The 122,577-nt window shown below is 46.1% G+C and overlaps 1 protein-coding gene across 2 annotated transcripts; it reads right to left on the bottom strand.

Moving 5' to 3' along the window:
- Positions 1 to 36,251: 36,251 nt before the first annotated feature.
- Positions 36,252 to 106,288, bottom strand: LOC149429076 (tubby protein homolog). 2 transcript variants are annotated; one of them, XM_089666759.1, is made up of 11 exons: positions 106,142 to 106,270; positions 104,318 to 104,480; positions 81,482 to 81,622; positions 74,302 to 74,466; positions 71,040 to 71,161; positions 68,911 to 69,102; positions 65,231 to 65,343; positions 59,669 to 59,783; positions 55,019 to 55,117; positions 53,676 to 53,847; positions 36,252 to 49,002 (listed from the first exon to the last, which is right to left on the bottom strand). In XM_089666759.1, the coding sequence occupies exons 2-11, from the start codon at positions 104,430 to 104,432 to the stop codon at positions 48,869 to 48,871; spliced, it is 1,368 nt and encodes a 455-aa protein (XP_089522885.1). In that variant the 5' UTR covers positions 104,433 to 104,480; positions 106,142 to 106,270; the 3' UTR covers positions 36,252 to 48,868. The 2 variants fall into 2 exon arrangements, with proteins under 2 accessions (XP_089522885.1, XP_089522886.1); XM_089666760.1 differs by lacking the exon at positions 81,482 to 81,622 and having other exon boundaries at positions 106,142 to 106,288.
- Positions 106,289 to 122,577: the final 16,289 nt, after the last annotated feature.

Below are 122,577 nucleotides of genomic sequence, written 5' to 3'. Positions count from 1 at the left end.
GCTTTGCATTGCACTTGGTGATGGAAGGCTTGGATGCAGCTGCTCGGCCATGGAAACCCATTCCATGGAGCTCTCTACGCACTGTTGTTGGGCTCATCTGAAGGCCACACCAAGTTTGGAGGTCTTTAGCTATTGACTCTGCAGACAGTTGGTGACTTCTACGCACTGTGTGCTTCAGCATGCGCTGACCCCGCCCTGTCATGTGACGTGGCCTACCACTTGGTGGCTGAGTGGCTGTTGTTCCCAGTGGCTTCCACTTTGTTATAATCCCACTACCAGTTGAGCGTGGAATATTTAGTAGCCAGGAAATGTCACGGATGGACTTATTGCCCAGGTGGCCACCTATCACGGGACCACGCTTGGAGTCACTGAGCTCCTGAGAGCGACCCATTCTTTCACCAATGTTTGTAGAAGCCGTCTGCATGTCTAGGGGCTTGATTGTATACACCTGTGTCCATGGAGGGGATTGGAACACCTGAATCACATGATATGGAGGGGATTGGAACACCTGAATCACATGATTGGGAGGGGATTGGAGCACCTGAATCACATGATATGGAGGGGATTGGAACACTGAATCACATGATATGGAGGGGATTGGAACACCTGAATCACATGATTGGGAGGGGATTGGAACACCTGAATCACATGATATGGAGGGGATTGGAAAACCCGAATCACATGATATGGAGGGGATTGGAACACCTGAATCACATGATATGGAGAGGATTGGAGCACCTGAATCACATGATATGGAGGGGATTGGAACATCTGAATCACATGATTGGGAGGGGATTGGAACACCTGAATCACATGACTGGGAGGGGATTGGAACACCTGAATCACATGATATGGAGGGGATTGGAACATCTGAATCACATGATATGGAGGGGATTGGAACACCTGGATCACATGATATGGAGGGGATTGGAACACCTGAATCACATGATATGGAGGGGATTGAAACACCTGAATCATATGATATGGAGGGGATTGGAACACCTGAATCACATGATATGGAGGGGATTGGAACACCTGAATCACATGATTTGGAGGGCAGGGACAATACTTGGGGCAATATCGTGTATGAGACAGTTGTCAGAATATTATTCAGTCAGTTGTGTTTAATTTGGGTTTTTGGCATTTTAGTGATATGGATATCCTGTATGGTCCCTTATGGTTCATTAAGGGTTAATATGTAAAAATGATGTATTTTCTGTGTACTTGTGCTGTATATACTGTATCTGTATATGTATCTTTTTATATGGAATGTAATAAGATCTTCTTACAGTTTGTTAAGGGTTATTATATTTTTATAAATATATATTTTTTTGTTTAAATATATAAAAAAAACTTTTTTTATGCAAATCTTGAATAGTTCTGTTCCCTGTGGCCATCATTAATATTTATTTGTATTTATTTATATTTATAAAAAGATCTTTTTATATAGTGTTTTTATGTGTATTTAGTAATAAATTCCTCTCTGTAATGACTTTTTTGTGGGTGAGATTGCGGATACGAGCTGTTGCTGTGGTGATTTTATCTGATTTTATCTGATTTATTGGATTATTTATTATATTTTTTTTATTATTACACACATGTGTTGCAGATGCAAAAGTATCAATATTTTTATACGAGCTTTATATGATTTATTTATTTATTGTTGTAACTGCACCAGGGTGTGTTCGGTCTTTTTCAGATTTCAATACCACCAGGGCTTTTCTTTCCTCACAGAAAAGGTGCAGAAATTCCACCACGACCCGCCGAACACCCCTTCCTGTGAGGGAAAAGCTCGCTACATCAAATGGTGGGTGTGGTAAAATAGAGAAGTGGGAGGGTCTTAAAGTAATGCACAGAGTAAAGGACAACGCAGAGAATGCAGGGGTCAGATGTGCATAATGCACAGAATGCAGGGGTCAGGGGTAAGTAATGCAGAGACTGCAGGGGTCAGAATCAAGTAATGCAGTGTGTAGGGGTCAGGAGCAAGTAATACAGAGAGTGCAGGGGTCAGGGGTAAGTAATGCAGTGTGTAAGGGTCAAAGGTAAGTAATACACAGAGTGCAGGGGTCAAAAGTAAGTAATGTTAAGAGTTCAGGGGTCAGGAGTAAGTAATGCAGAGAGTTCAGGGGTCAGGAGTAAGTCATGGAGAGAGTTCAGGTGTCAGGAGTGAGTAATACAGTGTGTAAGGATCAGGAATAAGTAATGCAGAGAGTGTAGGGGTCAGGAGTAAGTATGCAGAAAGTTTAGGGGTCAGGAGTAAGTAATGCAGAGAGTTTAGGGGTCAGGAGTAAGTAATGCAGAGAGTTTAGGGGTCAGGAGTAAGTATGCAGAAAGTTTAGGGGTCAGGAGTAAGTAATGCAGAGAGTTTAGGGGTCAGGAGTAAGTATGCAGAGAGTTTAGGGGTCAGGAGTAAGTATGGAGAGAGTTTAGGGGTCAGGAGTAAGTATGCAGAGAGTGTAGGGGTCAGGAGTAAGTAATGCAGAGAGTTTAGGGGTCAGGAGTAAGTATGCAGAGAGTGTAGGGGTCAGGAGTAAGTAATGCAGAGAGTTTAGGGGTCAGGAGTAAGTATGCAGAGAGTTTAGGGGTCAGGAGTAAGTAATGCAGAGAGTGTAGGGGTCAGGAGTAAGTCATGGAGAGAGTTCAGGGGTCAGGAGTAAGTCATGGAGAGAGTTCAGGGGTCAGGAGTAAGTCATGGAGAGAGTTCAGGGGTCAGTAGTAAGTCATGGAGAGAGTTCAGGGGTCAGGAGTAGGTAATACAGTGTGTAAGGGTCAGGAATAAGTAATGCATTGTGTAAAGGTCAGGGGTAAGTAATAAAGAGAGTGCAGGGGTCAAGAGTAAATAATGCAGTGTGTAAGGGTCAGGGGTAATACAGAGAGTGCAGGGGTCAAGAATAAGTAGTGCAGAGAGTGTAGGGGTCAGGAGTGAGTAATGCAGTGTGTAAGAGACAAGAGTAAGTAATGCTTAGAGTTCAGGGGTCCTGAGTATGTAAAACAGCGTGTAAGGGTCAGTAATAAGTAATCCAGAGAGTGTAGGGGTCAGGGGTAAGTAATACAGTGTGTAAGGGTCAGGAATAAGTAATCCAGAGAGTGTAGGGATCAGGGGTAAGTAATAAAGAGAGTACAGGGGTTAAGAGTAAATAATACATTGTGTAAGGGTCAGGAATAATTACTGAAAAAAGTGTAGGGGTCAGGAGTAAGTAATACAGAGACTGTAGGGGACAGGTGTAAGTAATGCAGAGTGTAGGGGTCAGGAATATGTAATGTAGAGAGTGCATGGATCAAGAAAAAGTGATGCAGAGAGTGCAGGAGTCAGGAGTAAGTGATTCAGAAAGTGCAGGGGTCAGGAGTAAGTGATTCAGAGAGTGCAGGGGTCAGGAGTAAGTGGTGCCCAGGCCACTGTACAGAATAGAACCAAGCGTTACAGAAAAAAGCCCTGAATACCACACATGCTGTAATGTGACGTCATCATGCAACCTTCTTCATATATAAAACATAACTATTTCCTTTTATCTCATACAGCACATGTGACGTCACACCAATAGGTTAGGCAGTGTGACGTCACGCGTGTTGCTGTATGAGATAAGAGGAAATAGTTTTGTTTTATATTTTATTCCATGTTAGCGCCCGAGAAGTTCTTTTTTGTGTTAGAATATATCAAGTCTACATATTGGGTTCACATGAAGAAAAACAATACTCAGGTACTCTTTTGTACTCAGATGATCCTCAGTGGCTACTTAAAGAGGCCCTGTCACTAGAAAAGGATCCGTAGTTAGAGGAGGGTGGGGTTTTAATGCTTTCTTTCATTTCTATTCTAACACATGGGAATCGGTAAGATTGTTGATGGGAGGAGCCTGCTCCTTTAAATTAAAAGTAAAAAAACAACAAATAAAATACAAACCACCTTGATATTTAGAAAAAGTGCAGCTGCCCCTTTAAGTGTGTTAACACTGTGTGGAATCAAATAATAAACAAAGATACGACGCTTCACACTACACACAATAAATCCAGAAATGAGAAACAATATATTAGTCCCACACTGGACTGCGTGAGGAAGTGTAATTGGGTTGGTTTGGGACATTTAATAGAAAGCATGTTCACACTTTATATATTGGGACTAGAACAGCGGGGAAAATAAATGATTCAATCCCCCAGAGAATGTGTACGATCGCCCACTTACACAGAAATGATCGGTCTATAATTATCATACGTGTATTATAAATGACAGAGACAGAATATCAACCGTAAATCCTGAAACAACACAATACAAATGTTATAAATGGAGTTGCAATTCAGGGAGTAAAATAATATTTGATCCCCGAGCAACACATGACTTAGTAGTTGGTGGAGGAACCCTTGTTGGCGAGCACAGAGGTGAGACGTTCATTCTAGTTGGTGGAGGGACCCTTGTTGGCGAGCAGAGAGGTGAGACGTTCATTCTAGTTGGTGGAGGGACCCTTGTTGGCGAGCACAGAGGTGAGCCGTTCCTTGTAGTTGGTAGAGGAACCCTTGTTGGCGAGCACAGAGGTGAGACGTTCCCTGTAGTTGGTGGAGGGACCCTTGTTGGCGAGCACACAGGTGAGACGTTCATTGTAGTTGGTGGAGGAACCCTTGTTGGCGAGCACAGAGGTGAGACGTTCCCTGTAGTTGGTGGAGGAACCCTTGTTGATAAGCACAGAGGTGAGACGTTCCTTGTAGTTGGTGGAGGGACCCTTGTTGATAAACACAGAGGTGAGACGTTCCTTGTAGTTGGTGGAGGAACCCTTTTTGGCGAGCACAGAGGTGAGAAGTTTCTTGTACTTGGTGGAGGGACCATTGTTGGTGAGCACAGAGGTGAGAAGTTTCTTGTAGTTGGTGGAGGGACCATTGTTGGTGAGCACAGAGGTGAGACGTTCCTTGTAGTTGGTGGAGGAACCCTTGTTGGTGAGCACAGAGCTGAGATGTTCCTTGTAATTTGTGGAGGAACCCTTGTTGGCGAGCACAGAGGTGAGAAGTTCCTTGTAGTCGGTGGAGGAACCCTTGTTGGCGAGCACAGAGGTGAGACGTTCCTTGTAGTTGGTGGAGGAACCCTTGTTGATGAGCACAGAGGTGAAATGTTCCTTGTAGTTGGTAGAGGAAACCTTGTTGATGAGCACAGAGGTAAGTCGTTCCTTGTAGTTGGTGGAGGGACCCTTGTTGATAAGCACAGAGATGAGACGTTCCTTGTAGTTGGTGGAGGAACCCTTGTTGGGGAGCACAGAGCTGAGATGTTCCTTGTAATTTGTGGAGGAACCCTTGTTGGCGAGCACAGAGGTGAGACGTTCCTTGTAGTTGGTGGAGGAACCCTTGTTGGCGAGCACAGAGGTGAGACGTTCCTTGTAGCTGGTGGAGGAACCCTTGTTGATGAGCACAGAGGTGAAACGTTCCTTGTAGTTGGTGGAGGAAACCTTGTTGATGAGCACAGAGGTAAGTCGTTCCTTGTAGTTGGTGGAGGAACCCTTGTTGGCGAGCACAGAGGTGAGACGTTCCTTGTAGTTTGTGGAGGAACCCTTGTTGGCGAGCACAGAGGTGAGACGTTCATTGTAGTTGGTGGAGGAACCCTTGTTGGTGAGCGCAGATGTGAGACGTTCCTTGTAGTTGGTGGAGGGACCCTTGTTGATAAGCACAGAGGTGAGACGTTCCTTGTAGTTGGTGGAGGGACCCTTGTTGATAAGCACAGAGGTGAGACGTTCCTTGTAGTTGGTGGAGGGACCCTTGTTGATAAGCACAGAGGTGAGACGTTCCTTGTAGTTGGTGGAGGGACCCTTGTTGATAAGCACAGAGATGAGAAGTTTCTTGTAGTTGGTGGAGGGACCTTTGTTGGTGAGCACAGAGGTGAGACGTTCCTTGTAGTTGGTGGAGGGACCATTGTTGGTGAGCACAGAGCTGAGATGTTCCTTGTAGTTGGTGGAGGAACCCTTGTTGATGAGCACAGAGCTGAGACATTCCTTGTAATTTGTGGAGGAAGCCTTGTTGGCGAGCACAGAGGTGAGACGTTCCTTGTAGTTGGTGGAGGAACCCTTGTTGATGAGCACAGAGGTGAAACGTTCCTTGTAGTTGGTGGAGGAAACCTTGTTGATGAGCACAGAGGTGAGACGTTCCTTGTAGTTGGTGGAGGAACCCTTGTTGGCGAGCACAGAGATGAGACGTTTCTTGTAGTTGGTTTCCAGGTTTGCAGACAACTCAGGAGGGATTTTGGTCCACTCTTCTCTAAATCCTGAAGGTTTCTTGGCCATCACTTGGCAACTCGAAGTTTCAGCTCCCTCCATACATTTTCTATAGGATGAAGGTCTGGAGACTGGCTAAGCCCCTCCATGATCTTAATGTGCTTCTTCTTGAGCCACTCCTTTTTTGCCTTGGCGGTATGATTTGGGTCATTGTCATGCTGGAACACCCATCCATGACCCATCTTCAGTGTTCTGGTTGAGGGAAGAAGGTTCTCATCCAAGATTTCACAATACATGGCCCCGTCCATTATCCCCTCAATGCGGCAAAAGTCGGTCTGTACCTTTAGCTGAGAAACAGCCCCAAAGCATGTTTCCACCTCCATGCTTGACTGTAGGGATGGTGTTCTTGGGCTCATAGTCAGCATTTTTCTTCCTTCAAACACAGCGAGTCGAGTTAATGCCAAAGAGCTCAATTTTGGTCTCATCTGACCACAGCACTTTCTCCCAATCCTTCTCTGAATCATTTAGAAGTTTATTGGCCAACTTCAGACGGGCTGTACATGTGCCTTCTTGAGGAGGGGGACCTTGCAGGCGCTGCAGGATTTCAATCCATGGCAGCATATTGTGTTACCAATGGTTTGTTTGGTGACTGTGGTCCCAACTGCCTTGAGATCATTCACAAGCTCCTCCCGTGTAGTTCTGGGCTGATCCCTCACTTTTGTCATGATCATCCTTACCCCATGAGGCAAAAACTTGCATAGAGCTCCAGACCGATTGATGGGTAATTGTTTTCTTCCATTTTAAAATAATCGCTCCAACAGTTGTCTCCTTCTCACCAAGCTTGTTGCTGATGGTCTTGTAGCCCATTCCAGCCTTGTGCAGGTCTACAATCTGGTCCCTGATATCCTTTGACAGCTCTTTGGTCTTGCCCATGGTGGTGAGGTTTGGATGGAAGAAAGAGATTCTGTGGACGGGTGTCTTTTATACACGAGTTGTCATTAGGAGGACCTTCTTACATTGACCAGTCTAATCTGTGTACCACATGGGCACAGAGCCAGTCTGTGGGAGCCAGAATCATTGTTGGTTGGTAGGGGATCAAATACATAATCTACACCCTGAACTGCAACTCCATTTATAACATTTGTATTGTGTTGTTTCTGGATTTTTGGTTGATATTCTGTCTCTAACATTGATAACACACGTATGATACAAATTATAGACCCTTCATTCCTGTGTAAGTGGGCGAACGTACGAAATCTGCAGGGGAACGACCCATTATCCCCCCCCCCCCGTATATTACCATGTATGGATTTGAGCCCGGTTGTGATATTGTGCGCGGTGTAAAGAGCCGCACCTTTGTTTATTATTTGATGATACACTTGGGAATTGGTGGTTTATTTGCAGAGAATAAACAAAATCTCTTATTTCATAACAACCAAAATATTTAATCAGTGATTCATTCTCCAGAGGCGTGGATACAATTGCACACTGTGTTGGGCCCCTTTCACAAGATTGGGTCCACCTGTCCATTTTATCAAGCGGACCCAATCGGACGCTCCATTGCTCTCTATGGAGCAGCCAGTATAAACGGACATGCATCCACATTTACACCCGCCTGCTTCCAATCCGATCCTGTACGCTAAAAACAGTCGGATGGGAATCCATTCCCCATCCATCTGGCGGATCGGATCAGATGACAGTCGGATGGAAATGATCCCCGCTGGGCAGGTGAACCCATTGATGGGTCCGCCACATGTGACAGGGGCCTTGTAGTGTTTCAGCTTTGGATTGTTTGACCTTGTGCACACAGGATGTCCTCTGCCAGACAGCAGTGATTCCTGCCTGCAGTGACCCCTGTCCTCTGCCCTGCCACCAGTGACTCCTGTCCTCTGCCCTGCCAGTGGTGACCCCTGTCCTCTGTCCTGCCAGTGGTGACCCCTGTCCTCTGCCCTGCCAGCGGTGACCCCTGTCCTCTGCCCTGCCAGCGGTGACCCCTGTCCTCTGCCCTGCCAGTGTTGACCCCTGTCCTCTGCCCTGCCAGTGTTGACCCCTGTGGCAAACTTGCTCATCCTTGTTGGAGCGGAGTCCCCCTTTACACTCTGCTTTTCAGTGTTCTATCTGTTTATCTGAGGCATTTTCAAATCACTCCTCACATCCCCCTGCATTCCTGTGAGGCAGACTTTATCTCCTGGCAAATGGTGTGAAACAACCAGGAAGACATGAGAAGTGGAGCCAGCAGAGGTGTCATTTTTATCACCCAAAACTATGTAAGCCCACTCATTATCAAACGGACCAGAATAAGTGCCCAGTCCTTAATGGTCAACTGTATGGTTCATATCACAGGATATGAGCTAGTAATTTAGTGTAGAGTTCCCCAATGACCACTCCCAAAATGGGTAGTCAGAGCCCCCCTTCCCCTGAGAGGGACCCTTGAAGACTTTTAAGTGAGTTAGAGAAACTCTCACACACACACACAGGGATCTCCCAGCAACATCGTAACAAGGGGAGATCAAAGAAGCTTTCTGCTCACAACTTGAATTTGCTAAAACCAGGCAAGGCAAGTAACTTACCCTGTATTTTCTTGCTATTCTATGTTTGCTGTGTCTATATATACATATATATATATTTTTGTGATATCTCTTTGTACATATTTATTTTGCATCCAACGCTTTTAGTAATAAATCTTTCTTTCTGAAAGTGTTAAACTGTTTCTAAGCGCTTACTTGCAATTCACGAATCCCTGCCTTTGAAGAGACGCTACTGTGGTTATATTTCTGTATAGCAGGTCTGCGGGCCGTGCTATATAGATCAATATTTCAATCATTATAGTGTATATTTGATAACGGGAGTTTCCCAGTCTCCAATAAAAGTGGTGGTGGCAGTAGAAGGGTTAGTTGCGTAACTAACCTGACCCAGTAACAAGCGCATCCAGGCTGCAGGCACCGATTGTAGTCCATTAGCTGGGCAATCGCTGTGTAGGGTGCAGCTGGGTGGGGCCTTGTTACGCGCGTCACACCGCGGTTTTGGATCGGCCGGCCCTTCGGTCACGAGTTTGGTGAGAAGGTCTGGGGTCTGACGCCGTGGGCGTGACGTATTACTGTTAGTCGCGGCTGTGCGATTGTCGCCTGTTGGTGGCGGCGACCGCGGGTCGTGACATATTGTTGGCAGCGTACGTGGGATAATTGCAGTAAGAGCTTCAGTGCAGTGTTAAAAATTGGCTCTGCACTGAAGGATTGTAACCTTTGTGGAAACAGTCCTTAGAAAACAAGCGGTGCATATTTTATTATATATGTGTGTATAGAGAGACACATAGCAACAGCTATTTTCTTTTCCTACTTTCTCTTCTATCTTTGCTTGCAATTATGCCTGGTGAAGCAGATTACGAGAAAATGAGCAAAGCTGATTTGAAAGTTGAATGTGCCTCACGAGGATTGGACGTCGGTCGCAAAACTCGTGAAGATTTGGTTAGTGATCTTGTGGAGTATGATATCCGAGCAAATCAGAACTCGGGGGAACCTGAACATGGAGGGGTTCCCGTTACCCACATTGCCAGTGGCTCAGAGACAGCCTCACAGGATGGGCATACAGAGACTGACACTGGAGGATCACCAAAGGTTAACGTCACACCACCGCCTGAGTGCGCTAACACCGTGGTGCCTGGAACCAGCAGAGACTCTCCTCAGATGCAGGAAGCCCTGAAACGCCTCATGGAGACAGATCCTATGGCATACTTGCAGTTCCTTGAACGCCAAGCAGCGGCAGAGAGAGAGGAACGCAGAGCAGCGGCTGACAGAGAAACTGCAGAACGCCGAGCAGCGGCTGAGAGAGAGGAACGCCAAGCTGAGAGGGAGGCAGTGCAGAGGGAAGCTGATCGTCGGCATGAGTTGGAGATGGCAAGGCTCCAGCAGCGACCGGGTCAGAACCTCGGGTCCCTAGATCACAGGGACGCCACTCTTTCTGTGGGCGCAGCCAAGTTTCCAGTGATGGAAAAGGACAGTGACATTGACACGTACTTACTGTCCTTTGAAAAAACGTGCCGTCAGTACCATGTGCCCCAAGCTCAATGGGTTCGGTACCTGACACCAGGGCTACAAGGCAAGGCCCTGGAAGCGTTTGTTGAATTGCCAGAGGGGCAAGATGATGACTATGAACGTTTAAAAGATGCCATTATCCGGAAGTACCAGATGACCCCGGAAGTGTACCGCAAGCGGTTCAGGTCCATGCAGAAGGGACCTGGGGACTCTTACACGGATGTGGCAAGTCGCTTACGTACCACATTCCGACAGTGGACTAAGGGACTGAAAGTTGATTCTTATGAATCTTTGGAGGATCTCATGATCCGAGATCAACTCCTGCACATTTGCCCAGCAGACGTCAGACAGTTCGTCTTGGAGAGGGAGCCAGCATCTACTACAGCTGCAGCAGATCTGGCAGATACCTTCGTCCACACGAGAGTGCCTGAACCTCGCAAGGCTCCTCCAAACAGCTGGAAAGGGGGGAGATCGTACCTAGCAACCTCTCCTACTTCGGTGAGTCAAGCTTCACCTCCGCCCAACCCTGCAGCGCTTGGAGCCAAGCCATTCCTGCCTGACACCCGCAGATGTTTCACCTGTGGGAAAGCCGGACATCTCAGGACGCAGTGTCCTGAGCAGAAGCAGATGACATCACCTGGCCAGCCGGCCAGCAACTCTTCTTCTGTGCTGTTCGTTCGCAGGAAGATGCGGGTAAACCCCGCCAACTTGCAGCCCGTTACCGTGGGCAACCGGTCTGCAACTGGTTTCCGGGACACCGGGGCAGACGTCACTTTGATCCGGCCAGAGCTGATTGAGCCACAGAACCTCATCCCAGGAAAGTTCCTGACCCTCACAGGAGTTGGGGGGACCCGTTCACGCACACCCTGTGCAAAGGTATTCCTAGATTGGGGTGCGGGGAGGGGGATGAGGGAGGTGGGGGTCTCAGATAAACTGCCCACCCCTGTTTTGTTGGGTGCTGACCTAGGCACTCTTGTTTCATATTACGCCCCTGCCGAGAAGACCCGGAAGGGCCCCCTGGAACTCTCTGGACAAGCCAAGGAACTGTGGACAGATATTGGGGTAATGTCTGGGCCACCGGTGGATGGACAGAGGGTGGGGGCTGGGAATGGTGTGGGGCTGCAGGAGTCTCCATTAGCTGGAGAACAAGAAGAAATCCCCTGGCCTGGGGAGGTATTGGACTCATGTGTCCCTGATATTATGAACATGACTGTTGAGGATCGTTGTGGTGACACTAAGGGTGATCTTACTAATGTTAGTAACATTGGGAATACAGTCTGGAATGTCAGTAATAATATCAGTAGCATGGATAGGAATGTCATGGATAATATCAGTAGCATTGATGGTAATGTCATTGATAATGTTTGTATTGTTGACGGCAATGTTGGTAATGCTAACAATGAGATTTGTGATGAAACAAAGGATGCGTTTTCAGTGTTGGGGGCTGAGGTACAGTCTCTGGAGGCTGAGCAAGGGGATTGTCTGGATAGGTCTGTCCCTTGCCCAGGCTCAGAAGATTGTGCCTTGATAAGTGCCCAGCCGTTGGCCTTGCATAGGACTAGGCAGCTGGCTGAGACTTGTAGTCCCACGCCCCAGGCAGCACTGAAAAGCGATTCCCAACGGAGCTTCAGAGGCCCGCTGGCTGTGAGTTACCCTGCTAAAGAAGGCACACCACAGCTGGCTGGGACTTGTAGTTCCCCACTTCAGGCAGCCCTGAAAAGTGAGTCCCAAAGGACCTTCAGAGGTAAGCTGGCTGGGACTTGCAGTTTCACACTTCAGGCAGCCCTGAAAAGTGAGTCTCAAAGGACCTTCAGAGATAAGCTAAATGAGCTTTGTAGTCCCACAGGGAAGACTGCTCTGGAGAGCCATTCAGATGGAAATTTTAGTCCAGGGCTAGGTGTGAACCCCCCTGCTGAGGAGAGTAAACAAACAAGCAAGGAGGCTAGAATGACTGGCCTAGTCAGTGGGGGCTGGGAGCCTGAAAGCCTGTCAGTTAATCTCACTGGTCAAGGTGTGTTCACAGGCAGACAGACAGAGGTCAGAGGCAGCAGGCCTGGATTACGAGTGGAAGGAAGGTTGATGCTTGGGTTACAGAGAGAGGGCCTCCGGGCCCAGACCCAATCACCCTTCCCTAGCACTCGGGGTCCAGAGCAGCTGCCCAGGCCTCTGATAGATGGTGTCTGGATTCAGAAGGTGCCGGCTGATTGGGCCACAGAGGCAAAGGGAATGGCACAGTCAGGAATCCAGAGATCAGCTAGAGTCTGGGCAGTCCTAATGGTCGCGGTCATTCAGCAGGATACGATGACCAGGCTTTCTGAGAGCCTTGGGAAACTGAACACCAGCCCTGGGTTTGTGGCCTACCCCATGCCCGGGAGCCATGAGGCAATGGAGCATCCGGAAGGTGCCTACTGTTTTGCCATCATGGGCCTGAGCAAGGAGCATGGGCCACCATCTCTAACCCAGCAAGCTCCAGACGAGCCAGCCTTCACTACCCCATGTGGCTTGCCTGAATCCTTGGGAAAGCTAGTTGGGGTTGAGAAGGCACTGTCCGCCATTCCTGCGGTCAGGAGTGGCCCGCAATGCGCAGTGGACGTGGGTGCAGTTGTCCACTTTAGGGGCCTCGCAGTGCTCGGCCCTGTCTGGGAAGAGCCACTTGGGCCCCTGTCACTAGTCTGGAACCAACCGCCCGTACCCAGTCGGACAGTCAAGAAGGGTAACTGTCAGAGGGGCATGTCAGTGGTTCAGTTTAGGAACCCATCAGAAAAAAGAGACCCCCAGAGGTCTGGGCGTGGGGAGACTGAGGCAGTTGAGGCCTGGTCTGCTCCCCAGGCCAAAAAGCAGGATACATCAGTCGCGGGTACAGCTGGCTATGGTAAGACGCCTGGATGCGAGGATCATGGCTCAGCTGGACCTGTGACTGACCTAGCAGACAGGAAACTGGAGGAACTGGTGTCCTGGATGCTAGCAGGTAACGAGGATTGTCCATCTTGGATGAAGGTACCTGTGGACCCCACTGGGAGGCGAGGCCCAGAATTCGCCTGTCCGGTTCCGGTGCACACGGACGCTACTACCTTCAGGCCAGATGTAGTCCTAAGCCTGAGGAAGAAGGTAGGAGAGGGAAATCTTCTTCTCTACCTTGATAAGAAGCTACATATTGATATGTTAGCAAAGGACACCCCTGAGCCAAAGTGTTTTGTGGACAGGTGGGCACCCCGGCAGTTGCCACGGGATTCGGATAGATACAGCCGACTGGTACCCACCCGTGACCACTCACTTGGTCGGCCCAGCAGTGCTGCTGGAGAGAACGGCTTCCTGTTCAGACGGAATTTGGTCCTCCCGCAGTACAGCGGTACCAGGACGTCCCAAGAGGAACCTCTGGACAGAGGTCGGTTGCGTCAGGAGAGAACTTGTAGCTCACTCCTTGGCAACCACTTAAGGGGGAGGTGTGGCAAACTTGCTCATCCTTGTTGGAGCGGAGTCCCCCTTTACACTCTGCTTTTCAGTGTTCTATCTGTTTATCTGAGGCATTTTCAAATCACTCCTCACATCCCCCTGCATTCCTGTGAGGCAGACTTTATCTCCTGGCAAATGGTGTGAAACAACCAGGAAGACATGAGAAGTGGAGCCAGCAGAGGTGTCATTTTTATCACCCAAAACTATGTAAGCCCACTCATTATCAAACGGACCAGAATAAGTGCCCAGTCCTTAATGGTCAACTGTATGGTTCATATCACAGGATATGAGCTAGTAATTTAGTGTAGAGTTCCCCAATGACCACTCCCAAAATGGGTAGTCAGAGCCCCCCTTCCCCTGAGAGGGACCCTTGAAGACTTTTAAGTGAGTTAGAGAAACTCTCACACACACACACAGGGATCTCCCAGCAACATCGTAACAAGGGGAGATCAAAGAAGCTTTCTGCTCACAACTTGAATTTGCTAAAACCAGGCAAGGCAAGTAACTTACCCTGTATTTTCTTGCTATTCTATGTTTGCTGTGTCTATATATACATATATATATATTTTTGTGATATCTCTTTGTACATATTTATTTTGCATCCAACGCTTTTAGTAATAAATCTTTCTTTCTGAAAGTGTTAAACTGTTTCTAAGCGCTTACTTGCAATTCACGAATCCCTGCCTTTGAAGAGACGCTACTGTGGTTATATTTCTGTATAGCAGGTCTGCTGCTGGAGAGAACGGCTTCCTGTTCAGACGGAATTTGGTCCTCCCGCAGTACAGCGGTACCAGGACGTCCCAAGAGGAACCTCTGGACAGAGGTCGGTTGCGTCAGGAGAGAACTTGTAGCTCACTCCTTGGCAACCACTTAAGGGGGAGGTGTGGCAAACTTGCTCATCCTTGTTGGAGCGGAGTCCCCCTTTACACTCTGCTTTTCAGTGTTCTATCTGTTTATCTGAGGCATTTTCAAATCACTCCTCACATCCCCCTGCATTCCTGTGAGGCAGACTTTATCTCCTGGCAAATGGTGTGAAACAACCAGGAAGACATGAGAAGTGGAGCCAGCAGAGGTGTCATTTTTATCACCCAAAACTATGTAAGCCCACTCATTATCAAACGGACCAGAATAAGTGCCCAGTCCTTAATGGTCAACTGTATGGTTCATATCACAGGATATGAGCTAGTAATTTAGTGTAGAGTTCCCCAATGACCACTCCCAAAATGGGTAGTCAGAGCCCCCCTTCCCCTGAGAGGGACCCTTGAAGACTTTTAAGTGAGTTAGAGAAACTCTCACACACACACACAGGGATCTCCCAGCAACATCGTAACAAGGGGAGATCAAAGAAGCTTTCTGCTCACAACTTGAATTTGCTAAAACCAGGCAAGGCAAGTAACTTACCCTGTATTTTCTTGCTATTCTATGTTTGCTGTGTCTATATATACATATATATATATTTTTGTGATATCTCTTTGTACATATTTATTTTGCATCCAACGCTTTTAGTAATAAATCTTTCTTTCTGAAAGTGTTAAACTGTTTCTAAGCGCTTACTTGCAATTCACGAATCCCTGCCTTTGAAGAGACGCTACTGTGGTTATATTTCTGTATAGCAGGTCTGCGGGCCGTGCTATATAGATCAATATTTCAATCATTATAGTGTATATTTGATAACGGGAGTTTCCCAGTCTCCAATAAAAGTGGTGGTGGCAGTAGAAGGGTTAGTTGCGTAACTAACCTGACCCAGTAACAAGCGCATCCAGGCTGCAGGCACCGATTGTAGTCCATTAGCTGGGCAATCGCTGTGTAGGGTGCAGCTGGGTGGGGCCTTGTTACGCGCGTCACACCGCGGTTTTGGATCGGCCGGCCCTTCGGTCACGAGTTTGGTGAGAAGGTCTGGGGTCTGACGCCGTGGGCGTGACGTATTACTGTTAGTCGCGGCTGTGCGATTGTCGCCTGTTGGTGGCGGCGACCGCGGGTCGTGACAACCCCTGTCCTCTGCCCTGCCACCAGTGACTCCTGTCCTCTGCCCTGCCAGTGTTGACCCCTGTCCTCTGCCTTGCCAGCGGTGATTCCTGTCCTCTGCCCTGCCACCGGTGACCCCTGTCCTCTGCCCTGCCAGCAGTGACCCCTGTCCTCTGCCCTGCCACCACTGACCCCTGTCCTCTGCCCTGCCACCACTGACCCCTGTCCTTTGCCCTGCCAGCAGTGACTCCTGTCCTCTGTCCTGCCAGCAGTGACCACTTTCCTCTGCCCTGCCAGCAGTAACCCCTGTCCTCTGCCCTGCCAGGGGTGACTTCTGTCCTCTGCTCTGCCAGAGGTGACTCCTGTCCTCTGTCCTGCCAGCAGTGACCACTTTCCTCTGCCCGGCCAGCAGTGACCCCTGTTCTCTGCCCTGCCAACACTGACCCCTGTCCTCTGCCCTGCCAGCAGCAACCCCTGTTCTTTTCCCTACCAGCAGTGACTCCTGTCCTCTGCCCTGCCAGTTGTGTCCCTTGCCCTCTGCCCTGCCAGCAGCGACCCCTGTCCTTTGCCCTGCCAGCAGTGACCCCTGTCCTCTGCCCTGCCAGCGGTGACCCATGTCCTCTGCCCTGCCAGCGGTGACCCATGTCCTCTGCCCTGCCAGCGGTGACCCATGTCCTCTGCCCTGCCAGCGGTGACCCATGTCCTCTGCCCTGCCACCACTGACCCCTGTCTTCTGCCCTGCCAGCGGTGACCCCTGTCCACTGCCCTGCCACCACTGACCCCTGTCCTCTACCCTGCCAGCAGTGTCCCCTGTCCTTTGCCCTGCAAACCCTGACCCTTGTCCTCTGCCCTGCCAGCAGTGACCCCTGTCCTCTGCCCTGCCATACAAACATTATATATATATAATTGTTGTATTTTACTTATTACAGGTACTTATATAGCGCCGTCAATTTACACAGCGCTTTACATATATATTGTACATTCACATCAGTCCCTAACCCTCAAGGGGTGTACAATCTAAGGTCCCTAACTCACATTCACACATACACATACTGGGGCCAATTTGCAAAGGAGCTGTGATGGATCTCCTGGGACCCCGCCTAGGTCAGAGAACTGCTTCCTCGCCACTGGGACCAAGGTATTATTTCCGGGCATTGCAGCCAAGACCTAGATGACACTAGCTTAGATGCAACTGGAACTGTTTAATGAACAGAAATACAGGCTTTTTATACACTTCAGAAATAGGGGGCAGTCCTCACGTGAACAATAAAAACAAATATTAAACATTGGGATAAAAATTCCACACTGATTGGATAATGAGGTCAAGTTGACACCAGACGAAGCTTCATGTAAGAATCTCCAGGAAAACTAGCCAACAGACAGACACAATAGGTGACTCAATTAACTCAACAATGGGAAAAAATACACAACGGTAAGCACATCCCACCTTGATAAACAGATTACAGCAGAAGAGCTCAGAATCGGGATGTTTTGTGCTGATTATATCAACATCTTCTTAGAGTCTCTGAGTCCAGGAAGGAGGTCGGGGGTGGGGGTTGAAGCAGTCAATGCTGGTTTGGGCACAGAGACCCCAAATCTGTATCCTGGTCCTCCAGTTCTCAGAATCTGTGTGTTTCGGGAAGACATGGGCTTGAATCCCAAGTAAAACTACTCCAAAGGTCCCCCCGGGTACCCACCTCCAAAAGAATAGAGCCTCCCTCACACGCCAGGGCTCATGGTCAGTAGGTAAGAGGCAAGCTTGCAGTCCCCTTCAAAAGACACTGTCCTGGTTGGGTCTGTTACAGGAGCCAATTAACCTCCCAGCATGAGTGTGGAAGGAAACCAGACTTCCCCCATGCAGGCTCAGGGAGAACATGTAAACTCCAGGCAGGTAGTGCTTTGATTGGGATTTGAACCAACGACCCCAGTGCTGCCAGGCGGAAGAGCTAACCACTCTGCTCAGCAGTACTGTGCTGCTTTTTGGTTCAATTTGCCTTAAGTGTTTGCTAAAAGGGTCAAAAATGATTTACCTGACGGGCAGAAGAAGGGGCAGACTGACCATTTGGGAACTCGGGGCACTGCCCAAAGGCCGGGGTCAGTAGAGGGCCCTATGAGATTGCCAATCACTTCAAAAACAAGATTGACACAATTCGCAAGGACATCGCCGCAATTCACACGCCCTCTCAACCCGTCCCCTCTCACACAGTTACCCCCTCATCCCCCCTCCCCCTCAACATAACACGCAGGGACTTCATCGCTGCTCAAACTCCCTCCAACCCCGTTCCCCCTCCCTCAGCTACTCCCTCATCACCCCTCTCCCACAGCCCCACCACTGCTCTGACCTCCTCTTCCACCCCACCCTACATTCCTCATACTGAACCTCCCCCAACACTTCACACCTTTGACCTTACTACCATCGAGGAAGTCTCCAAGATCCTCTCTGATGCCCGCCTCACCACCTGCCCCCTCGACCCTATCCCCTCACAACTCCTACAACCTCCCTCCCCCTCCATCCTACGCTCCCTCACCCACATCTTCAATCTCTCCCTCTCCTCCGGCACTTTCCCCTCCCCTCTGAAGCATGCACACATCACCCCCATACTTAAAAAGCCCTCCCTGGACCCCAATGACCCGAACAACCTCAGACCCATCTCCCTGCTCCCATTTACATCCAAACTCCTCGAGCGCCTCGTCTACACCCGCCTATGCTCTCACCTCAACGACAACAACCTCCTCGATCCCCTACAGTCCGGCTTCTGTCCCCTACACTCCACCGAAACCGCCCTACACTCCACCGAAACCGCCCTACACTCCACCGAAACCGCCCTACACTCCACCGAAACCGCCTTACTCACCTCACCAACGACCTGCTAACCGCCAAAGCTAATGGCCACTATTCAGTGCTCCTACTCCTTGACCTCTCTGCGGCCTTCCACACCGTCCACCACCCCCTCCTCCTCAAAATACTACACTCCCTCGGCCTCAGAGATTCTGCTCTCTCCTGGCTCTCATCCGACCTGTCACAACGCTCCTTCAGCGTTACCTATAATGCTACCACCTCCCCCTCACTCCCCCTCTCTGTTGGGGTCCCTCAAGGCTCTGTCCTTGAGCCCCTTCTCTTCTCCATCTACACCTCCTCCCTTGGCCAACTCATACACTCTCACGGCTTCAACTACCACCTCTATGCCGACGACACACAAATCTATCTCTCAACCCCCCACCTCACCCCCTCAGTCTCCACTCCCCACCTCACCCCCTCGGTCTCCGCCCGAATCACACACCTACTGAGTGACATATCAGACTGGATGTCACTCCACTTCCTTAAACTGAACGTCTCCAAAACCGAGTTTCTTGTCTTCCCCCCCCCAGCCCAGACACCACCCCCACTGACTTCTCCATCACATCCAACAACGCCACCATCAAACCCGCCCTGCAGGCCAGAGTACTGGGTGTCATTCTGGACTCCAACCTATCCTTCCAGCCCCAAGTCCAATCTTTAACAAACTCGTGCGACTCCACCTCCGCAACATGCAGACTCCACCTCCGCAACATGCAGACTCCACCTCCGCAACATGCAGACTCCGCCTCCGCAACATCGCCAAAATCCGCACGTTCCTCACCCCACAAACCACTAAACAGCTCATCCACTCCCTCATCATATCACGACTCGACTACTGCAACTCCCTCCTCACTGGCCTGCCTCGCCACAGGCTATCCCCGCTTCAGTCCATCCTGAATATGGCTGCCAGACTCATTCACCTTTCCAACTGCTCCATCTCCGCCACCCCCCTCTGCCAATCCCTCCACTGGCCTCCACTCAGTGTCCACCACCCCCCTCTGCCAATCCCTCCACTGACCTCCACCCCCCTCTGCCAATCCCTCCACTGGCCTCCACTCAGTGTCCTCCACCCCCCTCTGCCAATCCCTCCACTGGCTCCCGATTGCGCAACGGATCAAATTCAAAATCCTAACACTGACATACAAAGCCGTCCACCATACTGCCCCGAACTACATCACTGACCTAATATCCAAGTACCGCCCAACACGCACACTCCGCTCCTCACAAGACCTCCTTCTCTCTAGTTCCCTGGTCTCCTCCTCCCATGCCCGCCTTCAGGACTTCTCCAGGGTGTCACCCATCCTCTGGAACTCCCTGCCCAAACCCATCAGATTATCACCTACTCTCCTCTCCTTTAGGCGCACCCTGAAAACCCATCTCTTCAGGGAAGCCTACCCTACTTACTCAATGCCCCAGGTTGAGCAAGATTGTAGGTGAACGTCCCCAGATGGTAGCAAGAAGAGCACCAAATCTTGGTGACCTCCTTATTCATTCAGATTATCAACCATTAAAACGAACAACATGGTTAAAATCACGTACCAAGGGGATGTTTAAATGTGGAAAATGTCAAATTTGCAAATATGTGGATCGCACGGATTCCTTTTATGATTCAGGAAATAACACTCACTATAAGATTCAGAGTCTTATAAACTGTTCCACAATAAGGGTATTATATATCTTAACCTGTCCCTGTAAAAAGATGTATGTAGGTAAGACTAAAAGACAACTTAAAGTAAGAATTGGTGAACACTTTAGAGATATTAGATCAAATGATCCTGATAGTAACCTTGCCCAACATTACGCTAAATATCATGGAGGTAAACTGGACGGCACTAAAGTAAAAGGTTTCTATGCACTGCACTTCCCACAGAGGAGAGGTGATTTTGATAGAGAACTGCTTAAAAAGGAGAAACATTGGATATATAAACTTGATACACTGTACCCTAAGGGGTTAAATGTGGAGTGTGATCTCCAAGTGTTTTTGGAAAAATAGGTTTATGGGACTATGTACCGGTGTTGGGAATATTAATGAAAATATGGATGATCTTATGATATGAGTTTTTTATATAGCTCTAAACAATGCAAAAGGACTTACTATCTGGTTAAATGTCCCTTAATACCTTCTGTCTCTGAACAATGACCATACCATAGGATGGATGTTAAAAAACTGGGGTATTTCTGTTATTATGACCCTCATGTGAATTTTCAGATTATATTGCCATCTTGTGGTATTTGTTGGTATTTTCTGATAATTGATATTGTCTCCCCCAAAAAACCCGATTCAGTAGATGGAACTGTTGATTCTCTGATTTACTGCCATGTGGCGGTTAGTTGATGGCATTTCTCAGTTTCTCTTAATGGCTGGAATTGCGATAAACCTGTGTATATTGGGAATATTAACGTAAATATGGATGACATTACGATATGAGTTTTTTATATAGCTCTAAATAATGCAAAAGGACTCACTGTCTGGTTATATGTCCCTTAATACCTTTCGTCTCTGAACAATAACCATACTATAGGATGGATGTAAAAAACTGGGGTATTTTTGTTATAATGACCCTCATGTGAACTTTCAGATTATATTGCCATCTTGTGGTATTTGTTGGTATCTTTTGATAACTGATATTGTCTCCCCAAGAACCCGATTCAGTGGATGGAATTCATGATTCTTTGATTTATATCGCCATCTCCAGGTTAAAGTGTGACAAAAGCCCCAACAGACTGGTATATGTAATTTATGACCTTTGATTAATATATGTTTTGGTTAAAATATTAAGCCTCTCCCCTCCCTGTGGACTCCAGCCGCCTGCCTTTTTAATTTTAATTAAGACCAGTAGCTGTGCTAAGTATTTAGCCCCCCCCCTTGTTTTCTTCCATTAGGAACAACTGCAGGTCACCTCTTTTGCATAAATGGGTGGGTCTTTACCCACTATAAATAGGATATTGAAATGCAGCTGTCCCATTGGTCCTGACGAAGCTGAGTGAGATACGCCCATCGGCGAAACGCGTTGACGTCATACGTCAGATACGTCACTTCCGGTCATGCGCACTAGGTGGAACGCACGCTGACCCATAAGGAGGAAGCCATCTTCACATGCCATGAGGCAAGCGTGAGCAGCACAGGCGCTGAGAGGGGCTGGAACCCGCGGTATATCGGCGGATGTCAGCGGTGGTTCCTGGGCCTCTGTGGCCGTGTTTGGCAATATCCATGAAGGACATCTCTTTCATTCCCTTTATCCACGGCACAGGTGGTGAGTGGATTGTTACAGGACATTAGATATACGGTCCTCTGTGATCAATATGACCTACATATCTTATTGAGTGCAAGCTCTGTCAGTGACTTCCCACATTATTTGTTTCACTACAGGATGGGGACATTATGGTGCTTTGTGTAGGATACAGGACATACCGCATATAGCTCAACAGGCAGAAGATTCCTTGGGATATGTTTTGCTTTTCCTACAAAGGGTGGTGTGTAGTCCACATACAGTGGTGAAGATACCATTTCAAGCAGAGTGCTGCAATCTGCACCTTTTCTCCCATCCTGGGAATAAATGGGGCTTATTTCCATTCAAGAGCTTTATGATACAGCTGTTCACATAACAGATGAACGGGCCCCAACCACGTGTGCCGGCACAGGAATGTATTGCATCATATATGTGACATTTATGTCTTTTTCCAAACAGGCCTGAGGCTTACTGTTCCCCTCTTTACGCTTATTGTGCTTACCGCATTTCATACATGTGATATACGTATATCCATAGTATAATTTTTGGATTCCCTGTTCGGGATTCACCATTATGATATTGGTGTAAATTCATTATTTAATATTATGGTATACCTATGGTATAATTTTTGGATACACCTCTTCAGGGAAGTGTTTACCTATGTGTTTGTACTACAGAGATATTAGACTCTTGCAGTCACTTTTTCTGTTGCACATACATTTAGACTGGTCTTGATGTCATTTTATATGGTTTTAGGTCTGTGTGTTATTGTCTCATACTGAGGTGATGGTAAACCAGGGCGAATGCCCATATGTCATATTTATATCTGTGTAATAAAGCATAATTTTTGGAAAATTTTCTGAGTGTCACGGTCTGTTCATAATGTAGCCGCTTTTCTGTGAATCTCTTTTCACAAACCCCCCTTTTTTGAATGCCTTTTTTGGCTACTGAATGGAAACCAAACATTGGGTGACACGATAACTTAATTAACAACCTCTTAATAACTACCTATAATATATATGCGTCTTTTGGGTTCCTATGGACCTGTTCTTCTAGAGGTTATTTGACTTTGGTAATTTGGTTTGCCATCACCCCAGTTTATGAGTGTTTTATTTTTATAGACGGCTGGAGCGCATTGAGCGGAGGGGCTTGTATTCATGGCATTCATACCAGGAGAGGAGGTAGAGTTGGAAATGCATCAAGCCTTTGTAGCAGAAGGCCCAAATCTATCTACTGAAGATGAGGATATTAAGATTAAATTTCGGGAACATAAAAAGCTTGTTATCAAACGTCTCAATCGAAAGTGGGATGTGTGTTTCTTGGAAGCGTATATTAGACAGAGCATTATCCCACGTGGATTGAGATGTAAGGTAGTTCCAGCTGAACATCTACATAATGAAAGGTTTTTGGAAAAATGGAAAGTGCTGTGTATAGAACATGGGATTAATGGTATGAAACTTATTGTAGAGGAGGAAAAATTACAACTTGAAGAATTGGATCAGGCCATCAGTAAAAGTGCATTAGATTTAGATCCCTTTAAAAATCAGGAGAATTTTGAAAAATATAATGAACAACTGAAAAAGGAAGTGGAAAAAGTACAAAAAAGTCTTAGAACTACTAAACAAACCAAATTTAGACGTGATTTAAAAGACTGGGAAACAGGTGAGATATTTGATCTCACTACAAAAAGAAGTAGAAGTCGATCTAAACGAAGAGGTTTTCGTTCACATTCTAGATCAATGGGAGAAACCTTGTCTAGTGAAAGTGAGTCTGAAAACCTTGGAAAATCTGTTTCTTTTTTAGACCAACAAAATGGAGAACCTCCTCATATCCATCAATCACAGATGGGAAGAGGATCCAAAAAGAAAGTAGAGGAATCCTTAAAAAACAAACATCAGGAGGACAAGGGCAGAACAAGAAGTCAGAGGAGGTAGTAGAAGAGAATATTCATGACAAAAAGGTAATTAATTTGGCCAATTTTCCACTCAAAAGGGAACATATCTCTCTATTAAACAAAGGTATGTCCTTCTCACCAGTGTCCCCCATGGACGAGTTCGAGGTATTCAAGGATGTGAACTTATTTCTAAGAAAAGTCTTCTTGAGAATGATACATGGTAATCCTACCATTTTGGAGGATATGGCCTCCGACTCGTCCATGGAGGACCGCAAGATACTGGATATGTTGATATCTCTCATAGAGGAAAATGAGGATGGTGATGAAAGTATAACAGACTTGGATAATTCCAACAATATAATTAGAAAGGTTGATCTAAATATTAGATCGACAAAAATGCCGAAAATTCGTTCCAATATGAGGATCTCGACATTTCTAGATTTTGTTGCTGATGACCTTAAAAATCTTGAGTGGAAAATGCCAATTGGCGATAACCTTACCAAAAAAGAAAGAAAAGCTCTTAAAGAACTAAAAGAGACCAAAGATATTGTCATTAAGAGAAGTGATAAAGGGGGCAATGTAGTGATTTTGAATGAACAAGACTATGTCAGGGAGGTGAAGCGCTTATTGAGTGACTCATCCACATATAGGAAAGTGACTGCAAATCCTTTCCATCTGGTGGTTAAAAAATTAAATTCCATTTTGACACTAGGAAAAGAAGTGGGCTTGTTAACTAAGAAAGAATATGACTATTTGAGAACTGAAGAATTCAATCACCCTACGTTTTACATTATCCCTAAAATACATAAAAACCAAGAAAACCCTCCAGGTAGACCTATTGTTTCAGCCATTAATGGTCCCCTAGATAAAACAGGGAAGTATATAGATTTGTTTCTTAAGGATATGGTTCCGAATCTCCCCTCCTATGTGAGGGACACTAAGGATGTGTTGGCTAAGATTGAAAATATGACCATTAAGGATAACTCCATTCTAGTGGGAATAGATGTGGAATCACTTTACACCTCTATCCCACATGAATGTGGCGTGAGATCAGTTTCCTATTTTCTTGAAAAAACATATCCTACTTTGGGAGGACAGAATGAATTCATTAGTGAGTTATTGGAGTTTGCTTTAAAACATAACTTTTTTCAATTTAACAATACCTTCTATCAACAAACTAGAGGTACTAGTATGGGAGCACCATGGGCTCCGGCCTACGCATGTCTCCATTTGGGGTTTTGGGAGGAACAGGTTGTCTTTAAATCATCAAGATTTCTTGCTAATGTCCAGATCTGGTTAAGATATATAGATGATGTGTTCCTTGTGTGGCAAGGAACATCTGAGGAATTAAAATCATTTTTGGGAGAGTTAAATCAGAACTCCTTCAATATTGGACTTACATATATATGTGACGAAAGATGTATTTCTTTTCTGGATCTGGAGATTAGACTTGAAAATGGAAAACTCCTCACTAAGACATATAGGAAACCTACTGCTGCCAATACCCTATTAGAGGCAAGAAGCTACCATCCACGTTCACTGATCTCAGGGATTCCAGTGGGACAGTTTTTGAGATGTCGGAGAAACTGCTCAAACATCAATGATTTTAAAATGGAAGCTCAGGATCTCTATAGAAGATTTAGGGAAAGGGGGTATTCCCACTCCCAAATTAGAAATGCTCGGAGACGGGCATATCAAACTGATCGTGAGGATTTATTATCTACCAAAAAGGAAGTGAAGGCTAGATTGAGTGATCAGCCTGTGAGAATGATTACCCAATTTGGAGCTCAATGGCAAGATGTTAAATTAATATTGGAAAAACACTGGAAGATTCTTACTCAATGCCCCAGGTTGAGCAAGATTGTAGGTGAACGTCCCCAGATGGTAGCAAGAAGAGCACCAAATCTTGGTGACCTCCTTATTCATTCAGATTATCAACCATTAAAACGAACAACATGGTTAAAATCACGTACCAAGGGGATGTTTAAATGTGGAAAATGTCAAATTTGCAAATATGTGGATCGCACGGATTCCTTTTATGATTCAGGAAATAACACTCACTATAAGATTCAGAGTCTTATAAACTGTTCCACAATAAGGGTATTATATATCTTAACCTGTCCCTGTAAAAAGATGTATGTAGGTAAGACTAAAAGACAACTTAAAGTAAGAATTGGTGAACACTTTAGAGATATTAGATCAAATGATCCTGATAGTAACCTTGCCCAACATTACGCTAAATATCATGGAGGTAAACTGGACGGCACTAAAGTAAAAGGTTTCTATGCACTGCACTTCCCACAGAGGAGAGGTGATTTTGATAGAGAACTGCTTAAAAAGGAGAAACATTGGATATATAAACTTGATACACTGTACCCTAAGGGGTTAAATGTGGAGTGTGATCTCCAAGTGTTTTTGGAAAAATAGGTTTATGGGACTATGTACCGGTGTTGGGAATATTAATGAAAATATGGATGATCTTATGATATGAGTTTTTTATAGCTCTAAACAATGCAAAAGGACTTACTATCTGGTTAAATGTCCCTTAATACCTTCTGTCTCTGAACAATGACCATACCATAGGATGGATGTTAAAAAACTGGGGTATTTCTGTTATTATGACCCTCATGTGAATTTTCAGATTATATTGCCATCTTGTGGTATTTGTTGGTATTTTCTGATAATTGATATTGTCTCCCCCAAAAAACCCGATTCAGTAGATGGAACTGTTGATTCTCTGATTTACTGCCATGTGGCGGTTAGTTGATGGCATTTCTCAGTTTCTCTTAATGGCTGGAATTGCGATAAACCTGTGTATATTGGGAATATTAACGTAAATATGGATGACATTACGATATGAGTTTTTTATATAGCTCTAAATAATGCAAAAGGACTCACTGTCTGGTTATATGTCCCTTAATACCTTTCGTCTCTGAACAATAACCATACTATAGGATGGATGTAAAAAACTGGGGTATTTTTGTTATAATGACCCTCATGTGAACTTTCAGATTATATTGCCATCTTGTGGTATTTGTTGGTATCTTTTGATAACTGATATTGTCTCCCCAAGAACCCGATTCAGTGGATGGAATTCATGATTCTTTGATTTATATCGCCATCTCCAGGTTAAAGTGTGACAAAAGCCCCAACAGACTGGTATATGTAATTTATGACCTTTGATTAATATATGTTTTGGTTAAAATATTAAGCCTCTCCCCTCCCTGTGGACTCCAGCCGCCTGCCTTTTTAATTTTAATTAAGACCAGTAGCTGTGCTAAGTATTTAGCCCCCCCCCTTGTTTTCTTCCATTAGGAACAACTGCAGGTCACCTCTTTTGCATAAATGGGTGGGTCTTTACCCACTATAAATAGGATATTGAAATGCAGCTGTCCCATTGGTCCTGACGAAGCTGAGTGAGATACGCCCATCGGCGAAACGCGTTGACGTCATACGTCAGATACGTCACTTCCGGTCATGCGCACTAGGTGGAACGCACGCTGACCCATAAGGAGGAAGCCATCTTCACATGCCATGAGGCAAGCGTGAGCAGCACAGGCGCTGAGAGGGGGCTGGAACCCGCGGTATATCGGCGGATGTCAGCGGTGGTTCCTGGGCCTCTGTGGCCGTGTTTGGCAATATCCATGAAGGACATTTCTTTCATTCCCTTTATCCACGGCACAGGTGGTGAGTGGATTGTTACAGGACATTAGATATACGGTCCTCTGTGATCAATATGACCTACATATCTTATTGAGTGCAAGCTCTGTCAGTGACTTCCCACATTATTTGTTTCACTACAGGATGGGGACATTATGGTGCTTTGTGTAGGATACAGGACATACCGCATATAGCTCAACAGGCAGAAGATTCCTTGGGATATGTTTTGCTTTTCCTACAAAGGGTGGTGTGTAGTCCACATACAGTGGTGAAGATACCATTTCAAGCAGAGTGCTGCAATCTGCACCTTTTCTCCCATCCTGGGAATAAATGGGGCTTATTTCCATTCAAGAGCTTTATGATACAGCTGTTCACATAACAGATGAACGGGCCCCAACCACGTGTGCCGGCACAGGAATGTATTGCATCATATATGTGACATTTATGTCTTTTTCCAAACAGGCCTGAGGCTTACTGTTCCCCTCTTTACGCTTATTGTGCTTACCGCATTTCATACATGTGATATACGTATATCCATAGTATAATTTTTGGATTCCCTGTTCGGGATTCACCATTATGATATTGGTGTAAATTCATTATTTAATATTATGGTATACCTATGGTATAATTTTTGGATACACCTCTTCAGGGAAGTGTTTACCTATGTGTTTGTACTACAGAGATATTAGACTCTTGCAGTCACTTTTTCTGTTGCACATACATTTAGACCGGTCTTGATGTCATTTTATATGGTTTTAGGTCTGTGTGTTATTGTCTCATACTGAGGTGATGGTAAACCAGGGCGAATGCCCATATGTCATATTTATATCTGTGTAATAAAGCATAATTTTTGGAAAATTTTCTGAGTGTCACGGTCTGTTCATAATGTAGCCGCTTTTCTGTGAATCTCTTTTCACAAACCCCCCTTTTTTGAAAGCCTACCCTACCCCCTGCTAACTTGACCGACCTCCTAATCTCTTCCTACCACCCCATCCCCCACAGCTGTCTCCTCCTGTGCCACCATCCCCTCCCTCCTAGATTGTAAGCTCCAAGGAGCAGGGCCCTCGATCCCCTCATGTATCACATTGTATTGGTATTGTTCTGTCACATGTTCTGTCCCCCTTTGTAATGTACAGCGCTGAGCGAACTATTGGCGCTTTATAAATACTGTATAATAATAATAATAATGAGATGCCGTTGGTACCTTTCATAGGCTTTTTTGGGTGCGGTTTAAGTGTGGATGAGGACACAGGGGCCCCATGATCCCCTGTTGCCCGGGGACCCCATGAGTTGTCAGTCCGCCTCTGGGCAGAAGTATCTCCCGATGTACAGCATGGGAAACTGATTGGAATGCTGTACCTTGTAGTACTCAAATATGTCCACAAGGTGGTGATGTCATGCAGCTCTCTTTTTGCTTACATGTTCAGCGTTTGCCAATTGGAAAAGGAGAAGAAAGATCCCATCTGAGAATGCGATGGTTCCAGAAAGAGAACAGGTCAAAAGTTTTGGAAAGTCAGTCCCTATTCGGTCCATGTTACATTGTCCCCGGACCCCGCATTCACTATATCCGCTCTCCCCGGACCCCGCATTCACTATATCCGCTCTCCCCGGACCCCACACTCACTATATATGCTCTCCCCGGACCCCGCATTCACTATATCCGCTCTCCCCGGACCCCGCATTCACTATATCCGCTCTCCCCGGACCCCGCATTCACTATATCCGCTCTCCCCGGACCCCGCACTCACTATATCCGCTCTCCCCGGACCACGCATTCACTATATCCGCTCTCCCCGGACCCCGCATCCACTATATCCACTCTCCACGGACCCCGCATTCGCTATATCCGCTCTCCCCGGACCCCGCATTCACTATATCCGCTCTCCCCGGACCCCGCATTCACTATATCCGCTCTCCCCGGACCCCGCATTCACTATATCCGGTCTCCCCGGACCCCGCATTCACTGTATCCGCTCTCCACGGACCCCGCATTCACTATATCCGCTCTCCCCGGACCCTGCATTCACTGTATCCGCTCTCCCCGGACCCCGCATTCACTATATCCGCTCTCCCCGGACCCCGCATTCACTATATCCGCTCTCCCCGGACCCCGCATTCACTATATCCGCTCTCCCCGGACCACGCATTCACTATATCCGCTCTCCCCGGACCCCGCATTCACTATACCCGCCCTCCCCGGACCCCGCATTCACTATATCCGCTCTCCCCGGACCCCGCATTCACTATATCCGCTCTCCCCGGACCCCGCATTCACTATATCCGCTCTCCCCGGACCCCGCATTCACTATATCCACTCTCCCCGGACCCCGCATTCACTATATCCGCTCTCCCCGGACCCCGCATTCACTATATCCGCTCTCCCCGGTCCCCGCATTCACTATATCCGCTCTCTCCGGACCCCGCATTCACTATATCCGCTCTCCCCGGACCCCTCATTCACTATATCTGCTCTCCTCGGACCCCGCATTCACTATATCCGCTCTCCCCGGACCCCGCATTCACTATATCCGCTCTCCCCGGACCCCGCATTCACTATATCCAGTCTCTACGGACCCCGCATTCACTATATCCGCTCTCCCCGGACCCCGCATTCACTATATCCGCTCTCCCCGGACCCCGCATTCACTATATCCGCTCTCCCCGGACCCAGCATTCACTATATCCAGTCTCTACGGACCCGGCAGAATCTGGTGCAGCTGTTTACAGGAGCCAATCAGCTTTTAGCTTCAGCTTGTTCAGTTAAGCTTTGGCAATAAATCCCGGAGCTGCACCAGATTTTGTACTCTGCAGTGTTAGTAAATATCCTCCTAATGTCATCCAGGCAGAGCTTACGTCTACTTTACAGCTGAAGTTCAATTTGTATATATTTTTCCTTCCCTGGCCCATCCCTCCCATCAATGTGCTAATGAAATATTTAACTAAAACCTTTCCGTTTTCATTACAGATCTTATTTTGATCTCTGTGATGTCATCTCCAGGTCTCTGCGCTTCTCTATGCAATGCAGGCAGATCATGGCTGGTGGGGGAGGGTCCAGCAGGGGACTGTACATAGCTTCCTGAAAACATCTCAGCACCCTGCCTCAGTGCTCCTCTCAAGAGCCAAGCAGTGGGAGGGGTTATGCAAATATAATGCCTTGATGGAGTGGGCGCTCCTGTATTTACATACAGCACCGTGCAAAAGTGTTGTGCAGTTGTGGAAAAAATGCTGTAAATGAAGAATGATTTCAGAATTCGAAGTGTTAACAGTTTATTGTTGATCAATTAACAAAATGGAAAGTAAATGAAGAGAAATCCAAATCCAATCAATATTTGGAGGGATCCCCCCCCCATATCCTGTGAGCAGTATTGGGGTGACCCCCCCCCTTTACCTTCTTCTAGGTAGACTTGCACCCAATGAAGGAACTCTGCCGGTAGGTCGTTCTCTGTCCATCTCGGAGGACTAAGCCCAGATCTTCTGTGGATGTCGGCCGCCTCCAATCCTTCGGTCTCTTCATGTCATCCCAGACAGACTCCATGGTGGGGAGATCGGGGTTCTGTGGGGGCCGAACCATCACTTCCAGGACTCCTTGTTCTTCTTAGATAGTTCCTGATGACATTGGCTGGATGTTGGGGGGGTTGTCCTGCTGCAGAATACATTTGAGGCCAATCACACGCCTCCCTGATGGCATGATGGAGAAGTATCTGCTGGTATTTCTCAGCATTGATGACACCATTGATTGGGTAACATTGAGTGTAGACTCAGTGTTCAGGTAACGTTGAGGAGTGTAGACGCAGTGGTCGGGTAACGTTGAGGAGTGTAGACGCAGTGGTCGGGTAACGTTGAGGAGTGTAGACACAGTGGTCGGGTAACGTTGAGGGATGTAGACGCAGTGGTCGGGTAACGTTGAGGGGTGTAGACGCAGTGGTCGGGTAACGTTGAGGGGTGTAGACGCAGTGGTCGGGTAACGTTGAGGGGTGTAGACGCAGTGGTCGGGTAACGTTGAGGAGTGTAGACGCAGTGGTCGGGTAACATTGAGGAGTGTAGACGCAGTGGTCGGGTAACGTTGAGGAGTGTAGACGCAGTGGTCGGGTAACGGTGAGGAGTGTAGACGCAGTGGTCGGGTAACGGTGAGGAGAGTAGATGCAGTGTTCGGGTAACGTTGAGGGGTGTAGACGCAGTGGTCGGGTAACGTTGAGGAGTGTAGACGCAGTGGTCGGGTAACGTTGAGGAGCATAGACGCAGTGGTCGGGTAACATTGAAGAGCGTAGACGCAGTGGTCAGGTAACATTGAGGAGGGTAGACGCAGTGGTCGGGTAACATTGAGGAGCGTAGATGCAGTGGTTGGGTAATGTTGAGGAGTGTAGATGCAGTGGTTGGGTAATGTTGAGGAGTGTAGATGCAGTGGTTGGGTAATGTTGAGGAGTGTAGACGCAGTGATTGGGTAATGTTGAGGAGTGTAGATGCAGTGGTTGGGTAATGTTGAGGAGTGTAGACGCAGTGGTCGGGTAACATTGAGGAGGGTAGACGCAGTGGTCGGGTAATGTTGAGGAGCGTAGACGCAGTGGTCGGGTAACATTGAGGAGCGTAGATGCAGTGGTTGGGTAATGTTGAGGAGTGTAGATGCAGTGGTTGGGTAATGTTGAGGAGTGTAGATGCAGTGGTTGGGTAATGTTGAGGAGTGTAGATGCAGTGGTTGGGTAATGTTGAGGAGTGTAGACGCAGTGGTCGGGTAACATTGAGGAGAGTAGACGCAGTGGTTGGGTAACATTGAGGAGTGTAGACGCAGTGTTCGGGTAACATTGAGGAGTGTAGACGCAGTGGTCAGGTAACAATAAGGAGTGTAGACGCAGTGGTCGGGTAACATTGAGTAGTGTAGACGCAGTGGTTGGGTAATGTTTAGGAGTGTAGACGCAGTGGTCGGGTAATATTGAGGAGAGTAGATGCAGTGGTTGGGTAACATTGAGGAGTGTAGACGCAGTGGTCGGGTAACATTGAGGAGAGTAGATGCAGTGGTCGGGTAATATTGAGGAGAGTAGATGCAGTGGTCGGGTAACATTGAGGAGAGTAGATGCAGTGGTCGGGTAATATTGAGGAGTGTAGACGCAGTGGTCGGGTAACGTTGAGGAGTGTAGACGCAGTGGTCGGGTAACGTTGAGGGGTGTAGACGCAGTGGTCGGGTAACGTTGAGGGGTGTAGACGCAGTGGTCGGGTAACGTTGAGGGGTGTAGACGCAGTGGTCGGGTAACGTTGAGGGGTGTAGACGCAGTGGTCGGGTAACGTTGAGGGGTGTAGACGCAGTGGTCGGGTAACGTTGAGGAGTGTAGACGCAGTGGTCGGGTAACGTTAAGGAGTGTAGACGCAGTGGTCGGGTAACGTTGAGGAGTGTAGACGCAGTGGTCGGGTAACGGTGAGGAGTGTAGACGCAGTGGTCGGGTAACGGTGAGGAGAGTAGATGCAGTGTTCGGGTAACGTTGAGGGGTGTAGACGCAGTGGTCGGGTAACGTTGAGGAGTGTAGACGCAGTGGTCGGGTAACGTTGAGGAGCATAGACGCAGTGGTCGGGTAACATTGAGGAGCGTAGACGCAGTGGTCAGGTAACATTGAGGAGGGTAGACGCAGTGGTCGGGTAACATTGAGGAGCGTAGATGCAGTGGTTGGGTAATGTTGAGGAGTGTAGATGCAGTGGTTGGGTAATGTTGAGGAGTGTAGATGCAGTGGTTGGGTAATGTTGAGGAGTGTAGACGCAGTGGTTGGGTAATGTTGAGGAGTGTAGACGCAGTGATTGGGTAATGTTGAGGAGTGTAGATGCAGTGGTTGGGTAATGTTGAGGAGTGTAGACGCAGTGGTCGGGTAACATTGAGGAGGGTAGACGCAGTGGTCGGGTAATGTTGAGGAGCGTAGACGCAGTGGTCGGGTAACATTGAGGAGCGTAGATGCAGTGGTTGGGTAATGTTGAGGAGTGTAGATGCAGTGGTTGGGTAATGTTGAGGAGTGTAGATGCAGTGGTTGGGTAATGTTGAGGAGTGTAGATGCAGTGGTTGGGTAATGTTGAGGAGTGTAGATGCAGTGGTTGGGTAATGTTGAGGAGTGTAGACGCAGTGGTCGGGTAACATTGAGGAGAGTAGACGCAGTGGTTGGGTAACATTGAGGAGTGTAGACGCAGTGGTCGGGTAACATTGAGGAGTGTAGACGCAGTGGTCAGGTAACAATAAGGAGTGTAGACGCAGTGGTCGGGTAACATTGAGTAGTGTAGACGCAGTGGTTGGGTAATGTTTAGGAGTGTAGACGCAGTGGTCGGGTAATATTGAGGAGTGTAGACGCAGTGGTCGGGTAACATTGAGGAGAGTAGATGCAGTGGTCAGGTAACAATAAGGAGTGTAGACGCAGTGGTCGGGTAACATTGAGTAGTGTAGACGCAGTGGTTGGGTAATGTTTAGGAGTGTAGACGCAGTGGTCGGGTAATATTGAGGAGAGTAGATGCAGTGGTTGGGTAACATTGAGGAGAGTAGATGCAGTGGTCGGGTAATATTGAGGAGAGTAGATGCAGTGGTCGGGTAACATTGAGGAGAGTAGATGCAGTGGTCGGGTAATATTGAGGAGAGTAGATGCAGTGGTCGGGTAACATTGAGGAGAGTAGATGCAGTGGTTGGGTAATGTTGAGGAGTGTAGACGCAGTGGTCGGGTAATATTGAGGAGCGTAGACGCAGTGGTTGGGTAACATTGAGGAGTGTAGACGCAGTGGTTGGGTAACATTGAGGAGTGTAGACGCAGTGGTTGGGTAACATTGAGGAGTGTAGACGCAGTGGTCGGGTAACATTGAGTAGTGTAGACGCAGTGGTTGGGTAATGTTGAGGAGTGTAGATGCAGTGGTCGGGTAATATTGAGGAGCGTAGACGCAGTGGTTGGGTAACGCTGAGGACTGTATAAGCAGTGGTCAGGTAAGGAGAGGTGCTCTGGACTGAGGAGTCAAAGGGTAAAGTATTTGTCTGTAGCAGGAGGCAGTTTGTTGGCTGGAGATCGGCACAATAATGAATGTCTGCAGCCAACTGTGAAGCATGGTGGAGGTTCTTTGCAAGTTTGGGGCTTCATTTCTGTAAATGGAGTTGGAGATTTGGTCGGGATCAATGGTGTCCTCAATCCTGAGAAATACCGGCAGATACTTCTCCATCATGTCATACCATCAGGGAATTGGTGATTGGCCCCAAATGTATTCTGCAGCAGGACATCCACCCCCCCCGCCCCCCCCAAACATCCAGCCAATGTCATCAGGAACTATCTAAGAAGAACAAGGAGTCCTGGAGGTGATGGAACGCATTCTTTACAGCATTTATTCACAGCTGCCTACAACTTTTGCACAGTACTGTAGGCAACACCCACATGTGATACCGAGCCTCCATGACTGAAAGAACTGAAATCCAATGAATGAAAGGGGCGGGGCCAGGGACAGTCAGGCTGGGGAGGAAAGGGCTAGAAGATGCTGGACATCCTCCAGCCAGGAAATGAGGCAGAGCTCTATCTGACTGGCTGAAGCTTCTAATGCATACTCTGAGAAGCTCAGAGTGTGCAGTGAAATCAGAGGAAGCCATTCAAGTCCAGGAGAGGAGACGGCACACCTGTGCAAGACTGGAGGGGAGGAGCCTGTACACCTGTGCAAGACTGAAAGGGAGGAGACGGTACACCTGTGCAAGACTGAAGAGGAGGAGCCGGTACACCTGTGCAAGATTGAAGGGGAGGAGCCGGTACACCTGTTCAAGACTGAAGGGGAGGAGCCAGTACACCTGTGCAAGACTGAAGGGGAGGAGCCGGTACATCTGTGCAAGACTGAAGGGGAGGAGCTGGTACGCCTGTGCAACACTGGAGGGGAGGAGCTGGCACACCTGTGCAAGACTGAAGGGGAGGAGCTGGTACAACTGTGCCAGACTGAAGGGGAGGAGCTGGTACACCTGTGCAAGACTTTAGGGGAGGAGCCGGTACACCTGTGCAAAACAGGAGGGGAGGAGCCAGTACTCCTGTGCAAGACTAAAGGGGAGGAGCCGGTACATCTGTGCAAGACTGAAGGGGAGGAGCCGGTACACCTGTGAAATACTGGAGGGGAGGAGCCTGTACACCTGTGCAAGACTGAAGGGGAAGAGCTGGTACCCCTGTACAAGACTGGAGGGGAGGAGCCCGGTACCCCTGTACAAGACTGGAGGGGAGGAGCTGGTACACCTGTGCAAGACTGGAGGGGAGGAGCTGGTACCCCTGTACAAGACTGGAGGGGAGGAACCGGTACACCTGTGCAAGACTGGAGGGGAGGAGCCGGTACACCTGTGCAAGACTGGAGGGGAGGAGCCGGTACCCCTGTGCAAGACTGGAGGGGAGGAGCCGGTACACCTGTACAAGACTGGAGGGGAGGAACCGGTACACCTGTACAAGACTGGAGGGGAGGAGCCGGTACACCTGTACAAGACTGGAGGGGAGGAGCCGGTACACCTGTACAAGACTGGAGGGGAAGAGCCGGTACACCTGTACAAGACTGGAGGGGAGGAGCCGGTACACCTGTACAAGACTGGAGGGGAGGAGCCGGTACCCTTGTACAAGACTGGAGGGGAGGAGCCGTTACATCTGTGCAAGACTGGAGGGGAGGAGCCGGTACACCTGTACAAGACTGGAGGGGAGGAGACTGTACACCTGTACAAGACTGGAGGGGAGGAGCCGGTACACCTGTGCAATACTGGAGGGGAGGAGCCGGTACACCTGTGCAATACTGGAGGGGAGGAGCCGGTACACCTGTGCAAGACTGGAGGGGAGGAGCCGGTACACCTGTACAAGACTGGAGGGGAGGAGCCGGTACACCTGTACAAGACTGGAGGGGAGGAGCCGGTACACCTGTACAAGACTGGAGGGGAGGAGCCGGTACACCTGTACAAGACTGGAGGGATGGCCGGAGGTCAGAATGAAGAACAATGGCCGGTCCGTAGACCATAACGATGAAATAAAGAAATCTCGTACAATCATGAACAGTTATCTCTTTTTAATATATAATACACTTTCAAAATATTCACCCGCCCTCATTTTACAGAGACCAAAAAAAAAAGTTCTGAATAACGAAAAAGGGAGGAGTCTCCCCCGTCACTGAGGGTTAGAAGGATTCTCTATCGATGACTAGAAATGGAAAGGAAGGAACTTTGATCATCACGATATCGGCAATGGCGGGAAGCGGGTTAGTTACACACCGAAGAAGAAAGAAACAAAAACGGTTTCCGGGATGAGTGAAGGCATGGCGCGGCTTGTGCTTCTGGAGTAAAAATCGATCCATTGTTAACAGCGAACTCGGCACAGTTATAGACGTCGCTAGGACAAGTCAGCGTTAGAGATTAGCGTCCGATATACACTGAACAGGGACAACCAAGAGGAGTCGGTTAGTTTTCTAGTAAAATAGACAAGGCAACTTCTTTATTGTACAATTCAGACCACGCTGAGGGCCACCCAACCCAACCCAAAGGCATTGAGGATTGCTCAACCCAACCCAGGGTTCTGAGGGCCACCCAACCCAACCCAGAGGCATTGAGGATTGCTCAACCCAACCCAGGGTGCTGAGGGCCACCCAACCCAACCCAACCCAGAGGCATTGAGGATTGCTCAACCCAACCCAGGGTGCTGAGGGCCACCCAACCCAACCCAGAGGCATTGAGGATTGCTCAACCCAACCCAGGGTGTTGAGGGCCACCCAACCCAGAGGCATTGAAGATTGCTCAACCCAACCCAGGGTGTTGAGGGCCACCCAACCCAGAGGCATTGAGGATTGCTCAACCCAACCCAGGGTGTTGAGGGCCACCCAACCCAGAGGCATTGAAGATTGCTCAACCCAACCCAGGGTGCTGAGGGTCACCCAACCCAAAGGCATTGAGGATTGTTCAACCCAAGCCAGGGCTCTGAGGCCCACTCAACTCAACCCAAGATGCTGAGAGCCACTCAACCCAACCCAGAGGCGCTGAAGACCGATCAACCCAACCCAGGGCACTGAGGGCCACCTAACCCAACCAAGAGGCATTGAGGATTGCTCAACCCAACCCAGGGTGCTGAAGGCAACCCAACCAAGAGGCATTGAGGATTGCTCAACCCAACCCAGGGTGCTGAGGGCCACCCAACCCAGAGGCATTGAGGATTGCTCAACCCAACCCAGGGTGCTGATGGCCACCCAACCCAACCCAGAGGCATTGAGGATTGCTCAACTCAGCCCAGGGTGCTGAGGGCCACCCAACCCAATCCAGAGGCATTGAGGATTTCTCAACTCAGCCCAGGGTGCTGAGGGCCACTCAACCCAACCCAAGAGCTCTGAGGGCCACCCAACCCAGAGGCATTGAGGATTGCTCAACCCAACCCAGGGCTCTGAGGCCCACTCAACCCAACCCAAAGTCGCTTAAGGCCGCTCAACCCATCAACCCAACCCAGGGTTCTGAGGGCCACTCAACCCAACCCAGAGGCATTGAGGATTGCTCAACCCAATCCAGGGCGCTGAGGGCCACTCAACCCAACCCAGGGCACTGAGGGCCACTCAACCCAACCCAACAGCGCTGAGGACCGCTCAACCCAACCCAGGGCACTGAGGGCCACTCAACCCAACCCAAAGGTGCTGAGGACTACTCAATCCAACCAAGGACACTGAGGGCCACTGAACCCAATGTTCTGAGGGCCGCTCAACCCAACCCAAGACACTGAGGGCCACTCAACCCAATCCAATCCTTTAAGAGCTACTCAACCAAACCCAAGGCGCTGGGGGCTGCTCAACTCATCCCAAGGCATTGGAGGCTGCTCAATCCAAGGCGCTGGGGGTCGCTCAACCCAACGTGATGAGGGTCACTCAACCCATTTTACACATCGTCTTATGTAAAAGAACTTCTAATAACATTCAAAGACTTCAACATTTGGATAAGATGATGGTGGGGTGGTGGGAGGAGATGTCCTCCAACCCTCAGCTCAGTTCCTGTCCAGAAAGACCATGTGACCAGTTTTGGAGACATGTTTAGGAGTGCCTAAAAAATGGTCATAAACTTATTTAAAGAGCTTATTGAACTGAAACTTCAGATACAACCAACGCCTTTCGGGGACCATGGGAAGAACAATAAAATATTCGGTTCAGATGGTGTTGTATATTCTTGTTCCTTCTACGTCTATAGGATGACTATACTGTATATCTTAGATCATGTGTCAAACACAAGGCCCGTGGGCCGAACCTGGCCAACCAGGTCATTTCATGTAGCCTTCCCACCTCTCCTGAAACTGCGGCACCCCCCTTGTCTCCACCCCCACCCTGTCTCACCAATCAGCAGCAGAGAGGAGGACAGAACTCCTCCTACAGATCCTGTGCTTCTCTGTGAAGCCACAGCACCCTTTCATCTCCACCTCTCCCCGGTCTCAGCATTCAGCAGACTCCAGCCCTCCTCTGGTCCTCCTCCAGAACCTGCACATTCTGCTTCCCAGCACCACCCTAAGCTTCAGTCTCAGCATCAGCAACACAAGGTGAGGGGGTCACTGTGATGTAAGGGAGGGTGGGGGATTCTTAATTTCTGATGGTATGGGGGCTCTTGACAGTTGATGTAAAGGGGGGAGGGGTGTTCAGGACGTCTTACAGATACAACCGGCCCTTTGAGGGCAGCCATAATGCTGATGCGGCCCGCCATGAAATTGAATTATTAGAAACTCTTGTCTTAGATGATATTCTAATTGTCCTTTTACATGTCAGCCCTGAAGAAGAGAAGTCCATTCACCCGAAACGCGTCGGACATTTTTTTTTTTTTTTTAATAGGCACTCCTAAACACAAATCCTGGATCTGATCTTCTGGTGATCCCTCCATCATGATCAGAGAGACAGCAACTTGATACCTGAAAGTGGATCTGAACCCTAAAACTATTTTGCCCTTAGCCCCCCCCCCACTCCCACCCCCCAACACACACATATGGATATTTTTTTTGTTTGGTTTTTAATTTGTGTTTCAAAGGAGCATTTTTTTGGCCTAAATGAGAATGACCTAAAAATGTACAAAGAATGGATAGAGGAGAAACCGAGGGCACCAGCATCCCAACAGATCCATCAAACCAAAAAGTAGGGGTTCCGGCAAAAGGATACATATATATGATAATGATACCAAGTGTATAATAACAGATACGTTTGATCTGATACAATTTTGTGTCGATAAAATTAATGTTTTTATATACATATCCTTTGTCGGCACCTCAAAAGTCCCCAAAAGTCCCCTTCTTGAAATACTTCATGGTTTGATAGGGCACTAGGACAGGGGTGTCAAACTGGCGGCCCTCCAGCTGTTGCGAAACTGCAAGTCCCATCCACTGAACATTCAAGCACTCGGGCACTGCCCGAGGGCCCGGGATCAGTAGGGGGCCCCACGAGATGCCCCTGGTACCTTTTTCATAGGCTTTTTTGGGTGTGGGCAAGGACACAGGGGCCCCATGATCCCCTATTGCCCGGGGGCCCCATGAGTTGTCAGTCCGCCCCTGGTCCCATCATGCTCCTGTCTGTGGGAGTCATGTTTGTAACTGTCAATCTTGCGATGCCTCATGGGACTTGTAGTTTGGTAACAGCTGGAGGGGCACCAGGGGCGGAGTAAGAACTTATGGGGCCCCTGGGCAATAGGGGATCATGGGGCCTCTGTGTCCTTGCCCACACTCAAACCACACCCAAAAAAGCCTATGAAAGGTACTAGGAGCATCTCATGGGGCCCCCTACTGACCCTGGGCCCTCAGGCAGTGCCCGAGAACTCCAATGGTCAGTTCTCCCCTGAGTGGCACCAGTTTGACACCCGTGCTCTAGGATGTGCCTGTGCAGATGTGCTGCAGGGCTTCAGGTCTTGCAGATGTGTGGGAATCCCAACTGCATATGAATGGCTTTCCCACACATTTGCGCAAGTGCAGCTTTCCCCATGCGTGTGCAAAGATGGCAGTTACGGGAGTCCCAAACCTCCACCGAAGGAAATCCCCTGCACAGGCACAGATGTGTCAGAGGGTCCTGCCAGGACCTGAAGGCCAGGTAAAGCCCTCTGCACATCTGCACACATGCCGTAATCATGAAAATGGCAGCGCGGGGACACAAAACCCAAGAATACAGATGTGGTATGTTGCAGCGTGCAGTCTTTACATGTGGGGACTGCATTAGTTTTCCTTTTTTTAAAATTTTAGGTAAGAACATCTTCAGCAAATTCAACAGGTAATTGTTCTGATCACCTGACCAATTCAGCCACCAACTCCACATGGAAGGACAGTGAGAGGTAATCAGCTCCATCAGCAGGCAGGGAATGGTGTGAATGTGGCTGTGAGCTCTGTGCTGTGCAATTGGTCTTCACTAAGTGAATGGCAGGAACGTGTTTTGCTTTTATGTGTATTGAACAGCAGTTGTTACAAAAGGTTACTTTGTATCTCTCTAAATCCCATCTGATCGATGTTTATAAACAATGTTACTTTGTGTCTCTCTATCTCCCGTCTGATCGATGTTTATAAACAATGTTACTTTGTGTCTCTCTATCTCCCGTCTGATCGATGTTTATAAACAATGTTACTTTGTATCTCTCTAAATCCCATCTGATCGATGTTTATAAACAATGTTACTTTGTGTCTCTATCTCCCGTCTGATCGATGTTTATAAACAATGTTACTTTGTATCTCTCTACCTCCCGTCTGATCGATGTTTATAAACAATGTTACTTTGTATCTCTCTATCTCCCATCTGATCGATGTTTATAAACAATGTTACTTTGTATCTCTCTATCTCCCGTCTGATCGATGTTTATAAACAATGTTACTTTGTATCTCTCTATATCCCGTCTGATCGATGTTTATAAACAATGTTACTTTGTATCTCTCCATCTCCCGTCTGATCGATGTTTATAAACAATGTTACTTTGTATCTCTATCTCCCGTCTGATCGATGTTTATAAACAATGTTACTTTGTGTCTCTCTATCTCCCGTCTGATCGATGTTTATAAACAATGTTACTTTGTGTCTCTCTACCTCCCGTCTGATCGATGTTTATAAACAATGTTACTTTGTATCTCTCCATCTCCCGTCTGATCGATGTTTATAAACAATGTTACTTTGTATCTCTCTATCTCCCGTCTGATCGATGTTTATAAACAATGTTACTTTGTATCTCTCTATCTCCCGTCTGATCGATGTTTATAAACAATGTTACTTTGTATCTCTCTAAATCCCATCTGATCGATGTTTATAAACAATGTTACTTTGTGTCTCTATCTCCCGTCTGATCGATGTTTATAAACAATGTTACTTTGTATCTCTCTACCTCCCGTCTGATCGATGTTTATAAACAATGTTACTTTGTATCTCTCTATCTCCCATCTGATCGATGTTTATAAACAATGTTACTTTGTATCTCTCTATCTCCCGTCTGATCGATGTTTATAAACAATGTTACTTTGTATCTCTCCATCTCCCGTCTGATCGATGTTTATAAACAATGTTACTTTGTATCTCTATCTCCCGTCTGATCGATGTTTATAAACAATGTTACTTTGTGTCTCTCTATCTCCCGTCTGATCGATGTTTATAAACAATGTTACTTTGTGTCTCTCTACCTCCCGTCTGATCGATGTTTATAAACAATGTTACTTTGTATCTCTCCATCTCCCGTCTGATCGATGTTTATAAACAATGTTACTTTGTATCTCTCTATCTCCCGTCTGATCGATGTTTATAAACAATGTTACTTTGTATCTCTCCATCTCCCGTCTGATCGATGTTTATAAACAATGTTACTTTGTATCCCTCTATCTCCCGTCTGATCGATGTTTATAAACAATGTTACTTTGTGTCTCTCTATCTCCCGTCTGATCGATGTTTATAAACAATGTTACTTTGTATCTCTCCATCTCCCGTCTGATCGATGTTTATAAACAATGTTACTTTGTATCTCTCTATCTCCCGTCTGATCGATGTTTATAAACAATGTTACTTTGTGTCTCTCTACCTCCCGTCTGATCGATGTTTATAAACAATGTTACTTTGTATCTCTCCATCTCCCGTCTGATCGATGTTTATAAACAATGCTACTTTGTGTCTTTCTATATCCCGTCTGATCGATGTTTATAAACAATGTTACTTTGTATCTCTATCTCCCATCTGATCGATGTTTATAAACAATGTTACTTTGTGTCTCTCTACCTCCCGTCTGATCGATGTTTATAAACAATGTTACTTTGTATCCCTCTATCTCCCGTCTGATTGATGTTTATAAACAATGTTACGTTGTATCTCTCTATCTCCCGTCTGATCGATGTTTATAAACAATGTTACTTTGTGTCTCTCTATATCCCGTCTGATCGATGTTTATAAACAATGTTACTTTGTATCTCCTTGTCTCCCGTCTGATCACTGTTTATAAACAATGTTACTTTGTATCTCTCTATCTCCCGTCTGAACAATGTTTATAAACAATGTTACTTTGTATCTCTCTATCTCCCGTCTGATCGATGTTTATGAAAAATGTTACTTTTTGTCTCTCTATCTCCTGTCTGATCGATGTTTATAAACAATGTTACTTTGTGTCTCTCTATCTCCCATCTGATCGATGTTTATGAAAAATGTTACTTTTTGTCTCTCTATCTCCTGTCTGATCGATGTTTATAAACAATGTTACTTTGTGTCTCTCTATCTCCCATCTGATCGATGTTTATAAACAATGTTACTTTGTATCTCTATCTCCCGTCTTATCAATGTTTATAAACAATGTTACTTTGTATCTCTATCTCCCATCTGATCGATGTTCATAAACAATGTTACTTTGTGTCTCTCTACCTCCCGTCTGATCGATGTTTATAAACAATGTTACTTTGTATCTCTATCTCCCGTCTGATCGATGTTTATAAACAATGTTACTTTGTGTCTCTCTATCTCCCGTCTGATTGATGTTTATAAACAATGTTACTTTGTATCTCTCTATCTCCCGTCTGATCGATGTTTATAAACAATGTTACTTTGTGTCTCTCTACCTCCCGTCTGATCGATGTTTATAAACAATGCTACTTTGTGTCTCTCTATATCCCGTCTGATCGATGTTTATAAACAATGTTACTTTGTATCTCCTTGTCTCCCGTCTGATCACTGTTTATAAACAATGCTACTTTGTATCTCCATCTTCCCTCTGATCGATGTTTATAAACAATGTTACTTTGTATCTCTCTATCTCCCGTCTGATCGATGTTTATAAACAATGTTACTTTGTATCTCTCTATCTCCCGTCTGATCGATGTTTATGAAAAATGTTACTTTGTATCTCTCTTTCTCCCGTCTGATCGATGTTTATAAACAATGTTACTTTGTATCTCTCTATTCCATTTACATTATCTCTGAGTTTAGTTACGTTTTTATCTTCATTGCAGAAATGCTCCTTTCATACTGAAAATTGTCCTTAGTATGTGTCAGATTGTAAGCTCCTTTGGTGGGCAGGGAATGGAGTGAACATGCCTGTGGGTTCTGTGCTGTGAATTTCATCTTCAGTAAACGATTGGCAGGAATGTGTTTTGTTTTTATGCGTATTGAATAGCCGTGCCGAAAAACCAACCAGAGAACTGATAAATCCGGCTGGGAATTTGTAAACGACAGAAAATTCAACTATTTTACCTTTTTATGATACCCCTGTAAGCTTGTGACACTTTTTATGTAAAAGGCAACAAGCAGCCTGTAGGGGGCGTATCTGGGACTTCCCTTCTCTACATTACTAACAAGTGTTCCCAGATAACCAGACCATTGACATCCGGGGGTGAGGAGGATGAAAACAATTCGATAAATCTTGGATGGAAAACAGAAATCCAGAGCAGGTTGGAGAGCTCCCTGTGCGCGTCTCAAGGCTTCATTTTATATTGACTGCACCTTTAAACTTCAGGTCAAAAGACTTTTTTTCCCTTTAAAGCAAACCTTTCCTGAGGGATCCATGGAGACTGGCATTGGCAATCGAAGATATCTAAAGATGTTCTCCTACTACACTGACCAACTGGGTTCGGTAAGGTTTGAGTTACTGACCTGAACTGAATATATTTATCTGGAAAGCCAGACATTTATCTGCAATCTGGTTCCAGGTCAGGAATGAGAAGTAGAAATGGCTGCTCCCATAAGTCTCTTTAAGAAAAGGTTCCAAAGGTTTGTGGACACTTGACCATCGCTCTTATACGACCTTGTAGAGCATCCCAGTCCGAAACCATGGCCATTAATATGGAGTTAATCCCTCCTGCCTTCATGAAGAGTAATATTGAGTTTGCTTCAGTTGTGGCTGTCCTCCTACTGTGCCCTTTCGTAAAAATACCAGCTCCATAAAGACATGGTTTGACCAGCTTGGTGTGGAGAAACTCGAGTGTCCTGCACAGAGCCCTGACCTCAAGCCTACTGAACTCCTTTGGGACGAATTGGAACACCCATTGACAGCCAAGTCTTTTTTTTTGGTGCCCAATGTGGGGCTCAAGGTATGATTTAGTCTTCTCATCCAACATCAGCACCCAACCTCACATATTTTCTTTCGGATGAGTGGGCAAGGGAACTAAATTGCTCAATTCAACCCAAAAGCGTTCAGTAGGGTTGAGGTTAGAGCTTTGCACTTGACATGTTCTGATCAGTTTGGTGTGGAGGACCTCATGTGTCCTGCACGAAGCCCAAACCTCAACCCTACTGAATGCCTTTAGGGTGATTTGAACACTTTAGCTCCTTTGCCCACTCATCCAAAAGAAAATTTGTGAGGTCAGGGTTTGGGATGAATTAGAACACCCATTGCCAGCCATGTCTTTTTTTTTTTTTTTTTGGTGCCCAATGTGGGGCTCATGGTATGATTCAGTCTGCTCATCCAACATCAGTACCTGACCTCACAAATTTTCTTTCGGATGAGTGGGCCAGGGAACTAAATTGCTCAATTCAACTCAAAGGCGTTCAGTAGGGTTGAGGTTAGAGCTCTGCACTTGACATGTTTTGATCTGTTTGGTGTGGAGGAACTGGAGTGTCCTGTATGAAGCCCCAACCTCAACCCTACTGAATGCCTTTGGGTGATTTGAACACTTTAGCTCCTTTGCCCACTCATCCAAAAGAAAATTTGTGAGGTCAGGGTTTGGGATGAACTGGAACACCCATTGCAAGCCAGGTCTTTTATTTTTTTGGTGCCGAATGTGGGGCTCAAGGTATGATTCAGTCTTCTCATCCAACATCAGTACCTGACCTCAAAAATTTTCTTTCGGATGAGCGGGCAAGGGAACCAAATTGCTCCATTCAACCCAAAAAGCGTTCAGTAGGGTTGAGGTTAGAGCTCTGCACTTGACATGTTGTGATCAGTTTGGTGTGGAGGAACTGGAATGTCCTGCACGAAGCCCCAATCTCAACCCTACTGAATGCCTTTGGGGTGATTTGAACACTTTAGCTCCTTTACCCATTCATCCAAAAGAAAATTTGTGAGGTCAGGTACTGATCTTGGATGAAGACTGGATCACATCTTGATCCCCACACTGGGCACCAAAACAAAAAAAATTTACTTGGCTGACAATGGGTGTTCCAATTTATCCAAGACGTATTCAGTAATGTTGAGGTCAGGGCTCTGTGAAGGACACTCAAGTTCCTCCACACCAACCTGGGCAAACCATCATGTCTTTATGGAGCTGGCTTTGTACACAGGGCCACAGTCATGCTGGAATAGAAAAGGATCTTCAACAAACTGTTACCACAAGGTTAGAAGAACACAATAGTCTACAATGTCGTTGTGTGATGTAGTATTATTAGTACTTATTACTGAAAACACCTGAATTCCATCATTTGGAGGGGTCTCCATAGTTCATGTGCATCCAGGCACTGTTAATACTAGAACATACAACTCCATTTTAAACAATTTTGTCCAACCTTGTGGTGAAGGACCTTTTCTGTTCCAATATGACTGTGCCCTTTTGTAAAAATGCCAGCTCCATAAAGACATGGTTTGACCAGTTTGTTGTGGAGGAACTCAATTGGAAGACCCATTGCTAGCCAGGTCTTTTTTTTTTAGGTGCCAAATGTGGGGCTCAAGGTGTGATTCAGTCTTCTCATCCAACCTCAGTACTTGACCTCACAGATTTTCTTTTGGATGAGTGGGTAAGGGATCTAAATTGTTCAATTCAACCCAAAGGCATTCAGTAGGGTTGAGGTTAGAGCTCTGTGCAGGAGACTCAACATGGTTTGATCAGTTTCTTGTGGAGGAACTGGAGTGTCCTGCACGGAGCCCCAACCTCAACCCTACTGAATGACTTTAGGGTGATTTGAACATTTAGTTCCCTTGCCCACTCGTCCAAAAGAAAATTTGTGAGGTCAGGTACTGATCTTGGATGACAAGACTGGATCACACCTTGAGCCCCATGTTGGGTACCAAAAAAATGACTTGGCTGGTAATGGGTGTTCCAATTCATCCCAAAGGTGTTCAGTATGGTTGAAGTCAGGGCTCTGCAGAACTGTCAAGCTCCTCCATACCAAACTGGGCAAACCATGTCTTTATGGAGCTGGCTTTGTACGCAAGGGCACAGTCTTGCTGGAATAGAAAAGGGTCTTCACCAAACTGTTACCACACTGAAAATGTTCAGTAGGGTTGAGGCCAGGGCTCTGCGAAGGACACTCAAGTTCCTCCATGCCAAAACTGGGAAAACCATCATGTCTTTGTGATGCTGGCTTTGTACACAGGGTCACAGTCTTGCTGGAATAGAAAAGGGTCTTCACCAAACTGTTACCAAACTGTTACCAAGATGTTCAGCAGGGTTGAGGCCAGGGCTCTGCAAAGGACACTCAAGCTCCTCCATACCAAACTGGGCAAACCATGTCTTTATGGAGCTGACTTTGTACACAGGGGCACAGTCATGGTGGAACAGAAAAGGGTCTTCACCAAACTGTTACCACACTTAATATGTTCAGTAGGGTTGAGGCCAGGGCTCTGTGAAGGACACTCAAGCTCCTCCATACCAAACTGGGCAAACCATCATGTCTTTATGGAGCTGGCTTTGTACACAGGGCACAGTCATGGTGGAACAGAAAAGGGTCTTCACCAAACTGTTACCACACTTAATATGTTCAGTAGGGTTGAGGCCAGGGCTCTGTGAAGGACACTTAAGCTCCTCCATACCAAACTGGGCAAACCATCATGTCTTTATGGAGCTGGCTTTGTACACAGGGCACAGTCATGGTGGAACAGAAAAGGGTCTTCACCAAACTGTTACCACACTTAATATGTTCAGTAGGGTTGAGGCCAGGGCTCTGTGAAGGACACTTAAGCTCCTCCATACCAAACTGGGCAAACCATCATGTCTTTATGGAGCTGGCTTTGTACACAGGGCACAGTCATGGTGGAACAGAAAAGGGTCTTCACCAAACTGTTACCACACTTAATATGTTCAGTAGGGTTGAGGCCAGGGCTCTGTGAAGGACACTCAAGCTCCTCCATACCAAACTGGGCAATTCATGTCTTTATGGAGCTGGTTTGTACACAGGTCACAGTCATGGTGGAACAGAAAAGCGTCTTCACCAAAATGTTACCACAACATTGGAAGAACACAATAGTCTACAATGTCTTTGTGTGATGTAATACTACCAGGACCCTTCACTGGAAACACGTGGACCCCATCATTGGGAGGGTCACATACTATCAGTCATAGTAGCAGTGGTGGTCAGGTGCCCAGAAATTCTTGGTTATATAGTATGAGAGTAACTGTTTTACGGACGCAAAGAGCAACCCAGAGGATAAGGCATGTCACCCTTCCCATCCAATGTGCTGCCGAAAACATGAGAACAATTTGCACATAACACATCATTCGGTATCACTGCTCAGACAGAAGATTCGTGAATTGCGATAGCTATTTCTCCAGAAAATACTTTCCAATTCCTAAGAACCAAAAAAAATGACCGGGGCGATTGGGCTGTGGGATAAAAGCGTTCAGTGCTTAAAACTTCAACACATAAGGTGCCCCATAAAATTCCTGGCCGGAGATCCACCCTTTGCCTCGTGTCCGGGCCGGAGAGTTTGCCTGGTCATCAGTAGCAGGATAAAAAATGTATCATTTTCTATATAAAATTTGATACAAACATTATCAGGAGTTCTTTCACATGAGGACATTTTCTGTTACGGGTTTACCAGTCCTGTTGTAAAGAAAATATAAAGGAGCCGTCCAGTTGCTGAGCCTTGTAGTTCCTCAGCAGCTAGAGGGCTGAGGTTCTCTTCGCCTTCCTAAACAGATCACAGAGGGGGGGTCAGCTGTCTAGCAACGTATCCCCTGTCTGTGGGTTTCGTTAAAGCTCTGATCCCCCCCCCCCCCACCAAACCTCTCCGACCAAAAAACAAATACAAAAATATGACGACTTTCCACAATGGGTCACCAGCTTGACGTTCCCTACTGAGTCCCACAAGACGCTCGGGGAGCGGCCAAACGCCTATTTACAAAAACAGACTTCCCGGAAATAGAAATCTAGCCGAGTGTAAACACTGAGATCTGTTCTTCCTCCTCTTCATGGCAACAGAACGAAACACACTGTGTGAGCGAAGTCATCGGCCCATAGACAGGAGAGTAAGACACAAGTAGGCGGCCAGCTTTCTTTTTCTTTCTTTTTCTTTCTTCTCCTGGTTACTCGCAGGCCAGTTTGCTGTCAAAGCTGGACAGGGCTATGGCGAACGCCTGCAGGGCGCACATGGGGTAATTGTAGTCCATCGTGAACACGTCCTCCGCTACGCGACCGAACTGCATGACAATGTAATCCGCTGAAAGAGAACAAACATTGCATTTTAGGTCAACAATGTAACTGTGTATCTCCTGTCTGAATAATGTACACTAGATTACCAAAAGTATTGGCCCCGCCCTCCCAATCATGTGATTCAGGTGTTCCAATCCCCTCCCAATCATGTGATTCAGGTGTTCCAATCCTCTCCATATCATGTGATTCAGGTGTTCCAATCCCCTCCATATCATGTGATTCAGGTGTTCCAATCCCCTCCATATCATGTGATTCAGGTGTTCCAATCCCCTGCCAATCATGTGATTCAGGTGTTCCAATCCCCTGCCAATCATGTGATTCAGGTGTTCCAATCCCCTCCCAATCATGTGATTTAGGTGCTCCAATCCTCTCCATATCATGTGATTCAGGTGTTCCAATCCCCTCCCAATCATGTGATTCAGGTGTTCCAATCCCCTCCCAATCATGTGATTTAGGTGCTCCAATCCTCTCCATATCATGTGATTCAGGTGTTCCAATCCCCTCCATATCATGTGATTCAGGTGCTCCAATCCCCTCCCAATCATGTGATTCAGGTGTTCCAATCCCCTCCATATCATGTGATACAGGTGTTCCAATCCCCTCCCAATCATGTGATTCAGGTGCTCCAATCCCCTCCATATCATGTGATACAGGTGTTCCAATCCCCTCCATATCATGTGATTCAGGTGCTCCAATCCCCTCCCAATCATGTGATTCAGGTGTTCCAATCCCCTCCATATCATGTGATTCAGGTGTTCCAATCCCCTCCCAATCATGTGATTCAGGTGTTCCAATCCCCTCCCAATCATGTGATTCAGGTGTTCCAATCCTCTCCATATCATGTGATTCAGGTGTTCCAATCCCCTCCATATCATGTGATTCAGGTGTTCCAATCCCCTCCATATCATGTGATTCAGATGTTCCAATCCCCTCCATATCATGTGATTCAGGTGTTCCAATCCCCTCCATATCATGTGATTCTGGTGCTCCAATCCCCTCCCAATCATGTGATTCAGGTTCTCCAATCCCCTCCATATCATGTGATACAGGTGTTCCAATCCCCTTCCAATCATGTGATTCAGGTGCTCCAATCCCCTCCCAATCATGTGATTCAGGTGTTCCAATCCCCTCCATATCATGTGATTCAGGTGTTCCAATCCCCTCCCAATCATGTGATTCAGGTGTTCTAATCCCCTCCCAATCATGTGATTCAGGTGTTCCAATCCCCTCCATATCATGTGATTCAGGTGTTCCAATCCCCTCCATATCATGTGATTCAGGTGTTCCAATCCCCTCCATATCATGTGATTCAGGTGTTCCAATCCCCTCCTAATCATGTGATTCTGGTGCTCCAATCCCCTCCATATCATGTGATACAGGTGTTCTAATCCCCTCCCAATCATGTGATTCAGGTGCTCCAATGCCCTCCCAATCTTGTGATTCAGGTGTTCCAATCCCCTCCATATCATGTGATTCAGGTGTTCCAATCCCCTCCCAATCATATGATTCAGGTGCTCCAATCCCCACAATATCATGTGATTCAGGTGCTCCAATCCCCTCCATATCATGTGATTCAGGGTCTCCAATCCCCTCCCAATCGTGATTCAGGTGTTCCAATCCCCTCCCAATCATGTGATTCAGGTGTTCCAATCCCCTCCCAATCATGTGATTCAGTTGTTCCAATCCCCTCCATATCATGTGATTCAGGTGTTACAATCCCCTCCATATCATCTAATTCAGGTGTTACAATCCCCTCCATGGCCACAGGTGTATACAATCAAGCCCCTAGGCATGCAGACGGTATCTACAAACATTGGTGAAAGAATGGGTCGCTTGCAATATTGAACCCTACGGACTAAGACTGGGGGGCCATTAAAGGTCATGTGTGTGGGAAGGGCAGGGCCAACTCAATATTGAACCCTACGGACTAAGACTGGGGGGCCATTAAAGGTCATGTGTGTGGGAAGGGCGGGGCCAACTCAATATTGAACCCTACGGACTAAGACTGGGGGGCCATTAAAGGTCATGTGCGTGGAAAGGGTGGGGCCCGATACTGGGGGCAATATAGTGTATATATACGGGGGGGCGGGGACAATACTTGGGGCAATATAGTGTATATATACGGGGGGGCGGGGACAATACTTGGGGCAATATAGTGTATATATACGGGGGGCGGGGACAATACTTGGGGCAATATAGTGTATATATACGGGGGGGCGGGGACAATACTTGGGGCAATATAGTGTATATATACGGGGGGCAGGGACAATACTTGGGGCAATATAGTGTATATATACGGGGGGGCGGGGACAATACTTGGGGCAATATAGTGTATATATACGGGGGGCGGGGGACAATACTTGGGGAAATATAGTGTATATATACGGGGGGCGGGGACAATACTTGGGGCAATATAGTGTATATATACGGGGGGCAGGGACAATACTTGGGGCAATATAGTGTATATATACGGGGGGGCGGGGACAATACTTGGGGCAATATAGTGTATATATACGGGGGGCGGGGACAATACTTGGGGAAATATAGTGTATATATACGGGGGGCGGGGACAATACTTGGGGCAATATAGTGTATATACGGGGGGCGGGGACAATACTTGGGGCAATATAGTGTATATATACGGGGGGGGCGGGGACAATACTTGGGGCAATATAGTGTATATATACGGGGGCGGGGACAATACTTGGGGCAATATAGTGTATATATACGGGGGGCGGGGACAATACTTGGGGCAATATAGTGTATATATACGGGGGGCGGGGACAATACTTGGGCCAATATGGTGTATATATACGGGGGCGGGGACAATACTTGGGGCAATATAGTGTATATATACGGGGGGCGGGGACAATACTTGGGGCAATATAGTGTATATATACGGGGGGCGGGGACAATACTTGGGGCAATACAGTGTATATATACGGGGGGGCGGGGACAATACTTGGGGCAATATAGTGTATATATACGGGGGGCGGGGACAATACTTGGGGCAATATAGTGTATATATACGGGGGGGGACAATACTTGGGCCAATATAGTGTATATATACGTGGGGCGGGGACAATACTTGGGGCAATATAGTGTATATATACGGGGGGCGGGGACAATACTTGGGGCAATATAGTGTATATATACGGGGGCGGGGACAATACTTGGGGCAATATAGTGTATATATACGGGGGGCGGGGACAATACTTGGGGCAATATAGTGTATATATACGGGGGGCGGGGACAATACTTGGGGCAATATAGTGTATATATACGGGGGGCGGGGACAATACTTGGGGCAATATAGTGTATATATACGGGGGGGGACAATACTTGGGCCAATATAGTGTATATATACGTGGGGCGGGGACAATACTTGGGGCAATATAGTGTATATATACGGGGGGCGGGGACAATACTTGGGCCAATATAGTGTATATATACGGGGGGCGGGGACAATACTTGGGCCAATATAGTGTATATATACGGGGGGGCGGGGACAATACTTGGGGCAATATAGTGTATATATACGGGGGGCGGGGACAATACTTGGGGCAATATAGTGTATATATACGGGGGGGGACAATACTTGGGCCAATATAGTGTATATATACGTGGGGCGGGGACAATACTTGGGGCAATATAGTGTATATATACGGGGGGCGGGGACAATACTTGGGCCAATATAGTGTATATATACGGGGGGCGGGGACAATACTTGGGCCAATATAGTGTATATACGGGGGGCGGGGACAATACTTGGGGCAATATAGTGTATATACGGGGGGGGGCGGGGACAATATAGTGTATATATATGGGGGGCGGGGACAATACTTGGGGCAATATGGTGTATATATACGGGGGGCGGGGACAATACTTGGGCCAATATAGTGTATATATACGGGGGGGGACAATACTTGGGCCAATATAGTGTATATACGGGGGGGGGACAATACTTGGGCCAATATAGTGTATATACGGGGGGCGGGGACAATACTTGGGGCAATATAGTGTATATATACAGGGGGCGGGGACAATACTTGGGGCAATATAGTGTATATATACGGGGGGGCGGGGACAATACTTGGGGCAATATAGTGTATATATACGGGGGGCGGGGACAATACTTGGGCCAATATAGTGTATATATACGGGGGGCGGGGACAATACTTGGGGCAATATAGTGTATATATACGGGGGGGCGGGGACAATACTTGGGGCAATATAGTGTATATATACGGGGGGCGGGGACAATACGTGGGCCAATATGGTGTATATATACGGGGGGGGCGGGGACAATACTTGGGCCAATATAGTATATTTAAACAATATTACTTTGTATCTCCTGTCTGATCAGGTACAATGTATCCCAGGGGTCTCCAAAATGAGGGCTGCATGTGGCCCTTTGTTAGCCTTTATCCGGCTCTTGGGAAACTATTCCTCCCACTGACACCAATGATGGCCACTACTCTGCCTCCTACTGACCACCAACCCTGAGGCCATGTTTGCTCTCACTGATGGGGGGCCTGAAACATGTTCTACCCCCACTGGCCACGATCTGGCCCACAAACCGGCCCTTTGTTTGAAAAGTTTGGATAAAAACTAAAAATCACAAAGTAAATGGAAGAGATGTGAAAGACATTCCACTAGTGGCGATTTTGTTCCACTTACGATCGTTGTCGTGTATAATTTGGAAATTCTTCACAGAAGCCTGCGTGACGCGGCCGTGGAAATTCAGGACGTAGGACTGGGTGTCATCGTTCCAGACGGGGGTCTTGTTGTGCAGCTCTATGACGCTCTCCGTGCTCTTGTTCTGCCATCGGGAGAGAAGCGTCTCATGTTCCTGCAGAAAGAGAATCCCAATCAACAGGAGAGACAAATCCCTTCCCAGGTCTCAGGATGCAAATCACACTCTGGGTCTCGGGACATGGTTCCCTTTCCAGATCCGGGAACTCAGCACAGGGATGGTGGGAACTCCTCATAATGGGCTCATACAGGGGCGGACTGACCATTTGGAAACTTGGGCACTGCCCGAGGGCCCGGGGTCAGTAGGGGGCCCCATGAGATGCCCCTGGTACCGTTTTCATAGGATTTTTTGAGTTTGGCAAGGACACAGGGGCCCCATGATCCCCTATTGCCCGGGGCCCCATGAGTTGTTAGTCCGCCCCTGTGCACATAGGGCGTACAGACCTGGGAACTCAGCACAGGGATGGTGGGAACTCTTCATAATGGGCACAGCGGGCGTATAGACCTGGGAACTCAGAACAGGGACGGTGGGAACCCCTCGTAATGGGCACAGTGGGCGTACATACCTGGGAACTCAGCACAGAGATGGTGGGAACCTCTCATAATGAGCACAGTGGGTGTACATACCTGGGAACTCTGTACAGGGATGGTGGGAACCTCTCATAATGAGCACAGTGGGCATACAGACCCGGGAACTCAGTACAGGGATGGTGGGAACCCCTCATAATGGGCACAGCAAGGGTACAAACCCGGGAACTCAGCACAGGGATGGTGGGAACTCCTCATAATGGGCACAGTGGGCATACAGACCCGGGAACTCAGTACAGGGATGGTGGGAACCCCTCATAATGGGCACAGCAAGGGTACAAACCCGGGAACTCAGCACAGGGATGGTGGGAACTCCTCATAATGGGCACAGTGGGTGTACAGACCCAGGAACTCAGCACAGCGATGGTGGGAACCCCTCATAATGGGCACAGCGGGTGTACAGACCCAGAAATGCAGCACAGGGATGGTGGGAACCCCTCATAATGGGCACAGCGGGTGTATAGACCCGGGAACTCGGCACAGGGATGGTGGGAACCCCTCATAATGGGCACAGCAAGGGTACAAACCCGGGAACTCAGCACAGGGATGGTGGGAGCCCCTCATAATGGGCACAGTGAGGGCACAAAGCTGGGAATTTTGGGTGAAATGAGTTTATCTTGTGTATCATGTTGTCACAAGCGGTAGGTAGAAATCCTTCCAGGACGGAGGTAAGTACTCACATTTCTGGGTCTTATAGACACCCTCTCGTGGTCCATGTTCATCCCTGGAATAATCACACTCATTTTCCGAGGTCCTTTAAAGCCTAAAACGTTGGTTTCCTGGAGCAACAAAGACAAAATATTCCCATCAGATCGATGAACGACTCTTATGCAGGCCATAGATGGGGAGAAAACCGGCCGAAAATTCGTCTGAAAGAATAATCGGTCGATTTTCGGATCGTTAGTGGCTGAATTTTTCGGCCGTTTTTCGTCATTCTGACACATTTTTTTAATCGGTGAAGTTGGAAAAAAATCGGCAAATTCGGCCGATTTTCACGGCAATGATGGGCAAGTCAGCCGATCTTTTTACCGATTAAAAAAATGCGCATGAGCCGTGACCTGCAAGAGGAAAAAGAAGAAACAGAAGAAGATGAAGACAAAAGAAAAGGAACGTCTGTACTTATAAATGTCACATAGAATCGTGAGGTGTCCCTGCAGAGAGATCCGCGATTATATCTGACATCTAAAAGTACAGCAAAGTTGTAACATTGTATCCATTTGTATCCGAATAGAAACATCTGGATCCGAAATGGACACAAATAGATACAATGTTACAACTTTGCTGTACTTTTAAATGTCAAATATAATAGCGGATCTCTCTGCAGAGACACTTCACTATTATATCTGCCGGCCGTAGACGGGACGAAAATCAGACGACTTTTTTTTACCAATGGTGGTAATTAGAGATGAGCGAAGTATTCAAAAATTCGATTTGGCTGATTTGGCGAATTCGAGGAATAAATTCGATTCTATGCAAATTTATTCGCTGTGAATTTAACTTATAAAAAGGGTGTTTCTAGGCTTCAGAGAGCCTTTATATTAGTGCAGAACACTGTACCTTTAATTTAAATGCCCTTGGAGTCTGCTGGGGAAGAGAAATAATACTGTCAGTCAGTATGACATGCAGATGAGTGCCGTCCATCTGAGAATCACCGCACACTTCACTCATTTGGGCAGTCACGGGGCCAAAACCAGAGTGTGGAGCCACAGTGTGGCGGTGGAGGCAGCAGCAATGGGAGGCCATACAGCACCCTATGACAAAAATGGAACCCACCAGCAGTGTGAGGAGACCTGAAAGTGGCACATGGCAGAGTGTGGCGATGGAGACAGCAGCAATGGGAGGCCGTACAGAGACCCATGAGACACTCTGGACCTGGCAGCAGCATGAGGAGGCGGTACAGGGGCCCATGGCAAGAAGAAGAAGAAGAAGAAGAGGATGAGGATGAAGAAGAAGAAGTAGGATGAGGATGAAGAAGAAGAAGAAGAAGAAGAAGAAGTAGGATGAGGATGAAGAAGAAGAAGAAGAAGAAGTAGGATGAGGATGAAGAAAAAGAAGAAGAAGAAGAAGAAGAAGTAGGATGAGGATGAAGAAGAAGAAGAAGAAGAAGTAGGATGAGGATGAAGAAGAAGAAGAAGAAGAAGAAGTAGGATGAGGATGAAGAAGAAGAAGTAGGATGAGGATGAAGAAGAAGAAGAAGAGGAAGGATGAGGATGAAGAAGAAGAAGAAGAAGAAGAAGAGGATGAGGATGAAGAAGAAGAAGAAGAAGAAGTAGGATGAGGATGAAGAAGAAGAAGAAGAAGAAGAAGAAGAAGAAGTAGGATGAGGATAAAGAAGAAGAAGAAGAAGTAGGATGAGGATGAAGAAGAAGAAGAAGAAGTAGGATGAGGATGAAGAAGAAGAAGAAGAAGTAGGATGAGGATGAAGAAGAAGTAGGATGAGGATGAAGAAGAAGAAGAAGAAGTAGGATGAGGATGAAGAAGAAGAAGAAGAAGTAGGATGAGGATGAAGAAGAAGAAGAAGGATGAGGATGAAGAAGAAGAAGAAGAAGAAGTAGGATGAGGATGAAGAAGAAGAAGAAGAAGTAGGATGAGGATGAAGAAGAATTCCATTCCAGCAAAAAGTGTATCTGCAGAGAGTTCCACTATTTCTGACAGTTCTCTGACAGTTCCTTCACATTTACAGCGGTTGAAACATTGTATCTATTTGTTTCCGAATAAAAACATCTGTATCCTAAATGGAAACAAATAGATACAATGTTTCAACTGCTGTAAATGTGAAGGAACTGTCAGAGAACTGTCAGAAATAGCGGAGCTCTCTGCAGGGACACTTTTTGCCGGCTGTAGAAGGGATGAAAATCGGCCGATCGGGGAAAATTCGATTCGTGCATCCGAAGTTTGCTAATATTCGGATTCGACGCGAATCAAATTTTTCCTAATATTCGAAACGAATTCCACTTCGCCAGGTTCGATTCGCTCATCTCTAGTGGTAATGTCGGCTGATTGAACGACCGATTTTCCGTTTTTCTTTTAAAAAAAATGGCCGGTTTTCTCCCCGTCTATGGCCTGCATTAGAAGAATGATGCAGGGCGGGGCTGGAAATGCTACAAATGCTACTCTTCACTCAGCCTGCGTTTACACCAATCACGGAGGGACCAATCACACTTCTCTGTCTGGCAATCTGATGGACATGTCTGGGTTTGGCGGTTGCCAGGAGAACGGTACTTACCTGACTGCATTGTGCCAAGTGTAAAGTTTGGTGGAGGGGGGATTATGGTTGGGGGTTGTGTCTCAGGGGTGGGCTTGGCCCCCTAGTTCCAGTGAAGGGAACTCTTAAGGCGACATTTTGGACAATTTCATGCTCCCAACTTTCTCGGGGATGGCCCCTTCCTGTTCCAATATGACTGGCCACCATATATATATATATATACAGTCATGGCCGAAATTGTTGGCACCCTTGATATTTTTCCTGAAAATCAAGTATTTCACACAAAAAAGGTATTGCATTAACACATGTTTTGCTATACACATGTTTATTCCCTTTGTATGTATTGGAACAAATATAAAACAGAGGCAGAAAAGCAAATATGACATAATGTCACACAAAACCCCAAAAATGGGCTGGACAAAAGTATTGGCACCCTTAACTTAATATTTGGTTGCACACCCTTTGGAAAACATAACTGAAATCAGTCGCTTCCTATAACCATCAATAAGCTTCTGACACCTCTCACCCGGAATTTTGGACCACTCTTCCTTTGCAAACAGCTCCAGGTCTCTCTTATTGGAAGGACACCTTTTCCCAACAGCAATTTTAAGATCTCTCCACAGGTGTTCAATGGGATTTAGATCTGGGCTCATTGCTGGCCACTTCAGAACTCTCCAGCGCTTCTTTGCCATCCATTTCTGAGTGCTTTTTGACGTATGTTTGGGGTCATTGTCCTGCTGGAAGACCCAGGATCTTGGACGCAAACCCAGCTTTCTGACACTGGGCCCTACAGTGCGACCCAAAATCCTTTGGTAATCCTCAGATTTCATGATGCCTTGCACACAGTCAAGGCACCCAGTGCCAGAGGCAGCAAAACAACCCCAAAACATCATTGAACCTCCACCATATTTTACCGTAGGTACTGTGTTTTGTTCTTTGTAGGCCTCATTCCGTTTTCGGTAAACAGTAGAATGATGTGCTTTACCGAAAAGCTCTATCTTGGTCTCATCTGTCCACAAGACGTTTTCCCAGAAGGCTTTTGGCTTACTCAAGTACATTTTGGCAAACTGTAGTCTTGCTTTTTTATGTCTCTGTGTCAGCAGTGGGGTCCTCCTGGGTCTCCTGCCATAGCGTTTCATTTCATTTAAATGTCGACGGATAGTTCGCGCTGACACTGATGCTCCCTGAGCCTGCAGGACAGCTTGAATGTCTTTGGAACATGTTTGGGGCTGCTTATCCACCATCCGGACTATTCTGCGTTGCAATCTTTCATCAATTTTCCTCATCCGTCCACGACCAGGGAGATTAGCTACAGTGCCATGGGTTGCAAACTTCTTGATAATGTTGCGCACTGTGGACAAAGGCAAATCTAGTTCTCTGGAGATGGACTTGTAACCTTGAGATTGTTGATATTTTGCCACAATTTTGGTTCTCAGGTCCTCAGACAGTTCTCGTCTCCTCTTTCTGTTGTCCATGCTTAGTGTGGCACAGACAGACACACAATGCAAAGGTTAAGTGAACGTCTCTCCTTTTTATCTGCTTTCAGGTGTGATTTCTATATTGCCCACACCTGTTACTTGCCCCAGGTGAGTTTACAGGAGCATCACATGCTTGTAACATTCTTATTTATCCGCAGTTGTGAAAGGGTGCCAATACTTTTGTCCAGCCCATTTTTGGAGGTTTGTGTGACATTATGTCGAATTTGCTTTCTTTCCTCCCTTTTTTTGTTTTGTCCCAATACACACAAAGGGAATAAACATGTGTATAGCAAAACATGTGTTAATGCAATACGTTTCGTGAGAAATACATGATTTCCTGGAGAAATATCAAGGGTGCCAACAATTTCGGCCATGACTGTATATACGTTGTTTGGTTTTTTTTGCTATTTTTCCCACGAAAGTGGAGTCACCCTTTAAAAGCAACTTAAGTATTCAGCTGCAACCACAGAAATGTATTAAATTCAGGAAAAATGCATTTTCTCACTGAAATGAGACCTTATAGTATCATGGCAAATAACACCCCCCTCCCCCCCTGGGATATCCTGTAGTACAGAAGAATACAATGTATCCATGAGACAATTGGATAAATCTGATGCCGCAGGCGCTGAGTTTCGCCGCGCACTCACGTAGCAGATGGCGGCCAGCTCCTGCCGTAGATTGCTGGCCTCCAGGCTGGAGGACGTTTTCACTGGGTTCACCCCGTTGTCATAGACGGTGAACTTCGTACCCATTAGGTTTGATCTGAGCCGGAAAATAAAAGAGAAAAGAATTTGTTATTGTGATTGTCATGTATGCTGCACACATGCGCCGAACGAAAAAATTGGTTTCGTTTCGATTTGTTATTTTAAAAAAATTTGTGTACTTCAATTTTTTTTTATAAATTGCAAAATATATGAAAAATATATTTTAAAATATATATTTTTAAAATATATTATTCAGATTTTTTTTAACATATAAAAAAGTCATTTTAACATGTATTTTATATAGATATTTCTAAATACATTCCAAAAATGTAGATTAAATGTATTTTTAAAGACATACGGTATATTTGAAAATGTATTTTTAAAAATATTTTTCATATATTTTGTAATAAAAACACATTTCAACATGCAGTATATATATATATTTATTTATTTATCAAAATATATGAAAAATATATTTTAAAATATATATTTTTAAAATATATTATTCAGATTTTTTTTAACATATAAAAAAGTCATTTTAACATGTATTTTATATAGATATTTCTAAATACATTCCAAAAATGTAGATTAAATGTATTTTTAAAGACCTACGGTATATTTGAAAATTTATTTTTAAAAATATTTTTCATATATTTTGTAATAAAAACACATTTCAACATGCAGTATATATATATATTTATTTATTTATCAAAATATATGAAAAATATATTTTAAAATATATATTTTTAAAATATATTATTCAGATTTTTTTTAACATATAAAAAAGTCATTTTAACATGTATTTTATATAGATATTTCTAAATACATTCCAAAAATGTAGATTAAATGTATTTTTAAAGACCTACAGTATATTTGAAAATGTATTTTTAAAAATATTTTTCATATATTTTGTAATAAAAACACATTTCAACATGCAGTATATATATATATTTATTTATTTATCAAAATATATGAAAAATATATTTTAAAATATATATTTTTAAAATATATTATTCAGATTTTTTTTAACATAAAAAAAAGTCATTTTAACATGTATTTTATATAGATATTTCTAAATACATTCCAAAAATGTAGATTAAATGTATTTTTAAAGACATACAGTATATTTGAAAATGTATTTTTAAAAATATTTTTCATATATTTTGTAATAAAAACACATTTCAACATGCAGTATATATATATATTTATTTATTTATCAAAATATATGAAAAATATATTTTAAAATATATATTTTTAAAATATATTATTCAGATTTTTTTTAACATATAAAAAAGTCATTTTAACATGTATTTTATATAGATATTTCTAAATACATTCCAAAAATGTAGATTAAATGTATTTTTAAAGACCTACGGTATATTTGAAAATTTATTTTTAAAAATATTTTTCATATATTTTGTAATAAAAACACATTTCAACATGCAGTATATATATATATTTATTTATTTATCAAAATATATGAAAAATATATTTTAAAATATATATTTTTAAAATATATTATTCAGATTTTTTTTAACATATAAAAAAGTCATTTTAACATGTATTTTATATAGATATTTCTAAATACATTCCAAAAATGTAGATTAAATGTATTTTTAAAGACCTACGGTATATTTGAAAATTTATTTTTAAAAATATTTTTCATATATTTTGTAATAAAAACACATTTCAACATGCAGTATATATATATATTTATTTATTTATCAAAATATATGAAAAATATATTTTAAAATATATATTTTTAAAATATATTATTCAGATTTTTTTTAACATATAAAAAAGTCATTTTAACATGTATTTTATATAGATATTTCTAAATACATTCCAAAAATGTAGATTAAATGTATTTTTAAAGACCTACAGTATATTTGAAAATGTATTTTTAAAAATATTTTTCATATATTTTGTAATAAAAACACATTTCAACATGCAGTATATATATATATTTATTTATTTATCAAAATATATGAAAAATATATTTTAAAATATATATTTTTAAAATATATTATTCAGATTTTTTTTAACATAAAAAAAAGTCATTTTAACATGTATTTTATATAGATATTTCTAAATACATTCCAAAAATGTAGATTAAATGTATTTTTAAAGACATACAGTATATTTGAAAATGTATTTTTAAAAATATTTTTCATATATTTTGTAATAAAAACACATTTCAATATGCAGTATATATATATATTTATTTATTTATCAAAATATATGAAAAATATATTTTAAAATATATATTTTTAAAATATATTATTCAGATTTTTTTTAACATATAAAAAAGTCATTTTAACATGTATTTTATATAGATATTTCTAAATACATTCCAAAAATGTAGATTAAATGTATTTTTAAAGACCTACGGTATATTTGAAAATGTATTTTTAAAAATATTTTTTATATATTTTGTAATAAAAACACATTTCAACATGCAGTATATATATATTTATTTATTTATCAAAATATATGAAAAATATATTTTAAAATATATATTTTTAAAATATATTATTCAGATTTTTTTTAACATATAAAAAAGTCATTTTAACATGTATTTTATATAGATATTTCTAAATACATTCCAAAAATGTAGATTAAATGTATTTTTAAAGACCTACGGTATATTTGAAAATGTATTTTTAAAAATATTTTTCATATATTTTGTAATAAAAACACATTTCAACATGCAGTATATATATATTTATTTATTTATCAAAATATATGAAAAATATATTTTAAAATATATATTTTTAAAATATATTATTCAGATTTTTTTTAACATATAAAAAAGTCATTTTAACATGTATTTTATATAGATATTTCTAAATACATTCCAAAAATGTAGATTAAATGTATTTTTAAAGACATACGGTATATTTGAAAATGTATTTTTAAAAATATTTTTCATATATTTTGTAATAAAAACACATTTCAACATGCAGTATATATATATTTATTTATTTATCAAAATATATGAAAAATATATTTTAAAATATATATTTTTAAAATATATTATTCAGATTTTTTTTAACATATAAAAAAGTCATTTTAACATGTATTTTATATAGATATTTCTAAATACATTCCAAAAATGTAGATTAAATGTATTTTTAAAGACATACGGTATATTTGAAAATGTATTTTTTAAAATATTTTTCATATATTTTGTAATAAAAACACATTTCAGCATGCAGTATATATATATATTTATTTATTTATCAAAATATATGAAAAATATATTTTAAAATATATATTTTTAAAATATATTATTCAGATTTTTTTTAACATATAAAAAAGTCATTTTAACATGTATTTTATATAGATATTTCTAAATACATTCCAAAAATGTAGATTAAATGTATTTTTAAAGACCTACGGTATATTTGAAAATGTATTTTTTAAAATATTTTTCATATATTTTGTAATAAAAACACATTTCAGCATGCAGTATATATATATATTTATTTATTTATCAAAATATATGAAAAATATATTTTAAAATATATATTTTTAAAATATATTATTCAGATTTTTTTTAACATATAAAAAAGTAATTTTAACATGTATTTTATATAGATATTTCTAAATACATTCCAAAAATGTAGATTAAATGTATTTTTAAACACCTACGGTATATTTGAAAATGTATTTTTAAAAATATTTTTCATATATTTTGTAATAAAAACACATTTCAACATGCAGTATATATATATATTTATTTATTTATCAAAATATATGAAAAATATATTTTAAAATATATATTTTTAAAATATATTATTCAGATTTTTTTTAACATATAAAAAAGTCATTTTAACATGTATTTTATATAGATATTTCTAAATACATTCCAAAAATGTAGATTAAATGTATTTTTAAAGACATACGGTATATTTGAAAATGTATTTTTTAAAATATTTTTCATATATTTTGTAATAAAAACACATTTCAACATGCAGTATATATATATATTTATTTATTTATCAAAATATATGAAAAATATATTTTAAAATATATATTTTTAAAATATATTATTCAGATTTTTTTTAACATATAAAAAAGTCATTTTAACATGTATTTTATATAGATATTTCTAAATACATTCCAAAAATGTAGATTAAATGTATTTTTAAAGACATACGGTATATTTGAAAATGTATTTTTAAAAATATTTTTCATATATTTTGTAATAAAAACACATTTCAGCATGCAGTATATATATATATATTTATTTATTTATCAAAATATATGAAAAATATATTTTAAAATATATATTTTTAAAATATATTATTCAGATTTTTTTTAACATATAAAAAAGTCATTTTAACATGTATTTTATATAGATATTTGTAAATACATTCCAAAAATGTAGATTAAATGTATTTTTAAAGACATGCAGTATATTTGAAAATGTATTTTTAAAAATAGTTTTCATATATTTTGTAATAAAAACACATTTTAACATGCAGTACATATATATATTTATTTATTTATTGAAATATATTTTGAAATATATTGAATATGGCCAAAATTGTAGTATTTCAAATATATGTCAATTTAATACTAAAATTTTGGCCATATTCAATATATTTCAAAAATATAATTCAATATATTTGGGAAATATATTTCAAAGTGTATTTTGGAATGCATTTACAAATATATGTAAAAATATATGCTGAAATTACTTTTTTATCTGTTAAAAAAAAATCTGAAGAATATGTTTTAAAAATATATTTTCAAATATATGTCTTTGGAAAATACATTTAAATTACATTTTTGGAATGCATTTACAAGTATATTTAAAAATCTATGTTTAAAAACATTTTTTTAGATGTTCAAAAATATCTGGAAAATATATTTTAAAAAATATATTTTTAAATATCTGCCTTCAGAAAATATGTTTTAATTTAAATTTTTGGAATACGTTAAAATATATTCGCGTGGCCAATATATTTTAAATATATGTCGCATGTATATTTTTTTTTCTAAATATGTTGCAAAAATATTTCTCTTCCATATGGAAACATACGCGATTTGCCGCAGCGCGGTTTCAACAGTAGTTCTTGTATGACTTTTTCTGCAGTTTTGTTGCGATTTCAGGTGCATAGACTACATTAGAAATCGCACTGCAAAATGCAATGGAAAACGCAAGAAATCGTCGGGAAATCTTCACCAGTTGTAAACGAATCTTCAGAAAACGCGGTGAAATCGCAAACAAAACGCTCGATTTTAAATCGCATCCAGTGTGAGCCAAGCCTTTAAAATCGAGCGTTTTGTTTGCGATTTCGCCGCATTTTCTGAAGATTCGTTTGCAACTGGTGAAGATTTCCCGACGATGGAATGGACAGGTAGGTTGTCATCAGATTTGATGAATTCCGGATGTTGTTCCCTGATCGATACTGAACTTACTCTCCCGATTGTGGGTGGAGATCGGTCCCAGTAAAATTTGGACATTTATTCGATGTATCCCTCCCATATTATTACCGCAATTTGCCGATGAAGCTCTCTCCTCCCCGGGAGAGGTCGGTCGGATCGATGGAGATGAGGTAATTGGAGGTTTTGCTCTTCTTCCTTTTCCTCCCAGCCAATAGAAATACCTGAAAAATATATATATATTCGAGACACTAAAACCCCCTTCTGGACCTTCAGGAAGCAAAGAGGAGACAATACAAAATCAGTTCTAAACTGGAACACAACCCCCCCCCCCCCTCCGGAATATTCTGCATAACACCCACAGCCACAAATATTTTCAATTGTGCTTTCCCACAATGCACAATAATATGTATTGACAACCTCCATGGCTAAGCCCTGTGGGTGGGACGAAACGCGTCGGTGGGTGGCCTGGACGGAGCCTGGGCTGAGGCTGCTCTTCCTTTAGAGACTGTTGGGCTTTGTCGATGGGGGGTGCTCCTTCTTCAGTTGGGCCCTCAGAGTCCTTCCCTCAGTATTTGTGTTCTTCCTTAATGTGTATTTGATGATTATTTGCACGTGATTGTTTTTATTTATTTACACATTATGTATTATTTATATAAATACAAACAGTGAAAAAAGTCAAAACAAATGTTTTGATTTTTTTCACTGTTTCTATTTCTGGGGGGAAAAAAACCATCAAATAAAAAGAAGAGACCCAGCAGAGATAAAAGGAACTTTGGGAGCCATAAACCAGTTGAGCACTTCGGGCAATTTGATGCAGACCCTGAGAATCTCCAACAAAGTACCACTGCTGCTTTTATAAGGTAATATCTGGGTTTGTAAAGGCATTTGGTGCCCACTGAGTGGATTTATATTCTTTATAGCTTCTGTGGAAGATGTTTAAGTGAACGTTTTTCTGACTAGGGTTCAACTTTCCTACTGACTCCACTTTCCCATTTACTTTTCCTATTGGCTTTTCCCATTGACACAATTTTCCTATTGACCTTTCTTATTGGTTTTTCCCAGTCACTTCATTTTCCCATTGACTTTTCCCATTGACTCCATCTTCCCATTGACTTTTCCCATTGACTCCATCTTCCCATTGACTTTTCCCATTGACTCCACTTTCCATTTACTTTTCTTATTGGCTTTTTTTATTGACTCAGTTTTGCAATTGACTTTCCATTAGTTTATCCCACTGACTCCATTTCCCATTGGCTTTTCCCATTGACTCCATTTTCCCGATGACACCATTTTCCCATTGACCTTTCTTATTGGCTTTTCCCATTCACTCCATTTCCCATTGACACCATTTTCCCATTGACTTATCCCATTGGCTTTTCCCATTGAATCCATTTTTATATTGACTTTTATTGTTGGTTTTTCCCAGTGGCTTATCCCATAGACTTCATCAATTTTCCCATTGACTCAATTTTCCTAGTGACTTTTCCCGTTGGCTTTATTCATTGACTCAATTTTGCAATTGACTTTTCTTATTGGCATTTTCCATTGTTTATATTTTCCCATTGACACCATTTTTCCATTGACACCATTTCCCATTAACTTTTCTCATTGATTCCATTTTCCCATTGACCTTTCTTATTGGTTTTCCCCATTGACTCAATTTTCCCATTGAATTTTATTATTGGCTTTTCCCATTGACTCCATCTTCCCATTGACTTTTCCCATTGGCATTTTTCATTTACTCCATTTTCCGATTGACTCCATTTTTATATTGACTTTTCTTGTTGGTTTTTCCCAGTGGCTTATCCCATAGGCTTCATCAATTTTCCCATTGACTTTTCCCATTGACTCCATCTTCCCATTGACTTTTCCCATTGACTCCATCTTCCCATTGACTTTTCCCATTGACTCCATCTTCCCATTGACTTTTCCCATTGACTCCACTTTCCATTTACTTTTCTTATTGGCTTTTTTTATTGACTCAGTTTTGCAATTGACTTTCCATTAGTTTATCCCACTGACTCCATTTCCCATTGGCTTTTCCCATTGACTCCATTTTCCCATTGACACCATTTTCCCATTGACCTTTCTTATTGGCTTTTCCCATTCACTCCATTTCCCATTGACACCATTTTCCCATTGACTTATCCCATTGGCTTTTCCCATTGAATCCATTTTTATATTGACTTTTCTTGTTGGTTTTTCCCAGTGGCTTATCCCATAGGCTTCATCAATTTTCCCATTGACTTTTCCCATTGACTCCATCTTCCCATTGACTTTTCCCATTGACTCCATCTTCCCATTGACTTTTCCCATTGACTCCATCTTCCCATTGACTTTTCCCATTGACTCCACTTTCCATTTACTTTTCTTATTGGCTTTTTTTATTGACTCAGTTTTGCAATTGACTTTCCATTAGTTTATCCCACTGACTCCATTTCCCATTGGCTTTTCCCATTGACACCATTTTCCCATTGACACCATTTTCCCATTGACACCATTTTCCCATTGACCTTTCTTATTGGCTTTTCCCATTCACTCCATTTCCCATTGACACCATTTTCCCATTGACCTTTCTTATTGGCTTTTCCCATTCACTCCATTTCCCATTGACACCATTTTCCCATTGACTTATCCCATTGGCTTTTCCCATTGAATCCATTTTTATATTGACTTTTATTGTTGGTTTTTCCCAGTGGCTTATCCCATAGACTTCATCAATTTTCCCATTGACTCAATTTTCCTAGTGACTTTTCCCGTTGGCTTTATTCATTGACTCAATTTTGCAATTGACTTTTCTTATTGGCATTTTCCATTGTTTATATTTTCCCATTGACACCATTTTTCCATTGACACCATTTCCCATTAACTTTTCTCATTGATTCCATTTTCCCATTGACCTTTCTTATTGGTTTTCCCCATTGACTCAATTTTCCCATTGAATTTTATTATTGGCTTTTCCCATTGACTCCATCTTCCCATTGACTTTTCCCATTGGCATTTTTCATTTACTCCATTTTCCGATTGACTCCATTTTTATATTGACTTTTCTTGTTGGTTTTTCCCAGTGGCTTATCCCATAGGCTTCATCAATTTTCCCATTGACTTTTCCCATTGACTCCATCTTCCCATTGACTTTTCCCATTGACTCCATCTTCCCATTGACTTTTCCCATTGACTCCATCTTCCCATTGACTTTTCCCATTGACTCCACTTTCCATTTACTTTTCTTATTGGCTTTTTTTATTGACTCAGTTTTGCAATTGACTTTCCATTAGTTTATCCCACTGACTCCATTTTTCCATTGACACCATTTTCCCATTGACACCATTTTCCCATTGACCTTTCTTATTGGCTTTTCCCATTCACTCCATTTCCCATTGACACCATTTTCCCTTTGACTTTTCCCATTGACTCCATCTTCCCATTGACTTTTCCCATTGACTCCACTTTCCATTTACTTTTCTTATTGGCTTTTTTTATTGACTCAGTTTTGCAATTGACTTTCCATTAGTTTATCCCACTGACTCCATTTCCCATTGACACCATTTTCCCATTGACACCATTTTCCCATTGACACCATTTTCCCATTGACCTTTCTTATTGGCTTTTCCCATTCACTCCATTTCCCATTGACACCATTTTCCCATTGACTTATCCCATTGGCTTTTCCCATTGAGTCTATTTCACCTAATGGCATAATTTCATCTAAGTGTTCCAATTTTTTCCCCAACATTTCAGCAAAACAAAAAATGGTCTCTTTCCTTAAACCCTTCAACATCACAAACCTTTTTGCCGTCTTCCCTCTCCAGGTGGAGGTAATAGGTGGGGTACATGCCCCGGTCCATGCCCTTCTTATCCCGGGTGATCCTGCACTTAATGGTGACTCCCTGAGGGGCCGGCCGCATTGAGAACTCTTCCAGGTCCTCCACGTCGATGGACGGTTCGTTGGTCTGTGGGCTCGGTGCTGCGGCGCTCTCCTGAGGGGAACAAACACTTAATTAACCAACCAAAGAGAGTCATTTCTTACAGAAGTACATAGAGAGAGAAGTGCATGTTGTGTCATTGCTAACCTCTCGATGAAAAATGTGTCATGGCTATCCTCTGAAGTCAGACCTCCTGCATCAGTTTTGGGTGGATTTAGTTACAACTAAGCTACTTATAGTGTTCCCAAAACTAAAACTTTTTAAACAGTTCTGGATAGAGTGGCGAAAGGTTAGAACATGTGTTTGTCCTGGTGACCACTGTCTCTGAGGTGAGAAATATAAAGTTTAGAGTTGTCACCAGAACAGGAAGGGATTTCCTCTCAATTCCTGTTTTTTTTTTCTACAGGGCAGAAAGTGAAGGGAAATCTCCCCAAATGAACAAAGAGGGCTATAAGAAAACCCTTTTAACCCTTCCCTAAGCCATCACAAATGGGAAAGTTATGGCCTTCGATATAAATGGGGAAAGTTATGGCCTTCGATATAAATGGAGAAAGTTGTGGCCTTCGATATAAATGGAGAAAGTTGTGGCCTTCGATATAAATGGAGAAAGTTATGGCCTTCGATATAAATGGAGAAAGTCGTGGCCTTTGATATAAATGGGGAAAGTCGTGGCCTTTGATATAAATGGGGAAAGTTGTGGCCTTCGATATAAATGGAGAAAGTTGTGGCCTTCGATATAAATGGGGAAAGTTATGGCCTTCGATATAAATGGGGAAAGTTATGGCCTTCGATATAAATGGGGAAAGTCGTGGCCTTCGATATAAATGGGGAAAGTCGTGGCCTTCGATATAAATGGGGAAAGTTGTGGCCTTCGATATAAATGGGGAAAGTCGTGGCCTTCGATATAAATGGGGAAAGTCGTGGCCTTCGATATAAATGGGGAAAGTTGTGGCCTTTGATATAAATGAAGAAAGTCGTGGCCTTCGATATAAATGGGGAAAGTCGTGGCCTTCGATATAAATGGGGAAAGTCGTGGCCTTCGATATAAATGGGGAAAGTCGTGGCCTTCGATATAAATGGGGAAAGTCGTGGCCTTCGATATAAATGGGGAAAGTCGTGGCCTTCGATATAAATAAGGAAAGTTGTGGCCTTCGATATAAATAGAGAAAGTTGTGGCCTTCGATATAAATGGAGAAAGTCGTGGCCTTCGATAAAAATGGGGAAAGTCGTGGCCTTCGATATAAATGGGGAAAGTTGTGGCCTTCGATAAAAATGGGGAAAGTTGTGGCCTTCGATATAAATGGGGAAAGTCGTGGCCTTTGATATAAATGGCGAAAGTCGTGGCCTTCGATATAAATGGGGAAAGTCGTGGCCTTTGATTTAAATGGGGAAAGTCGTGGCCTTCGATATAAATGGGGAAAGTCGTGGCCTTCGATATAAATAAGGAAAGTCGTGGCCTTCGATATAAATGGAGAAAGTCGTGGCCTTCGATATAAATGGGGAAAGTCGTGGCCTTCGATATAAATGGGGAAAGTCGTGGCCTTCGATATAAATGGGGAAAGTCGTGGCCTTCGATATAAATGGGGAAAGTTGTGGCCTTTGATATAAATGAAGAAAGTCGTGGCCTTCGATATAAATGGGGAAAGTCGTGGCCTTCGATATAAATGGGGAAAGTCGTGGCCTTCGATATAAATGGGGAAAGTCGTGGCCTTCGATATAAATGGGGAAAGTCGTGGCCTTCGATATAAATGGGGAAAGTCGTGGCCTTCGATATAAATGGGGAAAGTCGTGGCCTTCGATATAAATAAGGAAAGTTGTGGCCTTCGATATAAATGGAGAAAGTCGTGGCCTTCGATATAAATGGGGAAAGTCGTGGCCTTCGATAAAAATGGGGAAAGTCGTGGCCTTCGATATAAAATTCTCTGGTACTTTTGCCCACCATGCTCATTGGTCTTAGTCCCGGAGCCAATCAGATTGAAGGTGCTCCTCACCTTGTTGGACTTTTTGCTGGTGGCGGAGCCGGGCCGGGTGTTGCTGTTCAGTTGGGAGGAACTTGAGCTGTCTTCATCTTCCTCGTCTCCTTCTTCATCGAAGTTCATGCTGCTGGATATACCTGGGGGGGGGACACCAGACAGGAATTGGGGGCTCATTCACATGGCATTTACAAGCCTAATCCGGTTTTAGGCAAACCTATAAATACATATAAAAGAGATTCAAAAAGACTTGTTGTCCATCCAGTTCTGAGATTCACACAACTCTGTCACGCAGCACAGGCCTGTCTGGCAGGCCGCAGACCTGGCATTTCACTGCTGCAGTTTAGTAGCGCTTACAGGTCTTGTCCCTCCCCAGAAGACTGATGAGCTCATCTCCACGTCACTTTGCCCTCTCCTCCTGTCAGCATGCTCCTGATTGGCTCCTGGTGCTGCCTCTCCCTCCCCCAGTCTGAGCTATGCTGTAAAAAGGATGCAAGAAGCCGATCACAATGGGTCACATGACTGGCGATCCTTCCTGCCCGCCGGCTGTACAGACCCTATGAAAGCAGCGCCAGGGCCGGATGGAAGGGGTTAATCTGTGAAGAACTTTTTTGCATCTAGATTGACCACAAATTTCTCCATCGTATGGCCACCTTTAGGCGCCATTCACAGGAACGCGCGCAGATATGCGCATCTCGGCGCGCACTTCCAGAAATACGTTAAAAATGCGCCCGAACCTTCATCGCACTTATTTCCTAGTAACATCCCAAACTCTGCTGGAGAAACACGCATTTTGTCACGCATGGCAAAGACACGTGAGCTCACGTCCAAGGGATACTTTGGTGCATTTGTCGCGCATAGAGAAGCCCATTCAAGTGAATAGGCCGCCCTCTGCTGTACCATGAAAACCGTGTTGTGTCGCGCAGGTGTGAATGGGGCCCTAGTGAGGAGCTGCACAGCCTTCATGCAGGAGCGAAGATGGATGATGAGGACGCTGTCTATGGCACAAGCACCGCCGGATCCAGCCTCTCTGATGTGGGAGTGCAATAAAAAATGTCAGCATACAGAGGTCAGCAGGGCAGTGTACAGGGGTCAGCAGGGCAGCGTACAGGGGTCAGCAGGGCACCGTACAGGGGTCAGCAGGGCAGCGTACAGGGGTCAGCAGGGCAGCGTACAGGGGTCAGCAGGGCAGCGTACAGGGGTCAGCAGGGCAGCGTACAGGGGTCAGCAGGGCAGCGTACAGGGGTCAGCAGGGCAGCGTACAGGGGTCAGCAGGGCAGTGTACAGGGGTCAGCAGGGCAGCGTACAGGGGTCAGCAGGGCAGTGTACAGGGGTCAGCAGGGCAGTGTACAGGGGGTCAGCAGAGCAGTGTACAGCGGTCAGCTGGGCAGCGTACAAGGGTCAGCAGGGCAGCGTACAGGGGTCAGCAGGGCAGCGTAGAAGGGTCAGCAGGGCAGTGTAGAAGGGTCAGAAGGGCAGTGTACAAGGGTCAACAGAAAACTGTACAGGGGTCACCAGGGCAGGGCACAGGGGCCAGCAGAACTGAGGATAGGGGACAACAGAGCTAAGGAGAGGGGTCAGCAGGGCAGAGGAAAGGGTCACAACTGGCAGGGCAGAGGACAGGAGTCACCGCTGGCAGGGCAGAGGACCAGAGGACGGGGTCACTTATGGCAGGGCAAAGGACAAGCTCACTGCTGGCAGGGCAAAGGACATGGGTCACAAATGGCAGGGCAGAGGACAGGGGTCACAAATGGCAGGGCGGAGGACAGGGGTCACTGCTGGCAGGGCAGAGGACAGGGGTCACCGCTGGCAGGGCAGAGGACAGGGGTCACCGCTGGCAGGGCAGAGGACCAGAGGACGGGGTCACTTATGGCAGGGCAAAGGACAAGCTCACTGCTGGCAGGGCAAAGGACATGGGTCACAAATGGCAGGGCAGAGGACAGGGGTCACAAATGGCAGGGCACAGGACAGGACTCACTGCTGGCAGGGCGGAGGACAGGGGTCACTGCTGGCAGGGAAGGGGACAGGGGTCACTGCTGGCAGGGCAGAGGACAGGGGTCACTGCTGGCAGGGAAGGGGACATGGGTCACAAATGGCAGGGCAGAGGACAGGACTCACTGCTGGCAGGGCAGAGGACATGGGTCACAAATGGCAGGGCAGAGGACAGGACTCACTGCTGGCAGGGCGGAGGACAGGGGTCACTGCTGGCAGGGCAGAGGACAGGGGTCACAAATGGCAGGACAGAGGACAGGGGTCACTGCTGGCAGGGCAGAGGACGAGGGTCACTGCTGGCAGGGAAGGGGACAGGGGTCACTGCTGGCAGGGCAGAGGACAGGAGAAGAGAAGAGAAAAATGAGAAAAGAGAGGAGCAGAGAGGAGAAGAGGGGAGGGGAGAGGAGAGGAGAAGAAAGGAGAAGAGAAGAGAGAAGAGCAGAGAAGAGAAGAGAGAGGAGGAGAGGGGAGGGGAACGGAGAGGAGGGGAGAGGAGAGGGGAAGAAAAGAGAAGAGAGGAGAGGAGAAGAGAAGAGAAGAGAAGAGAGAAGAAGAGAGGAGAAGAGAAGGGAAGAGAAGAGGGAAGAGAAGAGGGAAGAGGAGAGAGAAGAAGAGAGAAGAGCAGAGAGAAGAAAAGAGAAGAGGAGAGAGAAGTAAAGAGAAGAGGAGAGAGGATAGGAGAGGAGAAGAGAGAAAAGAAGAGAAGAGAGGAGAGGAGAAGTGAGAAAAGAAGAGAAGAGAGGAGAAGAGAGAAAAGAAGAGAAGAGAGGAGAGAGGATAGGAGAGGAGAAGAGAGAAAAGAAGAGAGGAGAGGAGAGGAGAGGAGAAGAGAGAAAAGAAGAGAGGAGATGAGAAGAGAGAAAAGAGGAGAGGAGAAGAGAGAAAAGAAGAGAAGAGAGGAGAGGAGAAGAAAGAAAAGAAGAGAAGAGAGGAGAAGAGAGAAAAGAAGAGAGGAGAGGAGAAGAGAGGAGAAGAGGGGAGGGGAGAGGAGAAGAGAGAAAAGAAGAAAAGAGAGGAGAGGAGAAGAAAGAAAAGAAGAGAGGAGAAGAGAGAAAAGAAGAGAGGAGAAGAGGGGAGGGGAGAGGAGAGAGAGGACTGCAGAGCAATAGACTGGATCACTTCTCTGGGGATATGAAGGGTTTACAATCACTTTAGGAGTCCAGAAACTTTATTATTCAACTAATTAGGACGAGCAGAGCAATGCGTTTCGGGGGCCACACACTCCCCTTCCTCAGGGCCGGGTACAATGGCAGCATTCCCTACAATCCAGGCCGTTTTATTTGCTCACCTTTCTTTTGCATGGTCACCCTCAGGTCCTGCTTGCTTTGCGATTGTCCGCCGGTCGCCGTCTCCTTCTCGTCCTCCTCCTGAGGGGACTGTCCCACCGTCAGGATCTGCACATGGCTCCCCGTGTCCTGAGCTTCGTCCTGGAAAGCAGCCGGACCGTCGATTCCTGTAGGGAAGGATGATGGGTCAGATCAATGTATTGTCTGTGTTGTGTGTATGGGGGATCGTTCGCCGACCAACCATGAGCACCAATCAATGGCGGGCACACCAAGGAAAGTGCCTGTTCTTTATGTGACACCAAAGACGAGGGAGTGACTCCTCACTATTTCTGGTGGAGTTAAAGGCTCAACCCACAAAGCTTCAACACGAAGATAAGGATCTTTATTGTTACCGTTTTGGCTTTAATTTTCCAATCTGATTGGACCTGAGTGACAATAACGTCTTGGCTTTGGGAATTGAGTCAGGTTTATGCAACTCAGCTGTAAAAGCTTCTGATCTGTCCATCCACCTAACGAGTCAGCTGGAAGGAGATATGAAGGGGAAGACTCTGAAGGAAAATGATGCAAATCAATTTGTAGGTTTCTGCTGAGGGAAAGGCTGACACCGGGGATCCTTCTGAAAATCCTGTTTGCCTGGCAGTCTCTGTATTGAATACTCCCTGAGTCAGTGACCCTCAACAAGCCTACAGCAGGTGGCAGAAGTAGAAGAATTTGGGTTCTGTAAAAACTGCCCATTACTATTTGTGGACCAAAAGGCATCAGCATCACAAGATGACCAGGGCAAGGAATAAATGGGGGATGAGGAAGGGATGGGCGAGGGATGAGGAAGGGAATGGGTGAGGGATGAGGAAGGGATGGGCGAGGGATGAGGAAGGGAATGGGTGAAGGATGAGGAAGGGATGGGCGAGGGATGAGGAAGGGAATGAGTGAAGGATGAGGAAGGGAATGAGTGAAGGATGAGGAAGGGAATGGGTGAGGTATGAGGAAGGGAATGAGTGAGGGATGAGGAAGGGAATGAGTGAGGTATGAGGAAGGGAATGAGTGAGGGATGAGGAAGGGAATGGGTGAGGGATGAGGAAGGGAATGGTCGAGGGATGAGGAAGGGAATGGGTGAGGTATGAGGAAGGGAATGGGTGAGGGATGAGGAAGGGATGGGCGAGGCATGAGGAAGGGAATGGGTGAGGTATGAGGAAGGGAATGAGTGAAGGATGAGGAAGGGAATGGGTGAGGTATGGGGAAGGGAATGGGTGAGGGATGAGGAAGGGAATGGGTGAGGGATGAGGAAGGGAAAGGATGAGGGATGAGGAAGGGAATGAGTGAGGGATGAGGAAGGGAATGGGTGAGGGATAAGGAAGGGAATGGGTAAGGGATGAGGAAGGGAAAGGTTGAGGGATGAGAAAGGGAACGAGTGAAGGATGAGGAAGGGAATGGGTGAGGGATGAGGAAGGGAATGAGTGAGGGATGAGGAAGGGAATGAGTGAGGGATGAGGAAGGGAATGGTTGAGGGATGAGGAAGGGAATGGGTGAGGGATGAGGAAGAGAATGGGTGAGGGATGAGGAAGGGAATGGTTGAGGGATGAGGAAGAGAATGGGTGAGGGATGAGGAAGGGAATGGTTGAGGGATGAGGAAGAGAATGGGTGAGGGATGAGGAAGGGAATGGGTGAGGGATGAGGAAGGGATGGGAGAGGGATGAGGAAGGGAATGAGTGAAGGATGAGGAAGAGAATGGGTGAGGGATGAGGAAGGGAATGGGTGAGGGATGAGGAAGGGAATGGGTGAGGTATGGGGAAGGGAATGAGTGAGGGATGAGGAGGGGAATGGGTGAGGGATAAGGAAGGGAATGGGTAAGGGATGAGGAAGGGAAAGGTTGAGGGATGAGAAAGGGAACGAGTGAAGGATGAGGAAGGGAATGGGTGAGGGATGAGGAAGGGAATGGTTGAGGGATGAGGAAGGGAATGGGTGAGGGATGAGGAAGGGAATGGGAGATGGATGAGGAAGGGAATGGTTGAGGGATGAGGAAGAGAATGGGTGAGGGAAGAGGAAGGGATGGGAGAGGGATGAGGAAGGGAATGGTTGAGGGATGAGGAAGAGAATGGGTGAGGGATGAGGAAGGGAATGGGTGAGGGATGAGGAAGGGATGGGAGAGGGATGAGGAAGGGAATGAGTGAAGGATGAGGAAGAGAATGGGTGAGGGATGAGGAAGGGAATGGGTGAGGGATGAGGAAGGGATGGGAGAGGGATTAGGAAGGGATGGGAGAGGGATGGGCAATGGATGGGAGAGGGATGGGTAATGGATGGGAGAGGGATGGGCAATGGATGAGAGAGAGGTGGGTGAGGGATGGGTGAGGGATGGGAGACGGATGGGTAATGGATGGGCAATGGATGAGAGAGGGATGGGTGAGGGATGGGTAATGGATGGGCAATGGATGAGAGAGGGATGGGTGAGGGATGGGTGAGGGATGGGTGAGGGATGGGAGAGGGATGGGTAATGGATGGGAGAGGGATGGGTGAGGGATGGGTGAGGGATGGGTAATGGATGGGAGAGGGATGGGTAATGGATGAGTGAGGGATGGGAGAGGGATGGGTAATGGATGGGAGAGGGATGGGTGAGGGATGGGAGAGGGATGGGTAATGGATGGGAGAGGGATGGGTGAGGGATGGGCAATGGATGGGAGAGGGATGGGTGAGGGATACGTAAGGGACGGGCAGCTCCTGCTGCACATATTACAAGTCCCTATAAATGGATGTGAATGTCATTGTGGGCGATCCCATTGGAACCCCTCACACTGATGACGGCAGACCCGAGAGCGGAGATATAAATAACAGGCAAACTCTCCAGCATTTAGTGAACACTCAGCTATGATTTCTGGGTGGAGTGACCCTTTAAGCCGTATATATCCAGTGACTTCATACGTGATGTACAATTTACTCTTCCATGGAAAGGTGAAGCCGATGTTCCTCCAGCTGCACTCCAACACATGATTAGTTGTTTCGGGCAAAAATATTTTAAAAAAGAGACGGTAACGTGCAATGAGAAGTGGCGCTGTGGGCGGTCACATGGGCATGCAGCGACAATGTGCGGTCTGACAAAGAATCAAATCACAGCATGCAAAGCACCAGCGAGCGGACAGAGGCCTCGCTGGGGGGAATATTCTATATGGAACACACATGAGATACACAGACAGATCACAGAAGATACAGAATCATCCAATCGTAGTGAGAGGAGAAAGCGCTGAGCGCAGGTCACATGACCGGCCACCATCCTCCCCGCACAGTTTGGGTAGGGGGGGAACCAAGTGACGGTGCTCCTAGGCGGATAGGAGGCAGAGAAAAGAACTCAGAAGAGTGGAGTTCCTGCACCTATTTTTTTAGCAAAAAAGCCCTGTATGTATCTCTTTTCCCGCCTTCTGTAACACGACACACACAGATAATCCCCCCACAAAATCCGGCCAGCCAATCAGAGAACAGAAGGATAAAGTTTATGGCTTAGTATAACTTTTAGTACATTTAGTCCATCGGATTGCCAGACAGAGAAGCGTGATTGGTCACTCTAGAGAACACGTCTCCCCTGCTCCATAGTCCAGTGGCGGCGTGCTTTACACCACGGCATCCGACGCTTTGCATTGCACTTGGTGATGGAAGGCTTGGATGCAGCTGCTCGGCCATGGAAACCCATTCCATGAAGCTCTCTACGCACTGTTGTTGGGCTCATCTGAAGGCCACACCAAGTTTGGAGGTCTTTAGCTATTGACTCTGCAGACAGTTGGCGACTTCTGCGCACTGTGCGCTTCAGCATGCGCTGACCCCGCCCTGTCATGTGACGTGGCCTACCACTTGGTGGCTGAGTGGCTGTTGTTCCCAGTTGCTTCCACTTTGTTATAATCCCACTAACAGTTGAGCGTGGAATATTTAGTGGCCAGGAAATGTCACGGATGGACTTATTGCCCAGGTGGCCACCTATCACGGGACCACGCTTGGAGTCACTGAGCTCCTGAGAGCGACCCATTCTTTCACCAATGTTTGTAGAAGCCGTCTGCATGCCTAGGGGCTGGATTGTATACACCTGTGTCCATGGAGGGGATTGGAACACCTGAATCACATGATATGCAGGGGATTGGAACACCTGAATCACATGATATGCAGGGGATTGGAACACCTGAATCACATGATATGGAGGGGATTGGAACACCTGAATCATATGATATGGAGGGGATTGGAACACTGAATCACATGATATGGAGGGGATTGGAACACCTGAATTACATGATATGGAGGGGATTGGAACAATCAGTGATCACATGATCGGGACCTCGTACAGAGGTCCTGTACGACGATTGGTGTTCCACTGTATCCAGAGGACACAGCGGGCACCGGATCGTGGTGCTCCCAGGGAGCGTGCACAGTCCAGAATGCGCCGTTTATGAACGGAAGCCCGCCCCTGCACTGCCACCGTCCGGCCGTTTATATACATGGGCCAGATAGGAAGGGGTTAATGTAACATGCATTTACCCAGCTGTCATGAATTCTGACCATATTTTGCTTAGTACATTGATTTCTTATGACCGTCAGCTCCATCTAGTGGACATAATGTGCTGTTTTCCTGATTAAGGCATTTCCAAAACAAAATACTGCATTATGGCCACTAGATGGAGCTGACGATCATAAGAAATCAGTGTATGAAGCTCTGGCTTGACAAATTTGCTTGGAATCTAGGAGCCAGCAAAAAAAAAGTTAGGAGCCAGTTTTAGCGTAGCGTGGGTTGTCAGCGCTTGGGGCAACAAGCGTCACGCAATGCGATTTGCCACGCGACAATCACGGCAGGTTTAGGTTCCACTGAAAATAATGGGACCTGAACATGCATTTTGCGACCGCAGTGATCCCAAAAGGCTCAGGTGTGAGTGGAGCTTCCCTGGTTCACATTTACTATTTTAGAAATCGGTGTGACTCCGACCAGGCCGGAACCGCGCCGATATGACCGCTCTGATAGCAGGCAATAAGGTGTGACTTGGCCTACGATTTGCAAATCGCATGCCAAGTCGCACTTGATGTGACCGGGGTGTAATATTCTCTCTGACATCCCGATCACACCCCAGTCACACCGATCTGACTTTGAAATTGTGCGATTTACAGTGAATTTCAAAGTCGGATAGTATTCCGACTTGCGGTGCGACTTGCAAGACATCTGCGGTGAGAAATACACAGATGTCTATGCAAGTCGCACCTCAAGTCACGCATGCTCTACTTTAGAAACCAGCGCTGCTCCGAGCAAGTCGGAATTGCGCCGATCTGACCGCTTTAATTGCAGACAACAGGGTGCGACTTGCCATGAGATTTGCAACTCGCATGTCCTGCAACTTGACAGACGATTTGCAGGTCACATGGCATGCAAATCGCATGCCAAGTCGCACTTGATGTGACCGGAGTGTAATATTCTCTCTGATACCCCGGTCACACCCCAGTCACACTGATCCGACTTTGAAATCGTGCGATTTACTGTGAATTTCAAAGTCGGATGGTATTCCGACTTGCAGTGCGACTTGCAAGGCATCTTCGGCATGCAAAACACAGATGTCTATGCAAGTCGCACCTGAAGTAGTGCAGGCACCACTTTAGAAACCGGTGCGGCTCCGAGCAAGTCAGAATTGCACCAATCTGACAGCTTTAATTGCGGACAACAGGGTGCGATTTGCAACTCGCATGGCATTGCAAGTCGCACCCGGTGTGACCGGGGGGGTTATGCCAGCCATAGACTGGAAGAAAATCAGCCGATTTTTTGAAGGAAGAAGAAGAAAGAAGAAGAGGAAAGAAGAAGGAAGAAAGAAAGAAAGAAAGAAAGAAAGAAAGAAAGAAAGAAAGAAAGAAAGAAAGAAAGAGAGAGAGAGAGAGAGAGAGAGAGAGAGAGAGAGAGAGAGAGAGAAAGAAAGAAAGAAAGAAAGAAAGAAAGAAAGAAAGAAAGAAAGAGAGAGAGAGAGAGAGAGAAAGAAAGAAAGAAAGAAAGAAAGAAAGAAAGAAAGAAAGAAAGAAAGAAAGAAAGAAAGAAAGATGAAGGAAGAAGAAGAAAGAAGAAGAAGGAAGAAGAAAGAAAGAAAGAAAGAAAGAAAGATGAAGGAAGAAGAAGAAAGAAGAAGAAGAAAGAAGAAGAGGAAAGAAGAAGGAAGAAGAAAGAAAGAAAGAAAGAGAAAGAGAGAGAGAAAGAAAGAAAGAAAGAAAGAAAGATGAAGGAAGAAGAAGAAAGAAGAAGAAGGAAGAAGAAAGAAAGAAAGAAAGAAAGAAAGAAAGAAAGATGAAGGAAGAAGAAGAAAGAAGAAGAAAGAAGAAGAGGAAAGAAGAAGGAAAAAGAAAGAAAGAAAGAAAGAAAGAGAAAGAGAGAGAGAGAGAGAGAAAGAAAGAAAGAAAGAAAGAAAGAAAGAAAGAGAAAGAAAGAAAGAAAGAAAGATGAAGGAAGAAGAAGAAGTAGAGAGAAGTAGAGGAAGAAAAAAGAAGCTGGAAGAAGAAAGAAAGAAAGAAAGAAAGAAAGAAGTAGAAGAAGAAAAGGAGGAAGAAGAAGGAAGAAGAAGAAGAAGAAGAAGAAGGAAGAAGAAGAAGAAGGAGAGGAAGAAAGAATAAGAAGAATTCCAGTCCGCTATTATATTTTACATGAAAGTTTTGCGGTTGCAACAATGTATCCATTTGTATCTGAATAAAAACATCTGTATCCGAAATGGATACAAATGGATACATTGTTGCAACCGCAAAACTTTCATGTAAAATATAACAGCGGAGCTCTCTGCAGGGACAGAAGTCATTATGGGGTTGAATGCCGGCCGTAGACGGGACGAAAATCGGCCGTTTTTTTTTACCGTTGGTGTTAATGTTGGCCGATTGAATGATCGATTTTTCTTTTTTTTTTTTTTTTTTAAAAAAGGCCGGTTTTCGACCCGTCTATGGCCTGCTTAAGTGAATAAAAGTGATTGGATAGATGTGATCAGCTGGCTGTATGGTAATAAAATGAGTCCTGGCGTACATCACAGCACAGTCTATAGTGGCCAATGTGGGGGAGGGGCTCTCTGCGCGCGATGGGTTCATGCTGCGCTGCACGGTCAGGGAGCACATACACATACAGGTCACATGCGTGTATGTATTTAGGATGGGAGAACATGCAACGTGACCTCACAACGAGGGTTTCTGGAGCATGCGGCTGACCTTTCTGCTTTCCCTTTTTTTCCTTCCTGGCACTGCCAGATGGGCAACTCGCTGCCGCGCCGGACGCTTTGGCTTTTTTGGTAGATTTGGGAGGTTGCGCCTCTGTTACCACCTGCGGTTCCTCCGGCTCGGCCTCCTGTACTGCTCGGTGCGATCCGCGGGAAAGGACAGACAGAGAGAAGATGAAATCGCATTAAATCACAGCCTTGGCATCAACAATCTACGGCTTCCCATTGTCTGAGCTCCTCCCCCCCCCCATGCAACTGAAACAAAGTAACAAACAAAAGTCAAATTGTTGTACGATGTTTATTCCTGCAAACCAATGAAAAGAGCGGAAAGATGGCGTGGGTCACATCCCTGATCCACAAATGCGCCATTTCATTTCAGGCTCCGTTCACACTAGTGTTTTTTTTTTAAAAGCTCAAAAAACTCCAGATGGCATTTCTGTGCGGCTCGTTGGCGTGTTTTAGCCGTGTTTGGAAGCGTTTGAGAGCGTTTAGGAGCGCAAGCGTTTTATTCGTGATTTTACAGAACATTGAGGTTAGAGAAAGCTAAAAAAAAAACGGCGTCTTAATGCGTTTTATAGAATCCCCTCCAAGGCGACAGCAATCTGTGGTTCACCAAAGACTGAGGAACTACCAGGCTCAGCATTCCCTGACAGCCAACGGAGATATATCTGCTAAAAGAGAAGCCATTGATGGTGCAACCTAGATTAGGAAATGAGCCGACCTGGTGCCAGCCACAGAAATCTGAGCTATACATAGTTAGTCTGGCTGAAAAAGACAAAAGTCCATCCAGTTCAACCATAAAAAAAAAGAAGTTATAATCCTCCACCCACAGGGGATCCAGAGGAAGGCAAACAAACCCAGCAAAGGACGATCCGATCTCCTCCTGCAGGGAAACATTCCTTCCTGATCCCCCGAGAGGAAATCAGATATTCCCGGGATCAACGTTCCCTATAAATGTTATATCCAGTTATATTCTGTGTATCCAAGAAAGAATCCAGGACTTTCCTACAGCAACCCCCCCTTATGTATTATACATGGAGATCATATCCCCCCCTTATGTATTATACATGGAGATCATATCCCCCCCTTATGTATTATACATGGAGATCATATCCCCCTTATGTATTATACATGGAGATCATATCCCCCCTTATGTATTATACATGGAGATCATATCCCCCCCTTATGTATTATACATGGAGATCATATCCCCCCCTTATGTATTATACATGGAGATCATATCCCCCCTTATGTATTATACATGGAGATCATATCCCCCCCTTATGTATTATACATGGAGATCATATCCCCCTTATGTATTATACATGGAGATCATATCCCCCCCCTTATGTATTATACATGGAGATCATATCCCCCCTTATGTATTATACATGGAGATCATATCCCCCCTTATGTATTATACATGGAGATCATATCTCCCCTTATGTATTATACATGGAGATCATATCCCCCCTTATGTATTATACATGGAGATCATATCCCCCCTTATGTATTATACATGGAGATCATATCCCCCCTTATGTATTATACATGGTGATCATATCCCCCCCCCCTTATGTATTATACATGGAGATCATATCCCCCCTTATGTATTATACATGGTGATCATATCCCCCCCCCCTTATGTATTATACATGGAGATCATATCCCCCCTTATGTATTATACATGGAGATCATATCCCCCCCTTATGTATTATACATGGAGATCATATCCCCCCTTATGTATTATACATGGAGATCATATCCCCCCTTATGTATTATACATAGAGATCATATCCCCCTTATGTATTATACATAGAGATCATATCCCCCCTTATGTATTATACATGGTGATCATATCCCCCCCCCCCCCTTATGTATTATACATGGAGATCATATCCCCCCTTATGTATTATACATGGTGATCATATCCCCCCCCCCCTTATGTATTATACATGGAGATCATATCCCCCCTTATGTATTATACATGGAGATCATATCCCCCCCTTATGTATTATACATGGAGATCATATCCCCCCTTATGTATTATACATGGTGATCATATCCCCCCCCCCTTATGTATTATACATGGAGATCATATCCCCCCTTATGTATTATACATGGTGATCATATCCCCCCCCTTATGTATTATACATGGAGATCATATCCCCCCTTATGTATTATACATGGAGATCATATCCCCCCCTTATGTATTATACATGGAGATCATATCCCCCCTTATGTATTATACATGGAGATCATATCCCCCCTTATGTATTATACATGGAGATCATATCCCCCCCCTTATGTATTATACATGGAGATCATATCCCCCTTATGTATTATACATGGAGGTCATACCCCCCCCCCTTATGTATTATACATGGAGATCATATCCCCCCTTATGTATTATACATGGAGATCATATCCCCCCTTATGTATTATACATGGAGATCATATCCCCCCTTATGTATTATACATGGTGATCATATCCCCCCCCCCTTATGTATTATACATGGAGATCATATCCCCCCTTATGTATTATACATGGAGATCATATCCCCCCTTATGTATTATACATGGTGATCATATCCCCCCCCCCTTATGTATTATACATGGAGATCATATCCCCCCTTATGTATTATACATGGAGATCATATCCCCCCTTATGTATTATACATGGTGATCATATCCCCCCCCTTATGTATTATACATGGAGATCATATCCCCCCTTATGTATTATACATGGAGATCATATCCCCCCCTTATGTATTATACATGGAGATCATATCCCCCCTTATGTATTATACATGGAGATCATATCCCCCCTTATGTATTATACATGGTGATCATATCCCCCCCCCCCCTTATGTATTATACATGGAGATCATATCCCCCCTTATGTATTATACATGGTGATCATATCCCCCCCCCTTATGTATTATACATGGAGATCATATCCCCCCTTATGTATTATACATGGAGATCATATCCCCCCTTATGTATTATACATAGAGATCATATCCCCCCCCCTTATGTATTATACATGGAGATCATACCCCCCTTATGTATTATACATGGAGATCATATCCCCCCTTATGTATTATACATGGAGATCACATCCCCCCTTATGTAATATACATGGAGATCATACCCCCCCTTATGTATTATACATGGAGATCATATCCCCCTTATGTATTATACATGGAGATCATTCCCCCCCTTATGTATTATACATGGAGATCATATCCCCCCTTATGTATTATACATGGAGATCATATCCCCCCTTATGTAATATACATGGAGATCATACCCCCCCTTATGTATTATACATGGAGATCATATCCCCCCTTATATATTATACATGGAGATCATATCCCCCTTATGTATTATACATGGAGATCATACCCCCCTTATGTATTATACATGGAGATCATACCCCCCCTTATGTATTATACATGGTGATCATATCCCCCCCTATGTATTATACATGGAGATCATATCCCCCTTATGTATTATACATGGAGATCATATCCCCCCTTATGTATTATACATGGAGATCATACTCCCCCCTTATGTATTATACATGGAGATTATACCCCCCCCCCTTATGTATTATACATGGAGATCATACCCCCCCCCCCCCCTTATGTATTATACATGGAGATCATATCCCCCTTATGTATTATACATGGAGATCATATCCCCCTTTATGTATTATACATGGAGATCATATCCCCCCTTATGTATTATACATGGAGATCATATCCCCCCTTATGTATTATACATGGAGATCATATCCCCCCTTATGTATTATACATGGAGGTCATATCCCCCTTATGTATTATACATGGAGATCATATCCCCCCTTATGTATTAAACATGGAGATCATATCCCCCCTTATGTATTATACATGGAGATCATATCCCCCCCTTATGTATTAAACATGGAGATCATATCCCCCCTTATGTATTATACATGGTGATCATATCCCCCCCTTATGTACTATGCATGGAGATCATATCCCCCTTTATGTATTATACATGGAGATCATATCCCCCCTTATGTATTATACATGGAGATCATATCCCCCCTTATGTATTATACATGGTGATCATATCCCCCTTATGCATCATACATGGAGATCGTATCCCCCCTTATGTATTATACATGGAGATAATATCCCCCCTTATGTATTATACATGGAGATCATACCCCCCCCCCCCCCTTATATGTTATGCATGGAGATCATATCCCCCGTTATGTATTATACATGGAGATCATATCCCCCCCTTATGTATTATACATGGAGATCATATCCCCCCTTATGTATTATACATGGAGATCATATCCCCCCTTATGTATTATACATGGTGATCATATCCTCCCCTTATGTATTATGCATGGAGATCATATCCCCCTTATGTATTATACATGGAGATCATATCCCCCCTTATGTATTATACATGGAGATCATATCCCCCCTTATGTATTATACATGGAGATCATATCCCCCCTTATGTATTATACATGGAGATCATACCCCCCCCCTATATGTTATACATGGAGATCATATCCCCCGTTATGTATTATACATGGAGATCATATCCCCTTTATGTATTATACATGGAGATCATATCCCCCCCCTTATGTATTATACATGGAGATCATATCCCCCCTTATGTATTATACATGAAGATTATTTCCCCCTTATGTAATATACATGGAGGTCATACCCCCCCTTATGTATTATACATGGAGATCATATCCCCCCCTTATGTATTATACATGGAGATCATATCCCCCCTTATGTATTATACATGGTGATCATATCCCCCCTTATGTAATATACATGGAGGTCATACCCCCCCCCCCCTTATGTATTATACATGGAGATCATATCCCCCCCCTTATGTATTATACATGGAGATCATATCCCCCCCTTATGTATTATACATGGTGATCATACCCCCCCCCCTTATGTATTATACATGGAGATCATACCCCCCCTTATGTATTATACATGGAGATCATTTCCCCCCTTATGTATTATACACGGAGATCATATCCCCCCTTATGTATTATACATAGAGATCATATCCCCCCCTTATGTATTATACATGGAGATCATATCCCCCCTTATGTATTATACATGGAGATCATACCCCCCCTTATGTATTATACATGGAGATCATATCCCCCCCTTATGTATTATACATGGAGATCATATCCCCCCCTTATGTATTATACATGGAGATCATATCCCCCCCTTATGTATTATACATGGAGATCATATCCCCCCCTTATGTATTATACATGGAGATCATATCCCCCCCTTATGTATTATACATGGAGATCATATCCCCCCTTATGTATTATACATAGAGATCATATCCCCCCCCCTTATGTATTATACATGGAGATCACATCCCCCTTATGTATTATACATGGAGATCATATCCCCCCTTATGTATTATACATGGAGATTATATCCCCCCTTATGTATTATACATGGAGATCATATCCCCCCTTATGTATTATACATAGAGATCATATCCCCCCCCCTTATGTATTATACATGGAGATCATATCCCCCCTTATGTATTATACATGGAGATCATATCCCCCCTTATGTATTATACATAGAGATCATATCCCCCCCCTTATGTATTATACATGGAGATCATATCCCCCCTTATGTATTATACATGGTGATCAATCCCCCCTTATGTATTATACATGGAGATCATATCCCCCCTTGTGTATTATACATGGTGATCATATCCCCCCTTATGTATTATACATGGTGCTCATATCCCCCCTTATGTATTATACATGGAGATCATACCCCCCTTATGTATTATACATGGAGATCATATCCCCCCTTATGTATTATACATGGAGATCATACCCCCCCCCTTATGTATTATACATGGAGATCATATCCCCCCCTTATGTATTATGCATGGAGATCATATCCCCCTTATGTATTATTCATGGAGATCATATCCCCCTTATGTATTATACATGGAGATCATATCCCCCCTTATGTATTATACATGGAGATCATATCCCCCTTATGTATTATACATGGAGATCATATCCCCCTTATGTATTATACATGGAGATCATATCCCCCCTTATATATTATACATGGAGATCATATCCCCCCCCTTATGTATTATACATGGCGATCATGCCCCCCCCCCTTATGTAATATACATGGAGATCATACCCCCCCTTATGTATTATACATGGAGATCATATCCCCCTTTATGTATTATACATGGTGATCATATCCCCCCCTTATGTATTATACATGGAGATCATATCCCCCCTTATGTATTATACATGGAGATCATATCCCCCCCTTATGTATTATACATGGAGATCATATCCCCCCTTATGTATTATACATGGAGATCATATTATTATTATTATTATTATTATTATTTATCGAGTTTATATAGCGCCAAAGGGTTTGCTCAGCGCTGTACAATAGGGGGGGACAATACATGAAACAGTACAGTAACATCAAACAGCACACAAGGGGTAAGAGGGCCCTACTCTTTTGAGCTTACAATCTAGGAGATCATATCCCCCCCTTATGTATTATACATGGAGATCATATCCCCCTTATATATTATACATGGAGATCATATCCCCCCTTATGTATTATACATGGTGCTCATATCCCCCCTTATGTATTATACATGGAGATCATATCCCCCCTTATGTATTATACATGGAGATCATATCCCCCCTTATGTATTATACATGGAGATCATATCCCCCTTATGTATTATACATGGAGATCATATCCCCCCTTAGGTATTATACATGGAGATCATACTCCCCCCCTTATGTATTATACATGGAGATCATACCCCCCCCCCCCTTATGTATTATACATGGAGATCATATCCCCCTTATGTATTATACATGGAGATCATATCCCCCTTATGTATTATACATGGAGATCATATCCCCCTTATGTATTGTACATGGAGATCATATCCCCCTTATGTATTATACATGGAGATCATATCCCCCTTATGTATTATACATGGAGATCATATCCCCCCTTATGTATTATACATGGAGATCATATCCCCCCTTATGTATTATACATGGAGATCATATCCCCCTTATGTATTATACATGGAGATCATATCCCCCTTATGTATTATACATGGAGATCATATCCCTCCTTATGTATTATACATGGAGATCATATCCCCCCCTTATGTATTATACATGGAGATCATATCTCCCCTTATGTATTATACATGGAGATCATATCCCCCCTTATGTATTAAACATGGAGATCATATCCCCCCTTATGTATTATACATGGTGATCATATCCCCCCCTTATGTATTATGCATGGAGATCATATCCCCCCTTATGTATTATACATGGAGATCATATCCCCCCCTTATGTATTATACATGGAGATCATATCCCGCCTTATGTATTATACATGGAGATCATATCCCCCCTTATGTATTATACATGGTGATCATATCCCCCCTTATGTAATATACATGGAGGTCATACCCCCCCCCTTATGTATTATACATGGAGATCATATCCCCCCCTTTATGTATTATACATGGAGATCATATCCCCCCTTATGTATCATACATGGAGATCATATCCCCCCTTATGTATTATACATGGAGATCATATCCCCCCTTATGTATTATACATGGAGATCATATCCCCCCCTTATGTATTATACATGGAGATCATATCCCCCCCTTATGTGTTATACATGGAGATCATATCCCCCCTTATGTATTATACATGGTGATCATATCCTCCCTTTATGTATTATGCATGGAGATCATATCCCCCCTTATGTATTATACATGGAGATCATATCCCCCCTTATGTATTATACATGGAGATCATATCCCCCCCTTATGTATTATACATGGAGATCATATCCCCCCTTATGTATTATACATGGAGATCATATCCCCCCCTTATGTATTATACATGGAGATCATATCCCCCCTTAGGTATTATACATGGTGATCATATCCCCCTTATGTATTATACATGGAGATCATATCCCCCCTTATGTATTATACATGGAGATCATATCCCCCCTTATGTATTATACATGGAGATCATATCCCCCCCTTATATGTTATACATGGAGATCACATCCCCCTTATGTATTATACATGGAGATCATATCCCCCCTTATGTATTATACATGGAGATTATATCCCCCCTTATGTATTATACATGGAGATCATATCCCCCCTTATGTATTATACATAGAGATCATATCCCCCCCCCCTTATTTATTATACATGGAGATCATATCCCCCCTTATGTATTATACATGGAGATCATATCCCCCCTTATGTATTATACATAGAGATCATATCCCCCCCCCCCTTATGTATTATACATGGAGATCATATCCCCCCTTATGTATTATACATGGTGATCAATCCCCCCTTATGTATTATACATGGAGATCATATCCCCCCTTGTGTATTATACATGGTGATCATATCCCCCCTTATGTATTATACATGGTGCTCATATCCCCCCTTATGTATTATACATGGAGATCATACCCCCCTTATGTATTATACATGGAGATCATATCCCCCCTTATGTATTATACATGGAGATCATACCCCCCCCCTTATGTATTATACATGGAGATCATATCCCCCCCTTATGTATTATACATGGAGATCATATCCCCCTTATGTATTATTCATGGAGATCATATCCCCCTTATGTATTATACATGGAGATCATATCCCCCCTTATGTATTATACATGGAGATCATATCCCCCCTTATGTATTATACATGGAGATCATATCCCCCCTTATGTATTATACATGGAGATCATATCCCCCTTATGTATTATACATGGAGATCATATCCCCCTTATGTATTATACATGGAGATCATATCCCCCCTTATATATTATACATGGAGATCATATCCCCCCCCCTTATGTATTATACATGGCGATCATGCCCCCCCCCCTTATGTAATATACATGGAGATCATACCCCCCCTTATGTATTATACATGGAGATCATATCCCCCTTATGTATTATACATGGAGATCATATCCCCCTTATATATTATACATGGAGATCATATCCCCCCTTATGTATTATACATGGTGCTCATATCCCCCCTTATGTATTATACATGGAGATCATATCCCCCTTATGTATTATACATGGAGATCATATCCCCCCTTATGTATTATACATGGAGATCATACTCCCCCCCTTATGTATTATACATGGAGATTATACCCCCCCCCCTTATGTATTATACATTGAGATCATACCCCCCCCCCTTATGTATTATACATGGAGATCATATCCCCCTTATGTATTATACATGGAGATCATATCCCCCTTATGTATTATACATGGAGATCATATCCCCCCTTATGTATTATACATGGAGATCATATCCCCCCTTATGTATTATACATGGAGATCATATCCCCCTTATGTATTATACATGGAGATCATATCCCTCCTTATGTATTATACATGGAGATCATATCCCCCCCTTATGTATTATACATGGAGATCATATCTCCCCTTATGTATTATACATGGAGATCATATCCCCCCTTATGTATTAAACATGGAGATCATATCCCCCCTTATGTATTATACATGCAGATCATATCCCCCCTTATGTATTATACATGCAGATCATATCCCCCCTTATGTATTATACATGGAGATCATATCCCCCCTTATGTATTATACATGGAGATCATATCCCCCCTTATGTATTATACATGGAGATCATATCCCCCCTTATGTATTAAACATGGAGATCATATCCCCCCTTATGTATTATACATGGTGATCATATCCCCCCCTTATGTATTATGCATGGAGATCATATCCCCCCTTATGTATTATACATGGAGATCATATCCCCCCCTTATGTATTATACATGGAGATCATATCCCGCCTTATGTATTATATATGGAGATCATATCCCCCCTTATGTATTATACATGGTGATCATATCCCCCCTTATGTAATATACATGGAGGTCATACCCCCCCCCCTTATGTATTATACATGGAGATCATATCCCCCCCTTTATGTATTATACATGGAGATCATATCCCCCCTTATGTATCATACATGGAGATCATATCACCCCTTATGTATTATACATGGAGATCATATCCCCCCTTATGTATTATACATGGAGATCATATCCCCCCCTTATGTATTATACATGGAGATCATATCCCCCCCTTATGTGTTATACATGGAGATCATATCCCCCCTTATGTATTATACATGGTGATCATATCCTCCCTTTATGTATTATGCATGGAGATCATATCCCCCCTTATGTATTATACATGGAGATCATATCCCCCCTTATGTATTATACATGGAGATCATATCCCCCCCTTATGTATTATACATGGAGATCATATCCCCCCTTATGTATTATACATGGAGATCATATCCCCCCCTTATGTATTATACATGGAGATCATATCCCCCCTTATGTATTATACATGGAGATCATATCCCCCCTTATGTATTATACATGGAGATCATATCCCCCCTTATGTATTATACATGGAGATCATATCCCCCCCTTATATGTTATACATGGAGATCATATCCCCCGTTATGTATTATACATGGAGATCATATCCCCTTTATGTATTATACATGGAGATCATATCCCCCCCTTATGTATTATACATGGAGATCATATCCCCCCTTATGTATTATACATGGAGATCATATCCCCCCTTATGTATTATACATGGAGATCATATCCCCCCTTATGTATTATACATGGAGATCATATCCCCCCTTATGTATTATACATGGTGATCATATCCCCCCTTATGTAATATACATGGAGGTCATACCCCCCCTTATGTATTATACATGGAGATCATATCCCCCCCTTTATGTATTATACATGGAGATCATATCCCCCCTTATGTATTATACATGGAGATCATATCCCCCCCTTATGTATTATACATGGAGATCATATCCCCCTTATGTATTATACATGGAGATCATATCCCCCCTTATGTATTATACATGGAGATCATATCCCCCCTTATGTATTATACATGGAGATCATATCCCCCCTTATGTATTATACATGGAGATCATATCCCCCCTTATGTATTATACATGGAGATCATATCCCCCCCTAATCTCCTCTTCTCAGTAGAGAATACATTCAGTTCCTCTAATCTTCCCTCATAGCTGATCTCCTCCATGCCTCGTATCAGTTTGGTTGCCCTTCTCTGTACTTTCTCCAGTTCCCCAATGTTCTTTTTGTGAATTGGAGCCCAAAACTGAACTGCATATTCCAGATGAGGTATTACTAATGATTTGTATTGGGGGGGGGGGTGATATCTCTCTCTGGAGTCTATACCTCTCCTAATACAAGCTTGGCATTGCTGCCATTATTAAGCTGGAGCTACCAGAACCCCCAGATCCTTCTCCACCATTGACCCCCCCCAGATCCTTCTCCACCCCTGACCCCCCCCCAGATCCTTCTCCACCATTGACCCCCTCAAATCCTTCTCCACCATTGACCCCTCCAGATCCTTCTCCACCATTGACCCCCCCTAGATCCTTCTCCACCATTGACCCCCCCAGATCCTTCTCCACCATTGACCCCCCAGATCCTTCTCCACCATTGACCCCCCCAGATCCTTCTCCACCATTGACCCCCCCAGATCCTTCTCCACCATTGACCCCCCCAGATCCTTCTCCACCATTGATCTCCCCAGATCCTTCTCCACCATTGACCCCCCCAGATCCTTCTCCACCATTGACCCCCCCCAGATCCTTCTCCACCATTGACCCCCCCCCCCCCAGATCCTTCTCCACCATTGACCCCCCCCAAGATCCTTCTCCACCATTGACCCCCCAGATCCTTCTCCACCATTGAACCCTCCAGATCCTTCTCCACCATTGACCCCCCCAGATCCTTTTCCACCACTGACCCCCCAGATCCTTCTCCACCATTGATCCCCCCAGATCCTTCTCCACCATTGACCCCCCCAGATCCTTCTCCACCATTGACCCCTCCAGATCCTTCTCCACCATTGATCCCCCCAGATCCTTCTCCACCATTGACCCCTCCAGATCCTTCTCCACCATTGATCCCCCCAGATCTTTCTCCACCATTGACCCCCCCAGATCCTTCTCCACCATTGACCCCCCAGATCCTTCTCCACCATTGTTCCCCCCAGATCCTTCTCCACCATTGTTCCCCCAGATCCTTCTCCACCATTGCCCCCCCCCCAGATCCTTCTCCACCATTGACCCCCCCAGATCCTTCTCCACCATTGACCCCTCCAGATCCTTCTCCACCATTGACCCCCCCAGATCCTTCTCCACCATTGACCCCCCCAGATCCTTCTCCACCATTGACCTCTCCAGATCCTTCTCCACCACTGACCCCCCCAGATCCTTCTCCACCATTGTTCCCCCAGATCCTTCTCCACCATTGACCCCCCCAGATCATTCTCCACCATTGGCCCCCCCCCAGATCCTTCTCCACCATTGACCCCTCCAGATCCTTCTCCACCATTGACCCCCCCAGATCCTTCTCCACCATTGACCCCCCCAGTTGTACCCCCCCCAGTACCTGGTGCCAACCATGGAAAGTGAGCCATACCTGGTGCCAGCCATGAACCAATCAGAAAACGATTCTGTAGAGCAGTTTGGCACGTTTCCTTTGCACAATACACAGACAATGTGGCTGACGGTCTTCTGGGATTTGCCGTTCCTTAGCTCAGGCGGTCATTACAATGCCTATATCACAATATTAATAAGAAACATCGATTTGGCGGCGGAATCTGATCCAACGTTCGTTCTGTCCTTGAGAATCTCAGAAAATGATTTTCTCCACAAGAGAACGACACAAAACCCGACACCTCCCCCGGCCAGGAAATAAAACGACAAATAACGGGGAAATGGAGCCGCGCCGGGAATTGTCGCCTTAAACGTCGAATTTTATTTGACGTGAAAGATTCGGCTTGTAATGTGTATCTATTACCCACTAAACGCCGATTTAATGCTCTCATTTCTCTTCCTCTAAAGATCCGTTTTATGTCCCATTTATTTCCAGATGACAAGACGTCCTATAGAGAGGAGATAAACTGGCAGCGACACACAATGGCCCTCACCTCCATGGGGACCAGAAATGTCATCTAATAGAGGAGGGAGAGATTGGTGATCATATCCAAAGGATCCATAACAGCCAATCAGCACCATCCCTGTGCTGGGATCCCGGGTCTGTACCCCCGCTGTGCCCATTATGAGGGGTTCCCACCATCCCTGTGTCCATTACGAGCGGTTCCCACCATTCCTGTGCTGGGATCCCGGGTCTGTACCCCCGCTGTGCCCATTACGAGGGGTTCCCACCATCCCTGTGCTGGGATCCCGGGTCTGTACGCCCGCTGTGCCCATTATGAGGGGTTCCCACCATCCCTGTGCCCATTATAAGAGGTTCCCACCATCCCTGTGCTGAGTTCCCAGGTCTGTACGCCCGCTGTGCCCATTATGAGGGGTTCCCACCATCCCTGTGCTGAGTTCCCGGGTCTGTACACTTGCTGTGCCCATTACGAGGGGTTCCCACCATCCCTGTGCTGAGTTCCCGGGTCTGTATGCCCGCTGTGCCCATTATGAGGGGTTCCCACCATCCCTGTGTTGAGTTCCCGGGTCTGTACGCCCGCTGTGCCCAATATAAGAGGTTCCCACCATCCCTGCACATGTACTCTTTCTGGAACATTTTGGTGCATTAGGCAGCCCATACAAATGAATGGACTGTTCTCACATGACGCACGTCATCACGCAGAAGAACACGCCTCAATACTCCTGCAACCCCCGCCTATGTTTCTGATGATAAATGCTTTTTGGTCGGAGTTGCACTTTAATTATCAGCCGACTTTTTTATTCAACAAACACAGAAGAAATAATCGCTGGGATTCCGCAGACGCATCGAACGCCGTCCCTGCGCTTGGAACCCTCTATTTATAGACGCGGGATGATCTTTGCGAGCCCTCGGAGACCGGCGGCCGCGGTCGGGAATTAATAAAGGCCATCGCAGGCGGAAGGTCGAAAAGATCGTTTTACTTTTATTACAGTTTTGCGGCAAAAGAAAGAAAAATGCGTCCGAGTTTAACCCCTCCGAGCGCGGGAAGAGAGCCGAGAAAAGTCCGGATTAAAGTGCGAATTTGCAGAGGAATCAGCCAACCAGATGACATGTGATGACGTGCTGATGACGTGCTGATGACGCGCTGATGACGTGCTGATGACGCGCTGATGACGTGCTGATGACGTGCTGATGACGTGCTGATGACGTGCTGATGACATGCTGATAACGTGCTGCTGACATGCTGATGACGTGCTGATAACGTGCTGATGACGTGCTGATGACGTGCTGATAACGTGCTGATGACGTGCTGATGACGTGCTGATGACGTGCTGATGATGACATGCTGATGACGTGCTGATGACGCGCTGATGACGTGCTGATGACGCGCTGATGACGTGCTGATGACGTGCTGATGACGTGCTGATGACGTGCTGATGACATGCTGATAACGTGCTGCTGACATGCTGATGACGTGCTGATAACGTGCTGATGACGTGCTGATGACGTGCTGATAACGTGCTGATGACGTGCTGATGACGTGCTGATGACGTGCTGATGACGTGCTGATGATGACATGCTGATGACGTGCTGATGACGTGCTGACGACGTGCTGATGACGTGCTGATGACGTTCTGATGACGTGCTGATGACGTGCTGACGACGTGCTGATGACGTGCTGATGACGTGCTGATGACGTGCTGACGACGTGCTGATGATGTGCTCCAGGCTCTGTGCATTCCCTTTTGTCAGCTACTGCTGATCTCCTGCAGCCTCTTTGCAGCCACTCCCTGTCTCCATACACCCCCAGTGACGGCTGCCTGCCATTTCCCGGGATGGATTTTCGAGACAACAGCGGACCGTGTCTGTGTCACGTGTCTCGATTCCATTGGAAGCCCATGTGACAGGGTGACAACGCAAGAGAGAAACTGGGAGGCAGAAATACAGCGTTGTCACCCTGTAACAGGAAGTGCCTGAACAAGGACCTACATGGCAGGATCACAAGGGACTGTTTTGATAAAAACTGCAGATTTTTATTGATTGAAAATAGGGATGAGCTTACACCCGCCATCTCTACCAATAAGGAGAACAGGACTGGACTGAGGGGTGGGCAGAAGAAGGTAGATCCTCATAAGCCCCGTACCTGAAGACCCCACAACCACCGGGTGAGTGTTGTGGGGGTCTTTGGGTGTTGGGCTTATGGAAATCCGCCCTCTTTACCAATAAGGAGGGCCCCCTGATTTTTTTTGGGGGGCACAAGAACAGGACCAGACCAAGGGGTGGGCAGAAGAGGGTAGATTCCCATAGCCCCCGCACTCAAAGACCCCCATAACCACCGGGCCGGTGTTGGGGGGGGGGGTCTTTGGGTGTGGGGCTTATGGAAACCTCTTTACCAAAAAGGAGGGCCCCCAGATTTATTTTTTTTGGCACGAGAACAGGACCGGACCGAGGGGTGGGCAGAAGAGGGTAGATCCTCATAAATCCTGCACCCGAAGACCCCCACAACCATGGGCCAGGGGTCCTTGGAGTGTGGGGCTTATGGAAATCCCCCATCTCTACCAATAATTGGGGCCCCTAGATATTTTTTTTTTTGGCACAAGAACAGGACTGGACTGAGGGGTGGGCAGAAGAAGGTAGATTACCATAATCCTTGTACCTGAAGACCCCCACAACCACCGGGCCAGTGTTGTGGGGGTCTTTGGGTGTGGGGCTTATGGAAATCTGCCCTCTTTACCAATAAGGAGGGCCCCCTGGGAGGGCCACTAGAACAGTACCAGACCAAGGGGTGGGCGGAAGAAGGCAGATTCCCATAAGCCTTGCACCCAGGACCCCCACAACCACCGGGCCAGTGTTGTGGGGTCTTTGGGTGTGGGGCTTCTGGATATCTGTCCTCTACCAATAAGGAGGGCCCTCAGATTTTTTTTTTTTGGCACAAGAAAAGGACCAGACCTGGGGTAGGCAGAAGAGGTGCCTTCCTTGGGTGCTGAATGTTCTTAGGGGGCCCACTTTGACCTTTTCCCCTTGGGTGCTAAAGGACCTTGTCCTGGCATTGGGTCCAGGATAGGTGAAAGGAGCTTCCAAGACCCTCAGGAGATATTTAACCCCCCCCCCCTTATTTTATCTTTCCCAATTATCACAATGTCTGATATCTCCTGATTTTGGCCCAAAACTCTCCGTCGTGCCGCTCCCTCCGTGGTGCCGCTCCCTCTGTGGTGCCGCTCCCTCCGTGGTGCCGCTCCCTCCGTCGTGCCGCTCCCTCCGTGGTGCCGCTCCCTCCGTCGTGCCGCTCCCTCTGTCGTGCCGCTCCCTCCGTCGTGCCGCTCCCTCCCTCTGACGATTCCGCCACCCGAGTTGCCTCTACGAGAGGGGAGAAGGATGGTGGGAGGAGGTGAAGGACAGGACTGCGGTTCGCCCCGTCTTTCCTCTCACCGCGGCTCGGATGAAGGACTCTGTATAGAAAAGCGCCGGGTGCGCCATTGTTGTGGAATGTCGGAAAGACGGGGCCCATTGTTGTGGAATGTCGGAAAGACGGGGCCCATTGTTGTGGAATGTCGGAAAGACGGGGCCCATTGTTGTGGAATGTCGGAAAGACGGAGCCCATTGTTGGCTTCAGATAAAGAGACGCATTTAGTGGATGGAAGACAATAGGCGCGGAATCCGGCGCGGTCAGCGGAGGAGGATACAATGTAACAATCCCCAAGATGGAATATTACACCGTCATGTAAAGGAGCCTCACGAAGAATTCCTTTTGAACGAGGAGTGGTCACGGCGCGGATAGAGGAGCGGTCACGGCGCGGATAGAGGAGCGGTCACGGCGCGGATAGAGGAGCGGTCACGGCGCGGATAGAGGAGCGGTCACGGCGCAGATAGAGGAGCGGTCACGGCGCGGATAGAGGAGCGGTCACGGCGCAGATAGAGGAGCGGTCACGGCGCTGATAGAGGAGCGGTCACGGCGCGGATAGAGGAGCGGTCACGGCGCGGATAGAGGAGCTGTCACGGCGCAGATAGAGGAGCGGTCACAGCGCGGATAGAGGAGCGGTCACGGCGCGGATAGAGGAGCGGTCACGGCGCGGATAGAGGAGCGGTCACGGCACGGATAGAGGAGCGGTCACGGTGCGGAGATAGAGGAGCGGTCACGGCGCGGATAGAGGAGCGGTCACGGCGCGGATAGAGGAGCGGTCACGGCGCAGATAGAGGAGCGGTCACGGCGCAGATAGAGGAGCGGTCACGGCGCGGATAGAGGAGCGGTCACGGCGCGGATAGAGGAGCGGTCACGGCGCTGATAGAGGAGCGGTCACGGCGCAGATAGAGGAGCGGTCACGGCGCGGATAGAGGAGCTGTCACGGCGCAGATAGAGGAGCGGTCACAGCGCGGATAGAGGAGCGGTCACGGCACGGATAGAGGAGCGGTCACGGTGTGGAGATAGAGGAGCGGTCACGGCGCAGATAGAGGAGCAGTCACGGCGTTGATAGAGGAGCGGTCACAGTGCGGATAGAGGAGCGGTCACGGTGCGGAGATAGAGGAGCGGTCACGGTGCGGAGATAGAGGAGCGGTCACGGCACGGATAGAGGAGCGGTCACAGCGTGGATAGAGGAGCGGTCACAGCGCGGATAGAGGAGCGGTCACGGCACGGATAGAGGAGCGGTCACGGCACGGATAGAGGAGCGGTCACGGCACGGATAGAGGAGCGGTCACGGTGCGGAGATAGAGGAGCGGTCACGGCGCGGATAGAGGAGCTGTCACGGTGCGGAGATAGAGGAGCGGTCACAGCGCGGATAGAGGAGCGGTCACGGCGCGGAGAGAGGAGCGGTCACGGCGCGGAGAGAGGAGCGGTCACGGCGCGGATAGAGGAGCGGTCACGGCGCGGATAGAGGAGCGGTCACGGCGCGGAGAGAGGAGCGGTCACGGCGCGGAGAGAGGAGCGGTCACGGCGCGGATAGAGGAGCGGTCACGGCGCGGATAGAGGAGCGGTCACGGCGCGGATAGAGGAGCGGTCATGGCACGGATAACCAAGAATATTTTCAATTTAGGCTAAAATTGTTAGAACTGATCAAAAAATAATGAGTTTATAAAAGATTTACCGCTGCCCCCCCTCGTTATTTAGGGTCAATTAACGCTGAACCCCAGGATAGCGAAATATCGTCTAAATCCATCGGCCATCTTTCTTCTCCCAGATCTGGGCAGGAATCCATCATGAGACTTCCTGGGATAAAGACCGCTCACTGCTGCCCTCTATCCTTCTGCAGGGCAACTGGTCTTGTCTCCGCCTCCTCCTGTAGTTTTCTGTTTTGGGTGGAGCCTAATGCCCCTGCCATGAGCTCTGCTCTCTCCTTGTGGGGGTGGGGGGGACTGGTCTTGTCTCCGCCCCCTCCCGTAGTTTTACTGTAGTGCATTGGTCTCTACACTGCGACCGAGGGGCCAGATGCAGCCCTTTCCTTGCCTTTTTTTGGCCCTCTGGGCATTATTCCTCCCACTGACACCAATGATGGGGCACTATTCCTCCCACTGACACCAATGATGGGGTACTATTCCTCCCACTGACACCAATGATGGGGCACTATTCCTCCCACTGACACCAATGATGGGGCACTATTCCTCCCACTGACACCAATGATGGAACACTATTCCTCCCACTGACACCAATGATGGGGCACTATTCCTCCCACTGACACCAATGATGGGGCACTATTCCCCCCACTGATACCAATGATGGGGCACTATTCCTCCCACTGACATCAATGATGGGGCACTATTCCTCCCACTGACACCAATCATGGGGCACTATTCCTCCCACTGACACCAATGATGGGACACTATTCCTCCCACTGACACCAATGATGGAGCACTATTCCTCCCACTGACACCAATGATGGGGCACTATTCCTCCCACTGACACCAATGATGGGGCACTATTCCTCCCACTGACACCAATGATGGGGCACTATTCCTTCATTGACACCAATGATGGGGCACTATTCCTCCCACTGACACCAATGATGGGGCACTATTCCTCCCACTGACACCAATGATGGGGCACTATTCCTTCACTGACACCAATGATGGGGCACTATTCCTCCCACTGACACCAATGATGGAACACTATTCCTCCCACTGACACCAATGATGGGGCACTATTCCTCCCATTGACACCAATGATGGAGCACTATTCCCCCCACTGACACCAATGATGGGGCACTATTCCTCCCACTGATACCAATGATGGGGCACTATTCCTCCCACTGACACCAATGATGGAGCACTATTCCTCCCACTGACACCAATGATGGGGCACTATTCCTCCCACTGATACCAATGATGGGGCACTATTCCTCCCACTGACACCAATGATGGGGCACTATTCCTCCCACTGACACCAATGATGGAACACTATTCCTCCCACTGACACCAATGATGGGGCACTATTCCTCCCACTGACACCAATGATGGGGCACTATTCCTCCCACTGACACCAATGATGGGGCGCTATTCCTCCCACTGACACCAATGATGGGGCACTATTCCTCCCACTGACACCAATGATGGGGCACTATTCCTCCCACTGACACCAACGATGGGGCACTATTCCTCCCACTGACACCAATGATGGAGCACTATTCCTCCCACTGACACCAATGATGGGGCACTATTCCTCCCACTGACACCAATGATGGAGCACTATTCCTCCCACTGACACCAATGATGGAGCACTATTCCTCCCACTGACACCAGTGCATGTTTGTGGACAGTGTCTCTGGTTCTCTTTAAGGGTGTCACTGACTTTTGGGGTTACACTGCCACCTACAGGAGAACGCCCTAAATGGGCAGAAAAATAAATTGATATTCTGGGAGTTCATCTTCACTGAAATTCATTCTGCCCCCCCCCCCCCAATAAATGAACAATCACATTATTTTATTGTCGTTATTCCTCCGTTTCCCCCAAACAGCCAATTACAGCGAGTCGAGCGGAACCTCACATTAAGAAGTACGCGCCCGCCGCCATTCTCTCCGCAATCAATGAAAAAGCTGACAGGAAGATCTGCAGGAGAAATGCGTGAATGAAGGGAGATGCTGTTGCCGGGGAGAATTCCCGGCCGGCCCGGAATGGCGGCGTAATTAACGAGGCGCGGTATAATATGATCCGTCATTCGGCGGCGGCGCTCCTTCTACAAAACGATTTATGATCCGGAGGGAAAGATTAATAGGTTTGACCTCCATGACGGGGTTAATTGGTGATGAATCAAGGTGGGCGCGAAACGGAACCGGAGGACGCAACGCCGCCGCGTCATATGAGGAACAAGACCTGCACCGCCATGACGGCTGAGAAATGAGAGCGCAGGAAGACGACTTCACCTGTGAAAACAACGCATTCATCGCCGGAGAACTCTGACCTCAGAAATGGAAACCTCCAGAAAGGGAGGGGCGTGTCTGACCGCGTCTGTTACTGAGTGCTGATTACAGAGAGCACTGGGCCCAACCATGGAGACCACTGGACTGTATATATATATATACTGTACATTAATGTGTGACTGCGGGGGAGGGGACATTAGAGTGTAAGCTCCTCTGTACAGAGACTGATGGGACTGTGGGGGAGGGGACATTAGAGCGTAAGCTCCTCTGGTACAGAGACTGATGGGACTGTGGGGGAGGGGACATTAGAGCGTAAGCTCCTCTGGTACAGAGACTGATGGGACTGTGGGGGAGGGGACATTAGAGCGTCAGCTCCTCTGGTACAGAGACTGATGGGACTGCGGGGGAGGGGATATTAGAGCGTAAGCTCCTCTGGTACAGAGACTGCTATGACTGTGGGGGAGGGGACATTAGAGCGTAAGCTCCTCTGGTACAGAGACTGCTATGACTGTGGGGGAGGGGACATTAGAGCGTAAGCTCCTCTGGTACAGAGAATGATGTGACTGTGGGGGAGGGGACATTAGAGCGTAAGCTCCTCTGGTACAGAGAATGATGTGACTGCGGGGGAGGGGACATTAGAGCGTAAGCTCCTCTGGTACAGAGACTGATGGGACTGCGGGGGAGGGGACATTAGAGCGTAAGCTCCTCTGGTACAGAGACTGATATGACTGCGGGGGAGGGGACATTAGAGCGTAAGCTCCTCTGGTACAGAGAATGATGTGACTGCGGGGGAGGGGACATTAGAGCATAAGCTCCTCTGGTACAGAGACTGATGGGACTGCGGGGGAGGGGACATTAGAGCGTAAGCTCCTCTGGTACAGAGACTGATATGACTGCAGGGGAGGGGACATTAGAGCGTAAGCTCCTCTGGTACAGAGACTGATGTGACTGTGGGGGAGGGGGCATTGGAGTGTAAGCTCCTCTGGTACAGAGACTGATGGGACTGTGGGGGAGGAGACATTAGTGTGTAAGCTCCTCTGGTACAGAGACTGATGTGACTGTGGGGGAGGGGGCATTGGAGTGTAAGCTCCTCTGGTACAGAGACTGATGGGACTGTGGGGGAGGAGACATTAGTGTGTAAGCTCCTCTGGTACAGAGACTGATGTGACTGTGGGGGAGGGGACATTAGAGTGTAAGCTCCTCTGGTACAGAGACTGATGGGACTGTGGGGGAGGGGGCATTGGAGTGTAAGCTCCTCTGTACAGAGACTGATGGGACTGTGGGGGAGGGGATATTAGAGTGTAAGCTCCTCTGTATAGAGACTGATGTGACTGTGGGGGAGGGGACATTAGAGCGTAAGCTCCTCTGTATAGAGACTGATGGGACTGTGGGGGAGGGGACATTAGAGTGTAAGCTCCTCTGTATAGAGACTGATGGGACTGTGGGGGAGGGGACATTAGAGTGTAAGCTCCTCTGTATAGAGACTGATGGGACTGTGGGGGAGGGGACATTAGAGTGTAAGCTCCTCTGTATAGAGACTGATGGGACTGTGGGGGAGGGGACATTAGAGTGTAAGCTCCTCTGGTACAGAGACTGATGTGACTGTGGGGGAGGGGACATTAGAGTGTAAGCTCCTCTGGTACAGAGACTGATGGGACTGTGGGGGAGGGGGCATTGGAGTGTAAGCTCCTCTGTACAGAGACTGATGGGACTGTGGGGGAGGGGATATTAGAGTGTAAGCTCCTCTGTATAGAGACTGATGTGACTGTGGGGGAGGGGACATTAGAGCGTAAGCTCCTCTGTATAGAGACTGATGGGACTGTGGGGGAGGGGACATTAGAGTGTAAGCTCCTCTGTATAGAGACTGATGGGACTGTGGGGGAGGGGACATTAGAGTGTAAGCTCCTCTGTATAGAGACTGATGGGACTGTGGGGGAGGGGACATTAGAGTGTAAGCTCCTCTGTATAGAGACTGATGGGACTGTGGGGGAGGGGACATTAGAGTGTAAGCTCCTCTGTATAGAGACTGATGGGACTGTGGGGGAGGGGACATTAGAGTGTAAGCTCCTCTGGTACAGAGGATGAAGTGGAACATGCAGTGCCACAGACTATGTTGGCGATATATGAAGACGTACGCAGCTCTTCCCTGACTTACTATAAGAGTTCCGCTGGTCAGACAACCTGATAGGTATAACAATCCCGTCTGTGAGATAAGCTCCACCCACTGCGCAGTCTTCTTCTGTCAAGCACTTGCATTCACCCCCCCCCCCCCCCGCACAGCGCCTCCTAGAGGTTTACCGTGGTATATGGTGCTGCTGTTGCTGCTGTGATAGGACTCCACCAGGGGCGCCTGCTCCTCCGATTGCTTCATCCTGCGGGTTCGCGCCCGGCCGTCCACATTAGACTGGACCATGAGGGGCTCCTGACGCTTCTTCTTCTGCTTCTGCTCTAAAAGTGCGCGCTGCGGTCAGAGATAAACGTACAAATGATGTGCGATACAAAGAAAACAAAATGGAAACAGTGCTTAGACTGTCAGCTCTTCAGCCGAATGATTTCACCAGAAAAGATACATTTTGTAACAGTCTTTTGAGGAATGTGGAGGGGATCATCTGTACCCCGAATCTCAGTCTGCCAAGGAAATGCCAAGTGCCTGGCTCTGGCTGCATGTCTACTATTCTGTGCTCCTCTATACCTGGCATTGCTCACTGACCTGGAACAATCATGCAGCAAGTGAAGGTCACCTGGTCTGCAGGTTTGTCCTGAGCTAGTGATTCAGGAAGAAATGAGGGACTTTCATGAAAGCCAGGAAACTAGCATTTTCAGAAGAGGAGGAGGAGAGCTCAGCAAAAGTAGATATAATAGTTCTCTCAGGTTACTTTTAAATATGGAGCTCAGAAATACTTATAACAGGTCAGGAGTGGGGGAGGAGTACGGAATACTTATAACAGGTCAGGAGTGGGGGAGGAGAACGGAATACTTATAACAGATCAGGAGTGGGGGAGGAGTACGGAATACTTATAACAGGTCAGGAGTGGGGGAGGAGTACGGAATACTTATAACAGGTCAGGAGTGGGGGAGGAGAACGGAATACTTATAACAGGTCAGGAGTGGGGGAGGAGTACGGAATACTTATAACAGGTCAGGAGTGGGGGAGGAGTACGGAATACTTATAACAGGTCAGGAGTGGGGGAGGAGTACGGAATACTTATAACAGGTCAGGAATGGGGGAGGAGTACGGAATACTTATAACAGGTCAGCATTGTGCACAGGGGTGGTGCAGCACCTACCAGTCCCGGGATTTTGCACAGGGGTGGTGCAGCACCTATCAGTCCCGGGATTGTGCACAGGGGTGGTGCAGCACCTATCAGTCCCGGGATTGGGCACAGGGGTGGTGCAGCACCTATCAGTCCCGGGATTGGGCACAGGGGTGGTGCAGCACCTATCAGTCCCGGGATTGTGCACAGGGGTGGTGCAGCACCTATCAGTCCCATGATTGTGCACAGGGGTGGTGCAGCACCTATCAGTCCCGGGATTGGGCACAGGGGTGGTGCAGCACCTATCAGTCCCGGGATTGGGCACAGGGGTGGTGCAGCACCTATCAGTCCCGGGATTGGGCACAGGGGTGGTGCAGCACTGTAGCACAGTCTCACTTAGATTTCTCAATGCAGGAGGCCGTCGCCCACTTGGGGCGGAGCTTTCTTTATGGTAACACCCGCTGATTGGTGGATACAGGATCCAAGTCCGGGGCCCCATGTCTGCCTGGTTTTTGACTCTCTGATAAAGGTGTCCTCTATGTCCTTTACTATGATGGACTGACCCGTGGACCAATAGAAAGACTGAAGATGAGAGAGGGCGGGGCCAAGATCAGAATTTACAGGAAAAGTCTAGATTTGCATGAAAGTTTGTCTTCTGACATTCCTGAATCTCATCATCATTTTGACATTCAGTTTGCGCTGAACTTCTCCTCACTAATAGATTTCTCTTTACACATAAAATGTGCGACCCGCGAATATCCATCCGAAGACGAAGAATACTCGGAATTATCTGCGGAACAGGCGAGGCGCCCCTAGTGGTGGACTGGAGGATGGGATCATGAAGGGCCCTCCAATGTCATCAACTCACCTGTCTGTCAAGTTTCTGCTGCCGAAGACTACTACTCTCATCATCCAGAACACTGCGAATAGAAGGAGAGAGAAGGAATATTGAGTGATGGCAGACAGAACCGCACTCCAGGCACACTGCAACCTTTCCCATTCCGCCCTTCTGCCCAGGAAGAGGGGCCCCCAAATGCTGCATGAGAATAATGGCCCCAACTCACAGCTACAGCTCAGTGTTCAGAGGAGCTTACACTCTAATGTCCCCTCCCCCGCAGTCCCATCGGTCTGTGTACCAGAGGAGCTTACGCTCTAATGTCCCCTCCCCCGCAGTCCCATCAGTCTCTGTACCGGAGGAGCTTACGCTCTAATGTCCCCTCCCCCACAGTCCCATCGGTCTCTGTACCAGAGGAGCTTACACTCTAATGTCCCCTCCCCCACAGTCCCATCAGTCTCTGTACCAGAGGAGCTTACACTCTAATGTCCCCTCCCCCACAGTCCCATCAGTCTCTGTACCAGAGGAGCTTACGCTCTAATGTCCCCTCCCCCGCAGTCACATCAGTCTGTGTACCAGAGGAGCTTACGCTCTAATGTCCCCTCCCCCACAGTCACATCAGTCTGTGTACCAGAGGAGCTTACGCTCTAATGTCCCCTCCCCCACAGTCCCATCAGTCTCTGTACCAGAGGAGCTTACACTCTAATGTCCCCTCCCCCGCAGTCCCATCAGTCTCTGTACCAGAGGAGCTTACACTCTAATGTCCCCTCCCCCGCAGTCCCATCAGTCTCTGTACCAGAGGAGCTTACACTCTAATGTCCCCTCCCCCGCAGTCCCATCAGTCTCTGTACCAGAGGAGCTTACACTCTAATGTCCCCTCCCCCACAGTCCCATCAGTCTCTGTACCAGAGGAGCTGACACTCTAATGTCCCCTCCCCCACAGTCCCATCAGTCTCTGTACCGGAGGAGCTTACGCTCTAATGTCCCTCCCCCCGCAGTCACATCAGTCTCTGTACCAGAGGAGCTGACACTCTAATGTCCCCTCCCCCACAGTCCCGACAGTGTGTGTACCAGAGGAGCTTACACTCTAATGTCCCCTCCCCCACAGCCACATCAGTCTGTGTAGCAGAGGAGCTTACGCTCTAATGTCCCCTCCCCCACAGTCCCATCGGTCTCTGTACCAGAGGAGCTTACACTCTAATGTCCCCTCCCCCACAGTCCCATCAGTATCTGTACCAGAGGAGCTTACACTCTAATGTCCCCTCCCCCACAGTCCCATCAGTATCTGTACCAGAGGAGCTTACACTCTAATGTCCCCTCCCCCGCAGTCACATCCTATTATTATGATACAATATATAGCTCTGACATATACCGCAGGGCTGTACAGACACATAGCAGTGACATAGTCCTGCCCCCGGCACTCCGTACCTCTGACCATATTATGTGTATTACATATGTGTAACAATGCAGACTATTGGACGCACACGGAGACTAGTTCATGAACGCCCCGCCCTGACACCACGCCACGTCCTGACACCACGCCACGTCCTGACACCACGCCACGCCCTGACACCACGCCACGTCCTGACACCACGCCACGCCCTGACACCACGCCACGCCCTGACACCACGCCACGCCTACACAGTAACAGGTCTCTATGAACTCTGCCAACAATGTAACTTTCCACCCCGATATCTCTGTCGCCCCCGTGTGGATGATATTATATGGCAACAACTTCCATCCAAACATGGCGCTCTGGTATGATGTGTTCATAGATTGCCCCGTAATGGCCAATCCAACAGGGAGGCTCAGGGCTGGTGATGAACGAATCAACCAAAGTTCAGACCTCGAATATAATTCCCCACCCCCACCGACAGCTACGGGGGCTGAATGTTTCCTCTTTGTTGTCTCCCCTTTTCCAAGGCCAGTTTGCCAGCTTTAGGTAAAAAAAAAAGATTTGGGGAGCTGAGCACCCTCATGGGGGACGTACCGGGGCAAAAACAGGAAGGGGCAAAAAAAACAGGAAGGGGCAAAAAAAACAGGAAGGGGCAAAAAAAGCAGGAAGGGGAAAAAAAACAGGAAGGGGCAAAAAAAGCAGGAAGGGGAAAAAAAACAGGAAGGGGGGCTTTTATTGTGGCTTAAAGGGCATCTTAACAAATATACAAAACTTTGACATGACATGCCTGGGGGAGACCATAAACACACACATGATGTATGATGGTCTCCCCCTGTAGGATGTACTCCCCCTCTAGGACATACTCTCCCCCCCGTAGGATGTACTCCCCCTGTAGGATGTACTCCCCCTGTAGGACGTACTCCTCCCCCCCGTAGGATGTACTCCCCCTGTAGGACGTACTCCCCCCCCCCCCCGTAGGATGTACTCCCCCCGTAGGATGTACTCCCCCTGTAGGATGTACTCCCCCTCTAGGACATACTCCCCCCCCCGTAGGATGTACTCCCCCCGTAGGATGTACTCCCCCTATAGACCGTACTCCCCCTCTAGGACATACTCCCCTGTACAATGTACTCCCCCTGTAGATCATACTCCCCCTGTATGGTGTACTCCCCCTTTATGGTGTACTCCCCCCTGTATGGTGTACTCCCCCCTGTATGGTGTACTTACCCTGTAGGACACACTCCCCCCTGTATGGTGTACTCCCCCTGTATGGTGTACTCCCCCTGTATGGTGTACTCCCCCCTGTATGGTGTACTCCCCCTGTATGGTGTACTCCCCCCTGTATGGTGTACTTACCCTGTAGGACATACTCCCCTGTACAATGTACTCCCCCCTCTATGGTGTACTCCCCCTGTATGGTGTACTCCCCCTGTATGGTGTACTCCCCCCTGTATGGTGTACTCCCCCCTGTATGGTGTACTTACCCTGTATGGTGTACTCCCCCCTGTATGGTGTACTTACCCTGTAGGACATACTCCCCTGTACAATGTACTCCCCCCTCAATGGTGTACTCCCCCCTGTATGGTGTACTTACCCTGTATGGTGTACTCCCCCCTGTATGGTGTACTCCCCCTGTATGGTGTACTTACCCTGTAGGATATACTCCCCCTGAATAGTTTACTCCCCCTGTAGATCGTTCTTCCCCTGTAGATTGTACTCCCCCATTACAATGTACTCCCCCTGTAGGATGTTTCCCCCCCCCTTGTAGGATGTACTCCCCCCTGTAGGATGTACCCCCCCCTGTTGGATGTACTCCCCCTGTAGGACGTCCCCCCCCCCATAGGATGCACTCCCCCTGTAGGACGTACCACCCCCCACCCCCCCCTGTAGGATGTATTCCCCCTGTACAATGTACCCCCCAGGATGTACTCCACCCCCCCTCCCCCTTAGGACGTACTCCCCCTGTATGATATACTTCCCCTGTAGGTCGTACTACCCCCCTCTCCCTTAGCCTGTACTCCCCCTGTAGGATGATCCCCCCTCCTGTAGGATGTACTCCCCCCTGTAGGATGTACTCCCCCTGTAGGACGTCCCCCCCCTATGATGTACTTCACCCCCCCCCTCCTTCTTAGGACGTACTCCCCCTGTAGGATGCAGATAGGACACAACTCTCCCAATTTCACTCAGAAAGTACCTCCAGCTGTTAGCATGAAGCCCCCCCTCCCCCCAGCACGGTGACAATGGTGCCATTGAGGAGCACAGCTGTGCATACATGTTCATCCCGCCGTCAGGACGATCGCCGAGATTTCTGGCAACGAATTGCAGAACTGGACAAATACTGAGCGGAACCCAAACACAATGAGGGAGAATTGTACATCCTGATTCCCACAAATCACCGATCCCCCCCCCCCCCCCCATACATCCCGATTGTATCCGTCTGCGCTGCGCCATCTTCCTCATATCTGCCAATGACAGCCAGAGCTGGGAAGACAGGCGCACCAAGAATGTGCGCAAAAACCGCGCCGCGTCCGTGTGCATCCCCACACCACACATGGGGAAGCCTGCTTGTTCCATTGGCTGCCCTCTATGCAGCAAAGTAGCCTATGTACTGTTGTGCCGCGCTGAACTTCGTGCGTTTTAAACCGCGTGCCTTCGCCATGCGGGGAAACATGCGTCTGCTTGCTGCGCTTGGGGTTCCATTACCAATGGAACGTTTTCTTTTAGTTCACACAAAAAGCACACATTTGTGGACAGCTATGACATTCTCAGATGTGAAGAGTGTGGGGAGCAATTTCCTCCTAATGCAGTCCCATCTCCTCCATCCAACATCCTCCTCCTGCAGTCTCATCTCCTCCATCCAACATCCTCCTCCTGCAGTCCCATCTCCTCCATCCCACATCCTCCTCTTCCTCCTACAGTCTCATCTCCTCCATCCAACATCCTCCTCCTGCAGTCTCATCTCCTCCATCCAACATCCTCCTCCTGCAGTCCCATCTCCTCCATCCCACATCCTCCTCTTCCTCCTGCAGTCTCATCTCCTCCATCCAACATCCTCCTCCTGCAGTCCCATCTCCTCCATCCAACATCCTCCTCCTGCAGTCCCATCTCCTCCATCCAACATCCTCCTCCTGCAGTCCCATCTCCTCCATCCCACGTCCTCCTCTTCCTCCTGCAGTCTCATCTCCTCCATCCAACATCCTCCTCCTGCAGTCCCATCTCCTCCATCCCACATCCTCCTCTTCCTCCTGCAGTCTCATCTCCTCCATCCAACATCCTCCTCCTGCAGTCTCATCTCCTCCATCCCACATCCTCCTCTTCCTCCTGCAGTCTCATCTCCTCCATCCAACATCCTCCTCCTGCAGTCCCATCTCCTCCATCCCACATCCTCCTCCTGCAGTCTCATCTCCTCCATCCAACATCCTCCTCCTGCAGTCCCATCTCCTCCATCCCACATCCTCCTCCTGCAGTCCCATCTCCCCCATCCCATGTCCTCCTCTTCCAGTCCCATCTCCTCCATTTCATGTCCTCCTCTTCCAGTCCCATCTCCTGCAGCCCATGTCCTCCTCCTGCAGTCACATCTCCTCCATCTTACGTCCTCCTCCTCCTGCAGTCTCATCTCCTCCATCCCACATCCTCCTCCTGCAGCCTCATCTCCCCCATCCCACATCCTCCTCTTTCTCCTCCTGCAGTCTCAACTCCCCTATCCCATGTCCTCCTCTTTCAGTCTCATCTCCTTTATCCCATGACCTCCTCCTCCTCCTGAAGTCTCATCTCCTCCATCCCATGTCCTCCTCCTCATGTAGTCTCATCTCCTCCATCCCACGTCCTCCTCCTCCTGCAGTCCCATCTTCTCATCCCACGTCCTCCTCCTCCTGCAGTCCCATCTTCTCATCCTACGTCCTCCTTCTCCTTCTGCAGTCTTATAGCCTTCATCCCACATTCTCCTCCTCCTGCAGTCCCATCCCCTCCATCCCATGTCCTCCTCCTCATGTAGTCTCATCTCCTCCATCCCACGTCCTCCTCCTCCTGCAGTCCCATCTCCTCATCCTACGTCCTCCTTCTCCTGCAGTCCAATCTCCTGCATCTCATGTCCTCCTCCTCCTCCTGCAGTCCCATCTCCTCCATTCCATGTCCTCCTCCTGCAGTCCCATCTCCTCCATTCCATGTCCTCCTCCTGCAGTCCCATCTCCTCCATTCCATGTCCTCCTCCTGTGGTCCCATCTCCTCCATACCATCTACTCCTCTTTCTGCAGTCTCATCTCCTCCATCCTATGTCCTCCTCCTCCTGCAGTCCCATCTCCTCCATCCCACATCCTCCTCCTCCTGCAGTCTCATCTCCTCCATCTATGTCCTCCTCCTCCTGCAGACCCATCTCCTCCATCCCACATCCTCCTCCTCCTGCAGTCTCATTTCCTCCATCCCGTAACCCAGAGAGAAAGAGATGGGGGGGCGAGAGAGAGGGGGGATAAAGAGAGAGACAAAGGGGATGAGAGAGAGAGGAGGGATGAGAGAGGGGTGGTGGGGTATGAGAGAGAAACCGCTGTCCCTGTCTGCAGTCCCTCTTGTGCCTCCCTGTCCCGGTCCCTGTCTGGACTCTCCATGAAAAAGGGCTCAAGGGGCAACTGCTTTCAGCCCACAACAATGACTGGGCCTGGGGGATGCTGCCCCTTTTGCCCCACGTTAAAGACAGCCTTGATTGGGGCCCTTCGGGACCTACATGTTTATGGGCTGTTCCCGCCCCCCGATGGCGGCCCTGGTGGTGAAGCACCTGTTGGGTCATCCCCATCCTCCATAGACATACAATGATTGGACATGGGTGGGCATGAGCACAAAGTGCTGCTGTGACATGTTCCCGTATAATATGGCGGCAAAGTGATAACGCCGGTCTGCGCATCCGCAGGTCCAATCATCTTTATCACTTGATGGTGTTGGGTCGCGTTGGGTCATGTTGGGTCGCGTTGGGTCGTGTTGGGTCGCGTTGGGGCGTGTTGGGTCGTGTTGGGTCGCGTTGGGTTGTGTTGGGTCGTGTTGGGTCGCGTTGGGTCACGTTGGGTCGCGTTGGGTCACGTTGGGTCGTATGGGGTCACGTTGGGTCGCGTTGGGTCACGTTGGGTCGTGTTGGGTCGTGTTGGGTTGTGTTGGGTCGTGTTGGGTCGTGTTGGGTCGCGTTGGGGCGTGTTGGGTCGTGTTGGGTCGCGTTGGGTCGTGTTGGGTCGTGTTGGGTCGCGTTGGGTCACGTTGGGTCGCGTTGGGTCACGTTGGGTCGTATGGGGTCACGTTGGGTCGCGTTGGGTCTTGTTGGGTCGTGTTAGGTCGTGTATGGCCGAAGTCACATTTTTGTTACTTTTTTGTTTGTAAACGGGTCGAAACCGCCAGAAACAAAAGATCTACCCCACCAACATTGGACCCCTCAGCAGCAACAACAGATCTTTCAGAAGCCAAAAACAACAGATCTGACAGAAGAATGCAATCTTTCCCTCAATGGTAGATCCCTACAAGCAACATAAGAACCCCCCCAGCAACAATAGATCCCCAGCATAACAACAATGGACCACCCACAACAAACCTGCACCACCAGAAACAAAATATCTACCCCAGCAACATTCTACCCCCCTGCAGCAACAACAGATCTTTCAGAAACTAGCAATCTTTCTCTCAATGGTAGCTCCCTACCAGCAACATAAGACCCACCCCAGCAAAAATAGATCCCCCACAAAACAATGGACCACCCGCAACAAACCTTCACCACCAGAAACAAAAGATCTACCCCAGCAACAACAGATCTCACAGAAGCCAGCAATCTTTCCCTCAACAGTAGATCTCTACCAGCAACATAAGACCCCCAGGAACAATAGATCCCCCACCATAACAACAATAGACCACCCACGACACATATTCACCTCCAGAAACAAAAGATCTACCCCACCATCATTAGACCCCCCAGCAGCAACAACAGATCTCCCAGAAGGCAGAAATCTTACACTCAACAGTAGATCCCTATCAGCAACATAAGACCCTCAAGGAATAATAGATCCCCAACATAAGAACAATGGACCACCCACAACAAATCTTCACCCCTAGAAACAAAAGATCTACCCCAGCATCATTAGACCCCCCCGCAGCAACAACAGATCTCCCAGAAGCCAGAAATCTTACCCTGCATAGTAGATCCCTACCAGCAACATAAGACTCCTTCCCTTAGGTCCAAATTGGTTCGTAGTGTATTGGACCCCCCTACTAAAAGTTCAAAGGCTACATTTCTTGATCAAAAAGGGTTTTTCCCGTGTAAGATCTGTTATGCCTGTAGAGCCACTAGGGGCTCGAACACTAGATTGAGTTCCTTTTCAGCTACTAGTAATGGTAGGTCTTTTCAAGTTAAGGACTTTATATCGTGTAGAACGGAGGGGGTCGTGTATGTTCTCCAATGCGGATGTGGTTTGCAATATGTGGGAAGGACAAAAAGACCTTTATGGGTCCGGTTGAGAGAACATGTCCAGAATATAAAAAAGGGCTTCCCGAAACATTGTTTATCCAATCATTTTCGGCTATACCATAATCAAGACCCTTCTGGTCTTAAATTTTGGGGAGTCGAGAAATACAAGAAACATTGGAGAGGGTCCCACAAAGTGAGATCTTTAAGTCAGATAGAATCGAAATACATTTTTCTCATGGATACATTTGCCCCGATGGGACTCAATATTGAGTTCGACTTGAACTGTTTTATCAGTGACCGATAATATTTTTTATGTAGACATAATGTGTGCTATAGTACTTGATGCAAATAGTTCATGCAGGATTACAAAGGAGCGTTTTTTTCTTTAATTATTTTATTAAATATATTTTTTATATATTTTTTATATATTTTATTATTCATATATTTTAGTCCATTTTATAGGGCAAGCTATGTATAATTATATGGTTATGCTCGTTTTATCTTTTTTATTCATCATTAAAGTATGTGGTTTTCCACATCTATAAATATATTATCTATTAGTCTCTCTATGATTAATGTGTTTATTATGGAGAGACATTGACTTGTGGTGCTCTTTTTATTAGCGTATTTCCTCACTGGGATTGCTAGACCTAATGGGAGTAGGTCTGTCCTTATTGGACTACATTAATATGGCTGCATAGGTTCTTTGCATGCTGGACCATTAGAATATGGCCGCGATCACACCGCCCATTGTGGTCTCGATGGGTGCGGTTCCTGGCCTTTATAAGGAAGTGCTGCCGGCCAATCACGCTGTCCTGATGAAGTCACGAGTCACGTGACGCAACGCGTCGACGGCAATAGCGTGGTGACGCACTTCCGGCGTGACGCCATCTTGGTGCACCTTTTTGATCCTGCTGTACACCCAGCATTGTATTGCTATCTCCATACAAGCCGTTTGCCATGTAAGTGGATTACCTTCTTTCCTTGTTTGGATATCTGCTGCCTATGTACAAATAAAGCGGTAATACACTATGAGGATTGTGTTTATCTCCTCATTTATGAGCATATGAGCGGTTGTGACATCGGAGGAGAGTGTCTTCCATTTACCTACTGGCCTGGAGGAATTCTGTCCCTGTTCATGTGATGCCAATCTATCAAAAGAGTCCCTGAATTGGAGGATTCCGTGGTGATCTACATTACGCTTTGTGGCCCTGTAGGGTCATAGAGTGGAGGTGAGAGGCCATTGCAGCAAGACTGCCCGGGGTCACGTTTTTTAAAGTGTGCTGTGATTCACCTGCACCCCTCTAGATATATGAACTATGGACACTTTATCCTGCACTTAACCACTGGTATCAGCCTATTAAGGGCCACTGTTTTCTGCTCATCCCTAGGTGGATTTGGGTTATGTCAATACCTATATTTACTATCTGGTATCTACTGTATTTAGGTTTTAGTTCTTTGTTCTTTTAGCGCTGCATCAATTTTATATTCTATTCAAAAGATCTACCCCACCATCATTAGACCCCCCAGCAGCAACAACAGATCTCCCAGAAGGCAGAAATCTTACACTCAACAGTAGATCCCTATCAGCAACATAAGACCCTCCAGGAATAATAGATCCCCAACATAAGAACAATGGACCACCCACAACAAATCTTCACCCCTAGAAACAAAAGATCTACCCCAGCATCATTAGACCCCCCCGCAGCAACAACAGATCTCCCAGAAGCCAGAAATCTTACCCTGCATAGTAGATCCCTACCAGCAACATAAGACCCCCCAGGAACAATAGATCCCCACCATAACAACAATGGACCACCCACAACAAATCTTCACCCACAGAAACAAAAGATCTACCCCAGCATCATTAGACCCCCCAGCAGCAACAACAGATCTCACAGAAGCCAGAAATCTTACCCTCAACAGTAGATCCCTTCCAGTAAAATAAGATCCCCAGGAACAATAGATCCCCCACTATACCAACAATAGACCACCCACAACACATATTCACCCCCAGAAACAAAAGATCTACCCCAGCATCATAAGACCCCCAGCAGCAACAACAGATCCCCCAGAAGCAAAAAAAATCTTACCCTGAATGGTAGATCCCTACCAGCAACATAAGACCCCCCAGGAATAATAGATACCCAACATAACAACAATGGACCACTCACGACAAATCTTCACCCCCAGAAACAAAAGATCTACCCCAGCATCATTAGACCCCCCCAGCAGCAACAACAGATCTCCCAGAAGCCAGATATCTTACCCTCAACGGTAGATCCCTACCAGCAACATATGACCCCCCAGCAACAACAGATCCCCCACCAGCGACACAACACACATTTGTTACTTATCATCAGCTGTTTGCTGGCGGTATTTTAGAAAAGTACAAAATAACAATTAGAGGAGCTCTGAGCTGGAAGTGAAAAGTATACAATGTATCCGTGTGAGAATGTTCTGAGCTCAGGAATGAATAAATGGTAACATTTCATCAGAGGGCGATCGAGGCACTACAATGTTCTCATAGTCTCACAGCATTGCTGGGGGCCTTCTGGTGCAATGTTAGCCTGCAAAAACAAAAACATTGTGAAAAACAAAAATTATGAAAAAACTAAAACATTGTGAAAAAACAAAAATTATGAAAAAACAAAAACATTGTGAAAAAACAAAAATTATGAAAAAACAAAAACATTGTGAAAAAACAAAATTTATGAAAAAACAAAAACATTGTGAAAAAACAAAAATTATGAAAAAACAAAAACGTGAAAAAACAAAAATTATGAAAAAACAAAAACGTGAAAAAACAAAAATTATGAAAAAACAAAAACATTGTGAAAAAACAAAAATTATGAAAAAACAAAAACATTGTGAAAAAACAAAAATTATGAAAAAACAAAAACATTGTGAAAAAACAAAAATTATGAAAAAACAAAAACATTGTGAAAAACAAAAATTGAGAAAAAACAAAAACATTGTGAAAAACAAAAATTGTGAAAAAACAAAAACATTGTGAAAAAACAAAAATTATGAAAAAACAAAAACATTGTGAAAAAACAAAAATTATGAAAAAACAAAAACATTGTGAAAAAACAAAAATTATGAAAAAACAAAAACGTGAAAAAACAAAAATTATGAAAAAACAAAAACGTGAAAAAAAAAAAATTATGAAAAAACAAAAACATTGTGAAAAAACAAAAATTATGAAAAAACAAAAACATTGTGAAAAAACAAAAATTATGAAAAAACAAAAACATTGTGAAAAAACAAAAATTATGAAAAAACAAAAACATTGTGAAAAACAAAAATTGAGAAAAAACAAAAACATTGTGAAAAACAAAAATTGTGAAAAAACAAAAACATTGTGAAAAACAAAAATTGTGAAAAAACAAAAACATTGTGAAAAACAAAAATTGTGAAAAAACAAAAATTGTGAAAAAACAAAAACATTGTGAAAAACAACACAAAAATAACGCAAACTTTAAGCTATCACAACACATAAATATTGAATGCGTTCGGTAAATAACGCCGGATTGTTCGTGAACTGACTACTTTTGTAAATAAATATTGCCCGGGTTCACACACACACATATATATATACAGGTGAAACTGGAACAATGAGAATCTGGTGCATTCCTTCATTCCTTCATTCATTCATTCATTTCAGTGCAGCAACTTAAAAGGTGACACTAATATATGAGACTCATTCCATGCAAAGCAAGATAGTTCCAGCCGTGATTTGTCATCATTGTGATGATTATGGCTTACAGCTCATGAAAACCCCAAATCCACAATCTCAGAAAATGAGAATATTCCATGCAATCAATAAAACACGGATTGTACATAGAACAATATCGCACCTCTGAGAAGTAGAAGCTGCATATGTACTCAGTACTTGGTTTGGGCCCCTTTTGCAGCAATTACTGCCTCAATGCGGCGTGGCATGGAAGCTATCAGCCTGTGGCACTGCTGAGGTGTTATGGAAGACCAGGATGCTTCAATAGCGGCCTTCAGCTCTTCTGCATTGTTCGGTCTCATGTCTCTCATCTTTCTCTTGGCAATGCCCCATAGATTCTCCATGGGGTTCAGGTCAGGCGAGTTTGCTGGCCAATCAAGCACAGTAATCCCACGGTCATGGAATCAGGTTTTGGTGCTTTTGGCAGTGTGGGCGGAGCCAAGTCCTGCTGGAAAATGAAGTCAGCGTCCCCATAAAGCTGGTCTGCGGAAGGAAGCATGAAGTGCTCCAAAATCTCCTGGTAGACGGCTGCGGTGACCCTGGACTTAATGAAGCACAGAGGGCCAACACCAGCAGATGACATGGCTCCCCAAATCAACACAGACTCTGGGAACTTCACACTGGACTTCAAGCATCTTGCAGTGTGTGCCTCTCCATTCTTCCTCCATACTCGGGGTCCTTGGGCCTCTCCATTCTTCCTCCATACTCGGGGTCCTTGGGCCTCTCCATTCTTCCTCCATACTCGGGGTCCTTGGGCCTCTCCATTCTTCCTCCATACTCGGGGTCCTTGGGCCTCTCCATTCTTCCTCCATACTCAGGGTCCTTGGGCCTCTCCATTCTTCCTCCATACTCGGGGTCCTTGGGCCTCTCCATTCTTCCTCCATACTCGGGGCCCTTGGGCCTCTCCATTCTTCCTCCATACTCGGGGTCCTTGGGCCTCTCCATTCTTCCTCCATACTCGGGGTCCTTGGGCCTCTCCATTCTTCCTCCATACTCGGGGTCCTTGTGCCTCTCCATTCTTCCTCCATACTCGGGGTCCTTGGGCCTCTCCATTCTTCCTCCATACTCGGGGTCCTTGGGCCTCTCCATTCTTCCTCCATACTCCGGGTCCTTGGGCCTCTCCATTCTTCCTCCATACTCCGGGTCCTTGGGCCTCTCCATTCTTCCTCCATACTCCGGGTCCTTGGGCCTCTCCATTCTTCCTCCATACTTGGGGTCCTTGGGCCTCTCCATTCTTCCTCCATACTCGGGGTCCTTGGGCCTCTCCATTCTTCCTCCATACTCGGGGTCCTTGTGCCTCTCCATTCTTCCTCCATACTCAGAGTCCTTGTGCCTCTCCATTCTTCCTCCATACTCGGGGTCCTTGGGCCTCTCCATTCTTCCTCCATACTCCGGGTCCTTGGGCCTCTCCATTCTTCCTCCATACTCCGGGTCCTTGGGCCTCTCCATTCTTCCTCCATACTCCGGGTCCTTGGGCCTCTCCATTCTTCCTCCATACTTGGGGTCCTTGGGCCTCTCCATTCTTCCTCCATACTCGGGGTCCTTGGGCCTCTCCATTCTTCCTCCATACTCGGGGTCCTTGTGCCTCTCCATTCTTCCTCCATACTCAGAGTCTTTGTGCCTCTCCATTCTTCCTCCATACTCGGGGTCCTTGGGCCTCTCCATTCTTCCTCCATACTCGGGGTCCTTGTGCCTCTCCATTCTTCCTCCATACTCGGGGTCCTTGTGCCTCTCCATTCTTCCTCCAAACTCAGGGTCCTTGGGCCTCTCCATTCTTCCTCCATACTCGGGGTCCTTGTGCCTCTCCATTCTTCTTCCATACTCGGGGTCCTTGTGCCTCTCCATTGTTCCTCCATACTCGGGGTCCTTGTGCCTCTCCATTCTTCTTCCATACTCGGGGTCCTTGGGCCTCTCCATTCTTCCTCCATACTCGGGGTCCTTGTGCCTCTCCGTTCTTCCTCCATACTCGGGGTCCTTGGGCCTCTCCGTTCTTCCTCCATACTCGGGGTCCTTGGGCCTCTCCGTTCTTCCTCCATACTCGGGGTCCTTGGGCCTCTCCGTTCTTCCTCCATACTCGGGGTCCTTGGGCCTCTCCATTCTTCCTCCATACTCGGGGTCCTTGGGCCTCTCCGTTCTTCCTCCATACTCGGGCCCTTGGGCCTCTCCATTCTTCCTCCATACTCGGGGCCCTTGGGCCTCTCCATTCTTCCTCCATACTCGGGGTCCTTGGGCCTCTCCATTCTTCCTCCATACTCGGGGTCCTTGGGCCTCTCCATTCTTCCTCCATACTCAGGGTCCTTGTGCCTCTCCATTCTTCCTCCATACTCGGGGTCCTTGGGCCTCTCCATTCTTCCCCCATACTCGGGGTCCTTGTGCCTCTCCATTCTGCCTCCATACTCGGGGTCCTTGGGCCTCTCCATTCTTCCTCCATACTCGGGGTCCTTGGGCCTCTCCATTCTTCCTCCATACTCGGGGTCCTTGGGCCTCTCCATTCTTCCTGCATACTCGGGGTCCTTGGGCCTCTCCATTCTTCCTCCATACTCGGGGTCCTTGTGCCTCTCCATTCTGCCTCCATACTCGGGGTCCTTGGGCCTCTCCATTCTTCCTCCATACTCGGGGTCCTTGTGCCTCTCCATTCTTCCTCCATACTCGGGGTCCTTGGGCCTCTCCATTCTTCCTCCATACTCGGGGTCCTTGGTTTCCAAATGTGATGCAAAAGCTGCTCTCATCAGAAAAGAGGACTTTGGACCACTGAGCAGCAGACCAGGTCTGTTTTTCTTTAGCCCAGGTAAGACGCTTCTGACGTTGTTTGTTGTTCAGGAGCAGCTTGACAAGAGGAATACGACATTTGAAGCCCATGTCCAGGATCCGTCTGTGTGTGGTGGCTCTTGATGCACTGACTCCAGCCTCAGTCCACTCCTTGTGAAAGTCCCCAACACTTTTGAATGGCCTTTTCCTGACAATCCTCTCCAGGCTGCGGTCATCCCTGCTGCTTGTGCACCTTTTTCTTCCACACTTTTCCCTTCCACATAACTTTCTATTAATGTGCTTTGATACAGCACTTTGGGAACATCCAACTTCTTCTGCAATTCCCTTTTGAGGCTTTCCCTCCTTATGGAGGGTGTCAGTGATGGTGTCAGGTCAGCAGTCTGTCCCATGATTGGGATTCCTACTGAACCAGACTGAGAGACCATTTAAAGGCTCAGGAACCCTTTGCAGGTGTTATGGCTGAATGAGCTGATTAGAGTGGGACACTTTGAGCCGAGATTATTCCACCTTTTCCCAATATTCTCATTTTCTGAGATTGTGGATTTGGGGTTTTCATGAGCTGTAAGCCATAATCATCACAATGATGACAAATCACGGCTGGAACTATCTTGCTTTGCATGGAATGAGTCTCATATATTAGTGTCACCTGTACATGCAGTGCGGTATATCACATGTCATTCACACAGGAGCCGCGCTGCATTCCCTGCCAATCACATGTGATGTGTGTGCGGTGCGATCGGAGTCGTACATTTTGTACGGCTCTAATCGCACCAAGAACACGCAGGACCCTTTTTTTGAGTCTGCACTACAATCGGATCGCAGGGTATTCACACCTATCTGATTCTGCCCATCGCACCGCGTTCTGCGGACTGATTCGGGGTGTTGTTAACATTCACACCCGCAGCGGTTCGCATGAAAGGGGGGCGATTCTGATGTGATGCGGAATTCGCACTAAAAACTCTGAGAATTCCTCACCACATCGGTGTGAACCAAAACAAACGAAGATTCAGCGCTGCAACCCTTCTATTCCCTGATATACAGTATATACACTACATTGCCACAAAGTATTGGCCCCGCCCCCTCCCCATCATGTGATTCAGGTGTTCCAATCCCCTTCATGGCCACAGGTGGTGGACATTTTGGGGGGGGGGGAATACATTGTAACATGACAGCAAGGGGGACATTTCGGGGGGGGGGATACATTGTAACATGACAACATGGGGGACATTTCAGGGGGGGGAGGGGGAATACATTGTAACATGACAACATGGGGGGCATTTTAGGGGGGGAATACATTGTAACATGACAACATGGGGGGCATTTCAGGGGGGGGAGGGGGAATACATTGTAACATGACAACATGGGGGACATTTCGGGGGGGGAGGGGAATACATTGTAACATGACAACATGGGGGACATTTCAGGGGGGGGAGGGGGAATACATTGTAACATGACAACATGGGGGACATTTCGGGGGGGGAGGGGAATACATTGTAACATGACAACATGGGGGCATTTCAGGTGGGAGGGGGATACATTGTAACATGACAACATGGGGGACATTTCAGGGGGGGGGGGGGAATACATTGTAACATGACAACATGGGGGGCATTTCAGGGGGGGGGGGGAATACATTGTGACATGACAACATGGGGGACATTTCGGGGGGGGAGGGGAATACATTGAAACATGACAACATGGGGGACATTTCAGGGGGGAGGGGAATACATTGAAACATGACAACATGGGGGACATTTCAGGGGGGAGGGGAATACATTGTAACATGACAACATGGGGGACATTTCAGGGGGGGGGGGGAATACATTGTAACATGACAACATGGGGGACATTTCAGGGGGGAGGGGGAATACATTGTAACATGACAACATGGGGGGACATTTCGGGGGGGGAGGGGAATACATTGTAACATGACAACATAGGGGACATTTCGGGGGGGGGGGGGGAAATACATTGTAACATGACAACATGGGGACATTTCAGGGGGGAGGGGGAATACATTGTGACATGACAACATGGGGGACATTTCGGGGGGGGAGGGGAATACATTGTAACATGACAACATGGGGACATTTCGGGGGGGGGGGAATACATTGTAACATGACAACATGGGGGAC

Source organism: Staurois parvus, unplaced genomic scaffold, assembly GCF_062004578.1.
Source record: "Staurois parvus isolate SC_StPar_1 unplaced genomic scaffold, SC_StPar_1.0 ptg002825l, whole genome shotgun sequence".
Lineage (NCBI taxonomy): Eukaryota > Metazoa > Chordata > Amphibia > Anura > Ranidae > Staurois > Staurois parvus.
Note: the sequence above shows the minus strand (reverse complement) of the source record. Positions and strands in the feature narration are given on the sequence as shown.

What these genes read in the sequence shown, in the direction of transcription:
- LOC149429076 (XM_089666760.1), bottom strand. Translation starts at nt 106,273, where the DNA reads ATGGGAAAGGTTGCAGTGTGCCTGGAGTGCGGTTCTGTCTGCCATCAC. An exon ending in AGAGGGAAGACGGCAAAAAG is followed by an intron (nt 65,344 to 68,910) that starts GTTTGTGATGTT and finishes TATATTTTTCAG; the next exon opens with GTATTTCTATTGGCTGGGAG. An exon ending in AATTATACACGACAACGATC is followed by an intron (nt 49,003 to 53,675) that starts GTAAGTGGAACA and finishes GTTCTCTTTCAG; the next exon opens with CGGATTACATTGTCATGCAG.